This window comes from Tiliqua scincoides, chromosome 2, assembly GCF_035046505.1.
Source record: "Tiliqua scincoides isolate rTilSci1 chromosome 2, rTilSci1.hap2, whole genome shotgun sequence".
NCBI classification, from domain to species: Eukaryota; Metazoa; Chordata; class Lepidosauria; order Squamata; family Scincidae; genus Tiliqua; species Tiliqua scincoides.
The window spans coordinates 133,546,742-133,649,406 of NC_089822.1; the positions used below are offsets into that span (position 1 = coordinate 133,546,742).

At 44.4% G+C, this 102,665-nt stretch overlaps 3 protein-coding genes across 5 annotated transcripts; all 3 read left to right on the top strand.

Annotated features, from left to right (window-relative positions):
- Nucleotides 1-3,224: 3,224 nt before the first annotated feature.
- On the top strand, nucleotides 3,225-59,784 carry ESYT1 (extended synaptotagmin 1). The gene is made up of 31 exons (XM_066615123.1): nucleotides 3,225-3,612; nucleotides 27,543-27,584; nucleotides 27,674-27,808; nucleotides 28,989-29,062; nucleotides 29,638-29,710; nucleotides 30,305-30,394; nucleotides 30,732-30,787; nucleotides 31,244-31,367; nucleotides 32,411-32,587; nucleotides 32,793-32,875; nucleotides 34,222-34,270; nucleotides 34,604-34,693; nucleotides 35,274-35,366; nucleotides 37,169-37,240; nucleotides 37,459-37,545; nucleotides 37,630-37,779; nucleotides 40,705-40,857; nucleotides 41,524-41,700; nucleotides 44,045-44,127; nucleotides 45,255-45,303; nucleotides 45,395-45,484; nucleotides 46,671-46,766; nucleotides 47,105-47,176; nucleotides 50,326-50,412; nucleotides 50,827-50,970; nucleotides 51,053-51,216; nucleotides 52,254-52,352; nucleotides 53,350-53,481; nucleotides 54,800-54,902; nucleotides 55,007-55,056; nucleotides 56,807-59,784. The coding sequence occupies exons 1-31, from the start codon at nucleotides 3,259-3,261 to the stop codon at nucleotides 56,838-56,840; spliced, it is 3,282 nt and encodes a 1,093-aa protein (XP_066471220.1). The 5' UTR covers nucleotides 3,225-3,258; the 3' UTR covers nucleotides 56,841-59,784.
- Nucleotides 59,785-65,891: 6,107 nt separating this feature from the next.
- Nucleotides 65,892-78,987, top strand: LOC136640180 (myosin light polypeptide 6-like). 2 transcript variants are annotated; one of them, XM_066615111.1, is made up of 8 exons: nucleotides 65,892-65,977; nucleotides 66,566-66,911; nucleotides 71,364-71,391; nucleotides 73,751-73,894; nucleotides 74,902-75,075; nucleotides 75,690-75,767; nucleotides 76,553-76,595; nucleotides 78,810-78,987. In XM_066615111.1, exons 2-7 carry the CDS (start codon nucleotides 66,729-66,731, stop codon nucleotides 76,579-76,581), a joined length of 636 nt encoding a protein of 211 aa, XP_066471208.1. In that variant the 5' UTR covers nucleotides 65,892-65,977; nucleotides 66,566-66,728; the 3' UTR covers nucleotides 76,582-76,595; nucleotides 78,810-78,987. The 2 variants fall into 2 exon arrangements, with proteins under 2 accessions (XP_066471208.1, XP_066471209.1); XM_066615112.1 differs by having other exon boundaries at nucleotides 66,711-66,911.
- A 7,888-nt stretch (nucleotides 78,988-86,875) lies between these two features.
- MYL6 (myosin light chain 6) lies at nucleotides 86,876-100,285 on the top strand. 2 transcript variants are annotated; one of them, XM_066615115.1, is made up of 7 exons: nucleotides 86,876-86,985; nucleotides 87,197-87,224; nucleotides 94,022-94,165; nucleotides 94,457-94,630; nucleotides 95,958-96,035; nucleotides 96,801-96,840; nucleotides 99,913-100,285. In XM_066615115.1, the coding sequence occupies exons 1-6, from the start codon at nucleotides 86,983-86,985 to the stop codon at nucleotides 96,827-96,829; spliced, it is 456 nt and encodes a 151-aa protein (XP_066471212.1). In that variant the 5' UTR covers nucleotides 86,876-86,982; the 3' UTR covers nucleotides 96,830-96,840; nucleotides 99,913-100,285. The 2 variants fall into 2 exon arrangements, with proteins under 2 accessions (XP_066471212.1, XP_066471211.1); XM_066615114.1 differs by lacking the exon at nucleotides 96,801-96,840 and having other exon boundaries at nucleotides 86,878-86,985.
- The last annotated feature ends 2,380 nt before the right edge of the window (nucleotides 100,286-102,665 follow it).

Genomic DNA, 102,665 nt, shown 5'->3' on the forward strand with positions numbered 1-102,665 from the left:
ATTGATTTGTTCTGGGACTGAATGCCCTGGTTTCAACTCAACTCTGCTTGACAGAGCAGGAAGAAGTTGCACCCATCCTTGGCAGGCAGTTAGGATTGGCTTTGAAGTCTCTGACACATTGTTTCAATGATGCCAGTTCCCCAGTTTTGGGAATTCAGATGCAGGGAAGTTGCGTGCGCATGTGCGTGTGCAAGAATACATATCAGACAAGTGGGAAAGTTGGTGAGTGGGGGTGGTGGGAACAAGCAGGGAACATAGGCAGAGTTGCAAGTAGGGTAAAGCCAGCTCTGCTGGCCTGACAAAGGCTAAATTGTTGCTATATTGTGATTTCACACTCAGGCCTTGAACTTGCAGCTGGTTTGTGAAACACATCAGGGGAATTCACCAGGATTAGGGAGAAACAAATCAGACCAGCATTTTGTGATCAAATTTGTGGATACTTGATGCCATTGCAGCCTTTGTCTTGAAGGGGAAAGGTGAAACCCCACACTGAAGAAGAATGAAATACATCATGGTTTAGGAATATAATTTGGCATGGGTGATTTTCAGCATTTAAAAATGTATACTTGGGTTTAAAACTGAATTAAATTTTAAATTAATTTGTGAGGGAGAACCCTCAGAATTTAAAGTGTTTGAACCCATTCAGGCCGTGTTTGGGCCTTGCTGTGAGCATAAGCAGAGTGCTTTGGCCAAAGTTAGGCCCTATACTTAGCTGCTTGGGCCAAAAAGACATCTTAAAAGATGCCCCCTGAATGCCCTTTCGTGTCTGTGTTAAAAAAGTCCTGTTGCAGCTAGCACCCCAAAAACAGGAACCAGTTTGTTAACCACAACAGATAGGTGGTGATAAGAAAATCTTGTCTGATCTTAGAAGCTAAGCAGGTTCAGGCCTGGTTAGTACTTAGATGGGAGACTGCCTCAGAATACTGAGTGGTGTAGGCTTATATACTATAGTCTTTTGAGACTGAAGGTTGCCAACCATTTTGAGAAGAGAAAGGAGACTTTTCCGGCGTGCCATTAGCCATTACAGAGAGAAAAAGAACCCCAAGATTTGAAGTAGGTGCCCTGTGTCGAAAGCAGACAGAAGGCAAGGTGTTGCCAACTTAGCTTAACTACAAGGCAGGGTGTTGCTGACTTAGCTTAACCACAAAAGGTTCATCTAAACTGTATCTAGCTTGTTTTGACGAGCAGGTGGTCGGAAAGGGAAAAGAGATATTATGCAGGCCAACTTAGCTGAAGATTATCTATAGGGGGCTTTCCATAGAAATAAAGATATGCTAAAGTGACCCTTTGTAACCTGCTTGTAGGCATGGAAAGCCCCTTGCTTGATGTGCTGTCTGCCAATTAAGAAGTGTATCCAAGGTTTGAATTTTGCCTTCTGCCAATCAGAAGTTCAGTTAATGCTTTGCAATGAGAGTGTTTGTGTATATCAACCCAAGAGCTGTAAGGCTCGTAGTCACAGACTTTGGAAGCTATTCCTCTGTGACCAGCAGCTGGCTGAAAAGAAATAAAACTTGTTTTCCTTGAAACCTCCTGGTGTCCATTTTCATCCTTGCCTGTAACCTGCAACAAATTGAATATCAAAGTGCTGATGAGAGAAGGCTCTGTTGGCTATCCCTTCCCTCACCCCAAATCCCAACAAGATACGTACAGCAAAAACTCAAGCAAATGTTGCTTTTGCTTCTATCCCTCTTATTCGCTTCAAGTAAAAGGGGGAGATGGCTACTCTTTAAAGAACGAGTATGCAAGTTGCAGCCATGGGGTCTCCACTAAGAGCCGGTCTGTTGGGGGCCGTCTCACCTCTTCCATCAAAACTCTTTATGGATATTGAGAGCTGCATAGGTTTTGCAGCCATGTGTTTAAAAAATCATGTGGAAAACTCCAAACTCATGGTTTAAGAGGGGAACAAGTGGGAAAGAGGTACTTGGCTATTCTGTGGCAAAAAAAAATATCCACGGGAGCCTCACAGATAAGGAATATCTTGTGAGCTTTGCATCCAAAAATGCATCTAATGTGAGAAATGTTCATTCCCACATGGGTTTCTGCAAGTTTGGTGTGGGCCCAACTTCGACAGGGAGTGAGAGGAGGATGTAGATAGCTTTTAAGAGTGTGATGTACTTTACAGGCTCTCCTTATACATTTAACCTTTTCCCATATTGGTGAATAGAGTATTTGTATCATGTACAGATCGTGCCTCATTATTCACTGGGAGTTCTGTTCCGGAACCCCCAGTGGATTAAAAAAAAAATAAGTGGATACCAAACCAATGGAAAAATAGCTTTAAAGACTCACTTCCAGTTTTTTTTCTCCTCTGTTGTCACCCCAGAATGCATTGGTATAGACACTATAGTGCATTCAGCCACAAGGTGGGGTGAATAATGGAATTTAATAGAATGAAATTATAATTATTTAACAGTGTGAAGGTAGCAAATGGGATTCTGGTGCTTGTTACAAGGCGTTTAAAGGTGGACCCATATCATTAGTAAGTCCAATCAGTAGATTGCACAGGTCCCACCTGCATGTACATTATGTTATTTTGTGAAAATTCATGTGAACTTGAGAAAAACTTATAGAACTTATAGAAAAAAAGAAGTCGAACTTCAAGATTTCAACTCCTTCCTTTGTCTTCTAGCAGTCCAACAGCAGCAAATACAGCACTGTTCCTGGCTAGGGAGAGAGAGAGTGGAGAAGCTGCTCAACCATGTTGGGACAGAACTCCTGCCCCAGTGGTAAGACTAGAGGCTGGCACGCGCATTAATGCTGTGGCAAATGCACTCTGCACATGATCAGGAGCAGTCTTTTCTCTACCCACCAGCGCATAAAAAGAAATTCCAATTGTTTTGCCTCGAGGACACGAACCATCGCACTCGGCCACGCCCCTCGAGATCCGGTTGACCAATCAAAGAAAAAGGAGGATAGCGATTTGCATCCGTGGCCACGCCCACCTGCATCACAGCCCAGGGAGAGCGGAGACGCGAAGAACTCCGAGGCAAGGTTTTCGCCGTTGCTTAGTTTCCTTTCCTTGGAAGGGAGGGGCGTGACTTCGGTTTCCTTCCGGCCCCTCCCCCTCTGCCTCGACGAATCAAAGAAGGAGGGGCGTGGCTTCTCTCCCCAGCGGAATCCCGTCTTCCAATCGGCGGGCTAGTGGGAGCGTTCTCGCTGCTAGGCCACGCCCATCTATTCCATGACTGCAGCAGCCGCGGCAGCTCGGGGTAGCAGCGGAGTTCGTCGCAGTGTAAGCGGCCGTTCCCGGGCAGCGCCATGGAGCCAGGCCCGGAGAGAGGAGCCCCAGGGCCGGACCCGCTCCCCGCCAGCTCTGCCCCCCGCGGCTTCGGGGGCATCGGGTCCGCAGAAGCCCTGGCGGCGCTGGGCGCGATCGGGCGGCGGCTGCTCTGGCTGCTCCCCGTCTACCTGGCGGGTCGGGCGGGACTCAGCCTGGGCTTCGTGGTGGCCGGAGTGGCCCTTTATATGGGCTGGCGGGGCCGGCGGCTGGGCAAGGAGCGCTCGCTGCGGGCGGCGGGGCTGCTGCTGGGCGACGAGGAGGCGGCGGTGAGCACCACGGCCAGCAGCCTCGGGCTGGGCCGGAGCCTGGGGCAGAGCGACCTCCCCGCCTGGGTAAGTCCCTTGCAAGCCCCCGCCCCGCTTTCGCTGGAGCTGAGTGGCACCCCGGGAGACTCGCAGCCCAGTCCTGTCCACACTTTCCTGGGAGTAAGTCCCATTGTCTATAGTGGGACTTGCTTCTGAGTAGACAGGCATAGGATTGGGCTCTGACTATGCATGTCTACTCGGAAGTAAGTCCCATTAAAGTCAGTGGGACTTATTCCCAGGAAAGTGTGGATAGGACTGTAGCCTTTGTGAACCCTTTGGTTCTGCCTGGGGCGGGAGTTACTCCAGGCTTCCCATCCTGAGGAAGACGAGGTTGGGGCATGAGGGGGATGAAACATCTCCACATCCCCTCTTACTCCTGATGCACTCATCTGGAATGACTAGCTGCACATGCAAGTCTGCTTGTGTAGGTTTCCGTTCCCCTTTTTGTACATCCTGCTTTGAAAGGCTGAAGCCTTGACCATGTCTTAGCCCCACCAGACCCTCAGGCATGAAGACCTGCAGCCCACTCCTAAGCGGGTCTACTCAAAAGTAAGTCCCATTATGTTCAGTGGGCTTGCTCCCAGGAAAGTGTGCATTGGCTTGTAGCCTTAAAGAAGCTTTTAAGCAGCCCTACATTACGATGAAGTCCCTCAATTGCTTGCCCACTGCAGTACTTACTACCTTGTGTGTCCACATGTGCCTGTGCTAGTTACTCATGGCCTTAAAAAAGCATCACTTTCTGAAGCTGGCCTGGTTGATTGCTAGGAGATGATTCTTATTACAGTCAATTGGAGCATGTTCTGGGATGCTTGGATAACTTGCATCTGAGGCAATCTTAAGTGTATTCAGTACTCATTCCACTCCTTGATTTTCGTCCTTGTGGATTTCCTATCCTGGCTGGAAAAATGGATTTTAGAAAGTCTGTGGGCCTTCTTGCCTTTACCAGCTTTCTAGGCTTTTCTTATATCTCTGAACATGGTAAGGAGGCATGCCCTTATCAGTCAGCCTACATCCCCAAAACTGACCTATCTAACTGGGTGGTGTTTGTAAGAATTACAAGATAGTGTATGTGACGCACACCACAAACACTCTAGTACCCTGCAAGTAGTACAAATACAACCTATTTTGGCCTTAATCCCTGACTTCCTCTTGTTTTCCCATCAACTGGTTAATCTGGAAGGCATTGGAGTTAACTTGCAACTTTCCGTGCTTCAGCACAGCACAATGAGATTGCAATGAGCACAGCACAATGAGACCCACAAATGAGATTTGTGTGTTGGGGGAGGGGAAGAAGAAGCCAGCATCATCCTACTAATCACAGAGTCCTTTTGGGGAAAGATGCGCATAGACACCTTCTTGGCTGTAGAGCCATCACCCTGTGAAACTACATTATAAATAGTTGTACCTATTGGTTATTCTAGCTCAGAATCATCTTAGGCTGATGGGATGCAGATATCTTGTATTTCAGGCAAGGGTGTTTCCCAGCCATACATGGAGCTGCCAGGAATTCATGAATGCTGCTCAACTGCAGAGCAATGGCCCCTCTCCATCTAATGTTCCCACTGACTGGGTGATAATAATACCCTCTTGGTATGTTCTCCTGCCTCCCATTCATTCTTGAAGCACCCTTCTTGCCACACGTTATATTCTACATTCACATTTTGTTGTTACAGTTTCAGGGGAGGAAGAATTCTGGAGAGGGATTCTAATTTAGTGTCCCTGAAGTATGCTACCTTGTTTCTTTCTGTGTCATTTCTCTAACTTGAGTGCAGGCTCTTCCCCATCCTCCACAACTTTCATTCAAATCTTGGCCTAATTATCTCCATCTCCTGCCCTGTTCCTGATGGTGACTTTTCTCTGCCCTCCCTTGGAGACTAGAGAAGAGTTGAACTGGCAACCCAGACAGGATCAACTGCAGATTGGGACAGGACAGGAATAAAGCAGCAGAGCATATAGTTTTTTGTAGAGATGTTTTCCTACTCCTTGTGGTATCAGGTGTGTGCTTAGATGGGAGAAATGCATCCCTTTGTATCTTTCAGTCAGCTGAGCTAGCATTGATTTTTTGGGTGTGGCAATATAACAGACCCCTCTAATGATCCAGCAGCAGAAGGAGAGAAAGCAGATGCAATATTTTGGTTAGATAGACTTGATATATATTCACAAAGGGACTGTCCTATTGGATTTAATGAGGCTTCTTAAGCACTGTGCTATGGGGTATAAATGTTAGTAGACTTTAGTTCAGCTGTGCTGCAGTGGTTTTGCAAAACATCTGAGTAGTGGGAAATACTGAACGGTGTCTTTCTGCTCTGTAGCTTATACATGTAACCTGTGAATGTACTCTAGATTATGTTGTTTTCACATGAATGTTGCTGTTATGTGATAAATTGGATGCACAAAGCTGATCTTGCAGATGTTTTATCCTAGCACAGATTATCCTAGTTATCCTAGTTCAGGCTAACAATTAGATAACGATGAAATTGCTTCCTTCTGTGATTACTGTCAAATGGAACATGGTGAGTTAGTTTGCCCTCAGTTAACATAGACTAAAACTAATGCACAAGTTTCAAGCCCTGGATTGCTTTAGTGAGTGAGACTCCTTGTAACCCAGAACATCTCATTACTTTCCTTGTTGTCTGATGGAAGCTGCAAGCTACACTATGAACGATCACATTTTTAATTCCCTTCTTCTCACTTCCTCTGTAACATCCAGGACAATTTGTATTTGACAAGTATCCTGATCTTATGGGAGTGTGAGTTCCCTATCCTACCGGCAGCAACCAGTGATGGTGGCTGGGAGGAATGTACGGCGATGTCATTCTGGCCTTAAACATCCATTAAAAGTTCTCAGTGAGATGTATCTATTATCTCAATAAGATATTATAATTCAGTGTTTAACAGAATCATCATTCTTCCTGCTGCTAACTTTGCTTGCATCTACCTGGTTTCTTCTTTGACTTCATGCATTGCAATTTTATTTAAAAATAAAATAATGGAATTTTAAACCCCTGATCAGGATTCTTTAATAGCTCGCTTCCATCATTCTGACCTTGTGTTTTTGTGGTAACATAACTTCAGGTACATGCTCATTGACCTAAACTTATTTTCAGTGTGTTAGGTTGGATAAGGAAATTAGCACTGGGGATTTTGTATGTTTACATCTGTTGTAGCCAGGATGTGTGTATTAGGGCTTCTATCCTCTTACTTTCCCACCCCTCCAGACCAAGATCTTGCTGCTAGTGAGGTTAATATCTGGTACATTGAAAGAAAAATGTAAAAATGCCTATGCTGTGGTGGGATGATCTATAATGGGATACTAGAGTTGGTCTAACCAGGAGCAAGGGTAGCTGCTACATTGGATAGCATGCTGCAGAGGCCTGTACTTTTGTTGCAGCAGAAAATGGATGAGGGAAATCTTTCCCTGTGAAAGTGTCATACACCCTATTTAGCACTACTGAGACTAAAGGACCTGATACTGTAGGGATGCAGCAACTGCATTGAGATGAAAGCAGGCACTCTCTGATCCAAAGTCTAGATATGACAAATGAGGTACAGTGGCTTTCTTTGGCTTGGTCACACTGACCAAGGGTTTCATATGGGTTACTTAAGATTTTGTACAGATGCGGACTGTGGAAAGGTAGTGAGTACTTGGTGCTTAAAAGTACCCTTCCACGCTAGGGTAATCCATATTTTTTAATTAAAATACCTAATGAAGTAAATTTTGTCACTTATTTTGCTTCTGCTAGTTATAGAAAAGGTGAAGGAATGAATTCTGCAGGGCATCATAGTTCTGACTGCTTCAGATCCAGAGCTGTCACCAGACCTTGCCTATGTATTTCTAAACATTGTCTTTATGGCCTTGTTTCCCAAACTGTGGGTTGGGACCCACCAGTGGGCCGTGAGCCAATTTTGGTGGGTCATGAAAAGTTTTTTAAACATTAAAAAGAGGACTTTTCAAGCACCCTTTTCTGGTTTGTAGAAGAAAATTGTTAGCTGGAATGTGAACCTGTAGTACGGGGTAATCTTCATACCTGCAAATTAAAATACTTTATTTTCTCTATTAACTAGCATGAACCCTCTTTCAGCCTTTTCTCTGGCCTAGAAGTCCCTGCACATCTTGCCCTTTAGTTCACCCTTCTGGGTTCCCTAGAATGACTGTAAAGGTTTGGGGGAACAGTCCTTGAACTCTGTTTCTATGGGGAGTCTAGCAAATGTCTGCACACACATATTATATGTAAGGTCTTTAGTAGCCTCAGGAGCACTAGACCCCAATTATTAATTTATAATTGATTATTACTAATAATAAACACAATCTTTCTATATCTTTTTTGTTTAGTGGATCGTAATAGATTGCCATTTTAAAAAGTGGGTCCTGGTGCTAAAAGGTTTGGAAAGCACTGCTTTATATGGGGCATGGGGGCCCCAAAAATTTGCTTCTTAAAATGAAAATCTGAGATTCTCAAGTAACCAAATTTGGTGCAAATAAATGACTTGCCACTCCTTTTAACAATTGCATAGAATTGTGGAATATAGGGAGGGAAGGGAGGGTGCTTTATTGAAGAACGAGAAATGTCAAATCTGAAAAGGGTAGATGGGGTGAATTGCTGACTCTGAAACTGTCAGTTGTGATTGTGAATGCATTTTGATACCTAGCTGAGAGTATTGAATGCTCAAAGAAGGAATTGATGTGTCCAGTTAGAGATGACTTTCAGCAGGAGTGTTGTGTCCCTGGAAAGACTGTTCTTGTGGGGTTGGTGTTCTGTTATATGGAGGATGGTCCTTTGCAATGATTTCTGTATCAATAAGCTAACACTGCATGAAGTCCTCTGTGCATATTTATATACCGCCTTCCCCCAGATAACAAAACCTGGTGCCCAAGGTATTCAACATATGATTTTGTTATGCAAGATTTATTAGCTAGCAAAAGTAAAACCTGAAAACAGCAGTTAAAGAGGATAGATAGTAAATGATTCAGCAGACCCTCCCCTTACTATCCACCTATCAAATCTCCCACAACTCCTTCAAAAGCCATTTGTAGAGGTGTTTGAAAACATTGTCATTTCCTTTTTTCAGAAGTAAGTCCATTGTGTTCTGTAAGACTTAGGCTGTATCCTATGTTACTCACCAGAAACAAACACCTCTTGCCATTTGAAATAAAAAGTATATAAGAACTGTTGGGAAATATCCAGGAAGGGGGCTGATTGTAATTTTAGTTAACGAAAAGCCCCTGTGGAATAGGAATAATGGCAAGAGAACAGTGTCTACAAGGATACTTTTTAAATAGATTTTTCAAACTCATACTTTCCCTGTTTTAATTAGCAGCCTCAGATGTAGACTGTTTTAATATGGTGTGTTGCCAATCAAGACTGAGGCAGTCGGCTATGCAACAGGCAGTCTCTAACTGAACCACAGTCTTTCTTTAACATATTTAAGTCTTTGAAATCCATTTAGCTTAAACCACTCTGAGACAAAGGGTCTTCCAAAATCTACTTTAAAAAAACATGATGACAAAAGAAAAGCAGAGTATTCTGATCTGTGAATTTAAAAGAAGAAAAAAATCTAGAAGTGAATTTTTTCCATAATTCTTTAGAAGACTGGCAGTTGTGTAAGATGGGTGGAGAAAGAGCGGTGCAGTGTGCAAGCTGACTTAACTGTGGAAATGAACTATTCATTGCATGCCATAAATAGCTATGCTTTTGCTTGTTGCTCCTCTGATGACATCAAACTCCAAGGCTTGCTCTAAGATTCCTAGAACTCAAACAGTTGCTCTTGGCTGGCTTTTGCTGAGGCCCTTAATCTTTTACATGAGGAATCTTCCCAGCCACTTACGCTAAAAGTAAAGCAGTTTATGCCAGGAGTAATTGACTTGATTGCTTTAACCTATCTAGGATTACGGTGTTGGAAGCAAGTTTTGCATAGTTTGCAGCTTGCCAGTACTCATCAGCCTTAATAAAAATGTGTTATGCTTCATTTTGCTGGCTCCTATCTCTCCCCTGCCACTTGTTCTCTATTGGCCTAACTTTTTTATTTTCTCATGAGCTATTCAACTTCCTATCCAATGCCAATCTCTTCTTCCCCTGTCTCAGGTGATGGTTTCTCCTGCCTCTTTTGCCCCTTCCTTCTTTGTGCTATTTCATTTCCACCTGAAGTTAGTTGAGCAAGCTAGAACCAGGAGTTCGATGATCTCCCTAGGTTTTGGTAGTTATCGTGGTAGAGTTGTGGCTCACCATGATCAGAAACTCTGAACCTCTCTGTAGGTTAACTAGGATGTACCATTTAGATCAGTGGTTCTCAAACATTTTAACACCAGGACACACTTTTAGAATGACAGTCTGTTGGAACCCACCAGAAGTGATGTCATTAACCTGGAAGTTATATCATGGCTGGAAGTGACATCATCAATTTAGGCTTAAGCCTCAATCAGCCAAAAGTCCCATTACACAGTGCACTCATGATGTTACTTTGCATAGCTCGGAATTCAAATATTCCAGACCTCCCACTCTTTTCAGTGTACCATCTTTTCAGGGCAAAGCACCATGCCTCTTTGTACCCTGTATTTCCAGCTCTGTATTTTCAATGGTGGCTGAGTTAGGTGCTGTGCAACCCGCCTGAAACTGACTCACAACCCACTTGGTGGGTCCTGACCCACAGTTTGAGAAATGTTGATTTAGATGAAAGAGCTCTAGATTCCCCACCAGTATATTTTGGAAAGGGGAAAAATATTGTTGGATCAGATTTTTAGCTTTGGGGCAGAAAGGTGGCAGCCAGCTACAATTCTGAGCATTTAATGTTACAGGCAAGTTTTTGGTTTATTTTGCTGGACACTTGCATTCTTGCTGGCTTAGAATATTAAGGCTGACCAGACAATGAACTGCCTTTAAACCATGCCATGCACAATTCTCTGCTCTGACTGTCCATTGGGGCAGCAAGCCTCTGAGAACCAGCATTAGCATGTGTCTGCACGAGTTGGATTTTGAACCCATGCCTTAATTCAAAATCAAGCCACTAGTTGCTGCTATACAAGTCAGGTGCTATGAGGGAACTACCATGACAAACAAACTGGCAGTCCTTAAAAGCTCCTGTGAGCCCAAAGTAGTCATTGTTTATCCCAGGGTGTGGCCTGAGAACACCTTACGTAGCCACCAAAGTGAATGCAAACCTAAACGGGTTTAGGTCTGTAGTGCCAGGGTAAGTGACTACCTGGAGCCCTGATAGATCCCACCTAGTGTTCCATGATGGAAGAGAGACAAGATATAAATACATCTGCAGCAAAGATTTTCTCTATGCATGACCCACTGCTCTGGACCTGCCTTTATCCATTCAACCTCTGCAGGTTATGGGTAACTGAATATCTGAAGCCAGACCATTGTTCTTTCTAATTTAGTGAGAGCTGTGGTGGGGGCTCCACCTGCCTTTCAGACAAGGCCTTTCCCAGCCTTACCTGGTGATGCCAGAATTGAACCTGGCAACCTCTGCCTGCAAAGCATGGTGCAAAGCTAAAAACTGAGCTACCTTCCCGTTCTGCAGTTTTTCCGCACCTCTGCTTTGGTGTGATTGAGTGATCTTGTCACTATGCCCCCAGAGAAGGCTGCCTGTTGTGTATCTGCATGAGTCACAACTATTATTTTGCTTGTTTCTAATGAGGCATATCTAGATCTCTGTGCAGAGGCAGATGTCTTCAGAAGCTGCTTTTTGATCGTATATGCTGGGGTGGGGAAACCCCGGCCCACGGGCCATTTGCATCGCTTGGGGACCCCCAATCCAGCCCACAGGGAACCCCCATGTCCAATGAGCCTCTGACCTGTCAGAGACTGTTCAAGCCTGCAACTGCTGGTCGTGAGCTGTGAGCTGAGTTAGACCAAGGTCTCCACGTGTTTTCTGCCTTTCCCTGGGTGTTTTAACACTTGCCCACCCCAGTCTATGCAAAAATAAACCTTTCCAAAGTTGTAAGAGGGGAGCATGCCTACAACTGTAAGTGGTTGTAAGTGGAGTGTTTCTCTGCTATTGGACATTTAGGAAATGTTACGCTTCCTCATGCAGCTGTTACAGAGGAATTTGGCTTAAAGAAAGAAAAAGGAATGTATAGCCTGCAAAACTGCGGAGGGTAAATAGCAGTGGCGACTTAAAGGCAAGAATGCCTGTACAGTTCATCTGTTAAAGCCTTGACAGCTTTGCAAGCAACTCTGCAGAAGGTACCAGCCTGTAAAAAGGGTTTTGCAAGCTTGTCTACCCACAGATACTTGGATTACATACACTTGAGGCACATACACAGCCTGGAGGGATGAAAAAGGGTTTTAACTCTCCTTCAGTTTCTAACAACCACCTTTCCTGCCAGGTTGCTTGGATGCAATTCTTACCTGTCACAGGTGACCCGTTATCAAACCTGCTATCTGACATGGCTAACTATTTCAGATCCTGCCAGCTGTTGTACTGAGTAAGACCAAGATCTCTGGAATGAGTGAACTTGGGGAAGCCTTGCATAGTGGAAAAAGAGGGCTTCTTCGCCTGGATCTCTGCAATGGTCTGCCTTGGCTGTCTTCCTAACAGCAATGGCATTTGGGGAATGCTTCTGTCTGACTCATTGCTTGCTACCCACTCTGTTTTCTCTTGTACAGGAAGTGCTGCTGCCGTTTTTGTTCATCTTGCAGCCACACGATTAAGATCTGTGGGTGTAACATTCAGGGAAGACAACTCACAGGAACTTCTAAATAGAAGCTAATTTGGCATCTTCTCACTTTTTGAATATGTTTTGAGCTAAATTTGACCGGTTTGTGGTTGATCTTTGAAAAGAAGCACATCTGAGATGGTGTGAGCTAATTACCTCTGTTTATTAGAGCTAGTACACTCTTGGGTGAACCCTGTAAACTTTACTCTTACCCTGATCTTGGAATTATTTTGTTTATGGTAATGCCTCCCATGCCTGGGGTTTTGTAATGCCATCCTTCCCCGCCCCCCTGCTTCCTTTTGAAATAACGACTTTGATTTGTGTGGATAAATTGGGTCAGGGAGCCTGTTAACCACATAGGTTTAATGTTGTGAATATTTAATTTATACACTGGCTTATCAAAAGTGCACTGTATAGCTTGTATAGTGTACAAGCTATAAGGCGCTGCAATATAGAACATAAACATGTGACAAGTATTACATTTTTGCTGTTAGGAAAACCTACAGATGAAATACTTTCAAAATGCTGCTACATGCTCATTAAAAAAAACACTAATTACTCTCTTCTACATGCTTATTTAAAAAAATCTACTAATTTATTCTTTTTTTCCCCTCCCTCATTAAAAATGCAATGCTTTGCATGGTTTTTTGCATGTTTGCAGATGGAGTGGAGGCAGGCCTGTGTCTAGCCTTCGTATATGATGTTGTGGGGATATAGTATCTACAATTCATGCTTTTGCTGATCTAGAAGTGACTACTTTTGGGTAGAGTCCTTGCAGTGGTTTGTGAACTTGGCCTCTGAAATGAGAGGCCATGAGCTTCCCTGCCTTATCTTTTGTACATGCCTTCTATACTGTTTGGTGGAGTAAAATATATTGATGACTTGATGCAATAATATATTCTCTTCAACTCTTTTCAAAACTTTAAGCTGGGCGCCTGTTCACTTATACTGAGTTAGAGCATTCTCCAAGTATCTAATTAAAATGAATTCAATTTTAAGAAATTATGTGGTTACATTCCTTTGATGTCAATGTAACTGAAATGCGACTGGCTCCCCTTGGCTTGAGGACTGTGAATATAGACTTAAGGCTATTTAGTTTACATTCATTTCATTTTAAACCAAGTTGCCTTTTTAAAAAGGCACTTAATGTGACCAAGCACCCAGTGCTATCTGGACCAACTGTCCATCTGCAATGCAGCCTCGAGGTGAAGGAACACATGTTCCCATGCAGTCCATGTCTGTGACTGCCTCCCCACCACAGGATGCAGTGCGTGCCCCATTGGTGCAGCTGCACCAGCACTGGAAAAATGGTTAGGTTTGGGCTCTAAATTCCTGATTTTTATGATTTAAATCAGTATTTAAAAAATTCAATCTCTCATCTTTCTTTTGGAGGGTCTTGTCATGAATATGTACATGTTAGGCCTAGGTTGGCAGTAGAAGCCTGAACCACACTAAGACAGTGTAACTGAGAAGTTACTAGCAGTTTCTAGCTGCAAGAATGTGAGTAAATAAACAAAAAGATGGTTGTCTCTCCTTTGCTGGCCAGAAAGGACAGATAACAAGAATTATAACCCATTGGAATGTTTAACACCTAGTAGACAGAGAGGCGCCTGATCAGTGATGGAGTGCAGCTATGGATCTCCAGTTGGGAGGGGTAAGAACTAGGAGGAGTTAGCAACCAGGCCAACTTCAGGAAGGTTCTGTTCCTCTAGGGTCTGGTTGGACAGTCTAAATAGTATGAAGTCACCTCAGTACTATTAGCAAAAGAAGTATAAGAATGAGTGCCCAGGGGGTGTGGGTATGTTCCTTCTTGGACAGAGTTTTGGGTGCAACATCCTGCACGCTTTGAGCTCCATTGTCCACCATGAGCACCTGGCCTCATAAGTAGCCCGGGAGCTAAGTGATCTACAAGAGTAACTGACCCAGGTGAGAGATAGGGATTAGCAGAGATAACCAGCTAACTTTATTATTGCTGATATGTTTCCTAGATGTTTATGCCTCTAGCATTTGCTGCCTTACTGTAACCTTATGTACTTAATAAACTAAAATCTTTTACTAAGTTGTTTCATTGTCTGTTGGGGACAAAGGTTCAGAATCCTGCCCTTCAGCAAGCTACCAAGTGCTCACTGCGGTCTAGTAACTTGAGGACTGAAGCTTTAATTGGAGAACATGCTCAGTGCCTGCAAGGGATAGAATTAAGCCTAGAGGGTCTCAGTGTCCCTGGACTGAGGCACTGGCACATACAGGGTGGTGGCAGTACTACTGGATGGGGGGGCCTTGAGGGCTTTAGGGTTCTAGAACCAAGAACTCTGAGCACCCCAAACCCCTCTTAAGTTTGCAACAGGCCTTAAGATAAGTGATGGACCTGTGCTTTCCTTTTCTGCTTGCTTACTTTGGCCATTACTTTTCTTCCTCTCTGTAACTTTAAAAAAAAGGAAGTGTCAAGGGTTTTGGACAGATTGCTTGCTCTCAGTCAAGAAAAGGTGATCATATAGTTTGCCCTTTTTGGTTTGGGAAAGTGGCAAAGTTTTTAAAACCTCTTTCAAGAGATGGTTCTGCTTAAACAAGACAGTTACATACTAGCCATTCATCACATTCATCAGCAGGTCCACCCACACTGTATCTGATATAGTTCTTAATAGTGTTGGGTTACATTGCAGCTGGAGCCTGGGGGGGGGGGGGGATGGATTCCTTCCTGCTATGTCAAAGCTGTCCAGGACCTGCTTTTGGGGGGTGTGTGTGTGTGTAGTATTTGTAGTAGTAACCAGCACAGCTATGTGATGGGGGGGGGGGGTCATCCAAAAGATGCAACCGCAGTTCCTTGTGTAACTTATATTTTCCTGTGCATCTCTGTAACTTGTAGCACACTAATTGGGATAATAGAGGGAGCTGGCCCTCAGTTACCTTCTCAAAGCAGTATAGGGAGTCCTTGCAGGGCCTAGAGAGAAGCTAGATTTCCTGAATTCCAGCCAGCTGTCTTAACCACAGAAGCCACTGGTGTGTTTGGCTCATTTTGTTCATTAGGAAGACAAACAGTTTGACAATTGTTCAATCCGCAGAACGAGCCCAACAGGTTTGGAAGAGGACCTGTGCTGTGCTTTCTGTTTGATCTTTACCCACTTCTATGCTTATTGAGTGGTTTCAAAGCAAAAATGAAGGCAAGTTCTGTGCGCAGGGTCAGTGGCGGTGGCCCATGCTGAACTACCCCCTAAAATGGCAGTAGATCTGCCACTCTGTCCCATCAGTGTGCTTACTAGCATGTACGCTGGCAGTCTTGTTGTCCATCATTGTCCACCACCAGCACCTCCTTTGTGGCTTCTTATAAAAGTGCTGGGCTGGGAGGGTCCTGTTCCTTCCTGCCGGACCACTTTATAAGAAGTAGAATGGGAAAAGGCAGTGGGCCTTGGTCTGAGTACACAGGAGACTGCTCAAGAAAATGATTGCTGCTGTGGAGCTGGAAGACATAATAAACCCCTTCCTCTTCTCCAAGCATGTGCTTAGAGAAGGATGAAAAGGAGGTACGTCTTTATGTAGTTAGCCTCTGTAACCCATTGCTTCAAGATGTGGTGATGACCACTAGCTTAGATAGTTTATGAAAAGGGACTGGACAGATTAATGGAAAACAGGTACTGGTTACTAGTCATGTTGGTTCTGTGCTACCTCCAGGTTCACTGAAAGTATGCCTCTGAATCCCAGGGGAGCAATGGTGGGAGAGAAGTATGCCTTTATCTCATGCTTGTAGGCTTCCTGGAGTTAGCTGGTGGAACACTGTGGGGAAACATGATGCTGGACTAGATGGACTTCTCTCCTGATCCAACAGAGTTCATATGATTTGTTGGGTTCCCTGCATTATCTTGCTGTGCCCTGCTTGCTTCTGCTGTACGTTTGAGGGTTGCTTAGTTTTTTGCTTGGAAACAGATGGCCATCCTCTCATCCCCAGCTTTTCTCTGTGTGCTTTTGGCTTCCATCTCTTGTCTGATCAGAGTCACACATTAATCAGGTGCTCTGAAATGGCTGTGAACTCTCCCCCACCCTTTCATCTGCCTGGGTTCTGTGGTTAACAGCTTTCCATCTGCAGGTCTTGAATGTGCCAACTCCTCCTGGAACAGAAGGGCTTTGAATTCCTCAAGAAGTGGGGGGTAGGTCTGGGTTTGGGTCAAGTACACTAGCTTGATTTGTCGGGAAGGAGCTAGACTTATGGTGTTGCTTAAGCTTGGAAAAGAGAAGAGGTATGAGAATGGGAGGGAAGTGAAGTCTGAAAACAGCTTTGTTCTCTTAAAGTAAGTCAGCTAAAGCTATCTGTGATGGTCTCTTTAGAAATGTAACCCAAATTTTAATATGTCCAGGATTCTTTTGTTCTCAGACTTGGCTTGAGTTTTAGGCAGTTGGCAGTTCAAAATATGCATACACCTTAAAATGAAGTATTATATGACCAGTAGGTCTACAAATCTGAGAACTGGAATTCTATCCCTGATGGCAACATAGCAGCTGCTTGTAGGTCCCTCTGGGTTGAGAAGGGACGGGGACAGGATGGGAATGGGGGAGGGGGCTTGCACTTTCCTCCATGGCAACTCGGTATGCATCTCCTTCCACGCAGGCTTGATCTTTCTTCCCAGCTGTGGGTTTAACACAATTTGGATTTTGTGATAATTCATGCAGATGTTTGATAATTCATGCAGATGTTTACATTAGCTAAATATTCCACATTGAATTAGATGTGAATAAAAATTTTTGAATAAAACATTATTCAGATGTACTGTAAGTGTAGAAACACCATACTTGCAGAAGGCTGGGAGTGTACCGATGAACCCTGCCTACCCACTCTCTCCACGCATAGCATTTGTGTGCAGATTCCCCTCATGATTGCGAGTGTTTAAGTGCCTGCATACATAGCTGTAAGTTGAACCTCTCCTAGCAGACAAAGCAATTCAGGTGTAGTGTGATATGGAGCATGGTGGCAGGGCACACTGCATGTCCCCTGCCACACACACCCTCTCCCACATATGAGCACAGCTATAGAAAGTTGTCTTATATGAGCCAGGCCGTTGGTCCCATCCTACACAGTGCTGTCTACATGCTCACTGGCAGTAACAGTTCAAAGTTTCAGATAGGTGCCTTTCTTTCCCCGTCTAACCTAGAAATACCAAGGATCTTCTGCATGCAAAGTGCAGTCTACCACTATGCAACGGTTTCTTTTGGTCCTTCTGATTTTTCTGGTTGTTGTTGATATTCTTTCCAAATGACTGAAGTCTCTGGTTTACTTTCTGAATACATAAAAGGTGGGGAGAAATTGTCATCCCAAGTCTGTAAATTTTTCCTGTGCCTGATTTCTACCCCTATTCATTTTAATAAATGCATCTATACCTAGACCCAGAGCCTAACCCCATAGAATGGAACTATAGTCATCATCCAGCCCATGGTGTGATATGGGAATTTGCGACAAAATCATTTTAATTCGGTTCAGGCCTAGAGAGCAGGGCTTTGATTTCTAGGTTTGCTCCCCCCCCCCCGCAGGGCTTAAAATGGATTGAAAGCTTTAAAAGGTAATGGGGAGGGAGGACTTTTGAAAGTGCTAGGTTTGATATCTGGCTTTTAATGGGCCAGGGATGGAGATCAGGATGACCTTTACAGATTTTATCAGTACCTACAGTTCTCCTTTTCAGAAGCTCTATTTTTTCAAAGGCTCTATTAGTGTGTCCTTTTGATGCACATTCTATTTCTAGGAATCTTTTTATATGAAAGTCAATATCTTCCAAAATAAGACATGACCTGCTGGGAAATTTTCCTGCTGGCATGCATGGGACTTGTATAAGAGCATCATTTACACTTAGACATTTGACATGTGAACAGGAGAGCATCTTGAAGGATTGTGTGCTCCCTGAAGCATTTGGTGGGCCACTGTGAGATACAGGAAGCTGGACTAGATGGGCCTTTGGCCTGATCCAGCGGGGCTATCAGTCTTACTGCAGGGGAGTCCCTTGGTGCTATCTGCACAGATATTTACAACTTCTTCAATCCTGACCCTTGTACCTTCTTTTTTCTTGTTTGTCAGTATCTTTTTTTGTTTAATCCGATTGTACATACATCTTGGGATTGTCACTAAAAGGTCTTTGCCCCCAGCCTTTTTAGGATTGCTGTGTACTTTGCAGGATAGTCTTTTTCCTAGGCAGACCTCTGTCTCTCTCCTGATGCATTTTGTGCACCTCTGAATGCTTAGCTGAGTATAAAAGTGGCACATATCAATTTAAAACCAAAACAGCTGGTGCCCTCCCTGCCACAAGCAATTGAAAGAACAGGCCTGATTATTATGGGATGTAGAATTTTGTTACAAGACAGTGGGCAAGTAAAGAATCCAGCAAGGAAAAAATGAACATGAAGGAATAGAGCTGTTATGAAGACTCTTCATTGGTGCTGCTGCTACAACTACATCCTCTGTCCTTGAATATTGACTGTAGACTATTAAGAGAGCTAAGCAAGCTGTGCTGTAAACAAGAACTATTCTGTCCTCGGTCTTCCCCCCCCTTACGTTTCCTTATAAAGAGAGGAAGCGAAACAGCTGCTAGAAAGGCCTGTTCTGAACAGTCTGTATAACCAGCTGCTAGTTCTTCCCTAGCTTAGATGGTGTCTGCTGTATTCTGCTGTTGCCCTACAAATTGATGAGAGAGATTACTGCAGATAGGTGGATGGATGGCAGAGTGAAAGAACTGTATTCCTACTTGTCTGCTGTGATCGGGACTGGGAAAGTCACACACCTTTCAGGAAACCTGATGCCTGCAGTCTAAGCTTTGCAGTGCTGCTTGCCTTGTATACCACAAGAGCTCTCTTCACACCTACTCAATAGAACATGAGTCTTTTTGTCTCAGAAAACAAAGGAGTCTATTGACAGTTTCTGCTCTCTGCAATGATGGGAAAAACAATTGAGAATAAACTAAGCGCTCGAGTGGTTGTACATACAGGAGCCAGTTGTCCATGGAATTGGACAGCCTACATATTGGAATGTGTTCTCTTTGTGATGGAGAAATTCAGCTCCCTCTGCTGGACAAGGGGGGTTGCCTCTTTCCAACCATGCCCCCTCGTTCTTCACCAACACAAACACAAAACTGCCTTTTAGTGGATCAGACCTCTGGTCTTTCTTGCCTGATACCATTTAATCTGACTGGCAGCAGCTCTCCAAGTTCTCAGGCAGGAGCTTTTCCACCCCTGGTGACTAAGATCTTTTTTTAAGTGATGACATGGGGAAATTAGAATCTAGAACCTATCAGTCATAAGAAGAGCCCCACTGCATCAGGCCAAAGGCCCATCTAGTCCAGCTTCCTGTATCTCACAGTGGCCCACCAAATGCTTCAGGAAACACACTAGACAACAGACACAACCTGCGGCCTGGTGCCCTCCCCTGCACCTGGCAATCAGAGGTAGCCTACCTCTGCCTTGCCCATACATGTTGAACATGTGCCCTAGCACTGAAGTACAACCCCTCCTGGATATGACATAGAGGAACATGCTTACACCGGATCTTTTTTCTAACCATATCCCTCCCATCAGTTGTATGTGAATCTCCTCTGAGTTTCAGCCAATTTGGGGCTTGGCATGAGGGCTATTTAAAGAGAAATCTGGGGATTTGAGCTAGAATTGAAATGACTTTTGCTTTGAATTCTCAACCCTTGTCTCATTCATTCTCCCTCGCCTAATATGAATAAGCCATCTCAGCAGGGCCTGAAGAGTGCCTTGGCCCTACATTGAGGAGCCCTTGCTCCATCTTGTTATCCCCCTCAGAGAGAGAACTCTTCACAGCTGTTAGTTACCTTCTCTAGATCTAGAAGCAAGATGAAGGTTGGTCTGGGTCCTCATTAAGTGACCTGAGGCCTAATAACCTCTGGGGGGTTGTGCCCCCTTCCTTCCAGCAAAAACCACTTAACTGCCAGCTGCTCTGTGAGTGGCTGCCAAGGAGTCCTGCTATCCTTGGGGCTGTCTGTGGAATGCTTCACAAGGCTCTATGTCGTAGCACTGTATGTGTCCTCCTGAACAATGTAGACCTTCTGTAAATGAGAATGGAATGTAAATTCTGATTAAATGTATTTCATTCCAGGTCAGCTTTGTGAACTTGTGGTGGGGTATCAAAGACTGAAATTTTGAGCATCTCTTCCATTTCTCATGACCCAAACTATGTTGTATCAGCTGCAGACAGCAGAAAGGCACAGGCTCTAAGGTGTCTACAAAGCAGAGGGTTCCAGAGACACCCCAAGCCATATTCTGCAGGAGCTTTTTTCGGGTCCCTGGTGGTGTGTTCTGAATTATGTTTGTCTACAGTCTTGTACTGTGTGCAAGCCATGTGTGGTTCTTGAGTCCCATGGCAAAGATATAATCTGAAGTTGATGTGTAGGTAGCAGGGGAAGCGTGACACATTTGGGGAAAATGAGACTGGCCACTTTCATTTTGATGGAGCACAGGTTTATGACTCAAGTGACAGGGCCCTGCTTTCCTGTCCCATCCTGCCACAGCAATCCTGTACTTATTTGTTTCTATGGCAACTTAACTGCAGGAAGTCAGCTGCAGTGAACCAGGTACAAGAATGTATGAGCATAGCCAAGCAGGAGTAGGCAGGTGCCTGCAGAGAAGCAGCTGCATTGCCCCTGCAACAAAGTCTTATGGCACCTTGCTACAATCAATGTGTTAAGGCAGCGAACCTTTTTCATTTCATGGGAGACTGAGAAGTCGCTAAAATTGTCAAGGCACACCATTGGTTTTTAAATAATTGACAAGGCACACCATGCTGCAGGTGGGGGGCTCGCAGCTGCCAATGGCCCTACTAATAAATGACCCTTCCCAAATTCCCATGGCGCACCTGCAGATAATTTGTGGCACATCAATGTGCTGCAATACTCTGGTTGGAAAATCACTGCTTTAAGGTGTCACAGGGCTCTTTTTTTCTGCTCTAACAAGCAGAATATGATTTCCCATATGGTTTCTCCCTTGGGGACTTACATTGCCCAGTGAATCTTACCAGTGCCATTTTCTAACACCCAGGTTTACTCTTCAGTCCTGGCATAATCTCATTTTCCTCTTTCTCTATTCCTGCTTGAGAAGAGAAAATTAAGCTAAAAAATTTTCAGATGCATTTTTTCCAGGCTTGCATAAAGCCTTTGCAAGTTAGGGATTCTGTACTCTATCAGTGTTCAAATATTGCTATGGGCAGTGAAAGACTAATATTTAGCATATGTGTCCCTTTTGACTTGCAAGTAAAATTATAAGAACATAAAGAGCAGCCCCACTAGATCAGGCCAATGGCCCATCTAATCCAGCTTCCTGTATCTCACAGTGGCCGACCAGGTGCCTCAGGGAGCACACAAGACAACAAGAGACCTGCATCCTGGGACCCTCCCTTGCATCTGGCATTCTGAGGTAGAATATAGGTTCAGCAAAAGAACACACACATAGATCTGGACTGCTGACTGACAAGCATTTATTCTGAAATAGCCACTCAGTTGTTTGCTTGTTTTTTTTTTCAGAACTCAGTTGTAGTAATTGTGGAGGGTAATAAAGTGCAATAAAGGCTCAAGCATGCCCTGTGTGGGCAAAGCACTATTAAGACTTTCGAGACTATTAATGCCTTTATAGTGGATGTTGTCTTTTTCAGATTCTGTTGATTCTGTTCTCTTGTTATTATCTGGGACTGGGGGAATCAGTGCAGAATAACTGCCAGCTTGTCTCTTGAATAACTTCTCAATTGGCAGACAGTCTTTTTTTTTAGGGGTGAGGGGAACAGTTTTGCTTAAGTTATATCCTCTCATTGTTATCTTTTTAAAAAAATTTATTCAAGAGGCAAACTGAAGGTTATTCTGCATTAATCCCCCAGCTCCAATGAACAGGGGATCAATAAAATTGATTACACATGATGGAGAAGATGTCCTGTTGACTTTGGAAAGGACCTTTACTGAATGGGGCTTTCTTGAGAGTAAACATAGAAGATTCTTGAGCATGAGGAAGAGCACTGCTAGATAATAAATTGCTATATTAAGTGTTGCCTCCGTTTTCATTCCACTTCCAACTTCCATTGCCAAAAAAGCAATGCCCCAGCCATGCTAAAGGGTTCTATTGTGGAAGTGCCCTAGTTGTTGTTTTTTTAAAACATACCTCCTCAAATGGAAACTCTTAAGGGAGTAAAAAGTTGTGGATAAACCATGAACAGGAACTGTGAAATAGCAAGGTAGGGGCAGGAGCAACAAGGGCTTATACGAAGCACTGATGTTGTATTTCTCCTGCACACTGCTGATCTCCTCTATGGTATTTGAGATTTCACTAAATAAGATACTGCTTGTGTGTTCTGAACCTTTTTTCCCTCAGTCTGAGAAAATGGGTGTGTGTGTGTGTGTGTGTGTGTGTGTGTGTGTGTGTGTGTGCAAACTTTGTGTTTTTTTTAACTGTTGTTGGCAGGCTCTTGGACTCTCCCCGGCATCCACCTTCCATACTTACATGGCAGTCATGCAGATGCACAAAATAAACACAGCCCTAACTACAGGGCATATCTTTTGCCCTTAAGAAGTTTTCTCCAGGGTATCCAAGCTATGTTGCAATGATGTTGTATATGTTTGCAAGCTCTTCTGTGTATTCCTCAGCTGTACATCATCTCAAATTTGTCTTTTAAAAGTTTGCCTCTTCCAAGCTTCATGCTATCCATCTATATGAAATGGTTCAATAGTGTGCCTGCCTTAAGAGGCAGTATCCCAAAACAACATGCCCATGCTCTTTGTAACAGGCTGTTTAGTTCCATATGAATCCTTGTGAAGAAGTAATCTGTAACCTATTTAGTGTGGGGAAGAGCAATTTGGGTGAATACATTCTCAGTTTGTTTTTTTGTTCACATGTATGCCCAGGCAAGGTCATGTGTACACCTGCACATATCTAGCTAACTCTTGATGCTCTAGATTAGAAGCTTGGATAATCAATGATATTATTTACATTTGTTCATTGCTTTTCCATAAAACTTTCAAAGCAATGTACAAGATTTAAAAATATAGCAAACAGGAGAGATTATCCATATTTCTTAGAAGATTTTTACCCCTCCCAGAGCTCAAGGTAGCTCTTTGCTCACTTGCATCCCAAACTAAGTGCTAGGTTCAGTACAACGTCATCTCATCTTGTTTTAAACACTCCTGTTCTATAAGAAATGTTGAGACTGGACTCCCTAACTCATGTTAGTGGGGGAGGGGCTGCTGAGAGCAAATCCTGCGCATAGCTTACGTCCTACATACCATGTATATTGTCTTAGATCTGTGCAAGTATTTGCATCGTACAGGGAATGGCAACTGGTTGCCATTTACATACATGTGTAGGATACTACATGTGACAATCACCCATGAATTGTCTCCATTTTCTACACAGAGCTGACTTCTGAGTAGGTTTTTGTAATGTGTGAAATATCTCCCTCTCTGTCTCTCTTGCACATGCATGCATGCCAGCTTCTTACAGCTTTTCCTGTGGGTGTACAGGCATTCTGTAAGAAACTGAAAACTCTGCTGAACCACTCAATACCATGACTCCAGTGGAAGGGGAAGGGTGTGTATGTTTGAGAATAGTGACCTAGAATGTTGAACAAGATCAGCTGCTTTTCTCATGTCAACAGTCATCCCCCTGTTGCAAAGCATCTTTTACTGCCCCTCCTTGCCCCTCTATTCCAAGCAAGCAGATTAGGAAAGATCAGAACAAATGGCTTCACCAAGCAGCTGACCTAGCAATGGTTGATGACTAACCAGCACTCTGCTCCAAGGTTATGAACCCTACACTCGGTTTCCTTGGAGTCTTGCTTCTCATCCTTGACCTATATTTTGGTCTACATTTCACTGATAACCCTGTTGCTTATTTGTGGCTCCTGAAGCCTCAAATACTTGCAGGAAGGCTTTGGAACTGAGTCTTTGGACTTTGGGTGTGGTTTAGATTTTGTGTGCAAAAGGGGACCCACAGTGCGATTGAGGGACCAAAGTCACTAACAGTTCGAGCTTGGATTTACGCATCTGTTAATGACTGAACAAGGAATGGCAAAATAAGTGGGTGTTGCTCAATATCTCAGTGTTGAAGAGGTGTAAGGCACCCACTTGGGAAAGAGTATAGTTCAGATGTCCAAACCCCTTCATGCCACACCCAGTGAAGAATTCTGTCACTTGCTTTGGGGGGGTGGGGGTGGAATGAATACAAGAAATGTTAGGATGCTCAATCCTGCACCAGAACTCTTCTCCTCTTATGTATATTTTTTAAAAAAAATATGCCTCAGCTCTCAGCCTCAAAGAGCTTCCAAGGTGACCTGCAACAATCACTTTAAAAACTATCCAAACACAAAACCAAAAAATCAATAAAAATCTATTTGGAAAGTGCAGCCGAAACAGAGATGCAGCAAAATAATATCTTAATGAGGAAGGGGGGGAAACAAGCTAACCCCAAAGGACAGTAAAACAAAAAAGATTTTAATGTGCTAGACTCTAGCACATTCTAACAGCTAGAGGATACCAATAAAGATATGACTGAGAGGGCTTCTTAGAGTAGGCAGCCTGGCACTGGCACTGAAAAGGCCTGTCCATCCACAAGTCTGAAGATGGTGATATGCAGAGCTCAGTACAGGCAGTGGGCAGGACTATGTGGAAGAAGACTACCCTTTCACATACATTTCTTTCCTTTTTTTGTTAGTGTCCTCTCTTCTGAGGAGTTCATGGTTCATGAGGTCATTTCATTTTTATCCCTCGCTCGAGCACAGAGACAGTTCAGTGTCACCAGTGAGCTTTAATGGCTGAACCAAAATTCAAATGCTAGCCCACCTATCCTCCACACCAGTGGTTCTCAAATCTCTTAGGACCAGGACTCACTTTTTAGAATGCCAATCTGTTGGGACCCATTGGAAATGATGTCGTTAACCTGGAAGTGATGTCATGGTCAGAAGTGTCATCATCAGGCAGGAAAATTTTTAACACCCCCATATGACAAAATCAAATTAAGTAAATTAAAAGATTACAATAAGTATAAGATTAAAAATTTATATAAAATAAAGAAAAACCGTCCTAACCCACCCATGCAGTTGCTGAAAAAAAATCCCCAAACTTTGCAAAGGGTGGAGTCCTATCCGTACCTGGTGTAAGCCCCATTGACTGTTATTGTTAAAAGCTTATACAGGTTGAGTCTTATTATTCGCAAGCATGTGGATGGCAAAAAATGCACTATAGCAAATTTCTTTGCTCTGGTGATTGAAAAACAGCCTTGATGACCTTAGTAATGCACACAGAGGGCATCGGTCTCTCTCCATAAGAACATAAGAACAGCCCCACTGGATCAGGCCATAGGCCCATCTAGTCCAGCTTCCTTTATCTCACAGCGGCCCACCAAATGCCCAGAGAGCACACCAGATAACAAGAGACCTGCATCCTGGTGTCCTCCCTTGCATCTGGCATTCTGACATAGCCCATTTCTAAAATCAGGAGGTTGCACATACACATCATGGCTTGTAACCCGTAATGGATTTTTCCTCCAGAAACTTGTCCAATCGCCTTTTAAAGGCATCCAGGCCAGATGCTGTCACCACATCCTGGGGCAAGGAGTTCCACAGACCAACCACATGCTGAGTAAAGAAATATTTTCTTTGTCTGTCCTAACTCTCCCAACACTCAATTTTAGTGGATGTCCCCTAGTTCTGGTGTTATGTGAGAGTGTAAAGAGCATCTCTCTATCCACTTTATCCTTCCCATGCATAATTTTGCATGTCTTAATCATGTCCCCCCTCAGGCGTCTCTTTTCTAGACTGAAGAGGCCCAAACGCCGTAGCCTTTCCTCATAAGGAAGGTGCCCCAGCCCAGTAATCAACTTAGTCACTCTCTTTTGCACCTTTTCCATTTCCACTATGACCTTTTTGAGATGTGGCGACTAGAACTGGACGCAATACTCCCCAGGCGCTTAGGCTTCACTAGGAGGCAGCAATCCCTCCCTTCACCAGGAGCCCCAGCAAGGGGGAAAGAATGGAGAAGGTGATAATCGCTGCCATTTAGCCTTCTTTCAGGAGCTCAGGGAGAAGGAAGCCTGCAGAGAATGACTGATGGATTGTCAGCCAGCTGCACTCTCTGGCATTATTAAACGACTGTTTTTCTTTCATTTAAAGGGCCCTTCTCATCAGCTTTGATATAGAAAAAATCTGTGGATACTTAGGTTATACCTGTAATCACTTATATGGCTGTCTCTCTGCAACAGTAAAAAGCAGTTTTTTAAACGGTGATTTAAAAGGGGTGCATTTTTCCCCTGCTCCAGGGATCAGCACATTCCTTCTCATTTGCAGGGGCCATTCATGTTGAGTCAAATCTGTGTATAAAAAATCCGTGTATAACAAGGCTGGACCTGAATATAGTAGCCTGTTAAAAGTACAGATCTGTAACATTTCTCCAAATGCAGTCCTATGCCATGGCAGTATCAAGTCTAATATATTAAAAATAAGATATTGAAATGAATGGGACCCCACCTGAAATTGGTTTGCAACCCACCTAGTGGGTCCTGACCCACAGTTTGAGAAACACCACACCATACTTTCAACCCAATCCTATGCTGCCCAGAGTGCGGGGCTGCCACAGTGCCAAAAATGGCTGCCATGGCATTCTGAGTGCTAACCGGGCAACGCCGGCAGCACCCTGGGAGAAAGGAACTTTTGTCCCATTCCGCCGGGTAAGGTGAGTAGCCCCACAATGGGGCTACTCAATTCTAAAGCAACCCTTCAGTCAATGTAGAATCAAGAACCTCCATGTCGGGTGGCAGACCCAAAACAGGCTCAGGATCTGGTGGAGCAAAGCTCCACCGGTTCCACTCCGCTCCCTCCCCCCGGCATGCCTCCTCCCCACCCTCTCCCTCCCCAGCTCCCCCACCCTAGAACGCCTCCTCCCTGCCTCTTCCGATGCCCTCACCTACCTCTCCACCACATGGCGGTCTGTGCGGCCGCCTAGCAGCGGAGCACTGGTGATCCATCAGTGTTAGCCCATCGCCAGGCAGCGCTAGGGCCTGGCAAACATGCTTTATGGCACATTTGTGATGGTGCGTGCTAGCGGAAAGCCAGTGCGCACTGTTTAGGATTGGACCCTGACTCCTGTTGTATTAAAATTATGAGGCATAAGGAATGTACACAGTTCTAACTTTAACTAGCATTTCCCACTGAACACACTTTAAAGAGACATGGTTGATTTCTTTGGATGTGGGAATGAATCTCTAGCATGCCCAGGAATCCCTATCAGGTAGGACTCTTGTTGCCTAAACTAATCTGTATTTATTTTTTTCTTTTCAGGTTAGTTTTCCAGAGGTTGAAAAAGCTGAATGGTTGAACAAGGTGAGAAGCAGTAGGCACAGTTGTTTCCCTTCTATCAATGTTGCGTGATGATATCTGACTGGCGTTGTGTTCTCTTACACCCATGGTAGATTCTGGCCCAGGCCTGGCCCTTCTTTGGCCAGTACATGGAGAAGCTGTTGGTGGAAAACATTGCTCCAAGCATCCGGGCCTCCAACACGCATCTGCAAACCTTCACTTTTGCCAAGGTGGACATGGGAGAGAAGGTAATGGGCAGTGGGAAATATTTAATAAAAATATTAGAGGACAGCCCCACCCAGTGGTCAAGCCCAACACAGCCATGCACATTAACAATTACACTGCCACCGCCTATCCCTTGGACATGAGGTCCCCTGTCAGTTGTCAGCCTGTCACAAGACTCCACAACACCAGGTCTTCTCTAGTCTATCAGCATCCACAGACTCAAGATAAAGATGGGGAAGGAAATGTAACTCCCAAAGAACAAACCATTCTGACAATGAAGAATTCTCACAGCATAATATGTGGAATTTCAAAGATCTTAAGGTAGCAAAATGTAAAAACCGTGTATCCAAATAAAGATTTATTTTTTAAAAATTATTTTAATAATTCTATGCTGGAAGGCACAGTTAGACACCAGCAAGGCCATCCATGAGGCTGACAGAGATGGTCACCTCAGGCAGTGGTTTAGTGTGGGGTGCCTGCCTGTGTCTACCCACCAACCTTCGATGTTCCTCCTTCTCCCACTTGGATTTGAAAAGGAAAGTGAGCCAAAGAGGATGTATTGAGACTCTCTAAGCCACTTCTCTTCTCTCCACCACACTTCCGGTTCTACTTCATTCCCCCTTTTCAAATCCAATAAGAGGAGCAGCCCTATGTATGCTGATGCTTAAGAGGGGAGGGCAGCAATTGTCATGCCACCTCAGGCACCAGCAAATCTGCTGGTCCATGCCATCTGGAGGGGATTGCTTCAGTTTGCCAAAAGGATTTGGGGGGGGGGGTGCATTTCTGGTGGATTGTGTTTTTCATCTATTAGGAGTTGTCAAAAGTCTGGTTTTTCTCCCAAGTTTTCATTGCATTTGATACGTTTAGTTATTGCATTTTATGGTTTTGTATTTTGTACTGTCTTGCAAAATTCTATATTCTGCTGCATAGTTATTATTCTTGTCTTTATGTGGTATTGATTCCTTACTAGTGAATCGGTTGCCACAACCTCATATCCGATTCCTTTTCATCCCAAACAGATAATCACTCTCTCGTCTGTTCCCTTCCAGCTTTCACATTTAAACTCAGTGCTGTGTATATCTTGTAAGTCTGCAATACTGCTGTGCAAAATGTGGACTTTGCTCTTGGAGCTGAATCCAGTGGTCAAGGAAGAAGAGGGCACAAGGCTTTCTTTTTGAGTAATGATGTCTTTTCTGCTCCCAGCCTCTCAAGGTCGTTGGAGTCAAGGTTCACACTGGCTTGAACAAGAAGCAGATCTTGCTGGACTTAAACATCAGGTGAATTTAGCATTATTTTGTTATGCTGCTACATTGGTTCCAGAAAAGAGAACCAACACAGAATTGATGGAAATTGCTCTTCATTGAATTGACTCGCAAAAGTGTCAGTTATTTTGACAGCCCATATTATTATATGGGTGTGCCCTGTACTTTTTCTTGGAAGAGTACAAACCTGGAGGGCAAGTTTTGTCCTGTACTGAGGAGGTTGAGCTGCATTGCGGTAACTGTTTTTCTTTCTCCTGGCCCTTCCTTCGTGTCTTGCCTTTGAAGAGAGCTAGTTATAAGGAGAGATAGAGAGAAGCTGATCAGTGGATCTGTTTTGGATGCTTTTTCCCCCTCTGTACAGAGCTACACAGAGACCCACTGCCTCCTTTATTTGTTGATCATGTGGGATTTATAGTGCTTGTGAACCTAGAGGGCTGGGGACCATACTATAGTTGGGAATTCCTGGGAAAGCTGGCTGGACAAATGGAAGTTTGGGAGGAGCTGTTCCCTGTAGATTCATTCTTGCTCTGACATGGGTTTTCTTTGAATTTGGGAAGCCTCATGCTGCTATCTCCCTGTTTCCCCAACAGCTACGTAGGCGATGTCCAAATAGATGTGGAAGTGAAGAAATTTTTCTGTAAGGCTGGAGTGAAGGGCATGCAGGTAAGATTGATTAGGGCTGAGGCCTAGATAAGGATCTAGGGAAACTATCGCATTTCAGCTGTTCAAGGTTATTCTGGTCAATTCAGAGGCTGATACAATTCAGAGAGATGAGTTTTGGCCTCTGTGTGTGCAGTGGAGAGTTTCCTCTTGGCATCCTGACGCAGTCTGGCTTCTAGTCCAGGCACAGTCTACTTGGCCTATGCAGAGCATCAGTCTGAGATCCCTCGGTAGTCCAATTTTGCCATTCATTTTCATGGACTTCCTTTACACGCTATGACTTCCTGGCCACCCACCGTGTTTCTGCCAGTCTTTGTACCTCAAACATCATATGTGAAGGAGACAAATCTCTTTTCCTCTCCCCAGTATTCCATAATTTTTGAATTGAGGCTTAAACCTGCAATCATACTGTGGGATGTGGCAGGATAGCCCTCTCCTGCTTATCAGAGAGAGCTGCATCACTGGTGGCATGGTAGGAACACTGCTTGAACCAGAGGCTCTTGGGTTTGTTGGTCTTCTTTTCAGCCTGTTTCAGAGCACAGACATTAAAATAACAGTGACTGACAATTTGGCCTCTGTTTTTTCCTTTTCTCTCAGCTCCATGGCATGTTGCGGGTCATCCTAGAACCTCTCATTGGTGATGTTCCCATTGTGGGGGCACTCACCATGTTCTTCATCCGTCGGCCAGTAAGTATTACTTCAACCCACACCCCATGCGATTTCTCTTTCTGAAAAACTAGTCAGTCAGATTATGTTATTCTGTTCATATCACAGTGACTGCCAGCAATGCTTATCTCCTTGCATTTCCTTGCTTGATCAGTTGTCGGTCTTGTGAATCCCATCTTTACTCCCTTCCCTGTTGGAATCCCATGAAATCTGAGACCACATCAAAGTTAATCTGGCAGAAACAGCATTAAAAACTGTGGGACAGTAGGCCCTAAAGCCTGCCCTTACATGGCAAGATAAGATGACCAGATGATCTTTCTCTCCACCATTCCCCATCAACCCCCCCTTTTTTTCCTAGACTCTGGATATCAACTGGACTGGAATGACCAACCTCTTGGACATCCCTGGACTGAGGTAAATTATGGTTGGTTTTAAACCCTGAGGTTTACTGGCCATTAAAAATGGCTTTGAAAATTTCTGTGAAAAACAAATCTGGAAAATGTATAAATGAAGGAAAAAGGAGGGGATGGAAATGGTTGCCTTGTTTTCTTCCTCCATCAAAATTGCCCTGAGATTGCTGGCTGAGGAATTTTTCCTCTTGGAGATGTCCTGATGTGTAAGAAGGGCAATGTTAGGAAAATTTTGTAGACTAAAGCAGAGGAAAAACTTATGGAGAGACGATGAGAATGGAACAGAAAAGGGATTTTTTCCAAGAGGAATTTTCTAGGGTGCAGTGGGACAGAAGGGCATCCTTGGGGATTGGAGGGGTGCATGGCTGCAACATATAGTTTGCTGGACTGTATGATTATGCAGGGTGTGGCATGGCCAAGGGGAATGTGCTGTGTTAAAACGGAAGGCTTTTTTCTGCAGCTCACTGTCTGACACAATGATCATGGACTCCATTGCCTCTTTCTTGGTTCTCCCCAATCGCTTGCTCATCCCACTGGTTCCTGACCTCCAGGAGGCAGCTGAGCTCCGCTGCCCAATTCCTAGGGTAAGATGGACTCTCTGATAAGGAGGAGTGTTGGCTCATGAGTGAAAGCCCTATATCTGATGCTCTAAGCCAGGGGTGTCCAAACCCCAGCCCTGGGGCCACTTGTGGCCCTCGAGGACTCCCAATCTGGTCCTCAGGGAACCCCCAGTCTCCAATGAGAATCTGGCTCTCCAGAAACTTGCTGGAGCCCGTGCTGGCTTGATGCAACTGCTCTCAGTGTGATTCAGCCAACAATTCAACCTCTCACATGAGCTGTGGGATGAGGGCTCCCTCCACTGCTTGCTGTTTCACACCTGTGATGCAGCAGTGGCATCAAAGGAAAGGCTGGCCTTGCTTTGTGCAAGGACTTTTATAGGCCTAGTGCTATTGCAAGACCTTCATTCATTCATATAAGTTCCATCTCTAATATATTCATTTATGTAAATTTATTCAAATTTGAAATGTAAATTAATTCTTTTTTTCCCTGGCCCCTAACACAGCGTCAGAGAGATGATGTGGCCCTCTTGCCAAAAGGTTTGGACACCCCTGCTCTAGGCTCTTCAGACTAAAAAGAAGGTGCCTGAGGGGGGCATGATTGAGAAATATAAAGTTATGTATGGGGTGGATAGAAAGAAGTTCTTTTTCCTCTCGAACAATCCCAGAACCAGAGATCATCCACTAGAACTGACTGGCAGGAGAGTCAAAAGAGTCAAAAGGAAATATTTCTTTATTTAGTGCATAATTAATCTTTGGAACTCATAGCCTCAGAGCATGGTAATGGCACCTGACCTAGTTGCCTTTAAAGAGGGAATTAGACAGATTGGTGGAGAAAGTACAGCACAGGTTAAAAGTCATGGTGAACATACAACCTCCAGATCTTAGAGGTAGCCTATCTCTGAATACTAGATGAAAGGGAATGGCAACAGGATACAAGTATCTTGTCTTGTGTCTTGTCCTAGAGGCATGTTGTGGGCCACTGTGAGATACAAGCTGGACTAAATGGACCCTTGTTCTAATCCAGCAGGGCTCTTCTTATGATGTGTCTTCCACTTTCTCCTTTCCAGGGCATTGTCCGTGTACATCTGATTGAGGCCAAAGATCTGCAGTCCAAGGATAAGTACATCAAAGGGATGATTGAAGGCAAGTCAGACCCCTACGCTGTTGTGCGCGTAGGCACCCAGGTCTTCACCAGCAAGGTCATTGATGAAAACCTCAACCCCAAGTGGAATGAGGTGTATGAGGTAATTGACTGCCAACAAAAGGGGTAACTTGAGTATAAATTTTTACAGAGATGCTCAATCTCCTTTTGTTCTTCCCTCCTGGCTTAGTTTTTCCTCTTCACATGACACAACTATAATTCCTTTCCTTTCTCTGTCTGAAGAGGGCCCCTCCGGCCTACACAATAGGTGGTGTCTGCTCTGACTCCCCACCCCACTATCCCCACAGTTCATTGTACACGAAGTACCGGGGCAGGAACTGGAGGTGGAGCTGTTTGACAAGGACCCCGATCAGGATGACTTCTTGGGCAGGTGAGAGGCTGGCAACTGTTTCCAGCTCTAACAGGTGTGAAACCTAGTTAGGTGAGTAGCTAAGGCAGTGTTATTCAAACTGTGAGGCGCAGCTCCCTGGGGAGGCACCACGAACGCACAGGAGAGGATGTCCTCTCGCAGTGATACAGTCACACTAGCTTTCCTGGGCAGAATGCGAGCCTCTCCGTCCCCAAATAAAACGCTTCCTATTTTACCAGTCACCAGGGGTCTTAAAGTTGTTTCCATGCAGTTGGCAAAGGGGGGGGGGGAGGTAAGCGCATACTTTACTTGACCAAGAACAGAAAAAGGGAACAGTTTTTAAAGTGATTTATAAATCTTGTTGTTTGACTGAAGAGGAGAGGCTGTATTTTTAAAGTGATGAATCTTGCTACTTGAAGGGAATACTTATCAGCCATTGATGAAGTGATTGCCAGCCCAATCCTATTCCTGGAAGTAATCCCCATTGACTCTAATGGGACTTACTTCTGAGTAGACATTCATAGGATTGAGCTGTGCATCTCCTAGTATAAGAGGCAAATCAGTCTCCTAACCAAACCCTTATCAGCTCTGATATATTTTCAAGGTCTATTTTTATTTTCCCCACCAGCTGCTGGAAAAATTTAATGTAATTTAATTAATAAAGGGTTTAATCCTATCCAGGGAGAATGGGAGAAATAACTTGTTGGCTTGGGGTCCACAGCGGTGTGTGTGTGTGTATAATGTTGGTCAGACTGGCTGTTCACAAAATTCATTTGATAAAACAATTCAATTGGTATGCTTATAAAGTTAAAAAAAAAAAAAGAGTCCTCCTGGACCAGACAAAATCTACCTACTCCAGCATCCTGTCTCCAACAGTGATCAGCAGCTGATCATTTATAAAGCATGTATATTGCTGTGTATTAATAATATATTTTTAAGATCTGCATTTAATTAGATATGATTAATATAATTAATATTTAGTCAATATTTCTGGCCACTTCCTGTTTAATGATGTCACTTCCAGCCCTCAGGAATATGATGGGGAGTCATGGCCAACAGCCACAGGGGTCAAGGGAGCCACAGGCCAGAAAAGTTTGAGTACCACTGAGCTAAGGGGTCAGAAACTGGAACATTGATGTTCTTTTTCTGACACTGGGAAGATTGGGGGCTAATTAGCAAGACAGGCAGTTAAGATCCCAGTCCAAAGGTCATCGGCTTCATCCCCAGCTCAAGTAGGATTGTCTTGGCATGGGGTGATCTGGTAGAAACTGCATGGATGGGGTTACTTGATCTGCAGAAACTTGGTTCTGTTGTTTAAAATTCTGGGAATAGCAGATATTCAAATGTGACCTTCTCTCCTTTTTCAGGATGAAGCTGGACTTCGGGGAGGTATTCAAGGCTCATGTGCTAGAAGAGGTGAGCACTAGGGTTGGCTTTATATAGGAACCTCACAATGGGATACCATTTGAAATTGGTTTCCATCTGGCTATCAGGAAGCAGGTTTTGACTTGTGGGGGGGAAATGAAGAATAATAAGGCATGTCTTCATAAAGAGGTATAATTAAGGCCTCAGCAATGGTGGGAGGGAGTAAAGTGGAAGAAAGAGTTGAGTATGAAGGTCAGAGAAGCTGTGTCTTATGGAGTTGGGCAATATAGAGGAAAAACCCATTGCCTGCAAGTGAGCATAGCCCTCAGATTCACAGACTGGCCCTGTATTCCCAATTCTCTTCCTTGTTCTTCTTCATGGCAGTGGTTTCCTTTGCAAGATGGTGGCCGGGCTCGTATACATCTGCGCCTGGAGTGGCATACTCTTATGTCAGATACTTCCAAACTGGATCAGGTGAGTATAACATGGATCTACTGTGGAGTAGGGACCAAGCGGTACAGGGATGCCCCTGGAGTGGCCAGTGCATGAAATGCTATTCTTCATATGAATTAGACGTTAACTGAATCGTGTTATCTGACTGGCAGTGGCTCTCCAAGGTCTCAGACAGCCCTGAGGTCTTTCCCAGCTATGCTGCTTGAGGTCCTTTTCTAGCTGAAGATGCCCAGGCCTACAATATTAGGGCCCCCTAGAGGCCTTTCTGTGAAGTGTTTCCTTAGAGAAAGTATTGCGTGAAGTTTCTGATCAGGAAGGAGAGTGGGATTCAGGGGGAAGCTGGGTTAGAAGAATTTGAGGCAGGAAGTTACCTACCTGGTAAATGAAGCTCCAGTATTAGCCAATCATTTGTGAAGAGAGCTGGAAAGAAATAAATTACAGATATGGAACACTCTTTCTTTCCCACTGAGTGCAAGTCTTGAGCCACTGTTACTCTCTTAGCTTGGTGTGGGGGTATTCCACAGGGATAGTACTAGTTCTTTTGGGAGGAAATGTTAGAGCTGACTGAATGTGAGTTTTACTTCTCATTTGCTGTATGAAGGTTCTTCAGTGGAACAAAACCATCTCCTCCAAGCCGGAGCCCCCATCAGCAGCAATCTTGGTTATTTATCTGGACAAGGCTCAAGAACTCCCAGTAAGTAGTCAGAGAAATGTGCACACACTTATGGACTTGCTAATTTCATTGAATCCTGCATCTGGATGGGACTGATCAGGTCTGTTGGTGAGTATTTAAGGCTATCATCCTGTACACACTTACCTAGGAGTAGGGACCATTGAACTCACTAGCACTTCTTCTGAGTAGATGTCACTAGACTTGAGCTGTAAGTGATCTGCTCTACCTTGATTTGGGGAAGTGATCTGCTCTACCTTCATTTGTGGAAAAGCAAAATTAAAACATTCGCTAAACAATATTTTTTTGTTCTGTCTTCTATAATATATTGATGGACCTTCAACTTGTTATGTTAAAGTTTTCCCCCAAGCACATTCTCAAACTTGAGGAAAATGAAAATGGCCATTCCTTCCAGTGAGCTTTTGTTTGCTTGATTGTATGTAGGCTTATACTCGAGAGAAGCAGCCTCTTTCCTTGTATTGAAAAAAACTGCACAGTTTTTCGATTAAAGCATTTGTAAATTGTTAACCAGCCTTCCTTGTGTCTTTCTCAGACCCTGAACAAAAACCCTGAACCTCTTCTAAAAGTGCACAATTGCTGCTAAAAAGGAAGTTGTATGCACCTTTGGTGTCCAAATTTGCCAACAGATGGTAATTTCTAGGAGGCGTTTGTTTTTATAGAACGCCATCAATGTACATAGCACTTTACAGAATAACAACTGTGGGGCTCAAATCAGTAAAGCCCGGGGGCCTGGAAGACTCAGACTAAGGACTTCCCATCTGGGCCCAAGCCTGGCTTCTGTTCCCGAGAATCCTCCACCTTTGTGTTGGATCTCAGCCACTTTCTCCGGAAAATAGGCAAAGGGCTCTTGAACCTCCTTCTCACCAATGTGAAGTGTAGTGGGGGCTTTGGCACTGTCCTCTTCTCATGCACCTGGGTTGTTCACTTCTGTTGAGTTTTGTTATGGTTTATTTTCAAAAGTTAGCAAGCAAGATACACAAGGGGGACACGACTCATAATAGAGCCTCTGTTTTTGTTCATGTGTTCAAGGGGGAAGCATTAAAAGAGCCCTTTTGTAATAAAATATATCTCTAGATATGGTGTTCCATATATCCCCAACCAGCACTCCTTGGTTGTTTGAGGGATCAAATCTCATATAAGTAACTTGAACTAGTTTTATGCTTAATAGCGTCAACCACATTGACAATAACCGTCATTCATTGTTCCCTCTTACATGATGTATGCTTGTAATGTTTTATCTAGTTGTTTTTCTGTCTTTTCTCCTTTTCTCATATATTATTTACATATGGATGACATTCACACATTTTTCATAGTGATAATTATACAAGCACTTCCATGCCTTGTAGTGGGTGAGCCTGTAATCCTCAGTAAGAAAATCCTTAGTAAGAATGGAATGAAAGTTCCATTCAGTGGGAGTAAGTTTCATGGAATACAATGAGACTAACTTCTGAGGAGACTTGCATAGGCTTGTGCTCTGAGTGACTGAGGTTCACAGAGAAAGCGTTCTTCCTGAGCGTCTATTTTTATTTCCCCTGGAGAGGAAGAGGGTGAAAAGGTCCTTTATCTGAGTCTTAGCTGATGCAGGAGGGAGTCAGTGAGAAGAGTGAATGTCATTAGCCTTTCAGCCCCTTGTTAACTCCAGATGTGGCCTTTGTTAAAAAATTAGTTGCCAGCCATGGTATTGGGTCTTTTCTTGGCACAAGATTCTACACCAGAGAAAGCAGATGTATGTAACTTTTTAAGGACTACATTGTTCCTAAATAAGCACTCTGTCCATTATTCCTCTCCTCTTCCCTGTTCCACAGCTGAAGAAATCCAGTAAGGAGCCCAACCCTATGGTACAACTGTCCATCCAGGATGTGACCCGTGAGAGTAGGGTGAGCATTTGGTTTTGACTATTTTTTTTAATCCTATCTATCTACAAAAGAGTGCAAGATAGTCAAGAAAGGTGCGGCAGTTCTTTTTGTCTGTCAGTTTGCTTGTGCCTCCCAGCTGCATGGCTGACTGACCTCCCACAGAAGTGGATGCTATTTCTGTCCTTCCCTGTAGAGAGCACTTGTGACTCATGGTCAGTCTCTGGTTCTTACCCTGCCAGGTTGTCTATAGTACGGTCTCCCCTGTTTGGGATGATGCGTTCCGCTTCTTCCTGCAAGACCCAACAACTGAAGATATTGACATACAGGTAGGCATTGTTCCCTCCTTTGGAGCCTCCCTCCATTGTTCTGTTCACACAGGCACTAGCAAAAAGTCTCTCTGCCCCTTACAGGTCAAAGATGACAATCGTCAAACGACTCTGGGATCCCTCACTATCCGCCTGTCTCGCCTTTTGAGTGCTGACGATCTGACACTTGACCAGTGGTTCCAGCTGGAGAACTCTGGACCCAACAGCCGCATCTACATGAAACTCGTTATGAGGGTAAAAGCATGTGGTTTGGAAATGCTATGTTTCAATTGTTGGTGTGCTCCTTTTTTATTACATATCCTCCACCTTTTCTTTTGTAACAATTTCCCATATTGTATAAGCTGTACTGAGAGCCTTGTTGACAGGAGGGCAGAGTACAAATGCTATAAATAAATGTTAATGATAGCTTGCTCTCCTCTCCAGATCAATAATTCATCCTTGGGATAGTTTGTACTAAAATGCAGTAAAACAATATTTTAAAACGCACTTAAATCCATTTTCTAAACAGAGGGAAGATACAGTAAATTTCTGATTCTGCTGGCTGACTATTTTGAACAGGGACGGAAGTCAGATCCGTTCCCACCACCACAAAATTGCTGTTCTGCTTTCACTCTGTGCAGTAAAAAATGTATTTGTTGTGGGGTGGAAAGAAGGGGGGGAGAGAGAGGTCTTCTCTTCTTGGGCACTCCTGAGTTTTCTCCCTCTCTTCTTGCTGTACTGGGAACATCTTCAAGAACAAGAGATGCAGGGAGAGACAGGAGTAAGAAGTCCACTTTTGCTCACATAAACATTTCCTAGGGCTACTTGACAGGGACAATAAACACATTTGCATATCAGTGTGTGAACTTGTGGTTAAGGTGGGATTTGAAAAAGCACAGGGCTTCAGCCTGCCAGTTTGTGGGAGTGTCGGTCTGTGGTCTTCAAGACTTTTAGGTCTGGCCTGATTGCATAAACAGCTTTATACCTCATAGACAGAACACTACCACAGAAATTCCTTGCAGTGTTGTGGCCTGGCCCAGGGCACCTGAGAGGAATTTTATCAGGGGGTATGAAGTTTATTTTGGGCCCCTTCCCAAAGAGGGAGGGGGTGAAACAGAGGGGGATCAATGAGGGTGGGCAGAATGGGGCCAAAACAGGCAGGGGGAAAGTGGTTACTGCCAGAATAGTCTTTGGAGCCCAGGTCTGCCTGTCTTCCCAATGCAGAGCTCAGGTCTGCCTGCCTGCCCGATACTGGTAGCTAGATACAGTAATACAGAAAACCTCTCTAAATCCTCACACTCCTCTCTAAAATCTTTCAGATATAGAAAATCTTTACAGGAGATTAGTAATAATAATAATAATAATAATAATAATAATAATAATAATAATAATAATAATAATAATAACTTTATTTTTACCCCGCCTTTCTCCCCAAAGGGACTCAAGGCGGCTTACAACAGATTAAAAACATAATTTAAAAACAAATAAAAACATACTAACACATCATAAAAAACAGCAGTCAGAATAAAAAATAGGTAAAAAGAGCATAGAGCAGCAGCAAGTCATAAAAAAATCAGGCCTGTAAAAAATATTAAAAGATGTTAAAAAGGCCGAGAACTCAGAAGGCTTGTTTAAACAGAAGGGTCTTCAGGCCTCGCTGAAAGGTCTCAAGAGAGGGAGCCATTCTTAAGTCAAGGGGAAGGGAGTTCTATAGCGTTGGTGCCACTACTGAGAAGGCCCTATTTCTTGCAGCCGCCCCACGTACCTCCCTAGGCGGTGGCACTTGTGAAAAGGCCTTCTCTGATGACCTAAGAGGACGAGCCGGATTGTACGGGAGTAGGCAATCTCTAAGATACCCTGGCCCAGAGCAGTATAGGGCTTTAAAGGTCAATACCAGCACCTTGAATTGGGCCCGGAAACGAATGGGCAGCCAATGCTGCTGCTGGAGAAGCGGACTGACAGAGTCGAACCGCCTACCTCCAGTAACCACACGGGCCGCCGCATTCTGCACTAGTTGCAGTTTCCGAACCGTCTTCAAGGGCAGCCCCACATAGAGCGTGTTACAGTAATCTAATCTTGATGTCACCGAGGCATGGATCACCGTGGCCAGGTCTGCACGATCCAAGTGCGGCCGCAGCTGGCGCACCAGCCGAAGCTGAGCGAAGGCCCCCCCTAGTCACAGCTGTCACCTGGGAATCCAGGAGCAGCTGCGAGTCCAGGTGGACCCCCAAGCTGCGGACCTGCTCCTTCAGAGTATCATTGTATTTAGGCTCACACTAGAATAGAAAGTGTTCTGTGTACACCAAAATGGACTTCTGCAGTTCCGCAGCTGTATCACTGAGCTTCTCCACACTCCTTCATGGTAAGCGGATCTACAAGCCAATGAGCTACTATAGGAGGTCAGTTTCCTCCCAGATATGACACTGTTAAGGAATGTATGCATTCCTGGGCCTGGTGTGTATGGCTTGTAGTAGCAGTCACTGCCATGTGCTTGCGATAATGCCTGCAGCATCCCACGTGAGCAGTGAGTCTGGGCAAGATGGGAAAATGTAAAATCCCAGGAAATTTCAGGGGCCCCTCCTTTGACTCCTGGGCCCCTTTTCTGACCCTGGACCCGCGTACAAATTATCCCCTTTACCCCCCTCTCCTAGGCCCTGGCCTGGCCCATTTGTATCAAAGAGAAGTTCCCATGTGCAAGAAAGCAATGAGGCCGTGGCTGTGCATCTGTTGTGGCCCAGCTGTTCATGAGCAGAAATCAGTTGAGAGAGTCGTAGGGTGAGGAAACTGGAGTTTGGTAACCAGGAATTAAACTGTACTGTTGAGGTTGGCTGATGGTCAAATATTAGGCAGCAAGGGGGTTTCTCAGGGCTGGGGCTTCAGGATACAGGCCCGGTTAGGTCAGGTGCTTGTGGCAAAACATTGCAAGAGATCCTTAGTCACACTATCTGGATAGGTATGGTTGCAGCCTGTTGAGGTGGGATTCCAAAATGTCTTTGGTCAGTTGTCTGAAGTCCCACCTCTGCCCGGTTGGCAGCCAGGGCATCATCTGCTGATGGGAAGAAGGTATTACAGCCCCACAATTGTGTTAATCTGCTCCCTTCAACGGTGTCCTAGCTCCTGTCACCTGTACTTGCTGCCTGATTTCCTCATGTGATTCTTTCCTGTATACTGTTTCTGTAGATCTTATATCTGGATGCCCCTGAAGTTTGCCTCAATCCCCGGCCGTGCTCTCCAGGACAGTTGAATGGCACTGAAAGTACCCATGTTGGCAGCAGTGTTGACCAACCTCCCCGACCCACCAAGGCCTGCCCAGATGCCCAGTTTGGCACAGAGGTAAGGGGGAGAAAAGGCTGAAATGCCTAAATAGCAGTCATGCTAGGCCAGTTGGAGCATTTTTGGTAATAATACAAAAAAAATTTTAAAAAAGGAGATCTGTTTCATGGAACTCCCATGTCATGTCTTATTTGGTCCTTATTGGTAGTGGTGTCTGTTTCTGGTAAGTAAGATGGGATTACACTTACCAAACAAATGGGTTTGCTTCTGAGTAAGGTAAATGACTCTGTTTTCAAACTCTACTTATTGGTCTTATAATTCGTATTGTAGAAACTGGACACTCTATTCTCTTATGTGATTTCATTTCCTCACATGCTCCTGTGCTGAAGCGTGTTGTGTTTCTATATAAAAAACCATGGATGGTTTGGGGACCCAAGAGAATTGAGAGAGCCAGTGTAGTGTATGATGATGACTGTACTTCTGTCAGGCAAACTAATGGGTGGGTTCACCTTAGAGAAGCACAGTGGCTTCTGAGCACAGAATGCCCCAAGTTCTTCTCCTGACTCTCCAGGTGGGATGGGGGAAGACCCCTGTGTGCTCAGAGCCACTGCCAGTCAATGTAGGCAGTACTGAGCTACTGTAGATCAACCAATGGTCTGACTTGGTATTGGGCAACTTGCTACATTCATTTGAACTGTACCACTTTCTGTCTACTCCTGTTCTCAGAGTGTGATTCGCATTCATCTGTTGGAGGCTGAGAACCTCATTGCCAAGGATAACTTCATGGGTGGGATGATCAAGGGCAAATCGGATCCTTATGTCAAAGTGCGCTTGGGGGGCCAGAAATTTCGCAGCCGTGTCATCAAGGAGGAGCTCAACCCTCGCTGGAGTGAGATCTATGAGGTAAGAGCACTGCTGCCACCCCCAACTCCATTCCTCTGCCAGAATGTCTTCCATTCCTCTGTCTTCCACCCCTCACTGAGGTTGCAATCCTGTACGTGCTTACCTGGGAGTAGGTCCAGTTGAAGTCAGTGGGATTTACTTCTGAGTAGACATGCATGGGATTGGGCTGTGATTGGTTTGCAGGCAAATTTGTTTATAGGGAAAAATATTTGCCCTACATGTTCTCAGTACCACATATCTACCCTTGCTCCTATTTAGATCTAATGTGAAGAATAGAAAGAGGACTAAAAATGGTTGTACTGTACTTCAGATAGGATTGGTGTAGCACCTGACAAGTCAGAACTTGTGCTGTCACTGATCCTGAGATTATCTAGGACTGTTGCTTATTTCAAAATTGTGGCACCCAATCCTATTCAAATGCCATGCTGACACCACACAGACGCTGGCACAACAAGTGTCAAAAGCCAAGCCTCTCCTGGCAAAGCAACTTTGGCACAGCCCTTCCCCATCATCCATGAAAACACCAGCAAAGCCTGTTATCCATGGAACAGTGTCCTGATGTTGGGGTATCATGACCTTGATGTATGCACATCATCAGTGTGATGTCCAATTAGCCAATTAGCCACAACTGGCAGCCAGAGAAGCACTGCCCGGATGAATTGAGCAGGGGAAGGGGATGGTGGTGCAGGGCCAATAAGCAACCAATGCTGGGGATGGGGGATTCCCCTGTCAGCCACTAGGAATAAGCAGTACAGCAACAGGCACCACCCCCAACCATCCCAAGGATAAAACACACACACACGACATGACACAATGTGCCACAGCATCCCTCCCTCCTACAGGAGCTACAGTGGCATGATCAGCAAAGGGGCAAAAGAAAACTGTTGGGAGAAACTGCTGCTGTTCACATCTTCTCATCCCACTCACACAAACACATCCATCCAAATAATACATTTTTTAGCACAGCAGAGCAAGGGTAGAAACATGGCTTCCTTGGAAGAGGGTGGCCATGAGAAACAAGCACACTAGTCTATCCATAAAAAGGGCTTGAGTCCATGTGGGGATGTCCATCAGTTGGAAGGAACCCTTATGCCAGAAATGGGATTGGAACAAGCCACAAAAGGCGCCTCAACAGCACATAGACAAAGCAGGATACTGGTAGCTCCCTACACAAAGGTATAGGCTGGAAGCCAGGCAAGATAGGTTTGAGCCCAGTCAACAGACTTGCCCTAATCAGCAAGATACTTGCCTTTTGTACAAGAGGCCAGAAACTCTCATGACAAAAACAAAAAGAAGAGGGAGAGGCAGGTCTAAAACCTACACCAGCTGCTCCAAAAAAACTGCTCTCTAACCACTGAGTCATAGTAGGAGACAGGCAAAAAGCATCTCCTCCAAAATTTAACACCTTGCACCATTGCAAAGATGCACACCTGGATGGTTGTAGTACATGGACATATCAGAGAGCCCATAATGGCATGGCATTTTTCTGGTGTTGCACTGCATCCTTGGCAGGCAGGCTTCTACACTGGTGGGGCTGCTGTTGTGACTGTGGACATGGAAATACACTGGCACATATTGAGGATAAGATTGGGCCTTTAGTCGTTGAATTGTATTATGTTAGTTCAAACTGAAATCCTGTACACAATTGCCTAAGCTCCACTGAATATAGTGAGGCTTACTTCTGAGTAGATGTGCATAGGATTGCACTGTCAGTCTGTTAAATCTGCACAATGTGAATAAAACCAATCATCCTTATGGTGAAAATCATACTACTTTAAAAACTAAAGTAGTATGCTTTTCTCCACAAGGATGATTGGTTTTATTCATATACAAATCTCTTTGTCAACACTGCATTAGAAGAGGTATTCCCTTCAAAGAAGGAAAGCCCCTTTTTAATATGGCATTTGTGTTTTAAAAAAGAAGCATTTTAAAATCTGCTCTTTGATTAATTGGACACCTTTTGAATCTATCAAAAGGGTTTTTAACTGGTTAAATAAGCTAATTGCAATACTTGACTCGGCAAGCCTCTACTACTGAGACCCTGTTTCCTTTCAAATTGCTGGGCATCAGGTTCAGGTTTTCCCCCCACGCCCATTGCTGGTCTAATATATGAGGACTGCAATCCTAAACACACTTATGTGGGAGTCCGGGTGAACTCAAGTGAACTTACTTTTGAGTAATCCTCCAAAGGATTGCAGTCTGAATCGCCCTGTGTTTCAGAAACTGAGAGTAACTGAATCTTGACTTTAATTCCTAATCACATCAGGCCAACTTCTGGATCTTCTCTGCTACTAATTTATGTTGCTTAGGCTGTATTTGTGACCGTGTTTCGTACTTCTGCCAGGTCATTGTGAATAATGTTCCAGGCCAGGAGGTGGAGTTTGACTTATATGACAAAGATGTTGACAAAGATGATTTCCTGGGACGGTAAGTTTGGAGAAAGTAGAAGAATGGACAGAACTTCTTCTCCTCTGAGTAGGGAACAGAAAGAAGTGCTTAGGTGAGAAGAGGGGTTTGGAGTATGGTACCCTTGTCCTGTTGTTCAGCCATAGAGTTCAGTAGTTCCTCAGCCACAAAAGCTGTGGGGCTTAAGGTGATGCTGGTGAGATCTTGGTAAGGTATTATGAAGCAAGAAAATCCAAAATACAAGTTGTTGACTATGTCTAGGTTTATATTGCTCATACATTTGAATAAACTGTTAGTAAAGTTAGGAAATGTGCCCAGCTGCTTTTCAATCATCTCTCTGCACCAGTTGAGAGCAGGTTGACTTCTTATAGGGCATTTAGGTAGAATACTATAGTATTTTTCTTATAGCTCCATAGCCTAAAGGACTGGGGTTTTCTTTTCCCTTCTAAATGAAATTTGAACATTCAGGCAGGAGCCTACATTATCTCCAGAGGAGCAAGGTCACCACATCATGCTAAGAATAGAAGGCCATAGCCTCCAAATCCAAGCTGCTTTTGTTCTAACCCACACAGAGTTTCTATAAAGCCCATTAGCTGAGGCTTCATAGCATCACAAAACTGGATGCATAAAATTCTAAAAGAGGGTGGGAACAAAAGGCACTTGGCTCCAGTCCTGTGCTGCAAGGCAGGATTCATGAGCTTTTCACAACTGAACAGACGAAATCCTGCCCCTGGGTTGCAAAGATAAGCAAAGACCATGTGGTTTCAGTCTACGTGTAAGTCAGACCACCCACCACAGAAGAAGGCTGCAGTGTACAGTTTCAGTGCACAGGCTGCAGTGCAGTTTCAGTGGGCCTTGAACCTTGAGCAAAATTCATCCCCATCCCCCCCCCCCCCCATTTTGGAGGAGGCTACAAGTGTACACAACCATTTTCCTGTTGCCAGTTCTTGGAACCTCAAAAGTGCTTTATCAATTGCCTTATGGTGGCGTGGGGGGGGTGAAGTTAGGGTTTGTGCTTGTGATGTCCAACCCCCACCCTTCTCAGCCACTGAAGTGTTTTTTTTTGTAGGCCTGCATCAGAAAGCAAAGCAATTGCTTAATGAAGTGGATTAGTTTCTTCCTTATTTTTCCTTCCCCTCACTCCGTAGGTGCAAGATTCCTCTGAGACGTGTGCTAAGCACCAAGTTTGTTGACGAGGTAAGGTGAATCAGCCAGTGGCACTGAAGTGGGAATAGAAATGGTGGAGATGTGCAGCTATGTTGGTCTGACCTTCTCCTTCTCCTTTCAGTGGCTCCCCCTAGAGGATGTGAAATCAGGACGGCTCCATGTGAAGCTAGAGTGCCTGCCCCCCACACCCAGTGCTGCTGAACTGGAGCAGGTAATAGGGAGAGCTGCCCTGCAGGATTGAGTGGTTGGGACATTCCAGCCTGAGAGATGAGTTTCCTTCTTAGGTTTACCACTCTAGGGAACTCTGCACCTTACTGTTATGTTTACTCACCTAAAGACGTGGTGAAAACAAGAACCAAATCCATGCTGTCTCCTGACTCTTGCCTCACAGAGGCATCCATAAAACTGCCTTTTTTCAGATTATGTTCAAAGAAGACCAACCCTGTTGAGACAAAGTTGAACCTGTGGACATTATCCATAGTTAAAGTATGAACAAGAGTGCACTGGTAAACTGTCCCTGCCACCACACTCATATAGCTGTGTCCCCAATCTCCCCATGGGGAACACTTGTCTGAAGATGTAAACACTCTGCATGAGGAGACAATATCCACACAAGCTGGAATGTCAGAATATGAGGAGAGTTGGTGCTGTGATTACAAACAAATTGGTGGCTTGCCAGTGTATTGTCATTCCTGCTGTGACCATGGATGGTGTCTGTGGCTACACTTTTGTGTGGAACTGAGACTGTTAGTGACTAAATCCAGATTGGGGGCATTAGAAATGAATGAGGGAAGACACTAAGGCAGCAATACTGTGCATAGTTACTTCGCTAGCCCTCTTGAGCTCAGTGAAACTTTTTAAGAAACATGCATAGGAGTATATTATTAGTGTCTCTCTTAACTGCCTTTCTTTTCTCCTTTTTACTTTCTTTTCCTCATGTAACTGTAAACTCAGGGTAGGTTTTTGCCATATTCATTTAATCTTGTGTACTGTGCAGTGTCTTGTTGCTCAAGTATTTAAGAAAGCATAAATATTACTGTAGCCACAGAACCTAGGTTTTCAAATGGTGTGAATATCAGGTCAGATACACAAGAACATACCAAGAGGAATTTCTCATTGTGCCTGCTCTTGATGAGAAGGTGGGTGGATGTATACAGCCTCTTACAAACCTATTCCTGTGATTGTCATACTGACTGCTCCCCGCCCCCCCCAGATGAAAAGTCTATCTCATCATGAGATCTGGTGTATGATGAGTGCAAATAATTATGTGTTAGACATAGTTTTGAATGTGCCAGATAAATACCTCCATCCATGGTCTTTTTCCAGCATGCTCCTTGAGGTGGCTGACCATGTCATGCTCTGTCTTTTTGTGGTCCCCGTTCTGCCCCTTTCTGCAGGTACTGATGGTGAACAGCTTGATCCAGACACCAAAGAGTGAGGAACTGTCCTCTGCCTTGCTGTCTGTCTTCCTTGACAGGGCAACTGACTTGCCGGTATGTGGAGCCACACACACACACCCTCCTTGCTGTACTGTGCCGTCATCTGTATCTGTGGGGGAAATGACCCCCGTTCCTATGACTCCTGTCTCCTGTCCAGTGATGATTTCTCCTGCAAATATTCCTTTGTAGTTCCTCCTCCAGAATTCCATGTTGCGTTGAACTAATAACTGTTAATGCCCCATTGAACCTCTGCTTAAGTAGAGCAGAAAGCATGATGTCTTTGTAATAATGCCTCCTATTATTATTATTATTATTATTATTATTATTATTATTATTATTATTATTATTATTATACCAGACTCTCAGCCATTCTTTCTTTCCCATGTCTCCAGATGCGGAAGGGCTCAAAACCCCCAAGCCCTTATGTTAGTATCTCAGTCCGTGGTGCCTCCTTTAAGACTAAGGTAACGGCATGGGGGAAAACATGTTTCTTGCGGGAAAGGGCCATGTTGACAGGGTGGTAAATCTGTGCTTTGCAGCAGGGTATGGGAGGTGCAAGCATTCTTCTTGCTAGGAGGGTGAGGTGGAAGTGTGAGTGTGACAGGAAAAAAGAGACAAAATTAATGGAATGTGGCATAGCTGATGAGTGTATGTTTCCCAGGTTGAGGACACTTTGTGCTTCTGTGGCTGGATAATGCATCTCCTTAGAGCCACAAATTATGCTAACAGAGCACTTACTAGTAAACCTTATCATTATAATTCCATATTTATGAATCAACCCTTCATTTTTAATGTGCAAGAAAGACACTGAACACTTTGGGGCTGATGCTAAATTGGTAGCATAGAGATATGCAGTTGGGTGAATTAAGTGGGCCAGCTCACTCCTGAGGCAGAGTGAAATGGCTGCTTCAAGAGGTGGGCTGGGGGAGGAGTATTCTTGCCCACTGCCTCCGCTGGCTTGCTGCACCCAGTTGCTCAACCTGCCTGCTGCTGTGATCCTCTTCTTCCTCACTCTCCTTCCAACAAGGGTAGGGAAGCAATCTGGGAGAGGATTGTAGCACCTGAAGAGGCAGAGCACCACCAACAAAACTGCGATTCTCACATGCTTCTCCTCCCATGGGAAGAATGAGCTAAGAAAATGGTGGTGGCAGGGGCATACCATATACCACTGTTCCACCTTTGTGATCCACTTCCCCCCACATTTTTTCTGCATAGATTGGGTGGATGGAAACTGGGAAAAGAATGGAAAAGAACGTTTTCATTGTACATCTTTCCTGAGGTTCTGCCTGAGGTGGAGGAAATGTGGGCATAAGGGCAAGACACCAGCAGGGGAGAAATTTGGCACTGTTTCAACTGGTGTGGCTTGGGTCTGGCCTGAGGATTAAGATTTAGCATATTTCAGAATAATTTAGACTATTGTAATAGATTACTTCAGTGGTGCTCAAACTTTTCCAGCCAGTGGCTCCCTTGACCCCCATGGTTGTTGGTCATGACTCCCTATCATGTTCCTGAGGGCTGGAAGTGACATCATTAAACAGGAAGTGGCCGGAAATATTAATTATATTAATATATTAATCATATCATTAATTAAATGCAGATCTTAAAAACATATTATTAATACACAGCAATATACATGCTTTATAAATGATCAGCTGCTGATCACTGTTGGAGACAGGATGCTGGAGTAGATAGATTTTGTCTGGTCCAGGAAGTCTCATTTTTTTAACTTTGTAAGCATACCAATAGAATTGTTTTATCAAATGAACTTTGTGAACAACCAGTCTGACCAACATTATACGCACACACCCCTGTGGACCCCAATCCAACTAGTCATTTCTCCCATTCTCCTTGGATAGGATTGGACCCTTTATTAAGGATCCAGGAGAGCTTTGGAAATAACATGCAGCAAACACAGAAGGCGGCAGCCTCGGAGTGGAGGGAGAAGAGGGCGGGGCGGCAGCAGCCACTCTCGAAGCTGAGCAACTCCCCTTTCTTCTGCTTTAAAAAAAAGCACAGAGACAAGCAGAAGACGGGCTCGTATTCTGCCCAGGGGTGTGACTGTATCGCTGCGAGAGGACATCCCGCACCTCCCCTTTGAGTTCCTGGTGCCTCCCTAACAAGCCATGCCTCACAGTTTGAATAACACTTTAAAGTTTGTGAAAACAATTGTAATTTTTAAATGAAAACTAAGAAAAATATGTGCATTAACCACACTGCATTATGGAAAATTGATTCACTTATCATACATTTATTTGGTAAAAGGAAAATATATAGAGTAACTCCATATAAAATATTTGGGTGGTGCAGCCTCTGTGGAAGCACATACAACTGCATTTTGTTTTATCAAATATCCTCTTTCCAAGGGAATTAGCTCAGGGAAAGCTATTTACAACAGATGCCTGTTATGCAGTGCTCTGATTGGCCAGCACTCATCGTGCTACAAACTCACTTCCTCGGAGCTGTTTTTCAATTTGTTTTTTTAAAAGTGTTTTTTTTTCAGTAAGGCAATAAGTGAACATTCAATTGAGTAAATATTAATACAGTGATTTTAAAAATAAATAGAGTGTGGGAAGAGGTGCAAGACAGGGAAATGATTCAGCATTCAACTTGTTGGTAAATACATCTGTCAAATGTATTTGAAGGCCAGGAGAAACTGTGCTCATCTCCTCAAAAGAAGGAATTGCAGAGTTCTGTCTTTAAGATATGTTTGTATGCAACTGAACTCAGTGCATGCAAAGAAAATTTATTGCAAGGAATATTTAGACACATAGCAGGATAATAATGACAACTCATGATTACCTAAATGGATCATCCAAAGAAAGCAGAACAGTGTAAATGATTGATGATGTTGGCAACCTTCAGTCTCAAAAGACTATGGTATCGCGCTCTGAAAGGTGGTTCTGGAACAGCGTCTAGTGTGGCTGAAAATGACAATCCCTTCCACACTGGGAGCAAGTGCAGTCTGTCCCTGGTTGGTCTCCCTGGCTATGGGCCTTCCTTCTTTGCCTCTTAGCCTCAGACTGTTGGCCAAGTGTCTCTTCAAACTGGGAAAGGCCATGCTGCACAGCCTGCCTCCAAGTGGGCCGCTCAGAGGCCAGGGTTTCCCACTTGTTGAGGTCCACTCCTAAGGCCTTCAGATCCCTCTTGTAGATGTCCTTGTATCACAGCTGTGGTCTACCTGTAGGGTGCTTTCCCTGCACGAGTTCTCCATAGAGGAGATCCTTTGGGATCCGGCCATCATCCATTCTTATGACATGACCGAGCCAACGCAGGCGTCTCTGTTTCAGCAGTGCATACATGCTAGGGATTCCAGCACGTTCCAGGACTGTGTTGTTTGGAACTTTGTCCAAATGTAAATGATTATATCCAACAGAAGAATATCTTTATCAATCTCCTGTCCTCTAGACAGATGTAGAACAAAACCATTTCAAGTCCCTCTTGGTTCCCACTAGGGTTAGAGTGCACCTTGTATTTCATTTTTCTGAAGTGCAACATTGTAGGTGGATTTCTTAAGCTGCCCTACAGAAAGCAGATGTCAAATCTCTGGGACATTTTGTTCTTTTTCTGTATCAACAACATTCTTCAACATTTTGTAATGGCATCTTGTCTTCAGGTTTCTCCTCAGACTGCCGAGCCAGTGTGGGATGAAGCCTTCTCCTTCCTTATTAAGAGACCCCATGTAGAAACTTTGGAGCTGCAGGTAAACTTCACACAATTACTAAGTCTGTGCAGTTAGTTATCTCATCTGAGCCAATCCCTATTCCAAGTAAACTGCTCTCTAGGTTCAGAATGCTTGTCCCCTGAATCACACCCTTGGAGGCCGGCGCTGGAGGCGAGTTTAAAAAAAAGCCCCTTTGTCCAAGGTGGCAGTGTAATCCTGGGGATTGATTTGCCACCATTCCCCCCACCCCCTCAAACACTCAGAGCAGCTCAGACTCTACACAAGAGTCTGAGAAACAGCTGCTTTAGATTTTTAGAGGGGCACTCCTTTATAGTTTAAAGAACCACAGGGCAAGAGGGTAATTAGCTTGGAGGACCTACTTCCTGTGACTCAAACCCTCTCCCTCACTTCACTTGTGAAACTTTGATACTTGTTGTCTTGCTCTTCCTACAGGTGAAGGATGATGGGCATGTCCTGGGTACGCTATTGCTCCCACTTTCACAGCTGCTGGTGGCGGAGGGGCTGGTCCTTGATCGCTGGTTCCAACTGAACAACTCTGGTCCTGCCATCCAGCTCTTGATGCGGGTGCAACTTGGGGTAAGTGGGGCTGTGGAGGAGCTGTGGAGGAGCTTGGATACAGTGAGACTCTTGCTGATCCCCTTATCCTTATCCCGCACAGCTCCTGATCTCACAACACTCTGGTGTGGAGGCTCTTCATGCAGCACCAGGTGAAGACAATGAGGAAAGCTCCCAGAAGGGATCAGAGACAGAGCTGTATATTAGGGAGGATGGCGACTCTGGGTCAACGCCAGAGCTCCGCCAGCGTTTGCCACATGCCAGCAGGTGAGGAGAGTTCCAGTGTAGACATACAGATTTGATCCTGAGTGATCGAAGAGCTTTATGGACTCTTTACAAAACAGTTTTTCATTACACAATAAATACACACTTCCTACTCCCTTGTGCACCAGATCAAGTATCCTTCTATGACATTATGCCTCATTTTCTGAGCATTCAGAGTCTGGTGCTGTATTTTGTATCTGAGGAAAGTTGCTGTTATTTTCTCATATACAACAGTCGTCATGTATTCATTGTTGCATGGAAAGTGGTTGCACAAGTGCATAAGTGCAATGCATATTGCAATGTGAATGGTGTTATATGACTCAACCCTGCAGCACCATTAATGCCATTTTGTTACTTTTTAACATTTTAATACCACCAACGGACACATTTGTACAATAGGCTGTAACCGAGACCCATTCCCCTGTCAGTCTGATTCACTGGAATAGCATCTTGTTGATACTGAAAAATTGAGAGATCCTGGAGTCATTGCCAGAAAGACAGGCAATGCTTGTTGCTTTTGTCTGTGATACAGTTAATACTTTAAAAGATGAGTACATCTCCACTGTCTGTCTTGCATCACAGTAGTACTCATTTAGGCTTTGGTAGCACGAGCAAATCTACTCCTTCCTCTGCAACAATGACTACAGAAAAGCACTTTGTAATCTCACGTCCCAGTCCTCCCTCATCATGAATTTATGTAGCTAATTGCTAGTACCAAGCATATTCTTTCTTGTTGGTACCTTTTGCTGCCATAATTTCATGCTTCATTAGCCTACCTTGGCATCTGTGGGTGCAAAAATACAAATAATACTGCCACTAATTCCTATGTATGCCTTTGAAATTGATCTTAAAACTGCACATGTCTTTCTGACTTCCTGTTGGCCTAAATCTACCAAATATGAGAACTTTTGCTACTGGGACATTTCACTGGACATTATTCCCAAAAGGGTGTAACCCTCCAAGGCTTTCCTCATCCCAGCCACACAGGCTACTGTAATTCCCCTAATGTTCATCTACGTTTATGTTTTTCTGCATTGCAGTAATTCAGAGCTGTCAGACTCACCACTGGGCCAGTTGCGTCTCACTGCCTGGTACAACATGGATACACGCAAGCTGATTGTCATCATACATGCCTGCAGGTAATGAAGGAAGGCTTGACTTGGGAGGAGCAATATGAGAGGGCAGCTTTCACGTGATCCCTGAAAACTGCCTGCTCCGAGGGTGTCGGTTTATCCTGCCTGGAGACATACAAGGTGGAGGCCCCTCTAAGCCCTCTCTCTTAACTGGATTTTCCTCCTCATCACAAGTACTGTTGCTGCATTAATAATAATTGACATTTTTGTGCTTTTGCACATTCAGAATGCTTCATATGAATTATGTTTTAATCCTTACAACAACCCCTGTATAGTAAGTATTCCCTTGGGGAGTTGAGGCTGAGAGGTTTGTCTAAGGCTACGAGTGAGTTCATGGCAGAGGCCAGATTTGAGTGAGGGAGGTAATGCTTTGTAGCTCAGTCTCTCGGCCTCTCTGTAACACCAGCTTCTCTCTTGTTGTTAGTGTGGTCTCTACTACCAAGCTCTAGAAATGTGTAATAAATCTGCAGAGACTGTATCCACTGGGATACAAGTTCCCTTGGAACTACATCTGCTGCGGTTCTGAACCAAAAGCAACAGCGCAGTATTCCTGTCCATACATAATGGTAGGGGTAACAGTGTTGTTGTAGGGACTAAAATACATTGTTTTTAATAGTAAACAAAAACACGGTAAAGGTATGCCCCAGGTTTATGAAATGGTAGGGCCTAGCTGCCTTTTCAAAACGCAAGTACTACAGTAGTTAAGTGCTACAATGTAGGAGTAATCAGCTGCTAAAGAAGTTCCTTTTTGTGCATTTTTTTTTAAATTGCCACATTTTAGGGGGAGTGGGAGGAAGAGGGTTGTGTCGCAAGTGATGTATTGTCCTGTGAAGAGCCTGGCCAATTTACACTGCCACTCAGGAGTGCCACAGTCTCACTTCCCTTTGGTTTTTGGTTCCCTTCCCTGTTCTAAAGCATGAACAAGGATTGTACTCTGTCCCCTGTCAATTTTCTTGGGCCATGGAATTTCAGCACCCTTTAGCTCCCTCTTTTTGCTTTCTAGGAATCTCAAGTCAGGTGGCAAGGATGCACCTGACGCTTATGTCTCCCTCATCCTCCTGCCTGACAAATCCCGTGTCACCAAAAGGAAGACTACTGTGCGGAAGAAAACTCAGAACCCTGAGTTCAATGAGAAGTAAGAGGTGGTGCAATTTAATGTGGGATGAGTGTCTTCAAAAATGTTGTCTTTTTCTTCTCCTAGTCTTCAAACACAGAAGTTTAGCCATTGCCTAAGTCTGCCTGGGGAGGCAGTTTATCTAACATCCTAATGATTGATCATTCTCTTAGCAAGGATTCTCTTCAGGAACTTGTAGTGGTTCTGTTCAGCAAGCTTTTTGTATATATTGGCTCGCCTTGCCGGTTGGAAGATTATAATGTACACCATGTACACAACTGTTGTTGTTGTTGTTGTTTCTTCTTCTTCTTCGTCTTCTTCTTCTTCTTCTTCTCCATTTTGCTGTGATGCACAGGACAATCTGTTGCATGGTGCAGCAGTTTGTCATCTTCCTCCCCGGAAGAAGCACTGGGGGACGCAGCATGCAGGAGTGTTTTAGTGGTACCTGGAAAGGAGGAAGATGGACTGCTGTTCAATATGCCGGGATGATGCTTAACAAGCAATGAGGGAGCAGTGGCAGCATCAGGCTTGTCACTGGGCACAGGCTTGGACCCTGTCGGAGTGTGGATCCTTGACACATGCCTGCCTGACTAGGCCCCACCTGTGCCACCATCCCTGATACAGAAGCACCTTAATTTTAAAAAAGGTATTTGATTATACAGGGCATGATCAGTGCCAGCTTTGGGGCATAAGTCCTGTGACTTTCCCGTATGCATGGACCGGTTCTGTCCTCTGCCCAGAAACTGTGCAAGTGACAGATGAAGGGTTTTCTTTGTATTGTTATCATAGTAGTGGTGCAAAGGAGAACTCTTGTCCTGCTGCCCAATTTCTGGGCAAATGGAGTGAGGGTAGAGCAGTGCCCACAAGGCCAATTACTCCCCAAACGTTGGCACTGACCCTGCCCTGTATAATTTGTTATTTATCTCGCATGCCTGTCATTTCTTCATCTTCTAAATTCTGCCATTTTTGTTGTTGTCTGTTCTAGTAATTATTGTTTTACGAAAGATGTGAGCCACCTTGTGGTTTAGAATCAGATGGTGATATAAAAATGTTTTAATAAAGGAGTTGGGCCCAAATCCTAACCCACTTTCCAGCACAGGCATAGCTGTGTTAATGGGACGTATGCTGCATCTTGCAGTTGGGTGACACTCACAGAGGCCTCCTCAAAGTAAGGGAATGTTTGTTCCCTTTCCTCGGAGTTGCATTGCCCTTACGTCGGTGCTGGAAATTGGGTTAGGATTGTGCCCTTGGTGATTTAACAAACCTGATTACCAAAAGATCATTGGAGAATTATGGGGTAATTTGTGTTGAATTAGTACTGGTCCTTATCCCTTTTCAGGTTTGAATGGGATCTACCAGTGGATGAAGCCCAGCGAAGGAAACTGGAGATATATGTCAAAAACAGCATTTCTTTCATGACACGAGGGGAGCCAATTGGAAAGGTATGGGAACACAGACATTGTCCTAGTTTTAGCTTTGATAGCAGATTGGCTTCTTACTAGAGAGGGCAAACAAATAACTACTGCCTTTGTGCTCTTTCTCCCAGGTTCACATTGACCTCTCACAGAAGGACTTGTCCCAGGGTGCTGCCCAGTGGTGAGTGTGGGAGGAACTAGAAAAGGAATATAATTGACCAAGGCCATTCCACTCTTCCGCTCCTTCCCATATCTATATTTAGTTGATTGGCAGAGAAGCAGTTACTCTTTTGTTGTATGTGGGGGTGGGGATGGGAATATGGTTGGTTGGTTCACACTAGCCCTTTTCCCTGGAATTGCTGTCTTTTGTTCATTCATATCTTACAGCAGTAGTTCCCAAAATTTTTAGCACTGGGACTCACTTTTTTAAAGCACACACTCTTGGGACCCACCTAGCTTTATGAGACTTTTTTAAAAAAAAGTTTCAAATTACCAGCCGCTCAAGCCTGTTTTTATTCTTTTTACTATGGCCAGGGGCACCTTCTGGAGCATTTGTTGAGCTCCACATTGATCAGATCAGGACCATTCTGGTGGCCTTACATTCCCCCTTTGCTTGGCCTTTGATAGGAGTGGAGGCGTGTTTGCCTACTCATGAATAAATGTGCACTTACTGCACCATTTTAGTTTCCATAGGGCTCAATATCTTTTCCTTGTCAGCTGGAGAGGGGATGACTTCCTTCTGGAGTACTTTTTGGGGACCTACGTTCATTAGATCAGGACCATTCTGGTGGTGTTGCATTCCTCTCAGCCTGCCCTTCAAAGTGGACTGAAGCATGGTCACCTTCTCATGTGTAAACACACATATGCCACTCACTTTCCATGGAGCTCAATACATTTTCCTAGTCAGCTCATAGCTTGTCCATTTCAGTTTCATGATCCACCAACAATCAGGTCACAATCCACTAGTGGGTCCTGACCCTCAGCTTGGGTAACACTGTGTTACAGAGAGTACAGATATCATTACTGGCAAATGGTTACATTTCAGTATTCTTTGTATTGTCTGCCATTTTTTTCATTAGTGGCTTTTTTCCGTTTTTGCAGTAAGTTCTAGTTGCTGCCCCAGCCTGACTAGTAGTGTGAATGGCTGAACTATTGAGGCTTTGGGGGGGCTACTCTCCTTTAATTCACAGATTCCTTTTTACAGATTCTGCCCCTTTTATTGTTCCATATTCAGCACTTTACTATAGAGAAAGGGGAAAAAATGAAGAGAAAGAAGGAATGTAACTTTCCACAGGGGAAATTGGAGCTGAGTATATACAGCACCCTTAACCCATTTTGGCCAGGCCTGCAGGTGTACACATTTGGTCCCTGTTGCGCATATGCAACATTGGGCAGAAATGGCTTAAGGGAATAACTCATCTTGCAGAAGAAGCTGTGAAAAAAAGCTACTAATTGGCATTGCAAGGGATTTTTGTAGGATGAGACTGAGTAAACAGTGCAGAAGCTACTTAACCATGGAGAAGGGCATTGCTGCTCTTGATATGAGGTGATATTAAATCATGTGTGGAACCACCATTTTATTCCAGTAGATTATGGAAAAGAGTCCTAGAGTGAAAGGAACCAGGATTAGATCTTTTTGAGCATCCCCGAGTATAATGAAGATGATAGGATGCCTGTAATGTGTGGATCCAAAGGGGCTTGGACCATGTGAGCTTCCAGGATCCTTCAGGCCTCCAAGATGTATAAATACTATGATTTATTTGTCCCATCACTATCTCCCCTGACAACTGTTTGACCCTCCCTAGGAGGATTCTGCAGACTTACAGTTTTGAGAACAATTGCGTTTCTGGCCTCCTGGCATAAAATGGCCTAAAAGGATGTGATGTTTTCTCTCCCACCCTCCTCCACCCCTGCTTTTCTTATCTTGGCAGGTACGATTTAAAAGATGACAAAAACAGTTCCTAGTCTCCATGGTGCCTCCTTTTGCAAAACGTCACCGTCCAGGGCGTTGAAGAGCTGGCACGAATCCTGCCAATGCTACCGCCACCCTTCACTGCAGGATTCCAGGCTCACCCCCTGCTGGACAGGCTTCTCAGTGTTTTGTTTTGAAGCATTCATAGCATTTGGCTGTTCCTTGTTTTTTAGACTCTTCTTTTCAGTGTGAAGCTGGTCAGAGGAGACGTGTGACTCTCTGGGTGGGTTTTGAAGGAGGTGGGCTCCTTGCATCCTACAGTCACCCTGTCAGCTTCTTTCAACACCGCTAACCACATTCTGCCTTTTTTTTTTAATTGACCAAAGAAGTGGGCCTTTTTCGTCTTTCTCTTGAGGATGACATTCCTTCCAGGTTTGCAGATGTCACCTACTACTGAACAGCCACTAGAAAAGGAACTAGAATGACCAAGAGCAGTTTAGAGCTGGAGCTGGGTGTGAGCTGGAAAGGTATAAGGTGCTCAGTATGGAGGGACCAGGTGTTTTTCCAGAGCAACAGGGGGACAAATGCCCTCTTGTGGATGAGAGGGTTCAACACCTGAGTGTGTCACTGATGTCCCTGAAGTGGGCCATTTTTAATCTAGAAAGGGAACCTAATCCCTTATTATGTTATTATTATTATTAATAATAATGATATGCAATGTCCTGCCCTGATATTGTTCAGCTGGGACCAGTGATTGGGATTCTGTCCTAGTTCTGCTAATATGGTTTTCAAATGGCATGTAGTCATTTAATCCAGAAAGTTGAATAAAAGGGGCGGGGAAGGTGCAGTGGCCAAGCAATGTTATCTTCAATGTCTTGTTATATTGTTTTTTCCCCATTGGGGAAATCCACAGTAGTAGTAGTAACTTTATTGTCATTGTGCTACAGCACAACGAAATTTATGCACCTTTGAGATACAAGCATTAATATATACTACAATTCCAACAATCACACTGTACACACTCACCCACACATTCTATACAACATGCATCATAATATAAAAACAGTATAACAGACCATAATGCCCAGGAGCATGGCAACAACTATATTGCCTTATTCAACGTAATTATGGCTGTGGGATAAAAACTGTTCAGGAGTCGTGTGGTGCTGCTCTAATAGTTCTGTGTTGTCTACCCGGAGGCAACAGTTCAACTGTTGAACAGTTCAACTTATGAACCGGATGGAAGGGGTCTCTCAGAATACTATGTGACTTCTGCAGACAGCAAGATGTATAGATGTCCTCCAGAGCTGGTAGATGAAGGTTGATGATGTGCTGCGCAATCTTAATAATTCTCTGCAGAACTTTTTTGTCCCCTGCAGAGCAATTTCTGTACCACACCAAGATATCATAGGTTAAGACACTCTCAATGGTGCAACAATAGTAAGATGCTCTGGCCCCTATGGTTTTAGCGAATGTCTCAAGTGGCACAGTGTCCCTGTCCTGTCTTTTTTCCAAGCTCCTTCTCCCAGCAGTGACTCATGCTAGTTTTACTATGCATAACCTGCTCTTTTGGCTTCTGGTTCCTTTGAAGAGCATAGGTGTGGTTCTTGCATTGCTACACATTCTGCTGCTAACCCAAATGGACAGCTGGTTTTCTTGCTGTATCTTTAGTTGTGCCACTTTCATTGCTTTAAACACACACACGCACACACACACACACACAAAGATTGTCTTGTGCCTTCTTGCACTCTAGGCCTGGAATGTGGGGTGAAACCTCCTCACCGTGCCATACCAAGTTCTAGGACTGTGTGTATTCTGTAGCAAGGAAACGCTCACTCCACACTCCAAATCACATTTGCAGATATGCAACTCAATAAACTTGCAATATTTGTATTTTGATGTATTTTGGATATATCTTGCAAGGAGAGACATGGAGGTTGTGGGAGAGGAGACATGCTTTGAAGAGCAAACATTCACAAAGGTGAATGAGGCTACAAGGCTCCACTTCAATCTCTGAGCATACATTGTAGACATGCTTTTAAGGTTTCCTCTGCTAGCTTAAGATCTTGAAAGCTGAGCTTCTGGGACTTTTCCACTCTCACAACTTTAATTTTTTTAGAGAGATAAATCACTGCTTGTTTACAGTTCTGTGCCACTTTTGGGGGGCAGGGGAAATGGACTTAAGAGCTCTTTTAAAATGTACTCCTGTGGGGAGGGCTTCATTTCTTTGCCTTTCCCTCATCCTCAAGCTGTTCTCCCTTGGCGGGGGCTCCTTCCTGAAAGGCCGTGGGCAACATGGTGTTATCTGGCAGCTGCACCTGGGTTTTTGTTTTGTGGGGGTTTGTTGTTTGTGTTGTTGCTATGAGAAAGAGCCATAATGCTTTTGTGATTTAAAAAAATCATGCGGATAAGCCCGCAGGAATCGAAATCCTGGTCGCTGCCTCATCGTGACTGCAGAGTTCTTCCGGCTCCCCAGAGCTTATAATCTGGGATGGGCAGGAGGTGAGACATGCTTCTAATCTTCCCAAAATATGGAGGGGGGAGCATTTCTTTGTAGTGCTGCCTGAACTTCCATGGTCCAGCAATCTTGCTTTGATGCTCACCCTTTGCCCTCTTACAATTGGAGCTCTGAATCCCATCCCTTCTCCTTTTCTGACTGCCTGCACTGACTCCTTGTGCCTCTGCAAAACCATTATTTGTGGTCTATTTATAAAGGTTTTTCTTAATTGCTTGTTTCTATGCATGTGACTGTACCAAATGTGTTTGACCCAGCAAACCCATCGCCTTGTTGACTCTGGCCCCTGCTTCCCTGATTTGGGGGTGCGGGGGGGGGGTGGAAATGAGTGTGCCTGTCAGGAGCTCAATCACTTGCTGCCTTCCATGCCAAATCTAGGCTCCAGCATGTGCTTTTCCTCAAGCAGGCTTTACTGACACCTGTGCCTCTTATAGCAGTCACTGTAACTTGTCATAGCAAATAAAGAGAGGAGGAAAATGTGACTGTGCTTGATGTTTTCTTTTCCCTTCCACTCCAAAGAAAGAGAAACAAAATGCTGGTGAGTCCTGCACACATGAAGCAGTCAGTTGGAAATTCTGCCATTTCACAACACAATAACACACCTTTCAGATTGATTGTGCAGGGATGGCAGTAGGGATTGGCCATGTTGGGCACTGGGCAAGAGTCCATGTTCATCAGATAGCCCCTCTGGTCAGACTAGACTCTGAACCCTTTGTAGCAGTGGCAGCACCTAATGAAACATAAGGGGACAGGCAGGCTATGCCATGGGCAGACAGGTGCAGAGCTTTGCTTAAGAACACCCAGCAACTGGCATTGGTCATATGGACAAAGATGAAAGATGAAAGCACTGACCAACCAATTTGCCATAAAGCCGCACCCCCCAATCTTTTGGCAGGAGCCTCCTGATGGTGATGGTGATGGTGTCCTGCAGCCTCTTTAGTAAGCAAGCCAAGGCTGGCAGCAGATGCTGACTACACAGTCTCCCTCTCCTGCTCCTGTGCTGTGTGCATGGACATTTCCCACAACTGGTATTATGAAGCAGCAGGGCAGAGATGCAGTGGAGATTGCAATTCAAATGATGGCAGATTTGGATACCTTCAGTAGCTGCAACTGCTATAGGGCATGTATAGCACTGCATCATCTTGAGTGCACCATTCTCCACTCCCCTCTTTTTTAATGAGGGAATGACCAGTGTCGTCGTCGTCGTCGTCATCATCATCATCATAACTTAGTATTTATATACCGCCTTTCTGGTCATCGGATTACTCCTCTGACTTTATTCAAGGCGGTTTACATAGGCAGGCGTTTCTCAATCCCTCAAGGGGATTTTTACAATCATAGAGGTTCTGTCTCTCAAGAACCACACAACATTTCAGATGGATCTTCCTGGTCTGATCTCACTGTTCATCTGTTGCTAAGGAGTTGTTCGTTATAGCAGTAATGCAGAGGGACAGCATGGTGGGCATTGTGTGAATCTATAAGCAACTCTGAGGCACTCCCAATGCAACCACCACAGGTGATTTTAAATGAGCAACTGAATGCACAGGAGACCACGTGCGCACTGAATACATCCAGGTTAGGTCAGGTAGAAAAAGCACTCTGAGCCCAATCCTGTCCAAATTTCCAGCACCAATATAGCCCTGAGGTAAGAGAACAAACATCCTGAGGTCTTCATGACTCTCCTGGACCCCACCACTGCAGGATGTAGCACACTCTCTGTTGGTACTGCTTTGCCAGCATTGGAATGTTGGATAGGATTGGGCCCTAGACTTGCTCTGATACTGCTTGTGTCTGTCCGTCCCAAAAACAGGCTGCTAGATGTTGAAAATGGCTACAAAAAATGTTAATACAATTTATATATAAACTACATAATAAGTTATGTGTAACTGTGTTTTAAATAAAATATGTTAATATATCACATTACAAAAATATATAACTGCAGGTATAACATCCAGATATAACCGCATGTGTATAAATGCAAAGGTGTGGTTGGCAGTTTTAGATTTTGGACATAGGAACACAGACTCACAGCTACAATTTCTGTGCTTTCTCGAAGCACATTTGAATCGGAGTTCATTTTCCCACCTGCCCCCACTTAGGGAACTGCCTGGGTTTTGTACAAGTGTTTTTGATACAGTTTATAGTGTACGCTGTAAGTTTCCTTGTGGGAACAGCATGTCTCTGCCTTCGCTAGCTGGAATTGCCACAAATTCTCTGATATGGTGCATAACAGATAATGGATGCATTCTTTTCTATTGATACAAAGTCAAAGCAGGTGACTTGTAATTCCTGGCCTGTGAGCAAGGAGCTGGACAGCCCTTTAAAGAGAAGCACATACCATCTCTTCCTGGGTTGGGGCTGCATACAAGCTTTGCCAGAATAAGTTCCCCACTCTTCCATTTTTGCTCTGAAGGTCAACATCTCCAGCATAACTGGCATCCCGGCAATTAACTAGCCAGTCTCCAGCTGTTGGGGACTCCTTCAGTTTCCAGTCCTGAAGAGCCTTGTATGTTCCACAACCATCTCCACTGTGTAACCTCAGCAAAGTTACCAAAGACTTTATTTAAAGAAACTAAGAAGTTGTTTAGTGAATACTAAATGCTTGTATTCCTGTCATTCACAGATGACAGGAATACACATGCTTATTTTTGTTTTATGGTTGCAAAAACAAGAGTGTGTATTCACTATCTCTTCACACTTTTCAAACAGTCTGTGTTGAGATGGTCCTGAATGTGCTTGTTTATGACCGTAAGCAAAACTTCTTTTTTCTTTTGCAAGGAACTAGCAAACAGCAGGTGCTAGAACTGACCAAGGTGCATCATGGCTTTCCCTTTTGCCCACCTCCTGCCCTCAGACGTAAGCCAGTACACACAGATTTACCTCTGGCCCCCTTCCTCCTTTTCTTTCCAACGTTGGCAAGGCCAGATGTAGAAGACAGTGAGGACAGGCATTTATCAGAGATCCAAGATCAATGCTTGGTCTTCTACTATTCTTATTTTATGTGGAGTAGCTGAGGGCACCCCAAATCCTGGAGCTACACACCACCTATTGAGAGAAGGAGAAAAGGGGGAAGTTCTCAGGCCTGTGAAGAGACTAGTTTTCATGAATGGTCTTCCATTTCTTCTTAAGGTTTCCATATGTACATGAGATGGAGCATTAGGCATAGAGATGCCTTGCTTGCTGAACCTCATAGGAAAAACCAGGCCATACTCTGTTCTGCTGATACTAACTAGGGCCAGAAAGGGAAGTTGTATGAAGTTTACCGTTCTCTGTGTTTATCCTTCTCTGTCTGTGTTGTCTTTCAGCCAGGCTGAGTGATGCTGGCAGTACCGTTGGCCTCCATCACCTGTCAAGTCCTTCAGGGATCCTAGCCATATCAACTTAATAATCTCTCTCTCTCTCTCTCTCTCTCTCTCTCTCTCTCTCTGAAAGCTATTTCAAGGGAAGGTGGGGGATATTGGCACCTGCATCAGGCCTAAGCCTAAATCCCCTCCTTTAATAAAGTTGTCTCACAGAGGGGCTGGAATGTGGAGAGGGTCATTCTGGCAGGACAACTGGAGCCGTTGATCAAGCCCTCCTTAACCCAAAGGCAGGATGTTTGCTTCTGTCTCTCAGCTACCCTGTCATTCCGCATCTCTTTTGTTAGCTCAAGCTACAGGATAATGTGTCTGGAGCTGGCATCTGAGAGTTGCAAAGTGTTTCATTGGTATTTGCTTAGCACCGTGCCTTGGATGTGGGAGGTAGGCATTCCTGGAAAGAACTGGTTTGAACTGGTGCTGGCTTCCATGATTCTGGGTCATGAAGCAGATGCAGCAACATCTGGAGTGGGATGCTGTTTACCAGGCAGTTGCTTACATGGGATGATTTGCTGAAGGGCAAGCCACAATCTGAGATTCAAAAGCAGGGGGTGTAAACTGACAGGTCCATAGGTCTGGTCCTTCAGCAGTTTGGAAATGGCTTTTCTGTTCCTGATACTTCCTGAACTTAGTATTTATATAGTAAATGTCAAGTAAATGTTCAATGCACTCCACACACATTTTCCTACAACAGAACTGTAAGGCAAGCTGGTGGTACTGCAATTAAACCTGTGTGTGTACAGGAAATATGGTTTCCTCTCATTTATCCTACAACTACTCCTCTTCCTTGGTTGTATTTCTTGATCATGAATCCCTCACGTCTTGTAAAGTGCCATGTGCATTAGAGTACTGAACCAATGTGAAAGCATTAGCATGTTATAGTGGTTAGAGTGTTGGTCTAAGACCAGGGAGTCCCAGATCCCAATCCCCATGTAGCCCTGAAGTTCCCTGAGTGACCCTGGGCCTGTGGCTCAGTCTCAACCTAATCTACCTCACAGGATTGTTGTGAAGATAAAATGGGACAGGAACAATGGGGCACAACTTGCCCCAGTCTGAGCTGCTTGGCAGCAGAGAAGGGTGGGATAAAAAATGTTAATAAATGGGAGAGACTTCCTGGCTGTCAGCTCACAGCTCCCGCCACACTGCCTCGCTATGCCTGAGCTGGTCCCATGAGAGATATAGCAGAAGCCTCAAATTAGCAGGATTGGCTGTGTGTCTTTTGCTCTGTAACTGTTTTTCAAAATATATACTCTGGTTTTATTTGTCACTGGGAGTGCATATTGTGCAGGGCACTGAAGCCCACCCCCTGGGCATTGGATCTCTTGTGGGCCCCAAACTATTCCACACTGGTGCGCAGGATGCAGGGCGGCTGCTGTACCCTGAGCACCAGCAGGGAACCAGGCTGGTTAAGAGAAGTAACTAAAGAAAAAGTTTACAAACATCTCTGGCTGCTGCCTGGTCTCCTATGGGAACCAGCTTTGCTAGCATAGATCTGTAATGCCACAGGGGCTGTGCCAGGCCTGAGACAGGGGTTCTGGATCCAGCGGCTGCCAGTACCTCTGAGATCTGCTCCTGTCTCAGCCTGATTCCTGCCCCGATCCACCCCCCCCCCATTGCTAGCAAAACCATGCCAACAGCCAGCTTGTGTTGTGCTGCTGGTGGAGTGAGACCTTCCGGCCTTTGCACTGGCAGCAGCTCTCTGCAGACCTGCAGCCACACCAGCTATCCTCATGGTATGCTGGTGTACTACAAGCCGAGGACTGGGTACTTATTCAGCCAACTGCCTTGCATCTGTGATTTTAACAGGTACTGTATACATGATCATCATACTCTTAGGCATATTTTGCAGCCATAAGGACTATTTTGTATTAATTCAGACTCTCAAAATGCTCAAGCCTCCTATGAAATTGTAAGCATACAGCCAACTCTTCCAGTGCTGTTTTCCTAATGTAACTATGCCACTAAAGAGAAAAGTGAGCAGCCAAGCCAAGCTTCTGCTCAGAGGGACATTGAGGGGGACATTTAGAAAATCCAAAATTAGCTGAGGAGGCGCCTCTTGTCTTTAACCTCCCCTAAGGGTTGCACCTGTGCCTTTGCCTCTTCTTGCAGCCTCTTCTGGGTGAATTGGTGTGGGGCGGGGAGGGTGAAATGCTGACATTTGTCCATCACCAGCTCATGTTTGCTGAGCCAAGTGTTGAGAGCAGGCGGTAAAACAATCAAGGTGAGAAATAGGACAGTAGGAAGACGAAGGGAAGAGACAGTACTGACAGTAGATAAGCGTAAGCACATGCAGATACATGCATAAGCCAGAGCTCTGTAATGCTGGTCCAGAGTCTGAATTAATCTGAATTAATTCATCTTTATTTTATTTATCATAAAATGTGTGCCCTGCTTCTCTCCACAGGCATTAAGGAAACTTGCAATAGTTCTAATTAAGACACCTTATGAGACAATATAAAATACCTTGAAGATCACAAATGACAGAACCGACAGGAACGATGAACCATAGAACCTAAAAGGCTTAAGTAAAAATGATCATTAAAACAAAACTGTCTCAAGCAAACATGGTCCATGAGGAGGCAGTCCAAAGGCCCTTGTTTCAAAGGGCATTTATATAAACAGGGGAAGTTGCACTTTACTGACAGCCCAATCCTGTGCATGCCTACTTAGAAGTAAGTCCCATTACAGTCAGTACTGCTTACTCCCAAGTAAGTGTGAATAGGATTGCAGCCTGAGTCAGTCCTTAACTTAGTACCTTCTGTCTAACTTAGTACCTTCCTAGCCCTACTTGGTAATGTGGGAGGAGTCAACTTCCTAAGATCCTCTAGCCCCAGCTCATTTAGAGCATTAAAGGTCAAAGCCTCACATCCCATTTCCGAGTTGAAGGGCTGAAACACCAGAATAAAAGGGGGGGGGGGTTATGCTGAACTGCATTCTGGAGACTCACTACCTGCCATTCCATCCCAGTTCATATCTGGTAGTCTCCTCCCTTATAAGAATGCACATACAAAGGTGGAGATGCGTAATATCATGCAGCTAAGTTTACTGAAAATTGTCTTTCAATTGTGTCCAAAGTCTCTGCACTTCCCTTGCACCTCAGTGCAACCCAGGGCTGGCCCATCCACAAGACCAATTGAAGCAGTTGCTTCAGGCAGCAGATTGGCAGCAACTCCCACTTCTTCCCACCCACTCACCTTCAGTGATCCTCCTCCTCCCCCATTCTCTGGACTGGAAAAGGACGAGGGGGGCAAAGTGGGAGGAGAGGAGAGGAGAGCAGTGGGCTAGGGTGTCAGAGAAGCAGAAGATGGCACATCACCAGGTAAGGGGGGCAGCATCTGGCATGCTGTTTCAGGTGCCAGAAGGACTTGGGCAGGCTCAACCCGACCTTACTCTGCCCTGCCCTTGAATCTTCAGCAGAACAGCAAGTGTTAATTTTATGATGCTAATTGGACTGCAGGGCTCTTACAATGCCTTCCAGTTAGACATGTTTCCACTGCTTGTGCTCTGATAAGGGAACAGCCCCCGTGTTTTGAATTGCCAAGAACCAGAGAAGAGCCACTAAAAGCAGGCAGAAGAACACACTCCACTTGGGGAAAATTCCCAAAGATTGACGCCACTGCAGGTGCCCCCTGTAGATCAGACCTTGTGCTGCAGCGTCCTTAATACTTAATCCTGCCTGGCTGCAATGCTGCTGGGAGGAGAACCCCTCCTTCATTTGCCTTCTGCTAGCTTGTATGGCTGGAACAGAGGGCCGGAGAATTTGCTGAGCTGCTTGGCCTGGTGCCACGAAGACACATCCCAGGCCTAGCCGTTCAGAAAGGATGCATGGCTGTAGCAAAGCCCTTTGAGATCGTGAATGGAGGGAGGAACTAGCATCGCTGAAGGTGACTGATGCTCCCATTTTTAGATGCAGTCCCATTCCCATACCCAGCTACTCCTCTCAGCCTGACATCACGGTATCTACAGAGCTATTTAAGCTGCAACAGGGCAGAACCAGCCTGAGCTGCAGATCCTGTCTCCACCTGCTGACAGCCCTGCCGCCCTTCTTCTAGTAGGAGACACAGAGCAGCATGCCCCCTAAGAAGGATGCCCCAGTGAAGCGACCTGTACCCCCTCCTGCCAAGCCAGCTTCTAAGCCTGCTGCAGTGAAGCCAGGATCCATGGCAGCGAAAGCCAAAGCACCAGAAGCACCAATACCACCACTGAAGCCGGAAAAGCCCAAGGAACCTCCCATTGATCTCTCCAAAGTGGTGGTGAGTGAGATGTGGGCAAAAGGGTAGCAGCACCCCAGGAAGCTCTGACTTCCCCTGGGAAGGAAGCAGGTGAGAGGGAAGAGGTGCTAGCCAAGTGAGGCTTCTGGATTATTGTCCCTGATCTGAAATGGTTCCCTGTGATGACTTCTTTACGGCCTTAACTGACAGCCTTGTGAGGGAATTGTGGTTCAGGAGATAATGCACGTAGTGTGTGTGTTTTTGTGTGCGCACATGTGTGTGCATGTGTGAAGCAGAACATTACAAGGTAGTTATAGCACACATTGGGAGTACCTGTCCTCAATATGATCTAAAAGTTGTTAAATGCTAAGGTTTTAAAAGCTGACCCTGATTCTGTCCCGCCTTGCTCAACCATAGAAAGGGGCAAACTAATAAAGATGTTTGTGCCTGAATGAGATTCATAAACTGGAGACAGAAACTAGTTGTAAAGAGAGTTGAGAGTGGTCTGAGAGAGGCATTGTTTCATGTACACCTATATGTTGCTTTTGTCCCTTCTAGGGAAAACAGTTTTCATGTTTTTGAAACTGTACTAAAACCTGCTCACCACAACCGAGAAAGTGGATAAATGAGCACACCATGAACTGTGTGATTCTTTTTCCAAACTGCCAACTCTCTGAAAAAATTGTCACCTTTCTGCTCTCCTTCCAATGCCATGCTTAACTCCCCCAAAGCATTCCATGACTTGTTCAAGCTGGATGCTCAGAGTGAACCAAAGCACGCTGAATTTCCAAGGGCGTGGCAGTTTCAGATGATGGAAGAGGTGCGTGAGCACATGTGCACTCATGTATACAATCAGAAGGCAACTCACACTTGCAGGGGTTATCCAAACAACCGGCAACACCCTACTGCATTATTTCCTTCACATTTCTTCAAGCAAGATCAGCTGGGGTCTTCATGTACGCGGGAAAAGAGAGCAACCCTGTTTCGTGAATAGAGGGAATCAAACAGGGAGAGCGAGAGAGACCTTTATTGGCATTAAGAATCAAACAGGCTTCAGTTAGATGCAAACTGAACTGAGCTGTTGGAGTGTGCAAATCTAATCTATTTGTAATCATCATCATCATCTGATAATATGTTTGCTGAATTTATTTAAAACATGAATTTGTTTGCTGAAAATGGCTGAATCCCCATATTCAGAGTTAGTTTCTGTGAGAACTTCAGCTTTATAGAGAGCCCAATCCTAGCCAACTTTCTGGTGCCACAATGTAGCCATACCAACAGGGTGTGTGCTGCATATTGCGGGGGGGGGGGCAGGGGGCAGTCACAGAGGCATCCTCAAGGTAAGGGAACATTTGTTCCTTTACCTTGGGGCTGTATTGTGGTTCCATAATCCATTGGTGCTGGAAAGTTGGAGAGGATTGGGCCCTTATGCCTCATTCTGGTTGAGGTCAAAACAGCAAAATCTGATTTTTCTTACTGGAAGTAGTAAAAGCTCTGCAAGCTTTTGAACATCAAGAAATTCTACTTCAGGCATGGAGAGGTGAAGAAGAAAAAAGTACAGTAGAGTAATTTCTGATAGGATTTAATTGCAATTTATTTGGGTGGAAAAAACAGCTCTTCTCCCAAGAGTTTTTGTTCTTGTTTCCTATGGCAGATCGGTAGAGAATGGAACCAGGGTCTTATTAGTCTGAGCTTACTGGTCTGCCTATTGGACCATAACAAGTTCTGCAGTTTTGAGAAGTGGTGGCAAAAGAATGAGAATGTTTTGAACCAGGCAGGTCTCTTATCCCTGAGCCCATTCTGAATTTGCAGTGTGCTTGCAAGGCACAGAACAGAGTTAGTAAACAGAGGGGCAGAACAATGACTGAACAGATGGTGAGTGGCCACACTTCCACTAGACTTTAGTGAAGCTACATTGGCCAGCTGGTCATGCTCTGGACTACTAGCTGTTATAGCTGAATTCAACCTCCATGTTAAATAGCCTTGGAGTATTAGTTGCTGGGGGCATAACAGAACAGAGGACATCCATCACATCAGAGCTCTGCTTGTGTGATTCCAGGGACATCTGGCTGACCACTACTGGAAGCAGAAGAGTAGACTAGATGGAGTTTGTTCTGTTCCACAAGGCAACCCATAAACTGATGTTCACCAAATTCACTCATCTTCAGTTCAGCCTTAGAATAGTTTTTGTGAGGTATAAAAGTAGTAAACATGTGTATGTACTCATGTCAACAGACAATAGGGTTGCCATCATTTTTTCTGATGCAAGGGCTGGGCAGGCATATGTTTAACAGGTGCAGCTTTCGGCCTCACCATGTATTTGTGCTATGAAGAGTTACACCTGCTGAATTTGTGTCTGTCGTGAAGCTGCCAAAGGATAAAGACACTTGGATAGCTGTCAGCAAAAGTTGACAGGTCTAGGCAGAAAATGAAGCACAGAGAGGGAGCCTATGGCAATATACCCATTCAGTGGAAAATTTGAGACTTCTTCCCGGCACCAACCCCATGTGCCAAACCACTACACTCAACGGATCCCAGCAACACCCCCTCACCTCTAGGCTGAGAGACTACAGTTAGTTTGGCAGCAAACAAAAACCAGTGAAGCTGGGTCTCTTGCCTCCAGACCTTGTTTCCTGGCCACTGTTTGGCATTAGACTCCAAGTTCAAGGCCTTTCAAGTGCAGAGTTTCATGAAAAGCCAAGGCTTCTTCTATTTCTAGTGCTGTAGAAATTCTAGGAATTGTCAAGAGAGCAAACTGATTTTCCCATCCTAACAGGCCTTCTCATGTTAGACAATAGTGATTGGGAAGGGCGGCAATTTAAGGCTAGCAGGTTAGAGGGGCATGATAAATTTAGCAGTCAAAAGAGCTCCTGTTATTTTAACGACAAGTCTGAAACAGCAGGCGTGAAAGCCTGGTATTTGGCCTGCATTCTCCTAAAGCCAAGCCAAGGACAGGTGGCCACAAGCAGGGGGGATTAGCATATCCCCCTTTTTACTGGGAACAGTTATTTCAATCCTACCTCCATGGCAGTGCTGCGCTGGGATGCCACCTTCTGAAACTGGGTGGATCAAGTTGCGGGAGGATTGGGGTGTTCAATCAACAGCTCTGCCTTCTTAATGCGATGGGATTCCTGAAACAGTGAGGTAGGGGCCCCAATAAAGAGAATGACCATTGTGAGGAAAACACAAGCCCTTATCTAAATTCCAGTCCCAGAAGCTTCCTGCTCCACAGGCATTGCTGGCCTACTAAATATCTCCTGTAGTCAGGTGACTGCTACATCAAGAGCATGCCTCCTTAGTCACAAGGCTGAAGTGGCTTGCCATGGTCCTGTCTGCGATGGGCCTACCTACAGGAAGAGGTTGGGAGAACTAAAGTCGCAAAGTCACAGGTGTCTTCATGATAACCTACAGCTGTGAAGACCTTCCAAGTGGCCCAACATTGGTACTGTCCATAGGCAACAGAACGAACAAAACAGTACTAATAAATTTACAAATAAAATTACAAATACATGGTAAAAAGATAAGAGCATCAGACATACATAAAGCTTATGTGCAAGTTCACAACTAAAACAAATATCTATGAAACCCATTTTGAAATTTTGGCATGCAAATGGTCGCAGAGGTCTCACACCACTGAGGCAAAGAAGCTATGCCCGATTCCGCTCATCCTTAACCTGGTACTTTAAAGAAGGTGTAGGGTGTCAAACTTGTTTCATCTAGAAGGCGAAAGTTAGCATCTGTGTCACCTGCTGAGCGCCAGAAGTGTCATCGTTAAACAGGAAGTGACATCATTAAGCAAGTAATGACCAGAAATAAGCACTTTGTTGGGATTGGGCCATTAATAACTGCCATAAGCATTCAGCTAACTGTTGGCTACAACTGTAGATAAATATATAGCAATAATAATATGCATACTTTGGGGTCCCCATAGATCAGTAGGTAACTTGACCTCAGAGGATATTTCATTTTATATGTGAGATCTGATTAAGTCCTTGACGATGCAATCCTATATATGTCTACTCAGAAGTAAGCTCCATTCATTTCAGTTGGGCTTATTCCGGGAGAAGGGTGAGCAGGATTGCCACCTAAGAAGTCAGGGTTCAAAAAATCCTATCTTGATGGACTGGCCAGATAATGTAAACACAATATATGTCCAGTAGGATTTTCACTACTGAGTAAGCTGTCCATCCCTCACATGATTGTTCATTGATGACTAAATAGGAAAACAAAAGTTCAACCAGACAAATACTTTTCCAATAGTCTCTTCCATTCAAGCTTTCATTTTTCTTTTGGAATTTTAGCATCTGATGTGGTCATGAACCTCTGCCTGATGAAAGCTTTTCCAAGGACAAAAGCTTGCTTTCCTATCTTTGCATTTCCATCAACAATTTGGTCTGATTAAAAATATCAGCTTGACCAGTTCCATGTCTCATTTCAAGAATTGTCACTCTTTTTCTGTAGCAGTCACAGTTGTAAATTGTTTTTTCTTTCCAGATTGAATTCACTAAGGAGCAGATGGAGGGTAAGTTCATTATGTATGATTGGCCATGGGCATGTAGATCTAGCTTTCCTAATACATATACAGTACAGAATACACATTCATGCATAAATGCAAAATTTAACATAACCTGGAGACAAACTTCCCTTTGATTCACTACAAAGCTGGTGCTAACAATGTCGTATGCTGTATGTATCTGTCTTGTTATTTGTTTCTTCTTAGTTAAGGCTGAAGGTACGTTCTGCTACAAGTAGGAAGTAGGTTTGACTGGAAGTAGGAAAACTGTTGTCAAAAGTAGCAGCCTGCTAGTTCCTCACCTTCCCCCACCCCCCACCCCCAAAATGTGCTCCTATGGCAGAAACTGTGATATGATGTCACAATGCTGCAATTCCCCCCCCCCCCATTTCATCAACTGCCACTTGTGGGAGCAGAAAAACTCCAACAGTGATTAAAAAACTGATACAATGTTTTTACATTTTTATCTCATCTTGGGAGGGAATATGGCTCCCCCACTCCCATTTTACCCTTAAAACAACAACCCCCCCCCATTATATTTTGTATTCAGGTACAGATAATAGATACTTGAGGACAAAATATGCAGGCATTATATATATATATGTCCTCCACCGATGAGGCCTCCATATATATATGAGATTCATGACCAGTAGAGGTAGATTTTGAGTGTAAGAGCTTGCCATGCCACCTTACATAGTCATGGCCCATTAAGAGCACAATCCTAACCAACTTCCCAGCACCAAGGTAAGGACAATGAAACGCTGAGGTAAGGGAACAAATGTTGCCTTCCTTGAAGAGGCTTCCGTGACTGCCTCCCAACTGCAGGATGCAGCACATGCCTCACTGGCACATCTATGCCAGTGCTAGCAAGTTGGTTAGGATTGTGCCCTAAGACTGTAACAACAACGACAACATTCAATTTCTTTATTAGTATTTTCTTCTCCTGCAACTTATTTTTACTTTTAAACTTTAAAGCTTTGAACTCATTAGTCAATTGTCAAAGCTATTTTATACAAATGATCATTGTAAACATGATTACAAAGTGCACAGTAAGGTAACTAGAATTTAATATTTAATTGAGTGAACTACTGTATTGACAAAAACTTGAATTCCTGGTGCACTTTGCAAAAAAAAAAAAGATTTTTTTTCTTTTTACCTTGCAACCAGTGACAAGCATCTTGCAACCCAGTATTGATTCGTACTTTGAAGAATAGTGCCTTACAGAACCCTAACTATTCCACCTTATTCAATGCTAGGTTTTATAAACCACCTTATACTCTAGGAGAGGTAAAGTATAAATATTTCAAATAAATAAGAGCCTGGTATAGGTGATAATCTGTAGGTTTAGCTAAATTGCAATTTGTTTGGGTGGGCGAGGAGAAGGGACATTGCATTAGTCACTAAAGCAGTCCATAACAAGTTGAAGAAGAGATACAGGAAGTTGGATTTGATGAGCATTTGGCCTAATCCAGCAGGGCTCTTCTTATGTTCTTATGTTAAAAACATTCAATTTGCTCAGATTGCCACTTCAGGAGCATATAGGTGGTTTGATATCAGAATCAAAATAGCACGGAGGGGGGGGAGATGAATGAACTTCCCTCTTCCCATGAGTCTCAGTTCCACCCAGGATTCCTCCCCCCCTAAGCTAGAAGGTATTTTAGAAAAAAGGAGGTGCTTCTTCTTGGAAATGCACCTCCATGGTATATGTTTGGGTGCTTGCTTAGTTTGACCCAAAGGTTTAGAGCCAAGGGATGGAAGATGCATTACTTGCCTCTACTACACCTGTAGGATTTGGTGGAAACCCCATTATGCGAGCATATCTTCAGATATACCTCTGCTGTCACTATTCCACTGCTACTACTATACTGATATAGTGGCAATGTAAGTGTAACTGCACTGTAGGATCTTTCTGTTTCATCAGTTCTCTGAGTCTGAGCGGCAATGTCTGTGTACAACCCAAGGTTGCTATGGGATTAGGGTTGCCCTCTAAATATTAAAACAAAATCCACAGCAACTCAACAATTGCAAAGGGCAGGATTCTTCCTTTTTGGAAGGATCACTGAGGTCCCTCTTTTGTTAAGGGTAAGGAAAGCAAAGCCTGTCATTTTCTTATAAGACACATGGTCCTTCAGCAGTAAATGACCTCTTTCCGGTCGTATTGAGCATGTCTGATAGAAGTCAGGTAGGTTAAGCAGACCTTGCAGATGGCAGTATCCAGTTTCATGGCATTATGTGAACCATCTCGTTGACAGCCCAGGCAACACGCTTGTCACTTTATCCCAACAGCACTCTAGGCCCCCTGAAGGTTGCCAGTTTTGAAACCTCATTACCCATGAACAATATTAAAAGGTTGATCTGATCTCCCCAGAATACAAGGAGGCCTTTGGACTCTTTGATCGCGTCGGTGATGGCAAAATCCAGTTGTGTTATTGTGGAGATCTGATGAGAGCTCTGGGCCAGAATCCAACGAATGCTGATATCAATAAAGTCTTGGGACACCCCAAACCTGATGGTGAGTTGGTGGCCTCTGCAGTCACACATGTTATGGACATTACAGTATGAGCATCCTGGTGCACCGGAATTCAAATTCAAGGAATGACAGTAGGAAATCCAGCTTTCCTTTAGTTTCTCATTCTGGTTAAGAATATAATGTTAGAAAATATGAACTATCCAGGGTTGCCAACTGACCAGAAAAAAAAACAGCCTGCTCTTGAACTTTTAACACCCTTTTCATTTATTGTGGAAATAAGCACTATCTCCTGGTAAAGTCTGCAGATTCCTGTATACAGGATAATGTCAGCAGGGGCTAGTAAAAAAGCTGGCAACCTTAGAGCTGAGCAGCTGTATCTGTTTGGATCTGCTAAGTTCTAAATGACTACTCAGTAAATGGCAATTCATGTTTTGCCAGAGACTGTAGAAAGACTGACAATGCAATGGGAAGACAAGTTTACAGTCAGAGTTGCGTAGACTCTGCACTAAACAAATACAGAATGAATTAGGGAGTTGAACTAATCTTGTCTGCTTCAAAGAACTGACATTTTCAAAGGACCAAGATGGCTGAGAGTAGGGGTGAGATGTAGATTGGCATTAGATGGCCTTTAAAATGCAGATGTAGCAGCCTTTGAGTTTGATTTTCACTATTTAGAAGGTTGTTAATTGGGACTAGCATTTGTAACACAAACTAGCATTCTGTCCAATGCAGGTTTTCATTTGCAAACCCAACCGATGCAAGACTGGCCTTAGCCCTTGTGGGAAAAGTCTTGCCCAGCCCTCTGGGTTTCTGAGTCTGTGTTTTTCTCTGAAACCACAAGAACTTTGTGTCATGATCTTGCAATGCTCTCTAGGCACAAAACACAGGCTCTAGTTCCTGCCTTTTCATAGTAAACCAGTAGCTTTCTGCCTGGAATATGCACAGTCAATGGGCACAGCTCTTTTTGGTTTCAGGGTGTAGCGCTAGATCAGTGAAGAAAAGAACTTAGAACCTGCTTCTTCTCTTAACACTCTGTTTTTCTCAACTAGAGCTGAATTCTAGACGAGTGGAGTTTGAGGAGTTCCTGCCCATGCTGCAGACCATTGTCAAGAGCAAAGATCAAGGCACCTATGAAGACTACCTGGAGGGACTCCGGGTCTTTGACAAAGAAGGGAATGGCATGGTCATGGGTGCAGAATTGCGCCACGTCCTTGCTACACTTGGTAAGAGCAGCCCCTGTCACATGAAAAGCTGGACTTTCTCCCCTGTTTGATAATAGAAGACCATGGCACAGTTTGAAATATATTGGCTATGGAGAAGGATCACTACAGCCCGGAGTGGAAATCCTTTTCTCACCACTTGACATTTGCCTTGCTCAGATGCTGTAAATAGGGAAGACTCTGAACTAGCCAAAGCAGCCAATGGTCAGTATTGTACTGAATTCTCATTTGAAATATGTGATTATTCAGTAATGACCTGGATGGCTTGGGGCTAGTTGGTATAACTCATGGCCTTTTCTTCCACATAATTGTTAAAATCTTGGGCTAACAGTAGCCCCATTCTAGCATCAATGGTGCAATATCCCTTCCCCATCCTCTGGAGAGGCAGAGTGCATAGTGCACAAACTAAATTTTTTAAAAAATTTCACAAGTGCACAAAATGGAGTGGTATTTGGAAAGCTTTTGTACAGTATTAGTTTCTAACGAGAGGAACTCAGCCACATATCTCAACCAAAGGAAGGGTTTGTGACTCGGCCACCCTGACGTAGGAGGGTATGAGGGTGGGGGTACCAATATAACCTGGCCTATGCACTGTCCTGTCTTGTCTGATTTATCAGGTGAGAAAATGACTGAAGAGGAAGTGGAAACCCTGCTAGCTGGGCATGAAGATGCCAATGGCTGCATTAATTATGAAGGTGAGAGGCCGAGGATGTTCAGCCATCAGCAGGAGTGTGGCCTGGTAGTTCACATGTCTGAATGCTCACCCACAACAGCTGAGAAACAGATTCATTTTGATTCAGTGATAAACTTAACTGTACTTGAACATATGAAGCTGCCTTACAGAGAATTAAACCATTGGTCCATCTGGCTCAGGAATGTCTCCATGGTTTCAGAAAGGATCCTCCCAACCTAGAGATGCCAGGGACTGAACACAGGATCTGCTGCATGCAAATCAATTTGCGGACACCCACTTCTTGCCCTGTCTCAGAAAAATGTGATAAAATTGTTCACCATGAAAATTGTTCATACTTCTCCATACTGTCCTTGATATGCTGGATGCCAAGTGCATGAAAATTTTCTTTGTGTAGACAATGAGCACATAATGGTGCAGCTGAGGGATCTAGCCTCATGGAGGCCAACATTGCCAAATGGCAGGTAACTCCTATTCATGAAAAATAAGTGGGGGGCACACAGATGCCAGAAGCATTTTCAAAAATGCCCAGAGACAAAGAGTGGGGGGAGTTGGGGTCCCTACCTAGTAATGTTTTCATTTTATCACACATGGTGCTGCCATAATGTGTACAGGGCAGTTACCATGTGAAAGCAAAGGAAGTGTCTATGGTAATAGGTTTGTAGCAAACTTCTCACTATGATATGCTTGGAGGGGCACGAGGTGGAAAGGAACTTCTACCTTGATCTTTTGTTGGGGGGGGGCTGATTATGATGTTCTCCTTACAATTCTCTCCCTTTCTTTCCACAGCCTTTCTCAAACATATCATGGCAGGCTGAGCTGACATCAAGAAGTAGGTGCTGCATTTCGAAGTAGAATTTGTTCTGTGGCCTGAAGTGTGCTTCTTTTTCCCCTCTCAAATAATGTTTCCTTTCCTGCATCCTCTCCAGTACTGACCTAGTCCATTGTGCAGTCTTCTGACACATTCCATGTGTGCCTGGTATTTTGGAGTACTGTAATTCACATTTTTGTTCCTACTGCATGCTGTATTTTCCAAACTCACACAGTCATAGCAAATTGGACATCCTGCAAAATTTTCCACATTACTATACTTTCCACCAAGTATACTTTCCACATTTTCACTTCCCTGTCCATACATCCCTGGTATAACTGTGAGATGTTATACAGGGCCAGCTCCAGGTTTCAGAGTCCTTAAAAAACTGCTCCATATGGATTCTATCTGATCTGTGTGGGGCTTGAGAAAGTCATTCTGCTACCACCCTACTAAGGCTGTGGACACAGAGGCAGTGCAGGGGTTAAAAGGGGGCCTTTCTGAGAACCCTGGGCCATTTGTAGCCCCAAAATGTCAACCACTAATGCCAGCCTGATGCTGTGCATGAAGCAGCCCTTGAGGTTTACTGTTATTAAGTGTGAGAATCCTAATTACTGTAACTTTCCAGAGCCAATGCAGCCATGCCAAGAAGATGTGTGCTGCAATGAGGTCCGGGCCAGGGTAGGCAATACACATTCACTCTCCCTTAAGCTCAGTCTCTGAAACACATACACCCCCGTCTCCCCGGAAATTAATAAATTAAGATCATTCTCTGGGGCTCACTCTCCCTCTTTCCAATCTCCTGGAAATAATTTTTTTTTTAAACTCACCTCTTCTTCTCACACTTGGTGCTAGGGAGAGCTCAGCAAAGGTCCCAAGGCAACGATAAAGCTGTCTCTCCTGGTCATTTGTGCAGGCTCCCTGCTTTTATATGGGCTTTTTAAAAAAAAAAAAACAGAAGACAACTCTCCCTTCTGCCTCCCCAGAGCTTGCTAATGAAGGTACACTGCTATTTTTTGATTGGAAGACAGCCATTCTGCTTTTTTTTTTTAAATTCAAAGACACCCATGATTACAGCCTAATCTGCTGGAGGCAACTCTTTCTGATGCCTCCCCAGAGACTGATGACACAAGTGCTATATTTTTTATCATTGGGCACCGGAGGTAGCTCTCCCTGGTGACTTTAATTGCTCAGATGTCCCTTCCTGGTTTGTCCCTTGCAAACCACCATAGTGACTGAGCTGATTGGCAATTCTCCTTGTTCCTCCTGTGTTTGGGTTGCTTTTAATGGACTGCTGGAGCAGAGAGGAGCAGCTTGGGAAAGGCAAAATGGTACTTTTTAACTTTTTGGGTCCTTTTATTTTTTTTAAATTTGCTGGGTTAGGTGAGGCTCTGCCTACCCTGACTGCATGTCATTTGTGTACTGCATCCTGCAAAAGGGGGGCGGGGAAGGATCACAGAAGCTTCCTCAAGGTAAGGGGATTTTGTTCCCTTACCTCAGGGTTGCATTATGGCTGCACCAGCACTGGAAAGTTGGTTAGGATTGAGCTGTTAATTATTATTATTGTGCTTTTTATTATATGATCTGTTTGCTAAAATTTGCTAGTGCTAATGGGTTTGCAGACTGGCATTACAGTTTGTGAAAGCCAGCCTACCAACTAAGGAGTTTCACTTCATTCTATGCTTGGAGAGTCACCTCATGTCCTGTTTTCACAGCTCTCCCCAATCTTTGTTATTAACAGGCATTCAAAAAAATAAAAAAAATCACAATCTTTTTTTTCTTCCCATAACTGCTTAGGGTGGCGCTGAATAGGTGTACTTTTCAGTGGAACTCCTTGCCACAGGATGTGGTGCTGGCGTCTAGCCTAGACGCCTTTAAAAGGGGATTGGACAAGTTTCTGGAGGAAAAATCCATTACGGGTTACAAGCCATGATGTGTATGTGCAACCTCCTGATTTTAGAAATGGGTTATGTCAGAATGCCAGATGCAAGGGAGGGCACCAGGATGAGGTCTCTTGTTATCTGGTGTGCTCCCTGGGGCATTTGGTGGGCCGCTGTGAGTTACAGGAAGCTGGACTAGATGGGCCTATGGCCTGATCCAGTGGGGCTGTTCTTATGTTCTTATGTTCAGGCAGGACACCTAAGCCCGACTGTACCCCATGGAGTCAGTAACCCCATTTTCTGTCTTTGCATAAATACGGTCTAAACCCACTCTGCCCCCATCTCTCAATGTCAGCTCCAAAGAAAACTTCATCTATGCTGTACTGCAAAGTGGGAACATCAGCAAGTGATCATCTACGGAACCAGAAGAGGGCAGCAGTGAATTACAGCCTCTCTGAGAAACCAGTCCTTCAATCTTTTGACTCCACAATTGGAAGTTTCCCTTTGAGACAATAAAGTATTTGTCTTCAGTTGTCTTTGGACTCTTAATGTATCATCATTAGCTTTCTTATATTACATATTATATGTATTATATATTATAAGGAAATGCCCAGGTCTAAAAAATTGTGTGACAGCCAGAGAGTCCCATCAGATCATTTTCGACAGTAGAGAGAGAGCCAGAATCTGATAACTTGGTCCAGTGCTTAGAACAAAAGTGGAAATCCGGGATGCAGACTAACTGAAAGTCCCGTGGAGGACAGGATGGGACAATTTTCCACATTGCACAGGGATCTCTGTCCCCAGACTATCCATGCCACTCATTCTGACTCCACAATTCTCACCTGCTCTGGACCAAGCTGTACACTGCACATACATTCATGTACTAAAATCCTAACAATAGTCTTTTCTTCTTTAATATGCCCAAAGTAAAAAAGGAGAGGCTTGCAAACATGCAGTGGACACATATCAGGCAATCTTGGCCTAGCCTGTTCCCCAGCAAGTCAGCTGTCTGTGGGGAGTATGGAGAAGCACAGAGACAGTAATATGGAATAGACAACAGCATCAGTCACACCTCTGTGTGGTGTGAACATGCAGAGGTGCCTGCAGAGGGAAACAGGATAGTGGCTTGAGACACTAGCTTTCTCTTTCCTGTGGAGCTGTGGTGAAATTCTACATACGTGTCCATCTGCAGGTGATCTTCTCTGCTAGCAGGGCTGTCATTTTCGTGACATATATAGAGATACAACAGTGTATCTTGAAGATAGAATTGGGCCTTGAGACTCAGAAATAGGAACAGCTGATCAGAAACTGAGGGCACAATCCAAACCCGCGCTGGAGCAGGCAAGTCAGGAGGCTTGCGCTGCATCCAAGGTGGGTTTGTGGGCAGCAGGGACTCAGCCAGAGGCAAGGGGAAACGCTTCCCCTTACCCCTTGGTAAGGGCTGCTGTCCCCAATGGGTCTCCTCGGACCTGCGCCACCTCTGGAGGTAGCGCAAGTCCGAGGAGAGTGGAGTGGCTTGAAGCCACTCTGTTCTCCGCAGGGACAGGGGTTGGGATCCAGCATAACTGCCAGGTCGCAGCCCCGCCTCTGGCTCACCACGTGCCCACCCCCAGGGCCGCCCATCGCCCGCCCTCCCCCAGCTCAGAAATGCCTCCTTCCCTCCTCTTCCCCGCCCCCCACGCCTACCTTTGCTGCTTGTGCCGGCACGAGCGCACCAACACAAGCAGCTGCGGGGAAGCCGTGGCGGAGGCTTATGCCAGCCTCCACAGGCTGGCACTTCTCAGAGCGCCGGCCTGGTTTCCCTGTGAGGAGGCACAAACATGCTTTACGGCACATTTGCGACCCTCTTATGCCGGCCCAAGGGACTTGGGCCAGCATAAGGCGCCCTTTGGATTGCGCCCTGAATTGTGTACCAAACCCCAGCCCACTACTATAGATAACCACAGAGCTACCATCTTTGTCAGCAGCTTGTTGCAAATACATAACATGATCTTCATACTTGCACACGTGTGTAATGACGTATTGGCACACCGTTATAATGTAGTGTTTGGTAACATTGTGTGGTCACAACTCAGATGCAGCTGCAATGTAGCCCTGAGGTAAGAGGGATTTACCTCTACGTGTTTCCTTGAGAGAATCTCAAACTGAGGCATCACAATGCCCCAGCCCAAGAAGCCCTGTCTCTGCCCCCTGAAGGCGTGGGGCGACAGCAATGGAGGTGACATGATCACCATGATTGCACTGCCACTGGAGATAAAGATTTTTTTTTCTTACTGCAGGTCATGGTCGCCCTTCAGGGAATACAGGGAGCCCACAGACCTCTCTGCAGTGCTCCTTGCCCCTCAGAACACTGAAAAAATGTTATTATGACCCACTTTCAGGTTGTGATTGTGAAACTCGAAGTGGGTCACAATCGCATTTTTTCAGTGTTCTGAGGTGCAGGGAGCACTGCAGAGGGGTCTGTGGGCTCTCCACACCTCCTAGAGGGTGGCCATGACCCACAGTGAGTATGAAAAAATCCTTTTTCCCTGGTGACATCAGGATTGTGGTGAAAGACTTAAGGGGTCCCAAACTCTCCCTGAGTTTGGGAACCTCTGCCTTACTTTGAAAAGGCCTCTGTGACTGCCCCCCGGATCACAGGATGCGATGCACACCCTTTTAGCATGGCTGCATTGGTGCTGGAAAGTTGGATAGGATTGTGCCCTTGGACTCTCAGGTTGCAACTCTAAGCTTGTAATCATGTATGTCCATTTCAAATTGATGGAACCTTCTAGTAAACATTGTCAGGCTTTGTCTGTACCAATGTTGCAATTTGGGTGTCCATGTGCCACTCAAATGGAAATCTCCCCTTGAAAAGTCACAGTCCAGCCTGGAACTTTCATATCAGGGTGCAGTTGCTCCTTGTTACCTCAATAAATGGCCACTCTGCATGTTATCACCTGTTTGGCCCACTATCCTCATGTCTTCCAGCAGTGACAGAAGAGTAATAAAATCTGCGCTCGATCAGACGCATGACAAGGTGTCAAATTCAAGGGTGTGTTTTTTTTAATTACACTGTTCCCACTCTAGAGAATACTTTGAATTCATTAGCACAGATGGGACATTAATATACGACCAGACGTACTGAAACATGAGCTGCAAGAATGCATTTAACACTTCTCAGCTCTAGTGGTTTGATTTTTTTTTCCACTAGCAAGTCTCCTGTGTGTTAGATTCAGAGTCTCTAAATACAGATAGCTCACAGGGAGATACTACAGCATGCATGTACCAAAAACAAAAACTCCAGATTTCAGATTTGTTAGGGAGAAGGAACACAGGGCCCAATCCTATCCAATTTTCCAGTGCCAGTGCAGCCATGCCAATGGGGTGTGTGCTACATCCTGTGGTGGGGATGAAGGGCGCAATCCTAACCAACTTTCCAGCACTGGCATAGCTATGCTAGTGGTGAGGGAAGGCCCTGGAAGTTACAAGTTGTATGTAGCCATTATGCTGAACCAAAATATTTTAGATTCAAATACAACTCACAAAGAAGACTCATGAGAGAGAGCATTTGGGATATCAGAATTTATATCAATCAAATGTTATGTTATGTTAGAGAGAAATATGTATGTTAGCATGTTCACAAGCATAGTTGCCAAGAAGAGTTTGAATCCATTTTACCCAGAAGCCTTAGAGGAAGGACCACAAGCTAGGAGTCCTCAAGGAAAAGTCTGTTAGGAAGGAATCAAGGATACTTCCCAATTGCTCTTTTAGAAGAACAAAATTAAAGGAGAAGTATAATAAGTAGAGGAAATGCAATGGGTAAATAAGTTTGGAAATAGAGAATACAGGAAAATCAGAATGAACTGTAATTGAACTTTCTAAAAGTACAAGGCAGAGAAAAAAACCTTCCTAATTAAGAGAATTGTAAAATTCAGTGCCTAAGCTGTTATCAGACAAGCTGTCATGATGATATACTAAGCTAGGGACTCTGCAATTAGCAGGCTAACTGTCAAATTGTATATAGGGCTCTGCCTGACTTCGTAAAAAACCCCCTCAAACCTATGGGCTGCCTTTAAACAGAGGAAAAGCAGTTACAAAGCTGCTTTCAGAACAAAGGGGAAAATAAGATTTTAGAAGAATTTTAAGGGAAGTTTAATGTGAGAATTAGATATTAATGAGAGATTAACAAATATGTGGATTTAAAGAGAGGCTTAGCAGTGCTTAAACAGGCAATAGACTCTGAGGCAAGTAGCAAAAGTAGCTAGACCATCAATTACAGATTCTGCTACTGAACCAATAAAACTTAATGCCTCAGGTCATAAAGTCATTATCTGGGAGCTGACAGCCCTTACAGGCAAGAGAGAAGCAATTTGGATTTCCAAATTGTATTCTACTAAGAATAAAATAAAGTTTCTTTTGACCAAACAACACAGGAGCTGCATGGCTTCAGGAATTGAAGAGCAAAAGCTTCTAAACCATAGGAATGCACATAGTTAATCCTTAGCAGCATGAAATATATAAGATGTCTGCAAATATTCTGAATCAAAGTATTAGAAGCAAACTGCCAGCCATAAGAGTTTAACAAAAGCCAGCAGAAGTGTTTTGTTAGGGTAAAAGTGTAAAATAATTAGTAGGATAGATTAGAGGTCAACAGAAGCCACATGGTCCACAAATGAAAATGCCAGCTTCTGAACAGTTTGATACAGAAGCTCCAGCACCAAATAGGGACCTTAAAAGCTGTTCTGAAGTCATTTAAAAAGGGAAAGTAGCACATAGAATGTTACAAAATTTATTGTTTGTAAACTCAGAAGTTAGCAAGTATATTCTTTGCTGAATATTAGTTAAATTAATAAGGGAAAACAAAGTTAAAAGGATTTAAGTCTGCCTTAGAGTGAGGCTTGCAAAATTAGATGCTGTACAGCTAATTTGGAATGTGGAATTCTTATCTAAGCAGGAATATTTCAAACTTGACAACTAACTAAAATGCCCAGACTTTCCTAGGCGCCAGAATAGTGAATTTAAGAATATTTCTAGTAATAAGAATAATTAATCTTGGTAGACACAGACTCATTAGCAGAGAGTCTGTGCATTTTCAAAGTTGGCAGAATCCGATAAGGAAGATGCCTCAGGAATGTGGGAGAGAGGCCTCCAGCTAGAGATTTTTCTTGAAAATGCAACTTATATCAGAGCAGAACTGAGATTTTATAGAAATCAGAAATCTCTTAATAACTTTTTGTGGGAAAAAGATATAAAATATTTTAAATTAGATTGGAAAAGAGGATAAAATGGTGATTAAAATAAGTATAAACACGGATTAAAATAAATCGATAATTACCAAATTAGTGTGAGTGGGAAAATTAGGATGGATGCACACTGCCCCCTTTTGGAATAGTATTGACATTACAGAAAGGGGAGGAGTTCTCCACAATGGCGAATACAGTAACCTGAGATATTTAAATGTATGCTCCAGATATGGCAATAGCCAATTAAAAATCCCCATTTCTGACATCATGGGCTCTAACGAATATGATTGGGATTTTCTCGAGACAAAGAACTTTACAGGTGTATAAGGTCACACCCAGCAGGGAATGTTGCTTTTTCTCTGGGACACTGAGAGACCACAGCTCTCCGTGTTCCCCATTTTGAACCACCGAGAGAAGCCCATTGCTGGCAATGAATAAATGTTTGCTCATTTTCATCAAGCTTGCTTACCGAGTCTATTTTTGAGTTTATTTTTAACTTTGCACTTCTAGCTCACTCTGAGCTTGTTTGAAAATTGCTGCGGACACAACAATTAAGCAACCACCTTGCAACAGTGGGGCATGTGCTGCATCCTGCAGATGGGGGGCAGTCATGGAGGCCTCCTCAAGGTACTAAAGCAAGTGGGCCTTTGAATCTGGATTAAATGGCCCAGTAGAATATAAACAAAAATATTCAAATTCACAATAACAAAGAGATGTCTGATTTCTAAAATAGGATGCTTACAAAGCAGAGAAAAACCAAATTGCCAACTGCATGATTGCAATCATGCTCAATAGGATCTGTAAATGCTGGCAATAAGGTGGCTGGGCTTAAATTTAAATTTAAGAAAAAACCACAAATGTGATTCAGAATGCAGCCTTAAATCAAAGAGTGTCTCCTAGACAGTTCATAGATAAGGAAGACTTGAAACTCCAAGTCTGTACAATTAAAATATGGGAGGATCCAGAAAACCGGTGTAAACCAGGCAAGATTAACAGATGTGTAGGCTACCACACCAATTAGTTCAAAAAGAGAACATTCTTGTCTTAACGAGCAGGCAATGGTACCAGGTGCTTTGCAACAGCACAAGGTCAGGCTAGAACAAGACAAAAAGAGCTGAAATTAGGTTAAAGGTATTTTATTAGGAGCCCCTTCTATGATCAGATTTAATAAAGTTGTTTTGAATTAAATTATGTAAATAAGCAATTTAGCAAAACCATTTAATTAAAAGAGTTTAAAAAACATAAGCGTTTTACCAAGTGTTTGCTTACACATTCATACTTAAGTATTTGCATGTATTTTTAATAAAATGGTATGAAAACTTGTTTTCTTTAAAATTAACAAATGTGAGAACAGCGCACCCTACTGGTTTTTAAGAATTATATAAATTTTTAAGATTATATAAATTTTGGCAGAGATTGAAGATGTAATTCCACCTGAAAGCCAATCAAAAGTTGTGTTCACCTGTTGCCTGCCTCTCTTCCATCTTGTATGTAAATGTATCATATCTCTGTCTAATTAAAATTGTGTTCCAGTTATGATGTCAAACCTTCAGTGAATGAGAAGTCTAGGTTTCCAGACCAAGGATTGTGTAATATAAAGGGAAGAACCCACAGATCAAAAGGGACCCATGATTTGGACTACAGAGAGTCCCTGGGTCAATTGTATACAATTCAATAAAGCCTTCAAACCTTCACCTGTGTACTGAGTTGCTATCTTGGGTTGGCCTTTTGGCCTTGCAACAGTACGGCAATGTTTGTTCCCTTACCTCAAAGTTGCATTACTCTTATGTCGGTGCTGGAAAGTGGGTTAGGATTGTGCATGAAGTCACAGTGGCCTCTTCAAGGTATGGGAACATTTGTTCCCTTACCTTGGGGCTGTATTGCAGCTGCACCGGAGCTGGAAAGTTGGATAGGATTGGGCCCACAGACTATTAGACACATTGTTGCCGGTTTGACATCCTCAGGTCAGCATTTCAACGTTCTTGTGTTTCTTCAGAGCTCATGTACGAGGCTGTCAGCCTCCCGTGGCACCCCTCCTCTTTCAATTGCAGCAGCAGCACTTCATGTCAGGAGATGGCCTGGCTGGGCATATCACAGTTCAGTGGTGATCCTGGCCCCAGTGCCATGTCAGCAAGCTGCCCCCCACACCAGCTGGGCTGTGAGACAGCAGCAACATCAGTCACCCCTGTGACTTCATGAAGGAAGGGTCGAATTCTCTGAGCCATTTGGTGGGCCGCTGTGAGATACAGGAAGGTGGACTAGATGGGCCTTTCGCCTGATCCAATGGGGCTCTTCTTGTGTTCTTATTCTCCATTTCTCTGCTCTCTTTTCCCCACATTCTCCTCCCGCTGATCTTGTTGCCCACCTCCAAAGAAACCAACTTCAGCATTGCGTGTCCCTTCTCTAGCAGTAAGTGGATGAGATGGAACGGGGTCTTTTTCTGGACCAACTTCAGCACAGTATGCAGTATGTACTTACAACAGGGGTGACAAGCATAAGGCCCACAGGCCGAATGTGGTCCCCAGAAGCCATTTATCAGGCCCTCATTGTAACTGGGCACTCCCAGCTTGATAATTGGGCTCTCTCATATCTTGAAAACATGAACACAATTTGCAATTTTCTCTCATTTGCCGCTATTGACAGCCCAGTCCTATGCATGTCTACTCAGAAGTTAGTCCCATTAGAGTCAATGGGACTTGCTCCCAGGAAAGTGTGGATAGGATTGGACTGTGAGTTTCTATGTGAGATCAAAGTGCTTATTTCTGGTCATCCTATGCTTAATAACGTCACTTTCTTCTCAGTGACGTCACTTCCGACCCTCAGTAGGCCCCCCGAGTGCTCACTTTGGCCTTCTGTAATGAAACAAGTTTGACACCCCTGACTTAGCGCCACTCAGCTAGGCCAGAGAATTTGTTTCAGAAAACTACATTTCCCAACATGCAGTGTAATAGCTCCGTCTGAAAGCTGCCAGACTTGCGCACGCGAGATTCCCGTCCCAACGCCCGTCTATAGGCAAAAGAAGGTGCGGCTCTTGCCTTGGGCACGTGACGTCACAGCGAGGGGCGCGGGGACTCCTCCCACTTCCTTCTGAGTATTGCGGTACAGTATTCATTAGTAGAACTTCAAGGGCGAGTTCGTTCGATCGACCCCTCCCCTTTTTTTGCATCGGCCAATGAGAGACGAATGTCTGAGCAGTGACGTCAGAGCCCGCCCGCCCGCAAGAAAGAGCTTGCACGGTCTGGGCGGAAGGACGGAGGGAGTTGTCAGAGCTCAGGCAGAGGAGACACCGCGGCTGCTGTAATCATGGTGGGTGCCTTGAGCCTGAAGCCGCAGGAAAGCGCTCTGTGCAGGGGCGCGTGTGTGAGGCGCTGGTGGGCTGCCTGTGAGCAGGAGCCGGGGTCACCTTGGAGGAGGAGTAGGCGGGAAGGCGGCAGCCTCGGCAGCAGGGCTTGCAAAGAGGCTTCCTGGCCGCCCTCCTCCTCCAGGACTAACCGGCTGGTTCTCTTTTGCTTTGCAGTGCGACTTCTCCGAAGACCAGACTGCCGGTAGGTGCTGCTGCTGTCTCTGCCCTGCGGGGCCCCCCCCCTCACACTGTGTGGGCCTCTACGGACACTGGGATGGGATGGAGGCGGAGGAGGAGTGGGCTGTGCTGTTGGTGGCACCGACTCATAGGGGTGGTGGTGCTGCTGCTACTGCTGTCCTGCAGAATTCTTACGAAAGGATGGTCCTCGTGGGAGGCTTCAGTTCGCTTAGGGGCATGTCGAACTGGAAGCCCACTCCCAGGAAAGTGGGTAGGATTGCAGCCCCAGAGCCCAATCCTAGGCATGTCTACTCAGAAGTAAATCCCATTATAGTCAGTGGGGCTTACTCTCAGGAAAGTGTGGGTAGGATTGCATCTCCAGAGCCCAATCCTAGGCATGTCTACTCAGAAGTAAGTCCTATTAGAGTCAGTGGAACCTACTCCCAGGAAAGTGTGGGTAGGATTGTAGCCTTAATGAGTTTCTCTCCTTCCTCTTCATTCTTCTAGCCTCCCTCTCCCTCCCTCCCTCCCCCCACCCCCCTCATGAGTACAGTCCTGGGATGGTGAGTTAGTGTCTGGGGGGAAAACCCACTCCCTTGGATTATTAATCCTTTTTCTAACCCTTTGCTAATGTGCCTGTCTCTTGGAGTTCTGTATCTAACTGTAAAGAGCCCCCATTTTCGTGTGTGTTTTGAACTAGTTCTAATCCTAGCCTCCCTACCCAACCCCCTCGCCTGCACAGGAATGGATATGTTTTTGGGGGGCTGCATGGCTCATGATGCACAATGCATTTCCTGGTTTGAAAGCCGCCTGGAAGGACCCACCCAGCGCAGCTGGTGGCTGCTTCCATTGTTGTCTTCTCTGGGGCAATGCAGTGTGTAGTCAGTTTTCTGTTCAATGCAGGGTGGGGGGGGGGTTATGATGCTTGAATCTTGATGTGTGTGTGCAATAGGGGTAGTAGAAGATCGCTGAGTAAGAAGCCCCAGATATGTAGACACTTCCGGTAGTTGGGTTTTGCATTGTGCAAACAAGGATGGGGGGAAATGGCTGCTTGGGTTCCGCTGGTGGCAAACGCCCAGCGCAGTTTGGGGGTGGGGGTGAGGAAGTGTGTTTCTTGCATGCCTTGTGGGAAGGGCCGTGTGAATCCAGCACAGAGGCAGATCCTGTGCCTTGAACTTCTGAGTCTTGCTGGCCAGGTTGAAGTTTCGAGCCTCGCATTTCAAGCCAGCAAAGATGGGAGCGCGGGTTAATGTGCTCATAGTTTCCTTATATGGGCAAGAATCTCATTCTGGAACAGGCAGGCTTGGGAACTGCCGCCGCCCTGGGACATTCCAGCCGTGATCCCAGGCGTTGGGGAGGAAAGGAGAGATTCCTTGGCAGAGAGACTCCCAAGCCTGGGGTCTCACAATGCCATCCCTGTTGTTCACTGTAACCAGGGCCTCAGAGAAATCTTATCATGGGATACAAAGTTTTTTTTTGGGGGGGGCCTTCCTAAACAGGGAGGGGGCAAAATAGTGGGGGAGCATGCCAATGGGGATGGGCAAAAGGGGGCAAAACAGTGCAGGGAGAAGGTGGTAACAGCCAGAAAAGTCTATGGAGCTCAGGTCTTCCCACTCATGCAGCATTGCAGCAGTATACTGTAATATGAAAAACCAAGCACACTGCTAAGTCTCTCTAAAATCTTTTAAATATAAAAAATCATTGCTGAAAATTAGCATCTTATGGCTCACACTAGAATGGAAAGTGTCCTGTGTGTACCAAAAGTTACTTCTGCAGCAGCGTTAGTCTTGCAGCTGAGTTCCTGAGCTATTATCCACTTCCTCATGGCAAGTGGATGCACAAGTCAAAGAGCCACTTTAGCAGACCAGTTTCTCCCAGATTTGACATTGTGTAAGGAGTGTCATGTATGCATTCTCGCTGGCTCAAGCCATGTGTACTGGGCTGGACCTACAGCATTCCGCATGGGCTGCAAATCCAGGTGGGATAGGAAAATGTAGGATCCCATGAAATTTTTGGGCCCCCTCCTTTGACTCCTAGGCTCTGGTACAAATTACCCCCTTTATCCCCCTCTAACAGGCCCTGCCTATAACTCACATTGGTGTTTAATAGTTGTTCATCATAGTGTGATGTTTACCCACCCCACAAACATCTTTCCAAGAATTGACTGTGTCCCAACTAGTCCAGCAGTTGAATTTTCAGAATAGTGCTGGCACGTTGGATCAGTGGCTTCTTAAAACTAGATTGCTTGTTCAATCCAATGAACGAGCTCAAATGCAAATCTTTATTAAGATGACTTTTTTGGGGAATCTGTGAAGGAGGGAGACTGTCTTTTAATGAAGACTCCCACTCGATGTTCTTTCTCTTCCTGTCACCTTTTCATCAATGAAGAAATACTTCTGTATTTCTTGCTGTAACAGAATTAAAATGGCTACAGATGGAAACAAGCTCAAGACTCATCAGTATTGTAGAAAATGAATCTCTTAAATGTAGACCAACAACTGATTTCAGCTGGGTATTGTCAGTGAGTTGCCTGTCCTGCTGTTTGTGCAAGGGAAAGCCATAGCTTGTATCAGTTTCAGACTGATTTACCTAATTTTCCAGAAGGAAAATCTCTTATATTCATAGCTTGACTCCATATAAAATAGCTTGATGTGTTCATAAGAAAATTAATATTTGAAGCACATGGGATTAGCAATGCTGGAGATGAAAATAGGAACCAGAAGAAAGAATCAAAGTTGCTAAAAATGAATTTGTTTGGGTGGGGGGAGGGGGAGAGAAAGAGAAACCAATTGAACTAGTGTGGGTCTGTGTGTTTCACAAAACATGAATTGGGAACACAGTAAGTAAAGAATTTTAGAAACAGAAAAACGTTTTAAATTGTAGAGACCGAAGGATATGATGGTTTAGTTCTAGAAGTGTGGTAAGGTTTTCTTGGTCCATTCTTCGAATTTTTTTGGGCCTTTCTTTGAATGACTAGGAGGTATTAATGCTATCCTTGAGCCCACCATGTTTTAGATAGGGAAGTCACTCAGTGAAGACTCTAACTGGAAGAAAGATGTGTGTGTCCTGTTTTCCCTCTCCCTACCTTTTCTACTCTGGGTACCATAGAGCTGACATGCTCTGTGTCACTCAAGCTCTCCAGATATGGGGCACGAGGGCAGCTATAAGTAGGATTTTACAGAAGCTGGATAAGCAGGGCTCTGGAAAGTGAGGTGGAAGAGAGAATGATGTCTGGAGTTTATGCATGGGTGCTGTCCGTCAAATGGGAAGATGCATGTCATCTCTATTCTGGATCCCAGACCACCCCTTGAAATGACTGATCTAAATGAGATGCTGCTTCTAGTTTGGATAACGTTGCCATCACTGTACTGTTGTGTGCGTGTGTGACCTTGATTTGATAGACTTGAAAAGGTAGCAATGACCCCGATGCCTCCTGCTAGGTGGGAGGCTTTGAGGTAGTTAAGACTCGAGCATCTTTAGCTGAATGTCCAGAGCAATTAGCTGTTACGGAATTTATGGCTAGGCAAAAGCATCTTTGGAATCTCTCAAGGCTGATAATCTCTAAACCAGACTTTGAATCTGTGGCACGGCAGCAGGTACATGTATGCTGTAGCATGCTGGTGTCTTCATGGCTGATCTGGAACAGTTTATTTTTTTCCTGATTGCTTACCACTGGTGTGTCTCTGGCACATTAAGAGATCCGCTTTGACCCCCCATGTCTCTTTGAGAAATTTCACTTTTTTCTAAAATTCACGAGCCTTTCACATTACATTGAATTTATCAGCTTTCTGGACATTTTTGCACATTTATGTCGCACAAAGAATGCTTGAGGTTTACGTTTTAACAGCTAAGCAAATGATTTTTGCTTCTTCTACCATGAGATATAATGCTGTATCGGTTAAGATCCAAGTGACAGTGCTAAAATTTGGAAGATCTTTTCTTAAACAACGGACGCTGGACAAGGCTAGGCAAGCTGTGCCTACCTGAGGCTGGAAATAGAACTTGCACCTTAAAGAATACCAAGGATTGAACCTGGGGCCTCCTGCGTGCAAGTCATCTCCAGTTTAATTGATAACAAATGCTGGATACTTGCAATGAGAGTGGCATCTGACAGTGGAGAGCTACTGCCAGTCACAGCAGGTACTACCTAGATAAGTGGATCAGTCTTTCTCTATAGAAGACTTTCTACCTAGATCAGTCTTTCTCTATAGAAGACAGCTTAATATTAAAGGCCACTTTCATAATGGGGAGCAATTTGTACAAAAACTCCATTTAAAGGTGCTCTAATTACTCCTACTTGATTTGGAGTCCATCTTTGAAAGTGGTGGCAAGAGAAAGTCATTGGGAGACAACCATCCCACTTGACATTGCTGCTCACTGTCATCCAAGATCTTGACTGCTATTCAGAAAAGCAGCATCTTGCAATCTTGAAGCGTGTACATTGTGCTGTTACAATACCTTTATGCCCAGTATTCAAGTCGATCTGCAACATTCAAGACTCCTTAAAATACAGTTCTCGGAACACTGTACTGTATATGGTGTCTTGTTGGCAGTGTGCCTGTTCAGCATCTGACAGAGTGTTCATAGACTGTGGAAACTCAAAGTACACAGCTGTATGCTTAAAGCACCTTTTAAGGTGCTACCAAGACCAAGTCTGTTTTCTTTCCTGGTGTTGTGCTTGTGAAGCTTCTCTCTCTCTCCTCCCCTTTCAGGCTCTTGGACGTTTTGGGCTGCAATTGTCCTTCCGTACAGATTGGGTTACTTCAAGGCTCCTGTTACTTAAACTGTGTACCTGTACTGATGAAAGTGGATCCTGCTCATAGGAGAAATGACCTGTCTCCCAGGCAATTTGATTATACCTCTTGCAGCCCAATCCTGTGTATGTTTACTTGGAAGTAAGCCCCGTTGTGGTCAACCATACCACAGGAAAGTGAGCCTAGAGCTGCAGCCTTAATATCTGTTAAATAGAGGTGTTTGAAAATGGTGTTTACCTTACTCAGAAGTGAGATTTAGGCTGTAATCCTAATTTTCTCACCAGAAACAAAACATCTCTACTGATAACAGAAGGTTGAGTCTGTTAGACCTCGCTGCCACTTTAGGGATACCAAATATCAAGGTGTTCTCTTCTTCTGCCACAACCACCAAAATAACAGACTGGACCAGGGTTCTCCAAACCCTGGCCTGGGGGCCAGATGCAGCCCGCAACAGGCCTCTATCTGGCCTGCAGCCAGCCTCTTGTCCCCTGAAAGCTTCTGGCCCACTCAATTGTACATGACCAAGCTGTGCTCTGGATGTGTCTGGAGGGTATTCTGAGGGCCAGAGAGATTGAATGAATTGAGCCCATTCATTTATTCACTCATCTAAGTTCCATCTCTTATTTATTTAAATTTTATATTTAAATTTTTTTTTTCTGGCCTTCAACACCATGCCAGATGTTTGATGCAGCCCTCTGGCCAGAAAGTTTGGAGACCCCTGGACTAGACCATGGATCAACAGGGCTGTGGAGAATGTGTTTTTGTTTGCAAAATGTTGCACAGGGTAGAGGCTGTAAGTAGCATTCTTAAATTATTGGGTCTTTTTATTCAGAGCTGCTGCTTCTGTTTTCTCAGAGCTTTCTCACCCCCACCCTTTATTTTCCTTTTTGAGGAAAGCATGACCTCCAGCTTAAGGGATATATGGGAGACTAGATTCTTGCTTCCTCTCACATTGAAGCTTAAACCTTGCTAGTGTTTCCAAAGTGTTGTATAAACAACAAACTGCATTCTGGTTACTACTATTGCCTTTTTCAAAATAAGGAGATGAGGGCTGTGACTTTGACAGAGGTATGGCAAACATCATCTCTCTAGATCCAAGACTGCACTGACCTCCCTTAGGAAGAACATTATTTGAACCTTTCCATTTTATTTTTAATGAGTAATGCAAGCTGGCAGTACTTCTCCCATTCTAGACTTGGAGCTAGACCAAAGGAAAAAAGTAGGGTAAGGACTTGCATGAGTCTGCAGCATAGTTCAATGTTCCAGAGGTGAGAAACAAACTTCCTGTGTGGGGGGAGTTGTGGGAATTGTAATGCTCCATTGGGATATGACTTTGAAACATTTCTTGGCTGTACTTGGCATGTTCCAGAATAGCATTTGAAAGGTTTATTCTGTTCATAGACACCCACATCTCATTCTGTATGACCCAGTATGGGCATGAAGGTAAGGGCCCTGTAGTGGGGGAAACCAAGCAGACCCAGAGCACTTAGTTGGTTTACTTCCACTCTGAGAGTTGGTGTAAAGCCAGACTTGTGCCATGGTTCAGGACCATCTATCTGCTAGCTCTTTGCAGATGAATTTAGGCAGCAGTGTACTGGTAGGAGGTGCCTGCGGAGCAAGTAGTGTGAGATGTCTTTGGCAAGTCCATTTAGTTCTGTCATTCAGCTCTTGAGCCAGTGCATCTGGGGGACTGCCCAGTGTGTGTTGGTTACTCAGATTCCTGCAAAGAATCATGGGCTACGTGGCTCTTGATCTGATCCAGAAAGGTGCTGCTTAGATGTTCAAGCAAGAGTGCGTGCTTTGGATCTCTTAGCAGTTAAGTCATAAAACATCTGTATCAAATGTTAAGTATGCACAATTGTCTTGTCAGTTTAAAACCCATTGTGCGACTGCAGGGATTCTAGTGATTAAAAGCATAAAAGACGAGGCAACATAAGACAGGAGACCTGCTATATGGGAAAAGCCATCTGATTTTTAAGATGCCATTTGTTGGGTAAAAGGAATGTTTGGAAGATTTTATTTTTCCTTCCCTGTTTTGCATCTTGGCTCTTATATTTTGCCTCTGCAGAGTTCAAGGAGGCTTTCCAGCTCTTTGACAGAACTGGAGATGGCAAGATCCTGTATAGCCAGTGTGGAGATGTGATGAGAGCCTTGGGCCAGAATCCCACCAATGCTGAAGTCATGAAAGTTCTGGGTAACCCCAAGAGTGATGGTGAGTGTCCCTTGGTGGGGTGTATGGTGCTTTATTCTGTGGCTCTGATCCAAGGGCCATCTCCTTGCACAAGAGAGGGGAAAATGGGATATGTGGATTTTAGAATTAAATGGTACAAACCTGGCAGCTTGGTGACAAATTGTAGTTTTAAAAAAAGAGAGAAATACCCCCCCAAAAAATTGAAAGTGTGTGGGCAAAACCTGCCAGGTGACCTTAAATTCTGATTGCTTGAACCAGTAGCGCCATTAACTACTGTAATGCCTTATCTCTTTCTTCTCGCGCTCCTTTTAGAAATGAATGTGAAAACTCTGAGCTTCGAGCAGTTTCTTCCCATGATGCAGACCATTGCCAAGAACAAGGATCAGGGCTGCTTCGAGGACTACGTGGAGGGGCTGAGGGTCTTTGACAAGGAAGGGAATGGCACAGTCATGGGAGCGGAGATCCGTCATGTTCTTGTCACTCTAGGTATGACTGGATTATACTGGCTCACATTGAAATGATTTCGTGACCTTCTGCGAATCTGGGAAAAGACATTATTTGTAGCTAGACCTTTTTGTTGCAGGGAGGATGCTAAATGCTTTCTGCAGTGTATTGTGGGGGGAACCATCTTAGTTCTTAAAGTGACAGGGTGAAAAATGGAACCCCAAAGTCCTAGCTCTGCAACTGCTAGATGTTCTCCCCAGAATTTTAAGAGAACCTTATAACTGTTTTTAATCTTCCTTCCACTTTGGGAATGCAGTGAGTGGCCTGGAAGGACTTCTGTTGTAACCTCTGTTCTAGTATGTAAAAGTCTTCACACTCTAGCAACAGATAATCATGGTGTCCCTGCCCTCCTAGTCTTGCCTAGGATTGGGTAATGTAGTGTGTTGGCAGTACCTGAGTTGTTTCCTTTCTCTATGCACTTTACAGGACAGTGAATGTCCCAGTGTTCCAAAACAAACTTGCCAGTAATGTTGAATAGTGCCTGGAGTGTGTGCAGGAACACAGTGGCTTATTCCATTGTTCAAAGTCTCTTGTATGTCGATCCACTCTGCTGTTCCCACACATCCCAGGGTTTCCTCGTGCATGGCAGTGTTGGGGGACTGATCTTTAAGTTCATGGAGCAGCTCCAACATCTCATTGAATGTGGAACTCCATGTTATACTGGGGTGTGTGTGTGTGTGTGTGTGTGTGTGTGTGTGTCTAAATTTTCATCCTTTTCTAGATATACAAAGCTAGTGGTCAAACCAGTCAGACTTCTTAAAATTTGCCTAAGGGTATTTTTTAGAAACCTTTTTAACTTAAATGGTGTCGTCATCCTCTTACTTTGTATTCTTCTGTTGTGCTCACTAGGGTACTGGGGGGGTCAACAGGAGCAAATACCCCAGGGTGCCATGCTGGGGGGTCGCCACAGCAATCATTCTCCATTGCCACCCATTTTTTCCTCTTTTTCAAAGTGAAACAAGCTGGCAGCACCACCAGCTTGTTTTGTTTTTTGGGGGGGGGGGGAAAGCAAATCCTCCCTGATCTGACTGCCTCCCCCTTTTTAAAAAGACTTTTTAAAAGGGGAAAGAAGAGGGCTTTCCTCAGGTCAGTGCTAATTACTAGAAGTAATTGTGACATCATGACTCAATTACTTCTGGTCACAGGGATGGCATTTTCATGCACTGCCTTGAGGAGGTGGTGGGGCGGCCGGGAGCACCCATAGTTGCACTGGTTCTAATTCTTTGCTCTTTCCCATCATATGTTTCTGATCTGGCCTGATCTCTGCTGTTGTGTCGAATCTCCTCCAATCTGCTGACGTCTCCTGCAGGGGAGAAAATGACTGAGGAAGAAGTAGAGATGCTTGTAGCTGGCCATGAAGATAGCAATGGCTGCATTAACTATGAAGGTGAGGGACAAGGGTGTTGGGTGTACTCTCATTTTGCTCTGCATTGAATATTAACCTTTGCATTGAGAGAGCCTATTGCCATTTGTGAGAGATCCTTCTCTGTTCCTGCCACAGATAGAAGAGGAAGAGATCTGGCATTGGAATAGGCAGAAATGGCTTTGGGGAGGTGCTGTCAGAAGGCACATGTGTTCCTTGTGCAGCACTTGTATGTCTCTCTTCTGTGTCTGAATGAAGAGACCCTCATTGCAGAGCTTGTTGCTGTAATGACTTCCTTTCAAGTGTGGATGCCTGACCACCTTCTGTTACAAGCATGACATACTGAGGAGAGGAGCTGATGTCTTGTGCAGGCATCACTGTCTGCCCTCAGTTCTTCAACTACTTATCCTTGTGGTTTGCCAAATGTGAAAGGGGGCATCAGTGCTGTAGCTTGAGAGTGTTTGCCTGTCTGTGCCTGCATTCCATAGCTCTGTGTGCGTAATGGGAGTCGACGGATCCCTTAATCCAGAAAGAGTAGCGTGTGGCTTCTAGCTCGACCAAAGGATTTAGCTTTGTTTTGTGTCAAGCTGTTCTGTACCTGACTGAGCCTCATGTAACAAATGTGAGCACATGTAGTGCTGTCCTGTGTGTGTTGGATGTTGTGGCGAGAGATGCTACCAAGACTGCAAGACTTCCTAATGTGAGCCTTGAGTAGTGTCAGTGATGTTCCATGTGTCTGGTTTTGTGTTCATTTGCTTGATCAATTTTGATGTTTCTTCCTTTCTACAGCATTTGTGAGACACATCTTGTCAGGGTGAATTCGAATGGGGTACGCCTCCTCCAAACCTACCTTATATATATTTTACAAGCGGCCTCCTTTTTTTGTTGACCTAAAAAAAGGAAGGTTTTGGTTTGCACTCTCTATTTTTTCCATCCCTTTTTGTTCAGTTACCTTCCTCCATTTCTCCCTGCCTTCCAGCATGTCTCTGCATGTAGCTGACTCTCTATGTAATCCAAGCAAGGGTGGCTGGGGAAATGACTGAGGCAGCTCTGACTGGTTAAAGCAAGACTGTGCCCGTGTTAACCTCGCAGTGCTCTTGGTTAGAGGTGCTGGTGGCAGTGGGTGGCTAGGTGGGGGGAACATCCTAAGTTTGGCACATCTCCTGGAGTGCTGAGGGCAAGAAGCTAAATCTATTACCTCAATTGTCCAGTGTCAGTGTGGCATCCCTTAAGCGGCTCTTGTGTACTGCCCTCTTTGTTGTTCAATCAGAGTACAGACAGCTCACACCTTCATTACCCTCTCAGCTTTTCTCTGTGCAGTCGCTCCTGAGGCACCTTCAGCATACATGTACCTCGTTGCGTGGAGAAATGTGAATTTTCTTGGTTGCTGTTTGGGATGGAGGGGAGGGGAACCTTAACCAGTTTAGTCTTTGGAAATGTGTGTTGGAGGACATGCAGAAGGTCTTGCGTCACTGGCCTATCCAGACATGGCTCAGAAAGATCCCAAAGAGCAGCTGCTGATCCACAGTCCTGAATTTGTTGGCCTGACTCTGTACAAGGCAAATTTCTAAGTCCATTTATGTCTCTGTTGCTCTAGCAGCATTTAGTTTAGGTGAAGACGTAATTCACTTGAACTAACTCCAAGCTGAGCAGGGAGAAGCTATTGCTTGCTTTATTGGCAGCGATGGGCATTACAACCATGGCCTGTCTCACTGCCACTAGAGGGACTGGGGAGAGTGTGGTCAGGCACTGGGATCAGTGGCTTAAATTAGGCTCCCAGTTTGTTCAATGTATATATGTGTGATCCTGAGGATGGTTGCCTGTAGCAGAAAGTGGAATTCAGGTTGCCTCCAGCCAGCCAGCATAAACATACCTTTCTAAAAGCCATGTGTTGGAAAATGGCCAAACATCTAAATATGCTCCTATAAGCTGAGTGGTCCAGAGTTCAGGCACCTCCACAGAGAAGGTCTGGTTCAATACCCTTGCAGTCACCCTCTCTGTCAAAGGTGTATCTACCCTGTAGATCAGAGGTGTCCAAAGTTTTTGGCAGGAGGGCCACATCTCTCTGACACTATGTCGGGGGCCAGGGAAAAAAAGATTTAATTTATATTTAAAATTTGAATAGATTTACATAAGTTTACAAAAATGAATATATTAAAGATGAACTTATGTGAATGAATGAAGGTCTTGCAATAGCTCAAGGCCTATAAAAGGCCTTGCACAAAGCAAGGCTGGCCTTTCCTTTGCTGCTGCTACTGCATCACAGATGTAAAACAACAAGCAGTGGAGAGAGCCCTCATCCCACAGCTCACGTGAGAGGTCAAACAATCGCCCTCACACTGAGCAGTTGCATCGGGCTAGTGCGGGCTCTAACATATCTCCAGAGGGCCAGAGGCTCATTGGAGACTAGGGGCTCCCTGAGGGTTGCATTGAGAGACCTCAAGGGCCACAAGTGGCCCCAGGGCCTGGGTTTGGGCACCCCTGCTGTAGATGGGAGAGGTGAGTGTAGAAGATGGTGTTTTCATTAGCAGTGTCAAATTTTCTAGATTTGCCTACTGGCATAGTTCTTTCTGAATGCACATAATTTAAAAAAAACACTTGGAAATATTTTTGCCCAGATAACTATTCCAGAGAGTAAAAAGGAGGTGGCCATGTATAAGTGAGCAGGTTTGAATAGGTGACTGCAGAGTCATGCAGAGCATTTGAATGAAGACTAGTGCTCAACCATTTCTCCTTCCTGTGTCCTACACACACCTTCAAGTCCCAGCTTTTTTCTTTTGCAGCAATTAGTCTGGCAGTTTGCTTAAGCTCTGCTCCCCCTCAAAAAAAAAAAAAAACACCCTGATTTTCAGGATGCTCAGTCTACAGAATATATACATCTTGGAATGCAGCATTCAGTGTTCCCCAAGGTTACTTTGGAAGTAAAACAGATTCAATGATATGTCACAGATAATCACAGTAAAATGTTATTGGGGGGGACGACTTGGTAGTACCCTTCAGATTCTCCTTCAGCTGCTCAGTAGTATGGGAATGCATGGCAGCCTCCAGCTCTTGTAGCCAGCCTCCTACCATCCACTGATGTTCCACCTAAACTGAAGGTTAATTGGACAGTCTTTCTTTAGGGGCCTGTGCTGTGGCTGCTGCCTGCCTGCCTCTCATTTTCCCCTCCCCTTCTCTCTATCTAGGTAGGCTCACCTGGGAAGCTGAGTCCCTTCTCTGCTGTAGCTGAGTATCTCTCCAACTATTTTTCTCTCTGCACAAAGCAGAGCATCTCTATAGGATCAATTCCAAAATTCTAATGCCTGGCAAATAGTTGTAGAAACAGCCATAATACCTTCTGCCCGTGTTGCCTTGTTTCCTTGCCTCTTTGGTTTTGGATTGCTTATGTTGGAAGAGTTGCTGGTTTTATTTTTAAAGGAATATGGGTGGGACTCTGGGTGGGTTGCAGGTTGAGCCCCACTACATAGGAGGAGGGGAGGGTCATTTTGTGATTCTTGGTACTGACTCTCATAGGATTTTTAACCAGATTTTTGAAGGGGCAGGGCATGGAAACTATGTTGTCTTGATGTCAGAGCAGACCAGTTTCCCAAAATGCACATGCAGGCTTCAAGTGTACACCTGCTGATGTCATTTGAAGGCTGTGCTGTGTCTCCTGTTCTGTTCTTCCATGATGCCAATCTACAGGCATTGTTGTGCAAAGCCTCTTAGACTGAGAAGCTGCCTCTGGGCAGTGGTTTTAACCTTGCTAATTGGTAGAAAGATTATTGCCCCTAATAACGTTTCTTGAAGCCCCTGAATGCCCATGTTCTGGCAGGTCCCATTTCCCCAGTAGGATTAGCCTGGCCATAGCATTCCACTTTTGGCTGTGACGCTCTCATACACAACTATTTTCTCTCCACAGAGTTGGTGCGGATGGTTCTGAGCGGCTGAAGACCTACCACTAGCTTTTCCCATGAAAGTCTCCTCCAATTTATCCTTGAAAATTTGTGCCTTTTTATCTGTGTATGAAACTACTTTTGGTTCTCTTCTCTCCAACCATCTGGCCTAGTCCTTGACTGTTGGAAGTACAAAAATGTCTCAAGAAGGGTACTTCTGGGTGTGAGTAGTCCATGCAGAGAAGCAAATTGTGGCTGGCTGGCTTGTCGTGCATCACTGTTTCCAGAAATGTTATATTTCTTCTCTAAATTGCTTTAGTAAACTGTTCCAAAAGTGTCTTACTAGCACTGTGTGGCTTATTAGCTGTGCCCTATAAAACTGTGGCTTTATTTACCTTCTCCAAGAGTTTTCATTGGTGTTTTTTTCCTGAGCTGCAAGCAGGTTTTGATTTTATGCCACTAAGTTAAACTATGACCTTCATGCTTTCTTTAAGACAATTGTGGAATATAATCTACCTTGGGGCAGGTCACACCTAGCTGTTTGACCAGTCTAGAGCAGTTGTCTTCAACCTTTTTAATGTCACAACCCCAAAACTGGGGACCCAAGGTCAATTCCACCCACCTCCTAGGATATGATCCACTCACTCTACCACCACCCACCCTGACCCCATTGGGGTCATGACCCATAGATTGAAGACTGGTCTGCAGCAGTTGTTCTTATTCTTTTTAGAATGAGAAAATGTCAGGACCCACTGCAAGTGGTGTCATGACTAGAAGTGACATCATCAAGCAGGAAAATTGTTAACAATCCTAGGCTGTAATCCTACCACCACTTACCCAGGCATAAGTCCCATTGTCATTGTTAAAACCATATACATAGTAGCCTGTTAAAAGTACAGATGTGTAATATTTCCCCAAATGCAGTCATGTACCATAGTAGCAAAAAGCCTAATATATTAAAAATAAAATATTGAAATGAATGGGGACCCACCTGAAATTGGCTCATAACCCCCCCTAGTGGGTCCCAACTCACAGTTTGAGAAACACTGGTCTACATGAGTTCCAGTCTAGTGGTACAGGATGGAAATGGTAGGTCTTAATTGTTCTAACAAGAAAATACTTCAGTCTTCTGAAGGATTGCTAAAGTCCTACCCTGAAAGTATGGTGAGAGCAAGAAAAGAAACTTTCTGTAAAGCAGATATTAGGCTGGTTAAATAACAGAAGATAGTCCAAGACAGATGCGTTTGTTCTGGATGGGGAATTTAAATAACCTGCTTGTTCATAGTCTGCACTGAATTTCTCAGATAGGTCCAAATTCATGAGAGCTGCTCAGTATTGGAACCCTTAGGGCCTGGCTATTTCTTCAAGACTATAGGTTTTAAGGAGAAACTGTTTCTCTGTAACAGCTTGCTAGAGAAGGAAGGGCATTTGTTCTGACACTTTCCTGGTCTAACAAGTGTGAAAACTACACTAGTGATAGATTTATTACATTGCAGGTAATCAACAGGCCTATAGCCTATGCAGAAGTTGTTTGTGCCCAATTCCTCTTGAAACCAATAGGTCAAATTTAGCTGTTACTATTTTCTGTCCCATTTTTCAACAGCTTCCCTCTTCTTTCAGTAAGGACTCCAGCTAAGAAATACAACTGGCCTGCTATTAAAAAGTCATCTCAAAAAGGAGCAAGCAGAGATAAACTTGCCTTTTTTGGACAAAAACATTTTTTCCACATAGAATCATCCTCACTGGCCTGAAATCTTCTAATCCAGCAGTTCTCAAACTTTTTGGACTTCAGAGCTCTCTACACTCTAAACAGCCTTGGGGAGCCCCACTGGTGCATGCACACCAGTCTCAGGATGATGCAGTATACTGGTACAATGTGCAGGGTGACACGGCATGGCACTGAGCAGATGGTGGCCACTTATGGTGTGCTTGGGAAGCTTCAGGGCTCCCAGGAAAAATGCTGTTCTAATCCAAACTTAATCTTCTTGTTGCCACATTGTAAGGTACAGAGTCAAATATGCGTACATATTCAATCAAGGTGCCCCATGCTGAGTTGCCACTGCAAAACTATGTTATGGTACTGAAACAAGAAAACACTTTCCTTCTGGTAGGTGGTGATGACTAAATGAGCATATATTTGGTACAACCTGTTGCTTCTTCAGACTAACCTGATGTAGTAACTCTGAAAATATGGTTCTGGTTTTCTCTAAAAGTAGAAAGAGATGTTAATGCAGATCCATTACTTGTTGATTTCAGCAAAAAATAGTATGTGGCTGTTTCTTGGCCAAGGAACAATTTCAAGTTCTGGTCACCAGTCTTGGAAATGTGTCCACTGTTAGTGGCTTAGTTTTCCAGCAGATTTTTTAAAAACCTGATTGAATACCACTTCATTCCTGATTATTTTTTATACCTTTGCTCCTAGATAAGAATTGAAGGGAAGACCTGTTTCCAGCAGGCACCTAGAAGTACTGTTATAGGTGCCTTCCTAATATGGGAGGGAGCCTGAAACAGTACCAAATAAAGGCAGTTGCAGAGGGGCAAGTGAGCAAGCCACCAAAGGCCAGAGGATGGATTGAGTAGCTTCCAAAAAAACAAGAAAACATGCCAGATTCCACAGCCAACTGCCATTGCATGTGGTGTTTTTCAAACTGTTCTAGTAGACAGTGAAGAACAGCAGGAATTTGGAACCAGCAGCTTGCTCATCCCTACTGATTCTCAGTCACTCATGTGGCAAAAGTGGTCCTAGTCAGAGAGAGCTCAATAAATGCAAAAGAGGAAC

Bases quoted from the DNA above. Each gene is read 5' to 3' on its own strand.
- ESYT1 (XM_066615123.1), top strand. From the start codon at position 3,259: ATGGAGCCAGGCCCGGAGAGAGGAGCCCCAGGGCCGGACCCGCTCCCC. The intron at 32,876-34,221 runs GTGAGAGGCTGG...CTCCTTTTTCAG, and splicing joins CAGGATGACTTCTTGGGCAG to GATGAAGCTGGACTTCGGGG. The intron at 45,304-45,394 runs GTAAGGTGAATC...TTCTCCTTTCAG, and splicing joins GCACCAAGTTTGTTGACGAG to TGGCTCCCCCTAGAGGATGT.
- LOC136640180 (XM_066615111.1), top strand. From the start codon at position 66,729: ATGCCCCCTAAGAAGGATGCCCCAGTGAAGCGACCTGTACCCCCTCCT. The intron at 73,895-74,901 runs GTGAGTTGGTGG...TTTCTCAACTAG, and splicing joins GGGACACCCCAAACCTGATG to AGCTGAATTCTAGACGAGTG. The intron at 75,076-75,689 runs GTAAGAGCAGCC...CTGATTTATCAG, and splicing joins CCACGTCCTTGCTACACTTG to GTGAGAAAATGACTGAAGAG.
- MYL6 (XM_066615115.1), top strand. The intron at 87,225-94,021 runs GTAGGTGCTGCT...TTGCCTCTGCAG, and splicing joins CTCCGAAGACCAGACTGCCG to AGTTCAAGGAGGCTTTCCAG. The intron at 94,631-95,957 runs GTATGACTGGAT...CGTCTCCTGCAG, and splicing joins TCATGTTCTTGTCACTCTAG to GGGAGAAAATGACTGAGGAA.